The sequence below is a fragment of the Coenobita brevimanus genome, chromosome 5, assembly GCF_032717465.1.
Source record: "Coenobita brevimanus isolate Jiangsu-jjx chromosome 5, ASM3271746v2, whole genome shotgun sequence".
Classification (NCBI taxonomy): domain Eukaryota; kingdom Metazoa; phylum Arthropoda; class Malacostraca; order Decapoda; family Coenobitidae; genus Coenobita; species Coenobita brevimanus.
In genome coordinates, this window is record NC_136958.1 from 204,537 (window position 1) to 348,715 (window position 144,179).

Consider the following 144,179-nt stretch of genomic DNA (forward strand, 5'->3'; position numbering starts at 1 on the left):
CTCTTCCTTTCGACTGCGCATGCGTCTCGTAGGTTTGTATCACCCACTCATATGCCTACTTTAAGTCACGTGATGGAATTTGGCCAATTATTTTAAATCGCGCTTTTTGATTCAATGTGGATGGAAAATTCAAATCCTTCTCGCCATGGCCTCTGAAGAAGAAAGACATGTTGTGTCCCTGGTGTGATATTGATTATTTACGAGTGATAAAACGTTTCCACTCGAAATCTCGAGGAGGACACAGTGTATTACCTTTGGAAGTTTATTGCCCAGACTGTCAGGAACCTCGTAAATTTTGAAAAGACAGACATCTGTCGTTCTGTGGCTGGTACATAAAGTACACAAAAACCAAGAAATGGGTACAGTGTAGTTTTTGTGTTTCTAACTGCAAAGGAACTTTTCTGGACAACACACACCTTCTGGCTAGAAAAATTATATTGTTCATAAACCACTGGATTCAAAGGTTCTGGAACCACAACGTTATTGCCAGACAACCCTCGTCCTGGACAATTGTATCTCAAGGGTAAGCATTCCCCTATGATAGGTTAGGTATATTGGAGTAGGTTTGGTTAGGTTTACTGTGTTTGGTGAGGTTACGTAACGGTTTCCCCTAGGATAGGTTAGGTATGTTGGGGTAGGTTTGGTTAGGTTTACTGTGTTGGGTGAGGTTACATTACGTATTCCCCTAGGATAGGTTAGGTATGTTGGGGTAGGTTTGGTTAGGTTTACTGTGTTGGGTGAGGTTACGCTACGTATTCTCCTAGGATAGGTTAGGTAGGTTTGGTTAGGTTTAGTGTGTTGGGTGAGGTTATGTAACGTATTCCCCTAGGATAGGTTAGGTATGTTGGGGTGGGTTTGGTTAGGTTTAGTGTGTTGGGTGAGGTTACGTTACATATTTCCCTAGGATAGGTTAGGTATGCTGGGTTACCTTTTGTTAGGTTTAGTGTGTTGGATGAGGTTGGGATAGGTTTCGTCTGTTCCGTTATGTTACCCGGCGGTGCAGTATATTTTTCTGGTGGATTTTGATGCAATTTGAGTTGTTTTTTACTTCATTTTTTTTGGAAAATGCTTGATTTCACCTACTTGTCCAATCAAAGTTCATGATTGGAAAAGAGGGGTAATGAGGCATTTCCAACAAAAATGGTCAAAAACATTCGAATCGCATCAAAAACTACCAGAAAAATATATTACACTACCTGCGGTGTGTATTGTCCACTTGTAAAAATTTACCCTAATTTTTTCTGTTTCATTTATATAGTCAGTCCTCATAAATTGCGGCAATTTGGGTCTGGACCACTGCCGTGATTTACGAATTCCGTGATTTATGACTAATAACTCTTGTGTGAAAAATGAATTTGGGTCTGGACTATGGCCAACCCACCCCCACAGCACCCTACCTACACCTATCTAGGCACCATCAAACACACACATACAAACTTAGGAATACTCAGTGCATGTAGTAAATAGAAATAAGCAATGTTAAGGGATCTCACCTTAATCCTATGATGAAATTGCTTAAGTGAATGGAGTGGGGTGGTGTTGGGAAGAACATAGAACCTCTCAGCATGAGGTGGGAGTGCTCCCTGATGCTGTTCTCCTGTCTCCAGCTCCTCTGCCTCCCTCAGGAAGCCCTCAAAGTCTGCCTCAGAGATGACAGATGCTACGTCATCCACGTCCTAAGTGTGTGAAGAGCCAGGCTGTGGTTCAGGCTTAGCTTCTGCCCTTACCTGGGCAGAATAGTGGGTGATGAGTTCCTGAAGTCTCTCATTAACTCTGCGATTATGCAAGTCTTTGTAAAAATGCACAACTTTTTCTAAGTAACCAATACTCTCATTACACCTTTCCTCATCACATTCAATGGATTTCACAATCTCCTTGGCCAGGTCTACGTAAACAAGCAATTCACTGAGCTCCTTCATAGAAGGCCCAACACGTTCCTGACATTCACTTCACTCACTTCATGGTTGGTCTGCCTTTCCTAGTGCTCATTGTCTTCTATAACAGCCTCAGCATTATCAGCCTTCTCAGCAATCATGTCCATTATGTCTTTGGCTGGCTGTTGGGTCACGATTTTCAGTTTGAATGCCACGGTTTACGGTTCTCTTCGGAAAAGGCCCACTTGGGTGCCTAGGTCCATGATTTTCGTGACTTAATGATTTAAGGTTGCCGGCAGTCTGATGGCCACTTACCCGCGATTTACGAATCCGTACTTTATGAACACATGATTTAGGAGGGTTGACTGTATTTTCTTTTCCCATGAAATCCCCTGTGATATCTTGATATGCTTCACAGATAAATACTGTATATGAATCTGATTTTCATTTTCTTTTTGGCATAACTTGAATATCATTATTTTTGTGCATTTTATTAACATTTTCATTTACATCTGTCATTCTGGTCCATAACATAAATATTACTCCAGCATTTTCAAAATTTATCTATCTATCTATCTGTCAATTGCCAGATTGATCTTGCTGGTGAGTGTCTTGAGTGTGGAAGAGCTTTGTTATTTGGGAGTCATGTTATGTACTGGAGGTGGGGCTGGAGCTAGCTCTGTAGCTAGAGTAAGGAGTAGTCGGAAAAAGTTCAGGGAGCTGTTGCCTCTCCTGACATTGAAAGGGCTCTCTCTCTGTATGCAGCATGTGTTAGGAGTGTAATGCTGTAGGGTAGTGAGACCTAGGCAGTAAAGAAAGAGAATAGTCGCTGGCTGAATCTTGCTGATTAGGTGAATGTGCAGTGAGCCCTTGAGTGCAAGGCCTGGGATGGCAAGGTTTACGATGGGAGAGTTGAGAGGAAGGATGGGACTGGAGTGTATCGGTGTTGTGATGAGGAGAGGTAGATTGAGATGGTTTGGGCATGTGGAGAGGATGGGGAATGATAACTGAGTGCAGAAAGTGGGAAGTGTTAATGTTAAGGGTATGGTTACAAGAAGTAGACCGAAAAAGACCTGGGATGAGGTAATTGAGTGTGACCTCAGGGATAAGGGACTGAATAGGAAAGCTGCCAGAGGTCAAGCAGCATGGAGAGCCACCACTGGGAGACCAAGGCCGTTGGAGCCTTCAGAAACAAAGCAAAATGAAACATAAACACTGGCACGTGGGCCACCGCACATACAAGCACTAATATAACGTTTGTTTAGTACAGCAAAACAGTGATGCTTTGCGAGATGTTTACACATTATTTCAATTCACAGACGCATGGGCAGATAGGCCACCATTCATTATAGGCTATCATGATTATGTTAACATTATATACAGGTACCTCTATAGCATTTGCATAGCACAGTATAATAGTGATGCTGCACTGGATATCTCCGCTTTTACTGAAATGAATGTCAAACTAATATTGACATTCTGTTTATTTCAGATGAGGCATTGGACCCTTACGGAGTCAAGATGAACCTGGGAGCATCAGTGCGTGTGAACAAATGTGGTGTGGGTGTGGTGTTGAGTGCAATGGTGTTACTCATGATGCTTTACCGGTATGGTGGTGGAGATGAAGTAAAAAGGGATGCCTTCTCAGATATGGTCAGTCTCAAGAGCCTGCTATCTGCTGCTATTGATGCTGCTGAGCGTGGAGGCAGGATTGTGAGTACTGTATTGCAAGTAACTTGGGATCTACCCTTTTAGTGTGAGAGAGTCACAATTCATACTTTTAGGGCCATGTCCTTCAACCTAAAATAGCTGAGTCCCTGATTACTGGTGGTCATTTATGGCATGCCTGTGGTTATTGTATTTGATCAGCCCGCATCCCTCAGAACAGTACCGTCAGCATTGATAAGCAAAAGCCAAGTCCTGTGTGTTTCAGATACTTGCCATAATGGTATGTATGTATTTAGTGGGTCCAAATTGTTGTATTTCATTCATTCATTCATCCAGTCCTACGTTGCCCCATGAGGAGCATAGGAGCCCAAGGCTAGGCAAGTTGGTCCTGACATTTAAGATGAGAGTGACCAGCCTCACTCATCCCTGAGAGGCATTGCATGAGCAGTAAACCCCAACCATCCCTTGGATATAAACCTTCACAGACTCAATCCGATTGGAGTGCCGTAATTACCCACTAAACCACCAGGCACCAAAATTTGGCTATATGGTTACCACCCAGGAAGGGATAATTGGAGTTTACGAGTGGAGTGCCTGGTACCAATTAGGATAAATCCTGTAGGTTTTGTGCTTTCGTTATCGTACAGTTTTGTTATCACGTTCTAAGCCCGGTACCAGTTGTGCACAATAACCAAGGGATCACTGTATACCAAGGATAAGCTGTACTGATTTTACCTCAGGGGTGGGGTGGGGTGGGGTTGGCATCAGTTTGAGAGAGATTGATCGATATATATATATCAATACATACACAGTTTCAGTATATGAAATATTGTGTTCCTATGTTTATAAATCTTTATGCTGCTCCAACAGGTTTATGATGTGCGTGAGAAGGCCAACCTAAATGAGCAGAGTAAAGGGAAGACACGAGAAAATGCCAATGATCCAGTAACTGATGGGGATTTGATGTCTCACATCACAATGTTCTTCTCGCTACAAAGAGCTTTCCCTGCAGTAAAGGTGAGCTTACATATTTAACACCTTAACCTCACTGACTTATTTTTACATTTTATTCTTGCTGCCACCAGTTTAGAAAAGAATTCACATATCAGAGAAGTTAAAGGAATGTTCTGGAAAGCTTAAAAAAAAAAAAAAATTGTGTGAAGGTAACATGAATGGAAAAAGAATACATCATTGGCATGAAGGGGTTAACTGTACATTAATCATAGATGATGTAGCTCCAGGGGCTGGTTCAGCTGAAAGGTGAACCAAATGGACTACAGGCTGAAGTCCTTCTCAGTCAGTTCACCATCCCCCTTTTAAGGGATGGGGAAGAAATTGAGGGATAGTATTATAAACAGACAGGGATAAGTAGAGAAGTGAGGGATGCCTGCATTGGTGCAGTCATACTAAGGTAGGCAGCTCCAGCACCAGTCATACTGTACTGTAAATCCTTATGAGAGTTTTTTTTTTTTTTTTTCCAGTTTGGTTGTATGAATTCTATTTTATTATTCTTACTGCCAAGCAAGTTTATTCAGCTTGTAGCTGACTTTCCAAACTGCTGTGGTTGTATATATAACAACCTTCCATAATCCCTTCACTGCAAGGGTAGCCTCTACTAACGGAATAGAATTATGTGGTAGCAACAAAAATTATGTATAAATGATATACTGAGTCTAAAGGAGTGAAGTTCACATTAGCCACTTGCAGGAAAGTGGTGCTGCAGTGATATATGTTGTGTATATTTATATATATATATATATATACATTCAGTCCTCGTAAATCGCGGCAATTTGGGTCTGGACCACTGCTGCAATTTACAAATTCCGTGGTTTATAAATAATAACTCTTATGTGAAAAATGAATTTGGGTCTGGAGTTTGGCCCACCACCCCCCACAGCACCCTACCTACACCTATCTAGGCACCATCAAACACACACATACAAACTTAGGAATATTCAGTGCATGTATTTAATAGAAATAAGCAATGTTAAGGGATCTCACCTTAATCCTGTGACGAAATTGCTTAAGTGAATGGAGTGGGGTGGTGTTGGGAAGAACATAGAACCTCTCAGCACTTGTTCTTCCCAAACTCTTTCGCCAGCTTTGAAAACTTCTCTCCCTTCTCAGCACAACAAATGAGCTCCAAACGTTGACTGTATGACAACGGCGACTGCTTCTTGATGCCATACTGCTTAGAGCGCTTCATCGGGGGTTCGGGAGGGGCCATGGAAGGTAGGAGGCGGGGGGGAAGGTGCATGAAAAAAGGCAGGTAGCTCTCGTACTCCACGGTGATGGTCTGTAGTGTGCAGACTGGCAGGAAGAACAACAACAACATGGCGGCATTATTATGCACACTTGCCACCAGGGACGGGTGGTGACTGGTTGTTGGGTCACGATTTTCAAATTGAATGCTGCGGTTTGTGATTCTCCTCGGAAAAGGCCCACTTCGGTGCCTAGATCCGTGATTTTCGTGACTTAACAGCGATTTAAGGGTGCTGGCAGTCTGACAGCCACTTAGCCGTGATTTATGAATCCGTGATTTATAAACACACGATTTATGAGGATTGAGTGTATGTACATATACAGTGTATATATATATATATATATATATATATATATATATATATATATATACAGTAATCCCTCTAATATCCAAACGCCCAATATCTGAACATCCCCACTAACCAGACGTAATCGTCCTGGGATCCAATATTCCCAAAATGGGCCAAAAACCGCAAAAAATTAAAAAAAAATCTGACTTTTTTCTCACCCTTAATTTGAAATTGCCGCCTGATGCCGAACAGCTGTTACACCTTGGTCCCTTCACCCCTTCCTTCCTCCCCCTTCCCCCCTCCCCTATCAGGGTTGCCATTTGGTATTTTTCATTACCAAGTGTGGGCCAATTTGGTAATGAAAAATTCGTTTGGTAATGAATCAGAATAATGCATTACCAAATGGATTTTTCACATGTATGAGGATACACCGCTCGCTGGTGCAGTGGTAACGTTCTCGCTTGCCAACTGGTGGACGGGAGTTCGCGCCTTGCTCAGGTTGCGAAAAGTTTCACTGACGAAGTGGGTGGTTACTGTCCCCCTTGAGCAAGGGGACGGGTGTGTGGGTGTGTGAAGGTCACAGCCTTGCCCTTAGATCGGACTATATGAGCTCTCAGCTCCCTTCCGGGAGGGTAAAAGCTGACGATCACGACCATCATGTGATCCTGACCAACCCGGTGAATTACACAGGATGGAGATGGCGGATTGTTTGCTCTCTCTGATTAATCTGCTAGCCTACATAGCGTGAAAATAATCAACATGCTGTTAATTATAAGGAGAGTGATTACGAATTTGGTAATGAAAAGTTAAATTTGGTAATGAAAGTTGAGGAGATTGGTAATGTGGCCGTTGCGATCTGGCAACTCTGTTACCCCGCCATCATCAACATTCACAGTCTAACTCCGATCGAGAGCAGATGCTCATAGCAGTGCAAGCCACAGGTGCTGCAGTTGCTTGATGGCGACTGGGAGGACCCTGTGCCACCAGCCCTACCCTGCTGGTGGTGGCAATCCGAGGTACCACCTCATTTAATAGTAGTAATGCAGCAGCCATTGCTAAAAGGAGTGGGAATAGATGGTGTGATATCTTTTGTGCATGTAGTGTGGTGTAGACAGTTGAAGTCAGAGGTATTAAGAGAGCATGCTGGCATACTCTCTGTGTAAATGAGAGCACTGAAAATGTTCAGCAGAGGGAGATGGTCAGAATTAAGTCCTGAGGGGTGGTGAAACGGGAGCTCCAGCTTTCCCTATCACCAGGTTGCCATCCACCTCGGGAGTATTGTCCTGTTCGACTGGTGCTACAGTCTACTCCTCAAAGATTCTCTCACAAGTATGATGAAAGACATTCCCAAAGATTCTTCAGTTGTTTAATAAATAAGGTTGTTTTTTAAATTGAGGATTCAATTTATAAGTGCTATTTTAGGCCAATTTTTGGCCTTTCTTGGCCAAGAGACCCAAGGGCCCAGCAGCAGACAGCTTGGCTCCTCTAGTTCACTAACTATGCTTGCTTTGTATCTGTGGTATTATTACTAAGATTCTTTGTTAACTGAAACATATAACCTTTAAATCATTGTTATTGTTACAGTAAAAGCTCAGTTATCCGGCATCGGCACATCCGTATGACCGGAATGCAAATTCAATCTGGCATGGGGTCGAAAATATTCCAGATACCGGTCGTCCCCCTATAATTCTTGATTAGTTCTGTACAGTACAGGATAAAGTAGTGTATGCAGGTAAGTTTTCAAAATTATTTTGGCCTGTAACATTTGCTAAATTTTTCATTAAATAATTTTTGGTAATGTTTGCTGGTTTGTGTTCAGTCCCCTCCCCCATACCCATACCCCTTCCAGCCCCCCACTCGTCATTCTTAACTGGCAGTTACACCTGAAGCTAACCTCATACTTTACACTCATAGTCATATTACTAATACACGAATATAAAACACTAGGATATGTAAAAAGTTTATAATATGACTATGAACATGCTGCAGCAACAAATTAATGCATTATAACGTTGACAATAAAACAAAAACGTTAACAACGACCATCCCAGGCCTCATGCGTTGGGTGTTTGCATGAATCCATGTCTGTGCCTGTGTGTTTGGGTGTGATTATTTCTGTGTTTTTCAGTGTGTGTGTGTGTGTGTGTGTGTGTGTGTGTGTGTGTGTGTGTGTTTGCAAAGCAGTGCACCCAACACAGGAGATCTGAGGTGGCCGTTGTTAATGTTTTTGTTTTACTGTCAGCGTCATACGAGTAATGCATTAATTTCTTGCAGCAACATGTTGATAGTTATATTCTTTTAACATATCCTAATGTTCTTTGTTTGTATTAGTAGTGGGACCAAGAGTGTTAAGCATGAAATCAGCTTGAGATGTAACTGCTAGTTAAGAATGACAGGTGGGGTGGGGGGTTGGGTAGGGGTATGGGGGATGGTCAGGAGCTGGGGTAGTGGAGGGTGGAGCTTGTTTCGTCCTCCCCTTCCCTCTTCCCTGGGTATTCTGAGGTAGGAAGGGGGCACCCCTGGGCAGATATTAGTGAGCGTGAGTGTACCTGTACTGTATCTTACCCGTACTGTATCTATCTATCTATTGCCAGACACCATAATCCCATAAGGGGTGGCCATTTGATTTTGAGTTATTTATTTTGCAGGGACAGGCACTAACTCTACACCAGCCCACTCGTTGACACGTAGGGAGCACGTATGGTTTGGTTATATGGTTACCACCCAGCATTGTAAATGGTTTCTTGGCTTACAGGAAAGCATTTGGCTTGTCACTCAATGTAAAGCCACCTGTAAAGGAAAGAAAAGCAATGAGAAGTGACAGGAAAGATGGGAGAAATGGGAAGAGAGGAGGGCAGGCACAGAAAAAGAATGATAAAAGCTAAGGAAGAAGTAGGCAGCAGTACATCAAGTGAGTGGATGATGGTTGCCACCACCTACCACTCACTAATACTGAATAATATACTTTATGAAAGAAAGTCCCAAGTTTGGTACTGTTTCATTTGTTTGACCTCCCAGAAAATTTGTAAATGTAACATTCGATTATCCAGAAAATTCCACATCTGGAATGGAAGAATCCCGATGCATTCCAGTTAATTGAGCTTTTACTGTACTATGATTCATTGGTGACTGATATCCATAACCATTATCAGGTAATCTCAGAAGAACACTCATTGAAACCCAGTGACCCCTCCACCATCGAGCCAGCTGACATTCTGAATCCAGAGGTGGGAGCAGCAGTGTCCGAAAATGCTTTTGTACCAGCAAAGGATATCAGAGTGTGGATAGACCCCCTCGACGCCACTCAGGAGTACACTGGTGAGGCACAGGATAAGGGATGGGACTCTCAGGGATTATTATGACTGATTCCCTGTCCTAATTCAGATTAATTTTTTGCGGAGAGTACAAGAGATAAGGAAATTTTCTGTAGCCTCCCTTTCTTGTTCTTTCTGCAGAAAATAGGTATCCATCCATCCATCAGCCAATTCAGTTTTGCCCCGTACAAACAGGAGGATATGGACCTGGGACTAGGCCAGTCACTTTCAACACTTAAGGCAAGGGTATCGCTTTCAACACTTAAGGCAAGGGTAACCAGCCTCATTTGCCTGAGTGGTATTATGCGAGCAATAAATGCCACCAGTCCTACAGATGGAAACTCTTACAGGCGCAATCCAGTTGGAGTGCCTTAACCCACTAGACCATGTGGAATTATTTGGTTATATGGTTACCACCCAGCATTACAGGAAACCATATGGCTTATCACACATTGTCGAGTCACCTGGAATAAATATCCATAACCTACATTAATTTTCCTCATAACATAGATTTATTTTTACAGGAGACACTGAAAGACCCTGTGTTCCTCTTTCGTTGCCGAGGGTTAGATTTATTTTTCCAGGAGACACTGAAGGACTCTCTACTTTTCTTTCCATATCCAGGGTTAGATTTATTTTTACAGAAGACACTGAAAGACTCTGTACTCTTCCCTTGTCCATCGTGCAAAAACAAGTCACAGTTACAACATGGAATTGATCTTAAGAATGTTAATGGATCTGGCCTCAGGCATCCTAATCCCCTCAATCTGATGCTGTATGTTTTAATTTTGTCCTTGCTACATCGATAATTTTATTTAGATTTGCAATAATTATATGGAGTTTTTACACCCATTACCCACTGAATCTCGTATGGTTGCTGTTGATGTGGGCCCAGGCCCATGTAGATAAAGGGTGAGGTGAAGGTGAATCATATTACTGTATTACTGTGGGCCCTTGTTTTACGTGGGTAATGTGGGGGGTAAGTTCTCTGTGTAAACAAATTATTGCATTAATGGTCCCATAAGATACATTGTTATGTGACTAAAGATGCATCTTTCAAATCTGCATCCCATAATATGCCTCATTGCATCAGGGTAGGTGGTGGCGACCATCATCCACTCACATGATGTAGTACTGCCTACTTCTTCCTTAGCCTTTATCATTCTTTTTCTGTGCCTGCCCTCCTCTCTTCCTATTTCTCCCATCTTTCCTGTCACTACTTAATGCTTTTCTTTCCGTTACAGGTGGCTTTACATTGAGTGACAAGCCAAATGGTTTCCTGTAAGCCAAGAAACTATTTACAACACTGGGTGGTAACCATATAACCAAACCATATGTGCTCCCTACGTGTCAAGTGGGTTGGTGGAGGGTTAATGCCCCTCCCTGTAAAACAAATAACTCAGAGTCAAATGGCCACCCCATACGGGATTATGGCGTCTGGCAATAGATAGATAGATAGATAGCATCAGGGGGGTCACCTACCAGTTAGCGGTAGGGGGGTCATTGTCATGTGGGTCGGGCATAAAATTTCAAATAGGCATAAGTCACCCGTAGGCAGAAGAAAGAGGAAAGAAGGAAAGAAAGACATCTCTCCTCTTCTGTCCTTCTTTCCTTCTTTTCTCCTCCTTCTGCCTATGGGTGACTTTACACTCCCTCTTCTGTCTTTCTTTCCTTCCTTCTCTCTGTGGGAGCCTCTACACTGACTGACAAGCCAGATGGTTTCCTGTACACCAGGAAACCATTTACTATGCCAAATGGTTTCCTGTACACCAGGAAACCATTTACTATGCCAAATGGTTTCCTGTACACCAGGAAGCCATTTACTATGCTGGGTGGTAACCATATAACCAAATTATGGCACCTGGTGGTTTAGTGGGTAATTAAGGTGCTCCAATCAGATTGGGCCTGTGTTGGTTTATATCCAAGGGGTGGTTGGGGTTATTGCTCACATAATGCCACTCAGGAATAAGTGAGATTGGTCACTCTCATCTTAAATGTCAGGACCAACTTGCCTAGCCCCGGGTTCCAATGCTTCTTATGGAGTGACATAGGATTGGATGATGGATGAAATCATCAATTTTCACCCAATTTACTCCAACCTTGATATATGCAATCATTGACTAGATATCCTGTTGTGTTTATATGTCAGCACTAAAATGACTGCCGGGGATGGGTTTGCTGTGCCTTGGCACCACTTCTTGTTTTTAAATTAAATCCACATTAAATTACAGGAAAGCATCCCATTAATGCTTATTTGCTATCTGTAAAACTATTTTGATTATTCTCAAGATTACAGTGGCAAACAGAAGGAAAATTTTTTGATATTTTGGAACAACCCAAATGTACGTCCGTATGCATGTTTTCCCAAAGTGTATCCCTATCTTTTTCAATGTAAATATTATTTTTCATTACCTGAGACTGTACATACCATATTTTCCAATAATAATAAATCTGTCATGCACTTACCCATTCATTTCTTTGACCAGAGGACCTACGAGAGTATGTGACAACAATGGTTTGTGTTGCTGTTAAAGGGTATGCCACCATCGGAGTCATTCACAAGCCTTTCATGCACCTCACAGCCTGGGGATGGGCAGGGAAAACTGTTTCACCCAATTTAAAGGTTTCCTCCAAAAAGGTAACTATATTTTTATCTATCTATCTAAATATCCATATCTATCTATCTATCTATCTATCTTGCCAGACGCCTTAATCCCGTAAGGAGTGGCCACAAACAAATTGCCTTCATGTCGCCCTATCCCCTGCCATTTCACTATCGTGCTCCCAGCTCACACCCCTCTCCCTCATATACTTCTTCACTCCATCCCTCCATCTCATCCTTGGCCTCCCCCTCCCTCTGCCCCCTTCCATCTCATCCTTGGCCTCCCCCTCCCTCTGCCCCCCTCCACCTCACTCGCATACACTCTCCTTGTCAGTCCCTCACACTCCATCCTCTCCACGTGGCCAAACCATCTCAGTGTATTTCTGCTAATGCTTCCTATCACATCCACATCCACACCACAACACTCCTTCTCTTCCTCATTTGTCAGTCTGTCTCTCCATGTGACTTCACATGCTCCTCTCAAATAACCCATTTCCATGGCTCTCACTCTTGACTTGTGTCCCTCCAACAAGATCCAAGCTTCACTTCTATACGTTAGAGTAACATTTTCACATTCATGCACACTTCCCTGTTTCTTACTACCACTTTCAAAGAACCAGCAACCTTCTTCCATGTTGTACCCTTTCGAGCACTTCACCCTCTAAACTTCCATCCTTACTCACCACACTACACAGGTACTTAAATGCACTCACATTTTGCATTTCCTCCTCATCCAACCTCACTGTACATTCACTGACTTCACTTCTCTCGAAGACCATCACTTTACTCTTCCCTACATTCACCTATAGATTTCATTTCTTACACACTCTCCCAGACTCATCCACCAAGCCTTGCAGCTCCGCTTCGTCTTCACTCAACAACACAGTATCATCTGCAAACAACAGTACTGGGAGTTTCCAAACACTGCCCTCTCTCACCAGGGCCACTCCAACATCCACTGCCCTACCTTGTATCTCTTTTATAACCCCATCCATATACAGATTGAACAACCATGGGGACATGGCACATCCATGTTTCGACCCAACCTTCAGATAGAAAAATTAACTCAGTTCACTATCAACACGCACTGCAGCCTTAGCATCCTCATACACACTCTTCACGGCATTCAACAACTTCCCATCTACTCCATATTATTCTTAATACTTTCCACAATCCTTGTCTATCCACCCTGTCATATGCTTTCCTGAAATCCATGAAGGCCACATACAACTTCTTTCCCTTCTCTAGAAACTTTTCCACTAAAGATCTAAGAATGAATATCTGATCTGCATAACCTCTTCCCTTCCTAAAACCTCCCTGTTCTTCTCCAACTAATTCCTCTGTTATTTCTGTAACTCAATCAATAAGCATCCTACCATATACTTCTCCTATTACACTATGAAGACAAATACCCCTATGATTACCAAACACTTTCCTCCAGGTCTGTGTTAAGATGTCAAATATCAACGATACTAAGACAAAGTTTGAATCTCTAATGTCTTATATTAAGATTTGGATGGCTAAGAGGAAACTTAAGCTGAATGATGGTAAAACTGAGATCATCATGATCAGAGGAAACAGAAGGGTTGATGACACTGACAATGCCCTGGCTTTGAACATTGGCGTGTCACAGTTTCACCCAGCCAGTTCTGTTCGCAATCTGGGTGTTTATTTTAATTCTAAGTTAAATTACAAAGAACATATTAATCAGGTTGTAAGAGGGTGTAACTTGCATATCAGAAATCTGTACTCTGTGAGAAAATTCCTGAATAGACGGTGCCTCTTAACATTGGTCCATGCAGTGGTCTTGTCTCGTGTTGATTATTGTAATTCACTGTGGGTTGGTCTTCCAAATAATATACTAACAAAAGTTCAGTCTGTGTTGAACAGGGCAGCACGACTTATCTTTGGTCTCCCCCCGAGAACCTCAACTACCCCGTTTCTGATTTAGTTGCATTGGTTACCAGTAAAGGCTAGAATTGAATTTAAACTGTCTTATTACATTCAAGGTTCTTAAGTTTGGTGAACCGAAGTATCTTGCTGAATTGTTAAAACTCCCATCGACACGCCCGGGTGTGATGTTAAGCAGTGAAGATGATTCCTTGCGTCTTGATGAGCCAGGAGCCATTCACCTGTCATCTTTCTCTGATCGTTCTTTTGCATATACAGCCCCTAGATTATATAACAGATTGCCATTGTCCATAAGACAACTCTCTACTGTTGAATCCTTTAAGAGACAGCTGAAAGCCTTTCTTTTTTCAAAATGCTATGACCTGGAGAGAGGTACTATGACGGATGATTATAGGGTTTAATTATTGCCACTTTCATGTATATATGATGTAGCTTGTATTATATACAAGAAATGTCACAATTCTTGTAATTGTAAAAATAATGTATGGGTGTCGAGCGCTAGTGAATTCCCAAAGGAAGAACTGACGCTTTTGAGAAACAAAAGGCCAGGTTATTATTATTATTATTATTTAAATTTGGGAGAAACTGTCAGGTCAGTTTAATAAGTAACATTTAGTTTTGAATATGCAGTTTCCCTTTGATTACTATGCACTTTAGAAAAACAGAGCATATAGTCAAAATTAAAACTTGCTTTACTTTGCAGTACAGTACAGTATACAGATGGAGGGTGAAAGACTGACGAAGAGAGTGTATGTGAGTGAGGTGGAGGGGGAAAGAGGGAGGGGGAGGCCGAGGATGAGATGGAGGGATGGGGTGGAGAGGTATATGAGAGAGGGGGGTGTGAGTTGGGAGCAGGGGAGTGAAATGGCGGGGGACAGGGCAACTTGGAGGCGATTTGTTTGTGGCCACCCCAAACGGGACTGAGGCGTCTGGCAATAGATAGATAGATAGAACAGCCAGTCCTTTATTGCCCCTTTCGGCATTGGAACTTCGAGGCAAAGTAATTATAATCCAATTTATTATTCCCTCTTGTTGCAGTTGATGCATGTCATCACTATCAATCAATAGAGGTATTTCATTCAGGCTAGAGAATTTGTTCATCTGAGAGATATTGTATCAGTTCAAGGTGTTCAAATGCCATCACAAGTAACCCTGTCTTTGCTATTGGTGCATCTAAGAATTTTACCTACACCAACACCAAATTACAGTACTTCATAAAGTTGTGACAGCCAAGCAGTTGAAAGGTTAAGGGTTTATCTCATTCTTATATTTTTCTTAGGCTGGTGATGACGATGTGACCAGAGTGATCATCTCCCGCTCCCACACGGGTCAGGTTGCAGCACTGGCTACAGCTGCTTTTGGTGATAAGACCAATATTACACTGGCGGGAGGTGCAGGTGGGTTGTGATTGTGATTTTCAAGTTAGGGCCTAAAGTTGTATCGTAAATGGCTTTTGAGATTTCATAGCAATTGTTCCTTAGTGGTTTATTCAGCACATTGCAAATCAAAATCCTCATGTTTGTAACTAATGCACTCTGTGGTGATATTAAAACAGACACATGAGAATACAGTAAACTCTCCTGGCAACATCCAGTGCTGCTGTCTCGGCTCTGTTAAAGCAACATCCAGCAAAATTATCCAATATCCGGAGCCAAAACGGGATGTAACCGGTGGTTCAATGCAATGTCCGGGGTTGAGGTGCATCAGCCAGCTCGTAAATGGTAGCCAATAGGCGCTGTATTACTGTACTGTATCACTTCTTTATTGTATTTCATGCTTAATTTTCATCTTTTACACATGGGAAAGTTTGTAGGATAGAGGTTCGAGATGGATATTAACGCAATATCCAGCTCATTGCCGAATATTAAGCCAGTGAGGGTTACTATGCAATATCTGGCATTTTACTTTAACCGGCGTAGGGATTGGCTGAATTGCACCGAATGATTGAGAGTTTACTGTATTATGGTACTGTGCTGTTATAATGTGTAAAGTAATTGTGAAGAAAAAAGTACCCCATTGCCTTGTATGCCACCTGGAATATTACTGTTAGCTCTTTCAGCTTAATTTTGACCCTTAATTACCGTATTTCCTGTCATATAATGCACACTGGTGTATACCATAATGCACACTGGTGTATAATATGCATTCATAATTTGGGTAGGGATCGTTTTGTTTCAGTTTGTTTATAAAGGCTCGAACATGCTTACATGCGTTGGCCTTAGTCACCCAGTGGCAGCTGTCCATGCTGCTCAATATCAGGCAGCTTCCCTACTAATTCCCATATCCCAGAGGTCACACTCTACAACTTCGTCCCAGGTCTTTTTCAGTCTGCCTATCGCAACCCTACCCCCAACGTTAACGCTTCTTACTTTCTGCGCCCAATTGATATCCCCCCAGGCAGACTTTCCTGATGTACCAGAAGACTCGCCATGTCGTAAAAGTACCCCCGATAATACCAATACACCATTCCTGTATGAGACAGCCCTAGCATGTATTCAATAGGGATGGTGGGTGTTAGTGCTGAGATGGTGACATGTGGAGGTGTAGGAGGACAATGGGCCTTGGAATAGGCCACTGCCCATGAGAAACAGGCCCTGAAGCATTTGCCCAGAGTCGGACACACACACACACACACACACACACACACACACACACACACACACACACACACACACACAGAGTCTACCACTCCTCATCAAAACACCAATACACTCCAGTCCCATCCTTCCTCTTAATCTATTGGAGTTTCTGGTCTGTGCAACTTGACCATAGTAGCTTTGTAATCCGTACCCTCCAGAGAGACAGGCCAGAGGGCTGATGATTTTGTACCCGAGACATAGGAGTGCAGACCTTATGAGGGAGAATTACAGTCAACATCTCATCCAGGACATAACAGAACTTTGGGGTTGATGCTTCTTCACAGATAGAACCTCTGCCAGTCTTGAGTAGAATCTCCCTGCCTCTGGACCTATCCCACATGCTGTTGTGAACACAAGGGGAGTGAATCGACCATGGTCCACATGTTGGATCCTTTCTTGATAGTTTCTGTTTTCTTCTTGTTCATTCCTTTTGTGTACAGCCTGGAGAGACAGTTCGCAGTGACATGCTGCCATAAGATCAAATATCCGGGTGTCAAAGAAAGCCCGCTGTCCATGTGTCTGGAAACCTCAAGCACTGACATCCACTTTTGTATCGTTCGATGTGTTTGCTGTTCTGTAGATGAAGTGCTTATCATCTAGAGGGAGCAGAGAAGGCTCTTTGGTGACATGATGGCATATTTTCTGTAGCATTTTTGCAGTGAGGTCACGTACCTCATATTGAATGCAAACAATGCCTTCCTTCTTGCAAACTGTTGCTTGCATCAAAGACAGTGCCACAGGCACAATGTTGAGGTAGGCTGTCTACTTCTACTATCTACCATTTACTATGACCGTACTAATATTTAGTACTACTACTACTGCTGCTATTAGTACTACTACAGCTACTACTGCTACTACTACTACAACTACTACTACTACTACTACTACTACAACTACTACTACTACAGTAAGGAACTGTTGATCCTAATGGCCATACCCATGCACAGAGTTCATATTTCAAGCACCATACACATCATTGCAGCTTTTTTGCACCCATCTGTACAACCACCACACAGAATTTTAAGGCAATACAGGTATGTATAAGTTCAAAGGATGGTGTTACCTGAAATTGAGTTTCTTGGATTTATAGTTCAGTATCAAGATTCCTCTCAAGTTAAGCTTGGCTCTCATGGATTTTTCCTGTGTTCCTCAGAACAAATTGCTCCTGTACTGTACTGATGTTTTGTACTTTTTGCCAACTTTTATTGTGTTTTTTCTCCTTCATTATCATTGCCCTCCCTTCTGACTTTCTTGTTTCTTCTGTACTGTTAACCATCTACTCTGTCCTTTTCCCCTCTCCAGGTTTCAAGACTTTGGAGGTGATCAGTGGGCGAGCAGATCTTTACTTGCACACAACTCTTATCAAGAAGTGGGACCTTTGTGCTGGGAATGCTATTCTCAATGCACTTGATGGCAAGATGACCACACTTGAAGGGAAAATCATTGACTATGGGAATGAGCTTGAACTTAAGAATGAGGGTGGACTTCTAGCCTCCTTATATGACCACTCCAAATATTTTGGATTACTGCAAGAAGCTAGGAAGAAAGAGGGGTAATGAAAATGTCCAAATGGTGAGTAGTGTTGTGTTCTCGCTGTTTTTTGTAATGAGATAGAATCCCAGCATAGAATGTTAGCATATTTTGACATGTGATTATGACTGTTAATCAGTGTAGTGCAGCTGTCACAGACCCTAAGAACTTGTAACCCTTATAACCCAGTGTTATTCTTGTTATTTCCAGATTATTTTAACCTAAGGATAGATTTTTTGAAAAATGGAGAGGTTTAATGAAGATTTCAATAACTCTTTCAGTATTTGAGATCTCTCCTAAGTTATATAAAACTGTCTGGAGGTAGCAAGACTGAACCACAAAAAGATGTCACCATACTGAAGGGATCAAGGGCTATAGGGAGGAGAGAGAGAGAGAGGAGAACAGGGATAAAACTTCAAACAGTTAGTCATCTGTATGTGTTGGTATGGTAGAATTTAGATAACTATACTTGTGCTGTAGATTTAATGTAATCATGTAGACTGTTCATTGCAAGCAGTGCAGGTACCTGATGCTAGTGCAGGACACCAGGAATGAATAGGATCTGAATCAGTGAGATCCCTTTAACCCGTACCGCGCTGGGCAAAAAGAAAGAAAGAAAAAAAACTGATACCCCTCTGTGCTTGGTGCCACACTACTGAAATCTTCAAGGTTACTGAGAAAGCAGAGCGTCTGTGAGGTTGTGAACCAATTTTGGATTTTTTTTGTGGGTAAATGGGCTTAATATATAAATATAAGGTCCATGGCACTAATAAAAGTAGTCGCCAAAGTTAGAAAGTTGGTTGAATCGAGTCAGGTTGGTGCCACTCGACCTCAGAAACCTTCAAGGTTACTGAGAGAGCAGAGCATCTGCGAGCCTGTGAAGACTCACTCACCTCCCGCGCTCCTAAATCAGTGTTGTAAGCATAGTGGAGAAATGTCTGAAGTTAGTGAGATACGACATTACCTTCCATTTTACTTCGGTTTCTTGCACTGACTTGTTAGTGCTACAGGATGTAGATGTACGTCACCAGCGTTTTTGAAGGGGACATAGATCTACTTCGCTAGCATGGTACGGGTTAATGGCCCCTAGCATCGAACAACGCCCTTCAGTTCAGTATGAGTGCCATGGATGTTGAATTAGCATGATCTGTTAGAAACTGCAAACAGTTAAGGGAAGAAAACAAAGATCAGTGGTGTTTACATAAATCTACTCTACTGTCCCAAGCACTCAGGCATTCATTTCATCTTGCTTGTTATCGCCCATTGGTTTACATGTTATTGGCAAGTGCATAGCCATTTTATGAATTTTTCTGTGAATCATAACAAATCACAGGCTGAGTTTAGGAAGCTAAAAACACATTGCAAGGTGCGCCAGACGATTCTCTTCACATAAATATATGAAAAAAAAAATAATAATTTTCAAAAAAAAAAAAAATGTTCCCAAGGCTGGCCTGTTGTGCACACGAATGTATTACCTCACGACCATTGAGGGGTTAAACCTTCTTTATATTGAATTGATCAGGGGGAAAAGAGTCACATTAAGTTTGACATTTGACAGTCAACAAAAATTATGAACCTAGGTTTACGAGTATAAGCATACCTACCCATGTCGATTAAGCACTTTGCAGTGCATCACAAGTCAGTATTGTATACTGAACATTCATGTGCAGTATACTGTGTCACAAGAAATTTTAAATTGGTAAGATGATAAAATTAACCTTCTCAGTACCGTGCAATGCAACCTCCATCGACCCACCCCCTCCTCCTCCGGAAGTGAGGTACAGTGGAATCTCCTAAATCACACGTTTCTAAATAGCGGATTCATAATACGCAGCAGCAGCATGCAATTTTGCAACATCAGTAAATCGCAGAAAATACACAACATTCACGGATGCAGCCATCAGAAGTGACGCTTTTCTGATGTCTCATGTTGTATGTGCCACCGTTACCTCAAGTCCACGCATCTACCTGGGCATAAAGCAATCATAGTTAAGCATGGCAGTTACTAAACCAGTCATATTCAGGCATAGCACTTCCTATAAGCCAATCACAGCACTACCTTCCCATGCCAGGCGTGAAGGTTGTTAGTGTTTGCTTGTAACCAGTTTGATGTACGTTTGGAGATAAGAGGGGCGACTTTTCTGAGATGACAGACCCATACAGCAAGCTCGCCCCTAACGCGAGGGTTTCGTTCCAACAGTGCCGCATTCAGCGCGAAACCACGTAAGTTTTAACTACTCCTTATTTTGCTCCCTAGACCTCCTAAATGTGGTGTTTTGCTGTTATCTGCCATTGGTAATCGACATGAAGCACTGTAAGTGGTTAGAAAGTTTATTTAAAGTTATAACTTACAAATACAGTACTGCACAGCAAAACTTCAACGCACAAATATGTAAACACAAGGCAACATTCTGATGCTGATTGGTTTTGGGACAATTTGTCATCAAGTCAATTCGCCATCACAACAATAACAAGACAATTCACCGTCATTAATGTGTTACTTTAAATGTTTAAACATAAGGATATTTCATGTATGTGAGTGCTAAGGTGTGTGTATGTGAGAGTTTAGGCACGTCTGGGAACGTATCCCCATTAACTCCATGTTATAATGGGATTGCTATACGATGGATTGCTTTACGATGGGGTTTTCAGGAACGGAACCCCATCGTATAATGAGCTTTTACTGTACAATACCCTGACATAGTGATGGGGGTAGAAATACCACCCTACCCCACCTAACGATGCCCACACCCCAGTATAACGATGTTTTCTTTTTTTGATTAAACCAATGTTAATTATATTTTAGACAAGTTTTCTGTTTTGGGCTATTTATAAACTGTTTTTAGACTTAGATTAATGTGTTTTAGTCATAGGTGGGGTGAGCCTTATCATTCTGAGGTAGAGTTTACTAAGTCTGATTTTTTCCAGTCTTATTTTTGGTGATGTTCAGATTTTACATTTGGGTTTAGGTCAGTTATAAACTGCTTTTAGGCTTAGTTTAGCTTGTTTTAAAGGTATTTGGGGGTTTAGGTTAGCTAGAAACTTGTTTTTGGACTTATTTGGGTGGGTTTAGGACTTGGTTGGGGGGGAAACCCATGGCTGTAAAATGCATCCTTTTTATATGTTCAAATCCACCATGGGAAATGACATCCTGCCCAGCGATGGGTCTTTACTTAGCTAACAAATTGCATCATTAAGCTGGGGTATGCCTGTATTATGTATTGTATTACTGTACAGGTACTAGTACTGTATCAGTACTGTAGTGTATTTTATGTTTGATTTTAATCTTTCACTCATGGGTAATAGTGTAGGAAAGTTTTTAGGGTACAGTAGGGGGTCAAGATGGATAGCTTCGGGTAGTGACACATTATCCTGCTCAACACCGAATGGATAGCCAGTGGGGGGTACCAACACGGTATCCAGTGTTTTGCAATGTCTGGTGTGGGGTTGGCTGAATTACACTGGATAATTGAGAGATTACTGTATTTGATAACTACCGAACCACCAATATATTGATGATTCTTGGTTGTAGTGTTGATTCATGCCCACATCTCGCTTAATGTACATTAGTCCATATTGCTACCCTTTAATTTTACTGCTGTGATGTGATATGCATTAAACACTGAACATTTAACATTTACCAGTGTTCTCCATACTTATTTGTGATTTTATTGGACTTTTTACTCCTTTACCTTTCAAGCAGCCTCGTATATTTCGACTTATATCAAGCGATGCATTTTCATAGCCTTTGATACTCTGTGAAACTGTAGGGTGGTTATCTGTCTCCTGGGAGAATGTTAAATGAGTCTTTATTTAAGGAGTGGATTGAGAGCTTGCGTCAGAGCTGGAAATAGGGTTGATGTCACCGTCAGTGATATCACTGGCCTTGGCCTGTGATATGGCCCCCTCTCTAGCCAAGACATGTCCCTGTGTGTTCTGGTGCTGGCAGTAATCCTCCAGGATCCAAGAATCCAAGCGATGAAAAGGTGTTGCCTGACGGCATCGACGATTAATTTGGAAGTGGAAGCACAGGAGCAGGGTGGCCAGAGCTGAAACGAGTATGATGATGAGAAGAACCTTCAACTGTCCTGTATGCGAGCCAGTGTTACTCTGTAGAGGTTGGAGAGCTCATAGACAATGAATCAGGTTGTGGAGGGGGTACAGGCTCGTCTGTCTGATTAAAGAAGTGTGGAGTACTCATGGAAGAGAGATTAGCAAGGGCAGATCATTCATTGGGAGCAAGTCTGGTTTGTAGAGATAGGGACAGATGTCACAGACAGTTGGGTATTCTTCACCATTGTGGCATAAGCTGGTAATATCAAATAATGACTATGGGAATATAACTTTCACCGAGGGTGAGTAGGCATTTGTCCTGAACAATTACAGTACAGTGGAGTTTCTTTTATTTGAAAATCATGGGACCTTCAAAGTTTCATTTAATCGATTTTTTTGGATAAAAGATACAGTAGTAATATGTAGGATACAAAGGAACAGTATTGTACTCCCCCATCACCCATTTCTGACAGTGTCTAGCCCACCACCACCACCAGCACCCCAAAAGCCATTCAGCCATCACCAAAACACTTAATACGCTTTAGTAACTACATATGTAACTGCACTTTTGTAACTGTAATAGAAACTGTCAACTTAAATAAATCTTCACTCAAGTAAACCAACCAACGCACACTGTAATGACTAATGGAGCAACTGTAAACTGACGCTAGTGGTGCGAAACCAGCCATCCATGTTTGAATTTTCGGATAGGTTTAAGATTTTTTCGATTAATCGAAATGAGAACGTTGTAGTAAAACTTATGGTTAATAGCATATTACGGTTAAAAGAATTTCGGATAAAAGAGACTCCACTGTATATATATGTATATTATATACACAGTTAGAGCAATTTTCCAGCACCTTTGGTTCCAGAGTCTTGCAGGGTGAACCATTTTCTCGGACTAACCGAGGCCATACTGTATACATCACACATAATGCAGTAATTCAACAGGGACCAATGGAGTTAATGTATACTAATTCAGCAATACTCCTCTGACCCACTATCCTTCAGTGTTATCATACTCATGTACCAATTTAAGCTCTTTATGGAACAATTGAGCCTGGTTCATTATCAAGGTACCTGACAAATCCATTTCATCTAATGCTGTTGAAAACATTCCATCATCACTTGCTCATATTGAGTATTCTTACCATCTTTTGTCCCCCCCCCCCCTGCCGTAGGGTGGGAAAGGAAGTCTGGATGATGATGATGATGATGATGATGATGATGATGATGTTCATTTTGCTTCTTCAAGTCACTGTCTGCATAGAATTTCAATAATTTTTCCCTGTTTGCTTATTTACATCATAAGCAGTTGATGAACCAACACCATATGTGTCACACAACTTGCAGATGGGAACATCATGGTCCAGTTTTTTTCAACAGTTCTACCTTATCCTGTTTTATTTTTATTTACTCTTTTAACATAATAAAAATGTCTAACGTCATTGAATCCCCCTAAATAGCTGATATTACACTATTGTTACTAGACATTGTGAGTAAAAATATATGTGAAGATATGGGCAACTAGTGCGGTAGATAACTGGTTAGCTACGTATTGGTTACTATGGTAACGGCTTGCCTCTTGGCAATTGGTTTACACACACAAACAAACCCGAATTTTCTCACTCATCTGTAAATTGTCTCAGCAGATACCAGTGATGGAAATAACCTTTTGATCTGACTATGGTAGTAATAAACTGGAGTGGTGATGTACTGTAGTGTTTAAGGATAAACCTACTGTAACTAAAAGAATGAGAAATATGATGAGAGATGTCGTATTCACTTAAATGGAAATTTATGGGTAGGCTGGGTAGTTGTGAGAATTTTGAATTCACAGACAAAATACACTGATAACACTGCTGGCTCACAAAGTTAGGGGAAATGTGTGAGAAAAGGGTCATCTGGTTCATGATTAGGAGTAACAGAATTGGTGTAAACATTCCTGATGCAGTCCCTCCAGTCTTTTCAGGAGTTATTATTCAGATACCGAGTAAACAAGCAAGTGTAAACTTGTGGGCCTTGAACCAATTAACATTTCTTCTTCTATATTGCTTTATGTGGTCATTGAGGGGTTTCACCATTGTGATAGTTTGGCAGACCAAGTAACCACGATCAAAGAGGTTTAACCGTATTAGAATAGGCGGGTGTTTATGCTTGACACCATCATTGACACTTGCATCTTTCTTCATAAAAGCCATAGCTAGTATTAAATGTAAGAAAAATGAGGTAAGAATCAGACAAAATACAGGGATCACCACTAAGACATGCAATATAAGCATTCCAAGTGCTAATGAACTAACTTAGCACTGTCTGTGGCTGCCCTGTAAACTAGTCTGGCGAGTGCGGGAATTTCAAGTTCCCTGTCATAATTTTATCCGGGTTAAAAGAGGTGCCAAACCAACTGACGCCAGAAAATTGGTGTTGTACCTGTATGGTAACAATGTAACCAAATGAATGCCATGTGGTCTAGTGAGTTAAGGGACTGCAACTGGATGTAGCCCATAATATTCTCCAGTCATTATTTGTGGCTTCCCTTTTAATTTATTGCCATCTTACCCCAGTCTCTCACTTTTCAGTCTGACATCACTAAGAAAGTTTGATATCAAAAATGCATTCTGAAGTTTAGTTGTATCTTCCCCTGGCTTTTCTGGGAATTGATACATAATGGTTTGCCTGAGGAGTGTTGTGGAAGCAGCAGAACCACACGTCATAGTCACTATACAGTACTAATCATGTAAGCACTAGCAATAGATACTGTACAGTTCTGTACTGCACTACTGTTAACATAATTGATTGTTTGTAGTTTATATATATAAGTAGTGTTAGTGTAAGATAGAGTAGTTTCTATTCAGGGGTATATTACTGTAACAAACTTTGTTGTTTGACAGTTTAATACTTTTTTTTAATATCATAACTTTTCAATAAGTTACTTTCCCTCTTTTATTGATGATAGTATCAGTACAGTGTGAGAATAGGTTTGTCAGTAATATTTAATTGTTGGATAGACATAATAGTGATATATATCTGTACAGGAGAAAAATGGAATATTTTGATTTAATTTCTGTCTTTAAATTGTCCTCTACAGTTCTTGCCACTGGTTTGTGAGAAAGTGATAATGTCCCATAACACATACTGTATAGCAATTTTTTTTTTTTTTTTTTTTACATAGTAATATCAAACTTTTTATACATTTGTTCGCTCATGAAATATTGGTTTCATGATGACCTTGAACATGTGTAATGTATTTATTCTTATTCACAGAGATTGACCAATAAGAGCATATAGTATAATGCCAGAATTAATGGAAGTATTTTTAATGCAGTGCTGTGGATTAGATGAATAATTAGAGATAATAATTTACAAGAGTCATGTGCACTCTCAGCTTGAATATTGCTCACTCTTGTGGAATGGATGTGGAGAGGTTGCATTAAAACAACTAGACAAAATTCAGAACAAAGTTGTTGGAATTATTAATAACCCTGCTATTATAAATAAACTACCTCCCCTACACGTAAGAAGGAATGTTGCCTCCCTTGCATTATTTTACAGATGTTTTTATGGCAAATGCTCAGACGAAGTTGTGTCCATGGTGCCACCTCTCCATGCCTTCCCCTGTGCTACATGGGTATCTGATAGTGCTTGTGACTGGAATGTCACACAGCCATATTGCAGAACTTCTACCTATCAGAATTCTTTTATTCCCCGAACTGCATCTCTCTGGAACTCACTTCCCTGGAGTTGTTTCCCCCTAAACTTCAGCCTACAGCTGTTCAAGTCCAGCTGTTACAGATATTTTATGAACTGTGGATCCCAGTAATCTGGTGTATGGATTATTTTTTTATTCATTTGTTTCTCCTTCTTCTGTTCTGTTATTAAAAAAGAAAAAAAAAAAAAAAGGTAAAAGAGTGATAAATTAATATTTCATGGATGAGAATCCAGCTGATTTCTGATGAATGTTAAGAGCAAAATCATTGTGTTAAATAATTAAGTTGTATGAGTATGCATTGCAGTAGTGTGATATACAATTGTTTAGTCTTCTTATGCTTTCTGTAAAGCAACATTACCAAGCAAGTGTTCAGCCACAGTATTGAGGATTCTTTTCTCCTGGTGCTTCCATACTAACGTAGACCATGATACTTATTAATAAACATATTTGATGTTCTTGTGTTTGGAGGCAAATCAGGAAATTGTCATTCATTCATTCGTTTATTCATTCATTCATTCATCATCTACTCTTGCGTTTGCCCATGAGAGCACAGGAGCCTGGGGCTAGGCAAGTTGGTCCTGACTTTCAAGTTAAGAGTGACCACCCTCACTCATCCCTGAGTGGCATTATGTGAGCCATAAAACCCAACTACTCCTTGTATTAAGAATTCATTTAAGATACTGTATAACATTGAGTGCATACTGTGTTCATATTGAATTTAATGGCAAATTGTTTTAAAGCTGGATTTGATGCTTTAGTGATATGTGCATGAATGATTGTGCTAGATTACACTATGGATATGATAGCAAAATATTTTTATTCACAGAACAGAGAGAGGTGAAGGAACTTATGTGCTGGTTTTGTTTCTTTGTCTTCTCAAGTGGTAGGTGGGGATGCCCACCATCTGCTCATTTGATGTACTGCTAGGTTCAGGTGGCTGTACACTGACTGATACTGACAGGCCAGACACATGGATGGTGAACCTATACAATAACCAAATGATTCCTGGTAGTGTAGCCCCAACTACTATAGATGGGGTTTGTACAAGTTTTGATTCAAGGGATGGTTAAGGTTTATTGTTAACAGAATATCACTGAGAGGCAAGCACAGCTGGTCATGCGTATCTCAAATGTCGGAACTTAGTAGCTCACCCCCAGACCCCTTTGCTTCTGGACAGAGAGAGAGAGAGACAGACAGAATAGTGTCTCTTATCACTGGAATCTAGGAGAAAATACTGTATAGTGCTGTACAGTATACTGTACTATCCTCATATTTATTGCATGTTGTTAAATACATCTCTGAGAGTCAGGAGCAGGGTCCTGGAAACCCTTCCCTCTTGTAATAGTACAGTATATAGCTGTGCCAGCCTTACTGTCCACCACCTACAGTAGGATACACACAGCCTTATCGCTGTTGTGACATGGAAATAAAGAAATCATTGAGATTTGAATCCATAGGACATCACTCTTTGGTTTATGTAGCAAAAGGGATCAGAATCGTAAGTCTACCCACTGTGTATAACCAGTAAGAGAAACAGAGTTAGGAAAATGATGGTGATATTTGTTATATATGAAGAGGTTTCCCATATTTATTACATTTTGTTAAATTTGTACTTTTCATAGGTTAAGTACTTGTACTGTACTTTAGGGTATTGTTTGTTTAAAAAAAGAAATATTATGCAGAATTTCCAGTGATACTATGATGTAAACCTTAGCTCTGTACTGTATGTGTACTGTATTGGAGGCAGGGCATTTTAAGTATTGCTATTTTAAGGTTTTACTGTGCTTTGTGTGGAATGTTCAGAAGTGATCTGATTTCCATTTTGTAACATGGAATCATAACAATGAGTATGATTTCTCATCATCTAGTGTGGTATTGTTTTGATGATTCTGTCATTATTTATTAGTGTACTGTTATTCATTCCATATTTCCATAATTGTTATGTTCTTAACATTTTTATATTATGAATAAGGTATTTTTGAGTGAGGAGTGTGCACACCAGTTTTTTTGTACAATAATTCCTGTTACTTGAACCCCAATACACTTTTATACAATACATATGCTTTCATTTGTTTGCTTAAATCCAATTTTAATGTATCTGTGGGTGTGTGAGCTTCCAGGTTCTGTTAATGCTGATTGTATTTATTCTGATTTTAACTTCCTGTATTGTAAATCATATTACATTCAAACACTGGATTTTTAAAAACAGTATGCCATGTGTGCAAAGGCCATCCATGTTTACCTGATAGCCACTTTCCAACTTGCACAGTCTCCCACATCATCCCTGGCAAGTTTCTTAATCATGAGTTCCCTAATTAGTCACATCCCATAACCCTTGTTTTTCTCGCAGGAATCAGGAGTTGTACCATCTGTGGTTGTAACTTTACAGTTTTTCATCTAGTTACTCTCAAACATCCTCTCCACCTGTCCAAATCATCTTAGCCTGCCCATACACATCACTTCATTAACACCCTCAGTGTCCAAGTACAGTATCATTATTGTGCACATAGTGTTCTCTCCCTCATTCTAACATTTTCATTTGTCTGTCTATCTATCTATCTATTGCCAGTCGCCTCAATCCCGTTTGGGGTGGCCACAAACAAATCGCCTCCAAGTTGCCCTGTCCCCCACCATTTCACTGCCCTGCTCCCAACTCACACCCCCCTCTCTCATATACCTCTCCACCCCATCCCTCCATCTCATCCTCGGCCTCCCCCTCCCTCTTAACCCCTCCACCTCACTCACATATACCCTAGCATGTATTCAATATGGACGGTGGGTGTTAGCGCCGAAGTGGTGATATGTAGAGGTGTATGGTATGTAGGAGGACTGCTGGGCCTTGATAGCAGGCTGTGAAGCCTATGCCCAGAGTCGGGGGGGGGGGGGAATGCAGTCAGATATTAATATGCTTTCTAATTCGACAGCCAAATGGCATATTACATTCAACCTCAAAAATTAACAGTTACGTACACACATTAAAAAAACTATTGTTACATCTGCGTTTTAAAAACTGACACCACGAATGAAACATTTACTAAGAGCCTTCCTCCAACCCTACCGAGACAGCTGGATTGTTCAGTATGAAACTCATCGGACCCCCCTGTAATGATAATTTTTTGAATGTGTGTACATAGGAAATCAAAATCAGATTGAACATTACACCTTAGGTGGATGCATCTTAAACAACACTTTTAATAAGAAAGATTTTTGGGTAATAATAGCTTTCCTAACAGTCAGTCACTGGGAGAATTTAAAACTAGGTTAGATAACGCACTGGGGTTGCGTTACGTTAGATGACCTGAATGTCATTCTCAGTAGCTATAGCTGACTCATAGCCACCAATAGTAAAACTCAATGGTAGTGTGCAACCACTGCATGTACTTCAATACCGATGAATACTTTACAGTTGAGTTTTCTCTTATAGTGTAACAGTCTGCACTTTGGGAGCATATTATGTACTGCATCAAATTTTAAGGACAACCCTGTTGTAAGGTCATCGCATAAAAGATGCCACCACCCTGAATCTACTAGCCTAAGGGGAAAGAAGCTGTATTGTTAAAGTGAAATCTACTTAGCAGTTCCTTACCACAGACATGTATATACTGTATATTGTTAGAGTGAAATCCACTAAGCAGTTGTCCTGGCCTTGCCATAGGCATGATTGTTGTACTCTTTCATCTCCCGTCCCTTGAATCTCGTTCTTAGACATATTGGATGGAAACGCTGGTCAGTTGGGGGTAATAATTACTTAACCCATGTCTACATGCTCCACTCTCCTCCCAGATTCTTGATAAACTTGTACTAGAACTCAAAACTCATACATAATCATGGACTGGACCCTTGAAGCAAGCGCAGTCCTTTATACTGTAATCAGATATAAAAATAAAAATAAATAGCAGCCATAGCTCAGTGGGTCAAAGCGCTCTGACCAAAGAGTCAGAGGTTTGAATCCACCCATTGGTAGACATCAGGAAGGGTCTCCAGTCATAAAATGCTACACGCTCCAAAATCAAAGTCCTCCACCTAGGGTCAATGCCTTGGCCCTTATCAAAAAAGAAGGTATGTTGTAAAAAATAATAATAATAATAATAAAAAATGGTAATCATGAATAAGCCTGTAAGTGTGACCTAATATTAATTTGTACTAGGAATAAGTGACTTTTATGGCCTTTCCTTCTGTGTGTTCAGACCTCCTTAGAGATGATAAATACTATCTCCTTCAAGATCAAAATAGAGTTCAGAAATATGGAATAATTCCAAACTTTGCTCACAGTAGGTTTAACTCCATAGGGACTGCTCCACAGTTGTTACTCAAAATTACTCTCTCTTCACCATTATACTCCCAGCAATGTATTGGAGTACTGTATAATAAGCAGACAAATAAGTACAAAATGATCACTACTCTGTGGCCCTAGAATAATTTCAGTACATTATTTACATTATTAATGAACCAATTTAAGTGGAGTTAGATATTTTCTTCACCTCATTTCAGTCTAACCCTAGTTGAGCCAAGTTCTGAAAGCAGTTTCCTTCAGCATTGAAGCATAACTGTACCAGGTGTTCCAAACCACCAAATTTTTTATGCAACCTGTTCACTGAAGGGCTGCATTCTCCTTAATAACTGGTAATATTTTCTTTCAGCTAATGAAGTATGCAATACGATTTTAATTTTTTTTTTTCTTGAGACCCCACAGCCAGGAAAAATAATCTTGGGTTATATCCATCGGGCAGAGTTGAGAGATGCAGGCCAAAATAGGCCTGGAATGAGGTTATAGAGAGTAATCTTAGGGATAGGGGACTGAATAAGGAGGCTGCCAGAGATCGAGCAGCATGGAGAACCTCCATCAGGTGACCAGGACTAGTGGATGCAAGAATGTTGGAGCCTTTATAAACAATACGAAATCAGAATTTGAAATACAGTCAGTTTTTTTATGCGAGGAAGAAGGAACCAAAGGCCATGAGCCCACAACAGTTCCCTCCAAGAGAAAAACAAAATACAATAGAGAGCCAAATTCAAGATCCGATCATTTTGAGATGCCTGGAAACACTGCATTCGAAAGACTGGAGATCATAGGCAGCAGGAAATACAGAGAGAGAGAGAGAGAGAGAGTTCCAGAGCTGACCTGTTGCATAAATGAAAGACTGGGAGTAACGGTTAACTCTTGCATTAGAGAGTTGGACAGAAAAGTGATGAGAGTTTGCTGCCAGACAGGTGCTACGCGCCCGTCGTAGAGGTGGAGGAATGCAAGCAGACAGTACAGTATAATCATTATAATGTGATGGTTTGAGTGCATTCAGTTACAAAGGGCACACTGCAGATAGTTTCCTGGTACCTGATAGTTTGTGTGTGTGTGTGTGTGTGTATGTGTGTGGACTTTTGGAGACTACTCTATAATTTTTATTCTTTTCAATACCAAGAAATTTTATGATAGCTTGAGAATGAAAGTGGGCTGTATTGAGAGGGAGGAATTTATGGTAAAGGTGGGCATGTAATAGAGGTCAGTCCTTAGCCCTTTTCTACTTTACATGGTACTCAAACACTGTTGTGGGTAGGGGTGGGCGTAATCGATTATTTGTAATCGATTACTTCGATTACTCGCCAGAAAAATATTGTAATCGATTATTTTTCCAGTAATAGATTATTTTATTGAGTACTTTTGGTGGATTTTTGTCATACTTCTAGCCATTAACATGCCAGGTTATGGTTTGTTAAACATCTTACGTTTGGCAATGCACTTGTAGACCTTCGCGACTCGAAATATTGGAGGCATTTTTGTACAGCAAGTTGTAAATGAATCCCTCGTCTCAGTGGCATAGATAGACGATTTAGCTGCCAACTCCTAGGTATGTATTTTATTTGTGAGAACATTGATATTGATCACTGGTATTTCATTTTGTAAGCATGATATTTGGCGGAAATACCAATAAAGTGACGACTTCCAAATAACCTATCTTCGTTTTGGGGATTGGACTTCAGAAACTTTGAGATGACCCATATGATTTTCCTTAACATTAAGCTTATTATTCATGTTACATTACAGTTTTGTAAGTAAGATTTCATTTTGAAGCGGATTTTATAGACATGCATAAGAACAGTACACAAGACGAGATTGACTCCCGCGGAACGCACAGCTGACTCGTAAACAAAACAATGACAGCCAACTGACCCCCGGGAATGAAGACTTCTTGGTATGTCGCTTGCTTTTTATATTTATAGTTTTGGTATTATTGTATAATTACTCCCGTACGGCACCGGGCACATTTTCTTCCATTATCTTACTTTGAATATGATACTTAGCAACGCAGAGTGTGTCCTACCCGTCGCAAATTTCATTTTACTAGTTTAATTAACCACTAACTAATGTACCTGACAGAGGCGGGCGGACATGTTGACGGAGTGGAGGCTAGGATATTATGTGTGTTCGTGCGTGCGTTAGTAAGGGTAGGGTGTGTGTTAGTACGTGCGTTACCGCTGCGTGGGTGGAACTGGGCAAGTAAGTCGGCTTCAACCAATCACATTCAATAGACAATAGCCAATCAAGTGCATCCTTTTCATTTCCCCTCGAATTTCAAATTTTGAAACTTCGTCAGTCCCCAGAACTAAGTCATTGCGCTATGGTGGTCTGTAACTGGTGCGAGTTAAATTACATGAAAGCTTTCGCTACGTTTTATGAAAACGAAGATAGTGCCATATCGTTCTTGAAAGACCATGAAGTAATTAGATCTACAGCTCCAAAGTGACCAGAACATAATACAGACTTAGTTTTTAGAGAAAAAGACAAGATCTGGCGGTGTAGGCATACTTTTTATTTGAATAAGACCAAGAAAAGACGCAAGGAACGGACGACTTTCGTCCTGGACCATCGTATCTCTAGGTAAGCATTCCCCTAGGATAGGTTAGGTTAGGTTAGGTTAATGTAAGGGGGTCTGGGGGCGGAGCCCCCAGTTAGGAAACACGGCCAGGCTGGGGGGTCTGGGGGCGGAGCCCCCAGTTAAAACGAGGTCGATAAGAAGCTTAAAATTATATTTTTCTGGTGGATTTTGATGCGATTGAGTTTTTTACTTCACTTTTTTGGGAAAATGCTTGATTTCACCTACTTGTCCAATCAAAGTTCATGATTGGAAAAGAGGGGAAATGAGGCATTTCCGACGAAAATGAAGGTCAGAAACATTCGATATCGCATCAAAAACTGCCAGAAAAATATATTGCACTACCAAGGGGGTGTACTGTCCACTTCTAAAAATTTACCGGTTTAAGTATGGTTAGGTTAGGTTTATTTCAACAAGGTTAGGCTTTTGCATGGAATTTTCATATTCCCAGTATTTTCAGTGTAATTCATTTGAATTTGACCTTCATTTCTGTCGGAAATCACTCGTTTTTGCGTAATCCAACCTGCCAGAACCTCCTGTTCAACAATGAAACATTGGGGGTGGGGGGGGTGTAACTCAAAAACGAGTGATTTCCGACAGAAATGAAGGTCAAATTAAAATGAATTACACTGAAAATACTAGGAAAATGAAAATTCCATGCAAAAATGGCGTGCGGGAGTAAAAGTAAAAATTTACCAATTTCTTTAATTACTACAGACCAGCCACTTCTCATTTACCTTTGTGAAGAGATAGTTGGTTTCACGTATACAGTATACTGTGGTTGTATGTCTGTCCATGCCACAAAGGTAGTTTTTTCTTTTTCTTTTTTTGCTAAACGCTGTCACTGAGATTTTAATAGCTTCATCTGCTAAAGGGGATGTTTGTCTAAAAAACAGGTCAAGTTTAGAAAGGAGAAGCCTTCACCCTACAGTGAATCCTGAATGCAGGTCAGGAAGAGTAAGGATATAAATACAATTATTCAGTGCAAATTTAGTGCATTTATTGGCAATATTTGGTAAGCCCCTTATATTTCAACTTACAAAACTCCAGTAAGCACGATACACCAAACTAAACTGAGGCAAAATTGTTTTAGGAGTGACTTGTAGTTAGAGGGATGGTAAGTTTATTTGCTGCCAGCAAGCTTAGAATAATGACTTAAGTTTTCCAGCTTACATGTCTTTTGATTTTTCTCGCAATTTTTCTGGTGTTTTGCCATTTCCTCTGCTTTTAACAAGGCACAAAGTACTGTACAGCAAATATGAAGTTACAGAGCATCACAGCAATATAAATAATTCCTTCAAGTTTCATCTAGTCAAACTTATTCATTAATGTTTAATATTCCATTGAACCAACATTATAGTCTGTGAACTTATCGATAATTTTGTGCTGGTAAACCATGAGTAGGAATGCGGGTATTGTGTGAGAATGATTTTAAACCATCTTTCCTTCTGAGTAATATTTGCCCAAAAGTGCAAGTTCAGACGTACTGTGTGCTGCATGTTGCGTGCAACAACTAGCAACCTCGCATCTCACTGCCTCAAGCAAACAAGAAATGTGTTAAGAGCTCGAGCCAGGCAACCAACAGAAGGGCGAGATGGCACGTTTCAAATAGCGGACACAGTAGGCTCAAAGTGTCTATGTGGAAGGCAAGGGAGGTGCCTAGCATAGCAACCTCACCCCATCTCCTCTTTACACCTCATCTTCACCCTCATCTTCACCATCAAGGATGCTGTCAATGGCTACTTCTTCGTAGTCTTTTTCCAGAGCAGCCAGATCTTCACGTGCTTCTGAAAACTCACCTTCCTCCATACCTTCACCAACATACCAATGGACAAAGGCTCTCTTGGCATACATGAGGTCAAATTTGTGGTCAAGCCGTGCCCACGCCTCAGCAATAGCAGTAGTGTTGGAAAGCATGCAGACAGCACGCTGCACTTTTGCAAGGTCAGCACCAGGCACTACTGTAGGAGGCTGGTAGTTGATGCCTACCTGTTAGGGGAAATTAAATATTATCAGGTTATGTTGCAAAACATCTGTGAATAAATCAATGTTGTACATAAGGGCCACAAGATTCGCTTGTGCAGATACCCAAGTTGCTGAGATTCGCTTGTGTAGGTACCCAGGTTGCTGAACATTTTACTTTTAAAATAACAGAACAAGGGAAGAAAAAAGAAATGAATAAAACAAAACAAAAAAATCCATACAAAAGATTACTGGTGTCCTCCATTCATTCAGTAAACATACAAAATGAATGATTTCCAGTCCCTATTCTCTCAATCTTTATCCACTGAAAAAATTCACTGACAAGTATACTCCTCCTAAGAAGTTAGATTTAAACTGCCTGTTATTTTAGCCCATTGTGAGTGCATGGGTCTACTGGAAGAACTGTTTGGAGAGAGGTCAGCACTTGACTCAGCAGACAAACTGGGATGGTGGTGAGTGATGAGTATACCTGGGCACACTGCGTTTGAAAGACTGCAGATTGTAGGCAGTAGGAAAACCAGACAGAGGGAGATAGTTCCACAGTTGACCTGTTGCATACATGAAGGACTGGGAGTAGTGGTTAACTCTTGCATTAGAGAGTTGGACAGAAAAGGGATGAGAGTTTGTTGCTAGAAGGGTTCATGTGTCCGCCATTGAGGTGGAGGGATGAAAGCAGATGGTTCACAGGAGCGGCGACCACTGAAGTTGCGACAGAAAAGAAAGAAAGATGCAACAGTGCAGCAAAGAGACAAAGGTTGAAGGAGGCCAGTAAAAGAAGGAGAGTTAATGAGACGAAAAGCCTGTGACTCCACTCTGTTGAGAAGAGCCGTGTGTGGGGAGCCTTCCCACACTTGAAAGTTGTACTCTACACAGGGGCGAATAAAACCTGTGTATCAAGTCAGCAACTGTGCAGGGGTAAAGAACGTAAGGAGTTGGCTTAGCACACCCAATCTCTTGCAAGCAGATTTTACAAAATAGGTAATATGTTCTTTCAAATATAAATCCCGAGAGAATGAAACCCCAAGTATGTTTAAGGATGATCCAGGATTGAGCTAGATATTGTTAAAAAATTAGAGGGTACTCCTGTGGAAGAGTTTGTCGGGTTGATTGATGTAAGAACTGAGTTTTGGAGGTTATTTTTACCCCAATCAGAGATATGAGTCAAGTCAGACATTAGGTATGCCATAGCCTCATCCCTTGTTTGCTGAAGTAACAACTGAGATGGACGCTGCAGAAAGCAAATGGAAAGGGAAAGGGTGGAGCCATCAGCGTATGAGTGGATAGGGTTAAATGTACAACTTGGAAGGTCATTGATGAATAAAAGGAAGTGAGTTGGAGATAGGGCAGAGCCCTGAGTAACACCACTATTGATAGTTCTAGGAGAAAAATGGTGGCCGTCTACAAGTGCGGCTATAAAACGACCAGAAAGGAAACTAGAGATGAAGGCACAGATAGAAGGATAGACACCATAAGAGGGTAGGTTGGAAATTAAAGATTTATGGCAGACTCGGTCGAAAGGCTTTGAGATGTCAAGGGCAATGGCAAAGCTTTCGCTATAGTCCCAAAAAGAGGATGACCAGGAGTCTGAAAGGTAGGTGAGAAGACCACCAGTGGAGAGTTCCTGGCGGAACCCATACTGACGATCAGAAAGAAGGTTGACAGGAAAAATGCTTTAACTTTTTTTTGTTTTTTTTTTTTTTGTTAAGAACAGACTCAAAAACTTTTGAAATACAAGATGTTAGAGCGATTGGGTGATAGTTAGAGGGTTGGGAATGGTCACCCTTCTTTGGGACAGGCTGAATGAAAGCAAACTTCCTGCAAGAAGGAAAAGTGCAAGTTGATAGACAATGGCGAAAGAGTGTACCTAGGCAAAGTGTAAGCACAGAAGCACAGATCTTGAGGACAACAGCAGGGACCCCATCAGGTCCATATGGCTTGTTAGTATTGAGGGCAGTGATGGCAGAAAATACATCAGCAGAAGAAATTTTAATGTCAGCCATAAGGAAGTTAGACGGGTGAAGTGATAGAGGAACAGCACCGGAATCGTCTACGGTGGAATTGGAGGAGAAAGTCTGAACAAAGAGTTCCGCTTTATCAGTAGAAGTAATAGCTACAGAGCCATCAGAGTGGAAAAAAGAAAGGATGATGAAGTAAAGTAATTGTTAAAAAGGTTTTTGGCAAGGTGCCAGAAACAGCGGATAGAATTCGAGTTGAGAGCATTTAGTATAGATGAAATTATTTTTAGCAGCGCGAAGAACAGACTTAGCATGATTCCGGGCAGAAAGATAGGAAAGATGAGATGCAGAGGTGGGTTGGCTCCAGTACCTACTGCAGGCCTTCTCCTTGTTGTGGACAGCATTGTCTAACAAGCGTGATTAAATCAAGTTTTTTTTTTTGCATTAGTCAAAGGATATGAGAAAGGAATGTATGCTTCCATGCCTGACAGAATAACCACTGTAATGCGCAGGGCACATTCAGATGGCTCTTGGCCATGGAAGCAATAATCATTCCAGGGAAAATCAAAGAAGTTTTGCCTGACGGCCTCCCAATCAGCAGCTCCAAAGAGCCACAACCGACATTTCTTTGGAGGGTCCACAGGCTGCACTGGAGTGATAGGACGGGTTAAGGCAATAAGGTTGTGATCGGAGGAGCCCAACGGAGAGAAAAGATTTACAGTGTAAGCAGAAGGCTTAGTTGGAAGGAAGAGGTCAACTATGTTGAATCTCTCTTCAAGGCGGTCGTGGATACGGGTAGGGTGCTGTACAAGCTGCTCTAGGTCACTGAGGATAGAAAAGATGTAGGCTTGTTCACCAGGTGGATCAGTGAAAGGAGAGGAGAGCCAAAGGTGGTGGTGAACACCGAAATCTCTTAGCATGGAGATTTCAGAGAAAGGAAAACTGGATAAGATGTGTAAGATAGTCAAAGAATTTTTCATAGTCAGTAGAATTAGGGGATAAGTAAACAGCACAGATATATTTAGTCAAAGAACAACAGGAAAGCCGAAGCCAGAGAGTAGACAATTCTGAAGAATCAACTTCAGGAACACGAGAGCAAGATAAGTCATTGCGTACATATACGCAACAGCCACCTTTGGCATTGAAGTGAGTATAGAGAAAGTAGGAGGATACAGAGATGGATTTGCTAGCAGTTGCCTCTGACAGCTGGGTCTCAGTTAGGAGGAGAAGGTTAGGATTAGAGGAGGAGAGATGGTGCTCAACAACGAGAAAGCTAGAGGAAAGGATGAAAATGTTGCAGAAATGAAGAAGTGAATCAGATAGCTGCTCCAGGCATCTCGCTGGGTCGTCACTTGGAGAGGGGTGAATGGTGAGGGCACTTATGGTCCCCCCCTCCCACGGGGGCTCCGAGGCTTGGTTAAATGACGTCATTTTGGTTGAAGTTTGAATACAAAGTGTAGTGTGTAATGTGCATGTAGTTTGGTCTTGACAGTTAAACTTGCATTGGAGATATGTTGGCCTATTCTTTATGTTACTGAAACACTGACTTCAGCAAAAGGGGATGGTTAGGAACTAGTCCTGAGGGCTGATGAAACGGGAGCTTCAGCTCTCCCTGTCACCAGCTTTCCATCCACCTTGGGAGTAATGTCCTGCTCGACTGGTGCTACAGAGTCTGGTACTTGGGGTCTCCCTCATCCACTTCCATCCAATTGTGGATCATGTTCTCAGTCACCTGTTCTGCTGCTTCCATACACCACACAAAGTCGTGAGCTTCGAAGCTGGTAAAGCCAGGAATGGTCTCTTCAAACTTAAGGAGCTTGTTCCAACCATGCTCAAGTGTGAGTGCAGAGAGTACCCTCCAAACCTGTGTCCAGTTGTAGATTGCAGACTTGAGGAAATACTCCTTGAGGTTGGCCAAGGCCCTCTCCCCCTTACTGTCCATTTCCTCCTTGTCCACGAGCACAACCATCGTATCTTACATAAACCTCTCAGTACAGATGCTTCATTGCTGTGATAATACCCTTGTCTATGGGTTGCAAGACCAAGGTCAAATTAGAGGGCAAGAACATAACCCTAATACAAACTCCATCTCCAACCAACTCTATCTCAGAAGGATGTGTGTGTGTGTGTGTGTTTTCCACCATCCAACGCAGTCATTCATTTCAATACAGATTCCCTGTAATGAACGTTGTAAAATAGTGCATACAGGTCCCGTTTCCTAACTCACCTTGAATCCGGTGGGGCACCAGTCGACAAACTGAATGGTGCGCTTGGTCTTGATGGTGGCGATGGCTGCATTCACGTCCTTGGGCACCACGTCACCCCGGTACAAGAGGCAGCAGGCCATGTACTTGCCGTGCCGGGGATCACACTTTACCATCTGATCACAAAAAATTAAGTACGTGATTAGTTTTCCTGTGATAGGGGCAACTCTATACCGTTTTTACTCTAATCTAGCTCAGTTTTATTCCTTTTGCTGCATAATTCATGTAGGGTACCCCAGTGGCAAAAGAAAAAAAAAAATGCAATGGCTCTAAATCCTTTTCACACCACTTCATGATTAACACTGATCTGTTGTTACTGCTCTGTATTCAAATTGGATAGATGGTAATTTTAGGCCATGTTAGGGCAAAAGCGTTATAGTATTTTTAGACAGTCATCTGACCGCAATATATATATATAAAATTAAGTTACGTGGTCAGCCTTCTCATGAACAGGACAGTTCTATTATTTTGTACCATGTGAATGCCAGATGATTTTATTCAGCTAAGAGTAAGCATAAGAGCCAATAAAGGTAAACAGAGTAATACCACGACTGAGGGTCTCATAGTTTGGGGTTATTTCACCATCTGCCTTTTAACCAATCAGACGACGTATCATCCTATTTCCAGACGATTTTATTCAACGTTAGAGAGACTTTTCGAACTGAAGGAGATACTGCCATTAGTGACCTTCCCAAGATCGGGAAAACTTTTGAATTCTATCCTAGCTAATTCCAGATTATCTTAATCAGCTGAGTCACAAGAGCCTTAGTGTTAAAATAGCATTATGTTTATAGGACCAGGGACTCACTGGATGACTCGGATGGATTTCTATTTGTTTTACCTGTAACTGTTGACTGTACTTGGTGATGACACTACAAATACTTTTATGTTTAACTCAGTATCTATGATGGCATTTTTGAATGGTACTTTTCCTACCTCCAAATAATTTCATGCAGCTAATGGAGATCTATCACAGTAAAGGAATTAATGGCCAGTATTTCTTACCCCCCTCAGTTCATTACTGTTGTTGGGGATGAACTCTGGGATTAGGCGTCCGACAGTAGACAGATGGGTAGATACATAAACAGATAAACATAAGAGCTTCAATCAATCGAGGAGTCGGGCATTGAGCCATTGGTTGATGTCAGGAAGGGCATCCGACTACAAATTGCTACTGGACACTATCGTTCTCTCACCTTAACTTGGCCCAGTTTTTCTTCCTTTTGCGCCTTATTTCCTGTAGCTTAGAATAAGACAGTGCTCTCAAAAGCATTTCTTCGTCACTAGTATCATAATCTAGTGCTAATATACCATATTGTTACAACTCAGCATTATGGAGAGATGACAGTTTTAGGCCAAGTTAAAATAAAAAGAGTATATACGCTCCGCCAGAAGTCCTCTAAAGATGCAGTATATCAACCCATTAATCACATGTGCTCGACGTACAACTGTGTCACAGGTAGATGAATAGGTGATGATAAAGGATACGAGTGTGTGTAGTGAAACTGGAAAATGAAGGGAACTGGGGTGGGGAAGGGGGATGGAAAGGGAGGTTCGGAGGGAAGGGAAATGGATAAGATAAGAAGATTAAGGATGGAGGGGGGGCAGGAGATGCGGGTGGGGGTGGGAATGCAGATACAAGGACGAGGAGAAGGGGGAGAGCGATGATGTGGGGAGGAAGGAGGGACAATGGAGGAGGGGTAGAGAAGAGAGAATGCTAAGAGAGAATGCTCAAGTCGGGGACGGGAAGACGATTAGGATGGGGAAGGGAAGGTGATAGAAGGGGGAAGGGGAACAAGCTTCCCCATCCCATTGCTCGATTTACCGTCGATAAATGTGTTAGGTGGAAGTTCGACATACTTGCCCCTCTCTCCATTCCACACCTCTCCTCCACTCTCTCCTCTATTCCTCTCTTCCACTCCTCGTTCCACTCTCTCTTCCCATTCCACTAACCCCACTACGCACCTATTCTCTTTATAACTTCTCTCTTCTCCACCACTCCCCTACCCTTCCTTCCTATCTCCGCTCACTCCTCTTCCCACCTCGTTTACTCTCTTCCCCTTCCCACTATTTCCACTCTCCTTTCCCATAGCTCCCACTCCATACCTTTCTCCCTCCCCCTCCATTCCCCCTTTCTCCCTCCCTCTTCACTGCCTTTCTGCCTGAAAAGGGAATGGCAAAGGAAAACTGAGGTCAACTGACAAGAAATTGTGGGTTGATTAGAGAGTGAAGGGAAGGGAAGAGCAGGGTGATGATGACTGATTTGACAGGAACTAGGGAGGGGGCAAATGAGAGGAAAGACAGCCTCCCCCCTCCCACTTCTCTCTCTCTCTCTCTCCCTCCCAGTATCTTTGTCTGTACTCTGATGGGAATGGAGGAACGCGTGGGACGGTAGTGATTAAAGGTGTGGGGGGAGGGGGTAGACAGGTACTACTTCAGGTATTTTTGTCCACAGTAAACTCATACGTATGTACATAAATACATACATAATGATATACATAAACTAATGATGACCAAGATTATGACTGGCTGCGGTGATGATGAATCTTGATGACAAAATTGTAAAGACCAAAGCAGCCCCTGCGGTAATATGGTATCTGGTAGTCGATCAGCAGATGGGTAGGCTACTTAGACAAAGAGACAGACAGATGATAAATAAGCAAATGGGTGATGCTAAAGAATGAAAATGTTTACTATGATATGTTCGGAGGCACCTGGCCTTTTATGAGCTCTGGAATAAGGTGTGTTATAGCAGACAGATAGATAAACTGACTGACAGATGAACCAAGTAGGAGGCTATGATTGTGTATGGTAGCTTGAAGGTGATTTTGTTGCAGCCACCCTGGATGAGGCGTCTGACAAATGACAGACAGCCCTGTATTCTACAATGGAGGCTTCCCAACACCTCGTCTTTAGCGATTAATTTTGCATGTTCAGCTCTGCACGCTATGGTGGAGAATTACTGTATTTCCTCAGTTTCTTTCTCCCTTCTTTTTCCTCCAAATACTTTTCAGTTGGGAAAATACCCCCAAACACCCTTTTCATTCTTTTCATTTAGTCCATTAAAGGGGCGACATGGGGTCAGAAACTAAACCGTAGCAACGAGGAGATATTGGCGATCCTGTGTTCTTTCATGTTCATTGATCATCATGGCAATTTGCACAGGAGTATGCCAGTGTACTGAAACTGTGTTGAGACCATCCTGCATTTCCTTGGGAACGTTTTGCAGTCTTCAATACACCGTGTCATTCTTTTATGCCATATCGTTATAATATCGACAGTTTGCATCAGTCATAGTACCAAGGTATTATGTGGCTAATAAATACCAAAGGAAAAGTTGCTACGAAATCTTCAATGTAACATAGAATACCGCAGAGGCCCGTATTCTCTACGGTTAACCCTTCAACACGATAACGTACAAGTTTTCAATTATAACCAGGGCCTCATCAAAACATTTCACATAGCTTGAGAAAGACCTCTTGCACTGAAGAGATTAATACCACATCTAACGCCTCCAGTTCGAAAAATGTCACCGAAACTACAGAAAATGGCCTGAGAAAAAAAAAGAAAAAAAGTCTTCTATTTGAACGGTTATGATGGCTCCCTAGCACCCATTCTCTATCAGTTTATTTCTGTATTTGGCATGTATTATAATGTATGTTAATGCCAACAATATTTGTATCAGAAAGTCGCAAATAACATGAAAGAGGAAATTAATGTGTAGCACGGTCCATATACTCCAAAAAGAATACAACCTTGGGAGGAGGTGGATAGCGGAGGGTTTAATGTGACCGTGGAAAATGCGAAGACTAGAACATACACTGAGATTATGATAAAGAGGGAAGTTGGCTGGGGACTATGAATGATTAAATTTATTTTTGCGAAGCAGTTTACATACATACATACAGTACATACACACATACATACCTGTACATTCATACAGCCGGACATGCGCACATGCATATGATACACATTCATGGAAAGTTAAAAATAGAATGAGCCATTAATTATTTTCCGTGAAGTAACTTTTGTTCACACACACACACACACACACACACACACACACACACACACACACACACACACACACACACACACACAAACACTCCTTCCTTCCCCTCTCTCTCTCACCTGGTTAGCGGGCTCGAAGCAGGCGTTGGTGATCTCCGCGACTGAAATCTGCTCGTGGTACGCCTTTTCGGCCGAGATGACAGGCGCGTAGGTGACGAGGGGGAAGTGGATGCGCGGGTACGGCACGAGGTTGGTCTGGAACTCCGTCAGGTCTACGTTGAGCGCCCCGTCGAACCTGCGGGAGGGAGGTGCGGGATGAGAGAGAGAGAGAGAGAGAGAGAGAGAGAGAGAGAGTGTGTGTGTGTGTGTGTGTATGTGTGTGTGTGTGTGGAGGTAGGTCTATGTTCAGGGCACCATAATACCTGGATTTTAAAACTGTGTGGATTTTTTTATGCATGGAGAAGAAACCAAATGCTACAAGTTTATTCATTCAATCAACTCATTCATTCATCTAAAAACCTGCTCACTGACTCATTTAAGCACATATTCATTCATTCATTTAATCACCCATTCAATCATTCTAACAGCTGCATCTTCATTTGCTTATTCACTAATTCATGCAAACACCAATTCATGTATTTAAAGACCTGGTCATTCATTCATTCGTCCATTTAAACACCTGCTCATTCACTCATTCACATAAATATTCATTCATTTGAAGATCTACTCATTCATTCATTTACAGACTTGATCATTCATCAATTCATTCTTTTAAAATCCTGTCCAATCATTCATGCAAACAGCTGCTCCTTCATTTATTCACTTATTTACCAGCTCATTAATTTATCCAGTTAAACACCTGCTCATTCATTCGCCAATAATTCATTCATTTATTCCCTTAAACACCAGGTCACAGATTCATTCAAAGTGTCTTTCTCTGTCTCTGTCTGTCTGTCTCTGTCTCTGTCTGTCTGTCTTTCTCTCTCTCTGTTTGTTCTTCCTTCCTCCCTTCATTCCTCCTTTTTTCCTTCCTTCCTTCCTTCCTCCCTCCCTCTCTTTTCTTTCTTCCTTCCTTTCTTGCCTTCCCTTCCTTTATCTCTCCTTATCTACCTGCGAGAGAGGCAGTGATGGAGGAGACAGTCTGTTTATGTCCCTCTTTCCCCACTTTCCTCCCTCCCTTCTTCCCTCCCTTTATTTCATTGTTTCACTTGTTAACCCTCTCAAGGTCGGAGCAACTCTAGTATTCTCTTCCAGCTAACACTGACGGTTTTATTCAGCTGAGTGTATGAGCCTCAGAGAGTTAGTTTACCCCCCATCTCTCCTTCCCTCCCTCCACCTCGTCCTTTCCTTCCTTCTTTCCTTCCCTCCCTCCACCTCGTCCTTTCCTTCCTTCTTTCCTTCCCTCCCTCCACCTCGTCCTTTCCTTCCTTCTTTCCTTCCCTCCCTCCACCTCGTCCTTTCCTTCCTTCTTTCCTTCCCTCCCTCCACCTCGTCCTTTCCTTCCTTCTTTCTTTCTTTCGTTCTTCCGATTCGTCCCTTTACTGCCATGTCTTCATATATCAATTTACATCCCTCTTTCCACCCATCGTGTTTTAACCCCTATCCCTGCCTTTCTCTCCCTTACTCTTTACTTCAGTTACTCTCTCTCTCTTTCTCTCTTTCTCTCCCTCTCTGTCTCTCTCTGTCTCTGTCTGTCTGTCTCTCTCTCTCTCTCTCTCTCTCTCTCTCTCTCTCTCTCTCTCTTCGTTCCTTCATCCTTCCCTCCTTCCCCCTCTCCCTTCATTTATACTTTATATCTTTCTCTGCCTCACTACATGTCTCCCTCCCTCCCTCCCTTCATACATATCTGAGAGAACCAGTCGTGAAGGATATCTGTTCTATAATCCTTCTTCACAAAAAGGTTTCTCGATACTTTTTTTTCTTAATCTTTCCATCCATCCCAACTTCCTTGCCTCCATCCCTCCGACTTCTCTCTCTCCTCTCTATCTATCTATTTTCTCTCTCTCTCCTCCTCCGTCTCTGCCTTAGAAAAACGCTGATAATAGGGAGAAAAAATTCTGCCTAACAAGTCTGTTCACAACCGTATATGCGTCTCTCGATATTTTGTAAGGTAGATCTGTTTCCCTCCATCCCTTTCTCATTTCTCTCTCTCCCTCCCTCCTTGTCTTTTCATCTATACATCATTTTTCTCCACCTCTTTCCCTTTCTCTCCTTTCATCTATATTTTTTTCCTCCCCGTCCCTCCCTTCTTCTCCCCTTTCATCTATATAGTATATTCTTTTTCTCCATCCCTACCTCCTTCTTTTCCTTCACCTGTTTACCTGCATTTTTTTTCTCTCCATCCATGTCTCCCGTCTTTCATTTTAACTATATATTCTTTCCCTCCATCCATCCCTCCACTCACTTCTGTATCAGTGGTTCCCAACCTGGGGGCCATGGCCCCCTGGTGGGGGCACAGCGTCTTTCATGGGGGCCGATGAGGTAATCTTGGGTGTATTCTGGGGTCACAGAACTTCCTATTTAAGTTTCTAACGAAATCATTTTTTTTCCGTTATTCTTTCAATATACAAAATCAATGGATGCAAAAGAAAATACATTCGTTGAGTTTAGATGCGATTCATATGCGAAAGACATCCCGAGAGGATATTGATGAAATGTTAGTTGAAATTAGTTGCTACTCTTCCATCAACAAATTGACGATGTTAATCCCTTTGCAGTCCTTGCGTGGTTATCTCTGCAAACAAAAAGTTCCAACATGCTAAACATCAAATTGAAGCAGCGCAAGTGGTTTTATGTAAAAAATGACCGCTGCTGTGCCATTACTATGAATCAGTCACCAATACTTCAGCTGGTAGCAAAATTTAATAGAAACCTTACTAATGAGTTTTCAAATCACTTTTTGAGTTTTCGGCTGTGTTTGTGCGCCCTGTCCGCAGTTCTGATTATCATAGATCGTAAAGCTTATCTACATTTTGTTCATTCCAGTGATGATCCGCCCTTCTCATTTTCAAGGATATACCTTTAACCCTTCGTGGGCAAATGGGGTCCCTGCGGACCCAAGCATGTTTTTAAAATGTTGCCATTAAGCCATTTTTTACTTTCACAGCCTGGCCTCTCATGACTTTCATTGTAGATGGTTGTTTTATATCCTCATTAAATCTGAGCAAGAAATCTCGCACGATTAATAAGCTAAAGGTCAAAGGAAGGCCACGAAGGTTACTGAATTCTGTGCAGCAAGGCACAATACGAAAAAGGTTGGGAGCCAAGGATCTACAAGTGTAATTATGTTCTCTATCCCCATCCTCACTTGAGGGAAGCCGTGATGGAGAGAAGGCTGATCTTTCGATATTCATATTTCTCTTCCATCTATCTCTTCTCTCCCTCTGTCCTTCCATCAATAGACTCATTTCCTCCCTCCCACTGTCCCTTCTTCATCCCTCCATCCATTCTTACCTGAGAGAGGCCGTGATGGAGGATACAATCTGGCCAATCAACCTGTTGAGATTGGTGTACGTGGGTCTCTCTATGTTCATGTTCCTCCTGCAGATGTCGTAGATGGCCTCGTTGTCCACCATAAAGGCGCATTCAGAGTGCTCCAGGGTCGTGTGGGTCGTCAGAATGGCGTTGTAAGGCTCAACCACAGCCGTCGCAACCTGGGTGAAAATTTTGATGTTAGGTGTAGGTCGCACAGTGTACAATTGCACACATAAATACTAATTCACTTCCTTACAGCAAATATCAAGACAATGAGCAACTTCGATATCCACTGATGCAAAATCCAGCTTTTATCCGACTTACACCAAACACTGTGGAAGGGTTAAGGATAAGGCATGAACAAAGTGAGCCGATTTTAAAAACCATTCATCAACGATCAAGGATACAGGGTAAGGTCAGTGGTCGACCCGTGTGTCTATGAGTGTGAACAAAATAGCTAAAAAAAAGTTTTGGTTCAATCAAACTTAGTGTAAGGGTTGAGAGTCGGCCAAGGGGTTAACCTATTTCTTTCTTTCTTGTTTTGTTTTTTTGAACAATAGATCAAAGGTCATGTCATAATGGCATGCTCAGTTTAAACAGTTTTGATCCAATTTAGATCAAACTTCGCTGAAGGGTAGAAGGTGAAGCAAGAACAAAAGTAATCGATTCTAATAACACTCAGTCAACAGGACCAGACGCAGCACACACACACACACACACACACACACACACACACACACACACACAAAAGGCGGGGGGGGGCGGGGGTGATGCCTAGTGTTTTTTTTTTTTTTTTTTTTTTTTTTTTTAAGCGCCATACGATATACTTAGATTACGGGAGATAATAACCACAGACAAAACCTTTACTAATTGAAGTTCAATACAATCGTCCGGAGATGCAGCAATTGACAGATAAATAGACCGAGAGAGAGAGAGAGAGAGAGAGAGAGAGAGAGAGAGAGAGCGAGAGTCACGGGATTGAAGGCTTAAGGATAACGCCGTAGGGTTCCATCACATCAGTCACAACCTGAGGCAGGGAGATACCGAGGAGTGGTGGGGGGGGGTCCTTAGAGTGGACGTCTTATCGTATTGCCATGGGGGAAGAATGAACCAATATTCAAATGCCTGTAACAAATATCCTTTCTAGAAAAAATAATTAAAGAAAGCCCAACCCAAGCTCCGTCCAATAAGGGCTGCATGCGAACACTATGGGCGACATTAACGACTGGAACAGACTGAGATTTCCACAGATGAGCAGTTGTTAACATGAAGGACATAATTATAATGACTGAAATTATACATATCTATCTACCTATCTATCTGTGTGTGTGTGTGTGTGTGTGTGTGTGTGTGTGTGTGTGTGTGTGTGTGTGTGTGTGTGTGTGTGTGTGTGTCACTGAAATGAAGGAATCAATATCGATGTATATCGAATAGACACCAGTGCAAAATATATTTCAAGGCTTTTATATATATTCAGATAAAAACAATGGCTTGCTGGCAGATTCGAAGAATAATAAAAACAAGTGCTCTCTCAAATATTGCTTAAAGGGTAAGAGCGAAGCGGTAAGAAAAGTCGCCTGTGTGTGTGTGTGTGTGTGTGTGTGTGTGTGTGTGTGTGTGTGTGTGGAGAGAGAGAGAGAAAGAGAGAATATTGTTTTCCTTGACTGAAGCTTAGTAATAATAATAATAATAATAATAATAATAATAATAATACAAGGTCAGGTCGTCTGCCCTGACTGTTGCAACGTTGGACTGGGCACTGCTTACAAAGTACTTCGCTTGAACCCAGCCTTTTCCCTTTGTCATCTCAATCGAGAAATAAATAAAATATTTAAAAATAGTTTGAACATGGTCTGAAATGGTCGAACTTGCTCAAATAGGCTGAACTTGGGTCATCTTAGCCATTAAAGACTATTTCTTCTTCAGCTCCTGTGTAAAAATATTAATATAATACTTGATATGTTGTGACTCCCTCGAACCGCGCGATTCGACTCAGATCTTGTCGTTTTGGCCTCTGCTACCTACATGTAAAATTTAAGAATGGAAAGCAATCTCCACTTTTTTCTTCTTTTTTTTTACCCAACCCGTCAGTAATAGACATGAGAATTTGCTCTGCTGCCGTCTGCGATGTTCTCTGCTATGCTAATGAATGGATGCAGGACATGTTTATATAACACGCATGAGGTAATGTTTCGAGCACGTCTTTCAGTGCACAGTGCGATTGCCGGCAAGTCGGAAGGTTCAAAGACAGAATCCGATTGAGGAAAAAAAAAAAAGAGAGAGAAAGAAAATCAAGAGCCAGGATCACCCGGGCACAATAATGTAAAGTAAATTCCCCTCCCTGTAAAACAATTAACTCTGAGCCCTTGACCACCCCGTTTGGGATACATGGCGTCTGGCAATGGAAATGGATGGAAATTGAGGGGACTCTTTACAATTAATAGTTGCAAACAAGTTACGTTATTACAATGACAAACCTGGGGTGCGGGATAAATGGCGAACTCCAGCTTGCTCTTCTTGCCGTAGTCGACTGAGAGTCGTTCCATCAGCAGGGAGGTGAAGCCCGAACCGGTACCCCCGCCGAAGGAGTGGAACACCAGGAAACCCTAAGATGTAAACACGGGGAAGGAAGGTTAGGCAGGGATATCATGAGCGTAAGAATCTGCGGTTGGATTCTCTAGTGGATAAAATTTCAAGTAAAACTATGACAATACTGAGAATTATGTAGAAAAATGTTAGTGACTCCATCCTTTGAATTATGCATTATCATCACCATTAGCAAGAATTCTGCACTAAAAAAAAAAAAAAAAAAAAAAAAAAATGGGTTGGTGTTATGCATTGGTAACCTTGAGAATAATGCTACGCGAAGTTATTACTGAGCTTTTTTTTTTTTTCTTATTTTAAAACATTTCTTTGCACATTATGACATTATGGGTTAGTGAATTTAGTATTACGTTAAATTTACTCATTACCTAAGAGCTACATTCCCCTTGCTGCATATCCGTGATCAGGTATGTCGCTATACGAAGAAAATCTGATTAAAAACAATAAATTGTATTATAATGCCCGTTGTTTTTCGTTACTAGTTTACCGACGTCTGTTTATTCATGATATTAGTGTGCAGCTTGTTGTCTTCTTAGCTTTCTTTTTTCTTTTCCTTTGTTTTCTGCAGCTGAAACAAGCTTGTCTAGGCGGGAGTGAGTGCTAGCAGCTCACACCCTTGTATCAGGATAAAGATGTGGTGACTCCGCCGCTTATTATTTGTGATGTAACTTGGGAGAAGTCTCGTAGCTCCTGCAGCTTAATCTAAGGGTTAAATCGTCCTGTAATTCTTTTTTTTTTTTAATTTGTCAGAACTAGAAGACTCACAGAACATGAATACTAAGTTGTAGCTACATAAATGGAAAAAAAAAAAAACTGGAATGAGTTTCGTATGCTACTAGTCAGATCAACCCTTCATTCTGACATGTGACCATCAACAAAGCCGAAAGGGGTTAGGGATGTTGGTCAGATTAGAACAAACGCCGTATAGTAACTCGCCTGTAGCCCGGTGCATTGGTCAGCCAGCCTGCGTGTCTTGTCCAGCACGATGTCCACAATCTCCTTGCCGATGGTGTAGTGGCCTCTAGCGTAGTTGTTGGCTGCGTCCTCCTTCCCGGTGATCAGCTGCTCGGGGTGGAACAGCTGGCGGTAGGCTCCTGTGCGTACCTCGTCTGGGGAAAATGGGGAAAATGAGAGAGACAGAGAGAGAGAGACAGGTTCTCTGGGGTGGAATAACTGTCTGGAGGATCTGTTGGCACCTTGTTTGTGGGGAGAAAGAGGGAGAAAATGGAGAAGAGGCGGAGGGCGAGACTAGAGGAGGATGGGGAGGTAAGGGAGATAAAAACTGAGAGAGAGAGAGAGAGAGAGAGAGGGGAACTTGTGGTGGAAGAGTTGTTGCTACACCCACGTCCACTCCTCGTTTAGGGATGACGGGGTGAGAGAGAAGGCGAATAAATATAAAGGCAGCGAACGGCAACAGAAAGGGGAGAAAGATGATGCCAGAGAGAGAGAGAGAGAGGGGGGGGGAGGTAATGGAGAGAATAAAGGGTGAAATACGAAGCGAGGGAGAGAGAAAATGAGAAAGGAGAGGTGATGGAGGGGATGACCAGGACCAAGAGAAAGAGAAGGAGGAGGGAAGACTAGAGAAGGATTTAGACTGGAGGGAGGAAGACTGGAGGAAGATATTAAAGAGATGGGAAGAAGAGTCACAGGAAAGGAAGGAAGAGTGAAGGAAGATTTAGAGAAGAGAGAAAGACTTTAAGAGGCTGCAGGAATATGAAAAAAGACAGAAAGCATAGGTTGGAATAGTGAAGGAAGATTTTGATAGGAGGAAAGAAGACTCGGGGCAGTGTTAGGAGGGAGGAAAACTGGAGGAAGATTTAGGAGGGAGAAAGACTGGAGGAAGATACAGAGAGGAGGGAGGAAGACTCAAAGAGGCAGAGGAGGGATATGGAGGAAGGAAAAGAGAACAGAGAGGAAACGGCTGGTGTAAAGATTAAAAGGAAGAAAGAATATTGAGAAGAAATATTAACAGATGAGAGAGGAAGCGTGCACGAAACTTTAGAAAGATTTAAAGAGGAGGGAGGAAGACTGGAGAAAGATTGAGAGAGGACGGAGAAAGACTGGAGGAAGATTTAGTGCAGAAGGAAGAAGATTGGAGGAAGATTTAGAGAGAAAGGAAGAAGAGTGGAGGTAGATTTAGTAAGGAAAGTGGATGACTGGAGAAATACTTAGAAAGGAGGAAGGAAGATTTAGAGAGAAAGGAGGAAGATTGGAGAAGGACTTAGAGAGGATGTAGAAAGATTTAGAAAGGAGGGAAGAAGATAAGTGGAAGATTTAAAACGGAAAGAAAAATATTAGAGAAACATTTTGAGAGGAGGGAGAAAAATTAGATGATGATTTAGAGAGGAGGAAGACAGGCTGGGAAGGAATTATCGGAGGTCAAGGAAAAGAACGGTCGAGAAAATTACAGGACGTGAATGGCAGAGGCGAAAGAGACGGTCGATAAAAGAGGGAAGAAAGAACGACAGTAAAAAGAAACAAGAAAGAAAGAACCAGACTAAGGACATCTAAACCCCGCGTTTCTTATATTTTATGCAAAACGAAAGCGCCAACGGCTGAAAGCCTGAAAAAAAAAAAAAAAAAAAGTCCTTTACAAGAAAAACTGAACATAAAAGCCACAATCAGGATCGTTCATTTCGAGAAGCCTAGACAGAATACGTAGGGGAAATAAATGGAGGAAGTCGGTTGACTAATCACATACATGAAAGTTTGAGAGCATCAGTTATCTCATGCATGAGAAAGCTAGACGGGAAAAGGGATGACAGTGTGTAGCTACATGGGTAATGCGTATCCGCGGCAATGAGGTAGGGATGCAGGCAGAGTCTAGAAGAGTAGTGACTGGTGAATGAGCTATGGCTTGGGGAAGGAGATAACTATAATGGTGAAGAGAGTGAGGTTGGAGGGAGCTAGTAAGACAAGTAGAGTTGATAAGACGGGAAATCTTTAGCTCTACCCTGTTTAGAAGACTTGTATGTGGTGAGCCCCTACACATAAGAGTTGTACTCCACACAGGGGCTAATAAGACCCCTATCCAAGTGAAGAACTGTGCAAAGTTAAAGAAAGTACCAAGTCGATTAAGCACAGCCAAGCTCTGGAAAGCGGATTTGGTAAGGGAAGTAATGTGGTCTTTCCATGACATGCCCCGGAGAGAAGAAACGTCAAGGATACTGAAAGATGATGAAGGACTAAGTTGTGTGTTGCTGGACATTCTTGGAAGATTTTTGTGAGCTAAAAGATGGATCCATTGAGTTTTTTATGCATTTATAAAACAAAATTTCTTTTGAGAGAAGTGAAAAACCAGATGTGACAGCTCCATGCCGTGATTGTTGAAATAACCGTTATGATAGACGGTATGAGAAGCGGGTGGAAAAGCGAAGGGTGGAATCATCAGCATTTAAGTGAATACGGCTAAGTGAAAAGCAACACAAACATAATTAATAAGAGGAGGAAGAGAGTTAGTGAAAGGACACATCGCTGAGGACAACCACTACTGATAGCTTTAGAATAAGGTGGCCGTCTACAAAAGCAGCTACAGAATGACTAGAAAGGAAACTTGAGATAAGGCGCAAACAGAAGGATAGAAACCTAAGAGGGGACGTTGGAAATCAAAGATCTGTGCCAGACTTTGAGATGTGAGTGCAGTGGCAAAGATTTCACTAACATCCTGAAAAGAGGATGACCAAAATGTAAGAGGAATGTGAGATGATCGGTGAAGCGACCCTGACAGAATTCATACTGACGGTGTAAAAAGATGCCTATGAGAAAAAAAAAAAAAAGGAGGGGAGGGGTATTTCTTCGGAACAGGCTGAGTGACAGCAAACCCCAGCCAGAAGGACAGGTACAATCTGACAAAGGCAAACGGGTCTACCTAAGCAGGATGCCCGCAAGGAAGCACATTTCCTGAGAACAACAGAACAGACTGTTTCTGGACTGTACGCCTTATTAATACCGAGGCCACAGAAAGCAGAATATACATCAGAAGAAATTATTATTTCAGATATAAGGAAGTCTGTCTATCCATTTATCTATCTCTACGTCTATCTCTATTTACCAACACAGACTTAAAAAAAACACACACACAAAGATCCCCACTTACCAATAACTGAAGGCTCAAGATCAACAAAGATGGCCCTTGGCACGTGTTTCCCAGACCCAGTCTCGCTGAAGAAGGTGTTGAAGGAGTCGTCCCCGTCGCCTATGGTCTTGTCAGAGGGCATGGTGCCATCTGGAGCGATGCCATGTTCCAGGCAGTACAGCTCCCAGCACGCATTGCCCATCTGTACACCAGCCTGACCCACATGGATGCTGATACACTCACGCTGTGGGGAAAAGAAAAGAAAAAATTAGGTTTATGGATGGAAACACTGAAAAGTTGTTTAGCAGGGATGTGTGTGTGTGTGTGTGTGTGTGTGTGTGTGTGTGTGTGTGTGTGTGTGTGTGTGTGTGTGTGTGTGTGTGTGTGTGTGTGTGTGTGTGTGTGTGTGTGTGTGTGTGTGTGTGTGTGTGTGTACATAAAGGAGGTCAATAGTAGGTAGGGGAGTAGTAATGGCAGCTGTGAGGCGGGCCGAGTGGTGATTATACCTCCCTTGTTAATGCCACACCTTGCATGTCGGGTTTCCATGCTAGGGCTAGAGGCCTGAGTTTACTGTCACACCCTCATACACTCATATCCTTATACTCCTCGCCACAACATTATACCACAGCCTTATACCCTTCCCCACAACACACCCTCATATGCTCCTTAATATGTGTGGTTCCAGTGGTAGGGGTAAAGGGATAAGTTTATTGCCACACCCTAATAGTTCATACCCTTATATCCTTATACCGTGACCTTTTTACCTTCACACCCTTATGCAGTGCCAATACACTCCTCATACCACATCCCTGAAGCGTAGCATATATCCTCATACTCTCACAGCACATCCATATACTTTCATACCCTTTATTCTTATGCCTACATGCTATATCCTCATACCATTGCAATACACCATCATACCGTTGCAACACACTTTCCTTCTAATATACTATAGCAGTAGCCGTGTGTGTGTGTGTGTGTGTGTGAGTGTGTGTGTGTTTTGGACAGCCGAAACTACACATTCAAATCGCACCAAAATTAGCAAAAAATAGCAAAAAATATCTATCTATCTATCTATCTATAGCCCGACGCCCTAATCCCGCAAAGGGTGGCCGCAGACAAAACGCCTCCAAGTCACTCTGTCACCCACCATTTGACTCCCCTCCCCCCAACTCACCCCCCCCTCCCTCATATACCTCTCAACTCCATCCCTCCACCTCATCCTCGGTCTCCCCCTCCCTCCACTTCACCTACATACACCCTCTTAGTCAGTCTTTCATTCTCCATTCTTTCTACATGTCCAAACCACCTCAGTGTATTTCTCCTAATTTTCTCAACCACATCCACATCCACCCAACAACGTTCCTTCACTTCTTCATTCGTCATCCTGTCCTTCCAGGTCACTCCACATGCTCCTTTCGGGTAACTCATTTCCACTGCTCTCACTCTTGACTTGTTCCCCTGTAGCAAGGTCCACGCCTCGCTTCCATACGTCAGGGTAGGGATCACAATACTAACATGCAGTGACTTCTTAAATTCACTGAAACACCATCATACCCTTGCAGTATATCGACCATTATAATACACCATCATACCCATGCAATATATCCTCAACCACTGCAATACACCATCATACCCTTGCAATACATCCTCAGCCATTGCAATACATCCTCATACACCCACCTTTGTTATCTCCCCATATTATACGACATCTTTGTATATGTATTGTCACTTCCAGACGATTCTATTCAGCTCAAACAGGAAGATCGCATTCTAGTAATTTTTTCAGTACAATACCGCCATTTATTTATTTATTTATTATCGTTGTTATTAAGAACTGTACATTCTGTGGAATTCCTGGATATTGTAGATATTATTATTTTTTTTTTTGGGGGGGGAGGGGGAAAGATCTTGAAGGCTGGCATTTCAAGACTGTTCGAGATACAGACTTGAAATATTCAGGAATGATGTATCTTGCTTGGAGGCTTCTTTTGGCACCATCTTTTTTTTTTTTTTTTTTTTTTTCTTAGCACTAGCGTCCTCTATGTTATTTTTTCAATTTTTGCTCTCCTGTGCAGCAAAAACTACAGAATCGATTGCTTTGCAAATGTTCCGGTATGTAGTCGTCAACATATATTAGTGCACCTGGGTATTGATACTGAGATCCAACGAACAACTTTTGAGATCTTGAGGAAAATCACAATTGCCGCCTCATTCCGCCGCCTCATGCCTGAATGTGCGAAATCGAAGAGTATTTGGCCGATTTTGACCAAACTTGGTGGAAACGTAGTGGGTCATGAGCGAACATGCTCTGCGTAGGATGAATGACCTTGACCATGATCTCAAAGTCACAGGTGAAAATCAGTAAATAATTTTGAGTCACACCAAAAGGCCCTGAACATTAGGTCTACGCTGATAATAAACGTATTTTCAGAATCCTAAGTGTCTACTTTTTAACATTTCATAACAGTAGTTACCTATGTATGACAGATCAATATTTTTTTTTTTATGCTTTTGACGATTTTTTAGACTTATCATCAAAACACAGTACTGTGTATATTTCAAAAGACTGTTCACCTTATCTGATATACAGGTGTGATTTTTTTTTTGTCATTATCCTGGAATGTGGCATTATCATCTGGAATGTGGTCTTTGAATATTTCGTCGGCAATTTCGAATCATTATTATTATTATTATCATTATTATTATCCTCATTATTATTATTATTGTTACTGCTAATACTGTTGTTGTTGTTGTTGTTGTTGTTGCTGCTGTTGTTGTTATGCTTGTTCTTGCTGCCTCCAGACGGCTTTATTCAACTCAGAAAAGCTTCCCGTATTGAACAGGTTAATGCCCTCCCCCCCCCCTGTCTTGCATGTTTGGCTCTCATGGACTGCCTGGGGTTTATAGTTACACCCAAACACACTCACTACACACCCCAAACACACTCACTACACACCCCAAACACTCACTACACATCCCAAACACACTCACTACACACCCCAAACACTACACACCCCAAACACACTCACTACACACCCCAAACACACTCACTACACACCCCAAACACGTACTACACACCCAAACACACTCACTACACACCCCAAACACTCACTACACACCCAGACACACTCACTACACACCCCAAACGCACTCACTACACACCCAGACACACTCACTACACACCCCAAACATACTCACTGCACACCCAAACACGCTTACTAACCACCCCAAACACACTCACTACACACCCCAAACACACTCACTACACACCCAAACTCACTCACTACACCCCTAAACACACTCACTACACACTCCAAACACGCTCACTACACACCCCAAACACGCTCATTACACACCCCAAACACACTCACTACACACCCCAAACACACTCACTACACACCCAAACTCACTCACTACACCCCTAAACACACTCACTACACACTCCAAACACGCTCATTACACACCCCAAACACGCAAATTATACACTCCCATACCCTCCTTCACAACACACATATAATTCACACTCATAATTCTTTCTTACACACTTACTCCATCTTCATACTCTTACACTCTCACGACACCCTCATACTCTTACACTCTCACTACACCCTCATACTCTTACACTCTCACTACACCCTCATACTCTTACACACTCACTACACCCTCATATTCATCTCACTACACCCTCATACTCTTGCACACTCACTTCACCCTCATACTCTTACTCTCACTACACCTTCATTGCACACTTTACACCCATCACGCCCTCATTCATTCACCACTACATGCAGTACTATTCCCTAATATTCACACCACCCACACAATCACACCGGATCCTATACCATCACTACTACGATATCCACACCACCTTCAGCCATACCAGCTTATATATCCCTCATCCCTAATACCCACACCTCCCCATACCATCTCCTAATACACTTACACCTACTCCGCCTCATACCCACACCACTCACCCCCACCCTCCCTCACACCCATCCTCCCTCATACCCACACCACTCACACGCACCCTCCCTCACGCCCTAATACCGCGTGATGGTAAAGTGGAGTATTGAGCGAGGGGAGGCGTGTGGACTGCTATGTGACCAGTCAGTGGAGAGGCGCCTGACTGACTGGGAGTGACTGGGGATATTGATGTGACTGTCTCCCCATGCAATATTAACCTCCTGACTGACTGACTCACTGGTGGTATTGACTGGGTGTGTGGATTTGACTGTCTCCCCAATCATAAGACCGCTACCTGACTGACTGACTGATTGGACTGTGGTAGTGACTGGGGGTATTAATGTGACTGGTACTCCCCCCCACAAACCGTCCTACAATCTCCGTATCGACAGTCACCAGCATACCTCCGCCCTATTTTTCCCCTCCCCCCTCTCCCCCTTCCCCTTCCCCTGGTTCTTTTCTTTCCCCTTCCCCTCTCCCTGTCCTTCCTCTTCGCCCCCCCCCACACACACACACTGTCTCACACTCCCTCCGCACGGACAGTCGCCTCCCCCTCCCTCCCCCTTCTTCCTCATCCCCTTATCTCCTCCTCCTCCTTTTCCTCCCCTCCCCCACAGTCTTACAATCCCTCTGCACTGAGTCATCCCCCACCCCTGCCCTTTCATCCCCATCCTTCTCCTCTTCATCATCATCATCATCATCATTATCAGTATCATAAGCTGTCTGATGAACAGTTATAACAGCTTAACGAATTACCAAGTACATAAGTTTAGCTAGGGGAATCAATTAGTGCCAAGTTATACAATGTTCTATCAGCGCCCCATTACTTTGACCAGTTAGATATTCCGTTTGTCTCTCGGCCTTCAGTCAGTCAATTAGTCAGTCAGTCAGTCAGTCAGTCAAGCTATGTGGTCTGATGCTGACATACGTGACCAATTAATGAATAAGTTAGAATAATTGCCGTATAGAATAATTTGGATTTGGTATTTGTCTACTTAGTACTTTGCCCCTACAGTGATTGATGATGTCTTTTTAACAGTTCTTGCTGCCACCAGACGATTGAATTCAGCTTAGAGAGACTTCTGGTAGTACAAAGGCTAAAACAATCAAGAAACGATGTCAGTTAACGCTAAGGTAAATGATATCGTCTGACAGCAGCAACAGCATACAAAAAAGACACTACGTCACCGTTTGAAGGGGATAATGAACAGATGGTCTAGGACTGTCAATTTATCGGTCTAAAAGCTAGATCAACAATCAGACCTGGAGACGACGTTGAACTAATACGATAGTCAATTAACAAGGTAGAAATTCAGATAACTACTCGGAAAATCAGACTTGGAGACGATAATGAACTAATACCATAGCTAGTCAACCAGTTACAGTAGAAAGTCATGTAAGGGCTCAGACAATCAGACCTGGAGACGATCATTTTTGGAAAGATGGCAAGCTAAAATCTCTTACGAAATCAGCTTTTGATACGCTACAGTGCCGTCTTCGATCCCTTCGCTCCCATTACTTTTTTTTTTTTAATTCCTGCAACATTCAGATGTTATTCAGCTTAGGAGGGACTTTCACAAGGGAGATTTGAGATAAAGCCTTACTTAACCCCTTCACTATAAGAGGTCCTTCGTCAGTTGAATAAAATCGTCCGTCTAGCGACTCTAGCCTCATGAAGTTCAGGAAATGTGCCATTGCAGTGAAGGGGATAGCAGCGCTACACAGGTGCTGGCTTTCTACAGAGCCCTTTCGCTAGTGTGTGGAGTACAGCATTTATGTGTGTGTGTGTGTGTGTGTGTGTGTGTGTGTGTGTGTGTGTGTGTGTGTGTGTGTATCGATGGATGGACGGATAGATGGATATATATGTGTGTGCATGTGTGTTTGTCTCGAGGGGAGGAGCATACATAAACAGCTCATCTAAACAGCGTGGCGTCTACGATTTATAGTTAGTCTCATCAAATCTCCATTTGTCTGAGTCCAGTGTCTCTCCTTATCTTCGTTGCGGCATTTTATTATTCTTTTTACTATCGATATTACACTTGGCATTGCTCTTTGTGCTACCACGATCACTTATTTCTTTTACCCCCTGGCTCGAGGTGGGTCGAAGCTAGGGCAGAAGACATGCCAGGCGAGCGGACGGACACTGGCCACATAATTTATGAAAGGCTCACTCACCTGAACCGCAACTCAGAGTCACGGACGAAACACATGAGCACAGCTATGAAGCAATATTGATTCCTTTACTATAGTATATTATGTTGTTATGATTTTAGTATTATGTTCATGAAACTAAGTCAAGGAGAGCAAAAAGTGCATCCGTTGTCGTATTACATTTATTATTACTGGAAGTGGTATCTGTAGTATGTATATATATATATATATGGAGCCTCTGTGGTACATTGGTAGAGTGTGCGTTTCGCACGCAAGTCAGCGTGGGTTCGCCTCCCGCCAGAGTTGTAAAAACTTTGGGAAGCGTTCACCAAGCCACTTGCTACTTTGGCGAACACCAGGGGTGCTGTGATTGAACCAGTGTCGCATACTAGTATGCTTGCACCCAATCGGCTTAAGGCGGGCCGATTACACTTGGTTCACAGACTATACACACATCCAAAGCCACTACAACACTACAGTTACACTCACAAGCACTTCTCACCCTACATACAGTCTCTACCAGACAGCCTAAGCCATTACAAGTCCACTGCTGAACAAAGGCCTTCCCCACCCAACCTTCTCCACGAATTCCTTAACTGAGCCAATCTTTGCCACGTTTTCCCTGCAAACTTCGCTACCTCATCTCTCCATCTCCAGTCTGGCCTTTTTCTGCTATGCTTACAGTCTCTTGGCGTCCAGTCAGTTCCCCTCTTGCTCCATCGGTTATCCCTTATTCTTGCTACATGGCCTGCCCACCTCCATTTCTGTTCTTTTATAACCTCTATAATGTCTGTGACTGTAGTGTGCTCTCTCATCCAAGTTGATCTTTTCCTGTCTCCTAAAAATATTCCCAACACTGACCTTTCCATTGCCGTCTGAGAACGGAATAATTTATTTTCCATCGATTTTGCCAGTTTCTAGGCCTCACAACCATAGGTCATAGATGGAATTATACATTCGTTATATGCTTTTCGTTTTAGACAAACTGGTAATCTACTGTACTTTTCATAATGTCCCTATGTTTGCCGAAAGCTTTCCATCCAATTGTAATGCGTCTTTTTATTTCGCTATCATGATCTTTCGTTAATTATATATATATATATATATATATATATATATATATATATATATATATGTGTGTGTGTGTGTGTGTGTGTGTGTGTGTGTAAAATCCTCTAGACACGTGTACTGCTATTAAACCCTATATCTTCGGCAGTATACCCTATTTACTCTAACTTGGCCTAAAATTGACGTCTCTCCATCTTGAACCCCGAGATATGATACGTGATTAACACTGGAATATCATGTCAGTTACGAAGAAGTGCCATGGAAAGGATGTAGAGCAATGGTAATGTCCTAATCCGCCATTAACTTACATGAAATAAGTTGCAAATGGACAAAATCTGGCCCTTGTTATGGAAAAACAACTATATCGGCTGAGTATCATAACCACTCGGCAGGATCTCAACTATTCTTAGTCTTTCATGAGCACAACTGGAATAATTTTTCTCAAGCAGTCTTTCTTCCTGCTGACGATCTCCAGTCTTTTAATATGTGTCCAGGCATCTCCAAAGGAAAGATCTTTACTTGGTTCCCTTCTGTTTGACCATCAACTGAAGGAAGCTTTTTTTTTTTTTTCCCCCGTCTTTCTCGGGATTGCAAGAAGTCAATTCCAATCAGACAGTCAGCTAACCAGTCACACAATCAAAGTACCAGTAAGATAGGCAGGCAATCAGTTAACCTGTTACTATAGGCAGATAATCAGTTAATCTGTTACTTTTCTGATTATACACGGTAATCGGCAAGTCAAACAGTTATATAGGCAGTAGGACAATCAGGTTGGAGCTCAGATAAATAACATTAAGATAATCAGTGTATTGTTTTCCCAATCAGATGGTCTATGAGGTAAATGTTAGAAAATGAGGTAATATTCAGTAGGCAGTGAGGCAGCAGTGACCCTATGAAGTAACAGCAGCCTGGCCGTCTAGAGAGCCAGACACTGCGACGCCTTGGCTATTGACTGCCTGCACCTCCTGTCTACGACCCCCACCTCTGCTCCCCTAACCCCCTTTCTGTCTCCCTAAACCTCATGTATCCCCCACTTCCTGTCTCCCCCACCCTCATCTATTCCAACCCTTCTATTTCTCCCCCTTACACTCTATCGTCTCCTACCTATTCACCCCACCCCACCGTCTCCCCACCCCTTTTAAATCCCTCCTTTATCTCCATACCGTTTCTCCAATTTGTACTTTCTCTTGCTCTTTCTTTACTCCTCTTCCCTATTGTCTCCTGTCTACTCCTCCATGGTCTCTCCACTTCCTGTCTCTCTTCATCCTGTCTCAGCTCGGTATCTCCAACCTGTTTACTCGTCCTGTCTCATCCTCCTCCGCTTTCTCCATTCTCGTCTCTCTTCCTCTGTTGTCTTCCTCCTTCCTCCCTCCTCCAATTTCACTTCCGTCTTTTTCCTCTTTTCCTCCTGTCTCTCTTCTTTCCCTCCTATCTCCTCCCTTTCCCTCCTTTCCCCTCCGTTTTCCTCCAATCTCCTCCCTTTTCCTCCAGTCTTCTCCCATTTTTTCTAGTCTCCTCCCTTTCCCGCCAATCACCTCCCTTTTCCTCCAGTCTCCTCAAATTCTTTTCCATCATACGTATTTTCCTCCTGTCTCCTCCATTTTTTTTCCTCCGGTCTCCCCCTTTTCCCTTCTGTCTTCTCTCTTTCCCTCCTGTCACTTCCCCATTTCCTCCTATCTCGTGTCTTCTTCTATTGCTTCTATATGCTCTTGTTTTTCTTCTTCTCAATCCTCCTCCTCCTCCACCTCCTCCTCCTCATCCTCATCATCATCATCATCGTCGTCTTTATCGTCATCATCTTCTTCTTCCTCTACTTCTTCTTCTTCTTCTTCCCCTTCTTCTCCATCACCTTGTTCCCCATCCTCCTGCATTCCAATAACTTTTCGCCTCGTCGTGTCTGTCCCCACCACCTCCCCCCGCCCCATTTATATCTTACCCCCTACCCCCTCCCCATTTCCCTCCCCCACCCTCTCTCCCATCACATGCATTCTTCCACCACCCTGTCTTTTCCCACTCCCTTCACCCTTCCCTCCCCAGTGCTTCCCCTTACTTCCATTCTACATTCATCTCTTTTCTCCCTTTCTCTTCAATTCTTTCTGTTTTCCTCTTCTCTTCCTATTTCCCTCCTCTCCTCTTTCCCATTCATTCCTCTGATTTCTTTTTTTCGTTTCTCCCCCCTCCTTTTTTTTTCTTTCTCTCCTCTGGCCTTTCTCTTCTTTTGCCTCTTTCTCCTGTCAATTCGTTTTCCAGTTCCTCTACTTTTCCTTTCCCCCTTGACTCTCCTCTTTCTTTTTTTCTCTCATTTCCTCCCTTTCCTCCTTGCCTCTCGTCTTTCTCCTCTCCCCCTTTCTCTCCTCTCCTCTCCTCCAGTCTCTCCTCTCATCTACCCCTTCTCTCCCCCTTTCCTTTCCCCTCCCATCGCTCTTTCACACTCTCTCCCCACCACATACATATTTCCTTCCTCCTACTCACTACACCCTTCCCTGTTCCTCTGAATCATTCCTTCCTCACCTCTCCCCTTCCTTCCATCCTCCATCTCACTCCAGTACCTCGTTCTTCCTTCCTTGTATACCCTTCCTCTTTCCTTTATCCCCTTCCCATCCACTCCCCCTGCTCCACCATCGTATTCGTATATCTTGCCACTCTCACCAATACCTGCATCCTTCCCCTCCCCACTGCCTTTCCCTTCCGGCCCTCTCTCTCTTCACCTCCCCCTCTCTTCCCCTCCTTCCCTTCCCATCTACACCCACCATCTCCTTATACGTTCTTCCCCTTCCTATCTTCCTTTTCCTCCCTCCATTCAATTTCCTATCGCTTTCCTCCTCCTCCTCTCCTTGCATTTTCCCCACCACCTCCCCTCCATTTATTTTCCCTTTCCCCTCCCCTACTTCCAGCATCTTCCCCATCTCTCCCCCTCCCCTTCCTCTCCTCCATCATCCTATCCTTGTCTTCCTCCTCCTCTGCTTGCACTCGCTCCACCACCTTCCTTCCCTCCCCCTTTCCCCACTCTTGCCGCTAACAACCTGCGTCCCTACTTCACCACCTTCCCTTCCTCCTCTCTGAACATCCTCTCCCTCTCCTCCTCCTCCTCCTCTCTGTTACCTTCCCTCCCCCTCCGCCTTCCCTCTCCTCCACCTCTACTACCTTCCCTCCCCGTCCGCCTTCCCTATCCCCCTCCCCTCATTGCTCCCCCCTCCCCACCGCCTGATCCGCACCCCCTCTGCAGTGCTATGAGTCAACCCAATGCAGTAGGTGATGGACAGATACCACTACACACTCCCTATTGCTTCATGACACACCCTACACACTCCCTATTGCTTCATGACACACACTACACACTCCCTATTGCTTCATGACACACACTACACACTCCCTATTGCTTCATGACACACCCTACACACTCCCTATTGCTTCAAGACACACACTACACACTCCCTATTGCTTCATGACACACCCTACACACTCCCTATTGCTTCATGACACACACTACACACTCCCTATTGCTTCATGACACACACTACACACTCCCTATTGCTTCATGACACACACTACACACTCCCTATTGCATCAAGACACACACTACACACTCCCTATTGCTTCATGACCCACACTGCACCACACGGCAACGCTTAGGCTGTCAGTGGAAGCGAAAGTGATTATAGGTAGTCTGCAGAAAGCATCATATAGACATGGCAATAGAATTATAATATGATGTGCAAAGATATTATAGGCATTGTGCAAAAATCATGGCCAGTGTAGCAGGACTATAGTAACTGTTGTGGAATTATACCAAATGTTGCGGTACTGCCAATGCAACGATGATTATTACCAGTGCAGAGACTTGTGGCAGTGTCTGTGTTGTGGAATTATAAAACGTGCAGTGGAATTATGGTGAGTGCACAGGAATTATGAGTGTACAATTAGGGCCAGTGTGGTGAAATTATTCCAAGTATAGAGAAATTGTAGCGACTGTAGAGAAAGTGTAAAATATAGTGTAATTATGGCGAGTGTAGCAGAAACAAAGTCAGGGAAGCAGATATATAGCAGATGTGTAGCATATGCAGAAGAATCATACAACTGTAACTATGGTGATGGAGCAGGTGTGGCAGTTTATAGGCACCGAGGGAGTTATAGACACTGCAGCGGCCGGGATTACAACCTAGCCATTATAGCGGGAAAATATAGCACTATCCTATTCGTGTGAGTGCTGATACACATGCTATAAGGAAATTATGAGAAAGATTTAATGCACTGCTGACACCAATACCATTTTTGCCCAGTCCACGTCTATAGATTTCTCTCTCTCTCTCTCTCTCTCTCTCTCTCTCCCTAACAGAAGGATCGTGATGAAAATCTGAGTGGAAGTTCTTGTTCGGCCTGAGATGGAATGAGTAAATTTTGGTGAAAGTATGTATAGTCCAAGAACAAGAATAGAGTCCTGGTTTAGCTCTCTATGGCTCCTATGACTCACTCTCAGCTGAATACGAGAGAAGGTAAATCAAGTAACACAGTACTCATTCTTTAAGTGTACCTCATAGAGACTGGCTTCCCCAGAGTTCATTCTAGAGTCGATCTCAGGCTGTATAAATCGTTCAGCGTGGCGAAGGTATGTGCTCTGCTGAATGTCTTTATAGTTACTTCCCTTACTTTCCTGTCTCCTTCCCTCCTCTCCTGTCTCTCCCCTCCCTCTCCTGTCTCCTCCCTTCCTCTCCTGTCTCCTCCCTTACTCTCCTGTCTCCCCCCCCTCCCTATTCTGTCTGTTACTCTCCTGTCTCCCTCCCTCTCCTGTCTCCCTCCCTCTCCTGTCTCCTACCCTCCTCCTCCTCCTCCTGTCCCCTCCCTTACTGCTCCTGTCTCCCTGTGTGGAATGAAACGAAAAAAGTATATTTCGACCATAAACGTCATCCCCGAAGCTCTTCATATTGTCGATACGGTACCCAGGGCAGTGACTATATCTGTTATGAGGCAAGACAGACTCAGGTCATGCTATTTAGTGTGTCCCAGAATTGCCCACTTGAGAGTTTTTGGCTACAAGGAAGGTGAAAACATCAGCATTCATTATTTTTGTAGCATCGGCACAAATCACGGAAACAAATAGCCTATCGTGTTAAAAACTGTTTCGACAAATTTCAAATATCTGCTGAACAATACAATGTACATAATATCAAGAACTTGCTGAATAATATTGTGCTTCGATTTAGTCAGCAATAAGGAAAATAATAATCAGCTTCTCAAACACTGTGAATAGATGGACGGTCTTAGATACTGTACATTCCTTATCTAAGGCGAAATCGAAGCATAGCATTGTTCAGCAAGTACTTGATCTAATGACAAAGCTATTTTCGTACGATATTTTTCTATTTTAATCGCGATTTATGCGACTACTACGAAAATTATCAATGTCGAAAGTTTCAACTTCCTTGTAGCCCAAAATTCTTGAGTGGCCATTTGGAGAGGTTGTTGATTGAAAAAATACTCTATCCAAGGTAATGAAGAGGGTCCAAGTCGGGCTGTATTTTCCCAGTAAGCAATATTTCAACATGTGGCTGTAACTTTTAGACGCGATAACATCTTCCGAGCGGCTCTGTTTGTCTCTCATTATCGATTTTCGGACGCAAGGCGCTTCATTTCCGTAGACTTCAGAGAGGCCAAACAATACCACACCACACCACACCACACCATACCACACCACACCACACCATAGCACACCACACCACACCACACCACACCACACCACACCTCGCCACACCAAGGGCATTAACCAAAAAGCCTTGATACACCCGCGTCCAATACATTTGACTTATTCCAGCTGTACAATTGACGGCACTGTGAAATCAAAACACGGTGTTTGTAAAGGGGCAGATAGCTACTGTGCTTGGGTGTTGGCTGGGTGGTGTGATGTGGTGGGATACTGGAGTGTTCTGTTCGGTCCTCCTCCTCGTCCTCCTCCTCCTCCTCCTCCTCATCATCATCATCATCATCATCATCATCACGGTACTCTGGAACTGTCTTCCTCTGTCCGTATGACCTCCAGTCTTTCAAACGCAGTGTGTCCAGGCATCTCGAAATGAACAGATCTTGAATTTGACTCTCTGTTATATTGTTTTTGTTATTTCTTGGAGGGAACAATTGTACGAGCTACTGGCTTTTGGTTCCTTCTTCATTGCATTAAAAAATAATACAGTGGCTGAAGTGGGTAAAATCCAGAAAAACGAAAAAAGATGAATAGAATAAAAGCATAACATCGGAATGGCCAGGTAGAATGAACCACACCCCCCTCTCATTCATCATTCAGGCTTTTCATATTCTGCCACGCCCTGTTTTTACCCGTAATGCATTCCTCACATTCTCGTCATTCACTCACCATTCACTCATCATTCACGCATCATTTACTCATCATTAACTCAACATTAACTCATCATTCTCTCACCATTCACTAATCATTCCCTCACCATTCACTCATCGTTCACTCACCATTAACCCATTATTCACTATCATTCACCCATCATTCACTCACCATTCACTCATCACTCAGTCATCATTCACTCATCATTCAATCACCATTCATCATTCACTCACCATTCACTCATCATTCACTCACTATTCACCCATCATTCACTATCATTCATTATCATTCACTCATCATTCACTATTATTCATTCACCATTCATTCACCATTCACCCATCATTCACTCACCATTCAGGGCTTCTGTGTTGTGTCCCGTCCTATAATTCCCGCTACTGCATTCTTCACACACACACACACACACACACACACACACACACACACACACACACACACACACACACACACACACACACACACACACACGACACAATACAACACATCGCAACGTAACGGAACACAACACAACACAACACAGCACAACGTGTCACAACATAACACACACACACACACACACACACACACACACGTAGAGGTGGAGGAATGCATGCAGACAGTTCAGAGGAGCAGTGACCATTGAAGTAGCGATAGAAAAGAGATAAGGATGCAACAGTGTGGCAAAGAGACAGAGGTTGAAGGGAGTCAGTAAGAGGAGGAGAGTTAATGAGACGAAAAGCCTTTGACTCCACCCTACTGAGAAGAGCTGTATGTGTGGAGCCTCCCCACACATGAGAGTTGTATTCCACACAGGGGCGGATAAAACCCCTGTATAGAGTCAACAATTGTGCAGGGGTAAAGAAGGAATGGAGTCGGCTTAGCACACCCAATCTCTTGGATGCAGATTTTACAAGAGATGTTATACGATCTTTCCAAGATAAATCCCGAGTGAATGAAACCCCAAGCATGTTCAAGGATGATGCAGGATTAAGCTGAATATTATTAAACATTAGTGGGTACTCCTGTGGAAGATTTTGTCGGGTTGATAGGTGTAAAAACTGAGTTTTTGATGCATTAAAAACAACAAGATTATTTTTACCCCAGTCAGAGATACGAGCCAAGTCAGACATTTAGGTGTGCCATAGCCTCATCCCTTGTTTGTTGAAGTAACTGCTACGATGGACGCTGCGGGAACCGAATGGAAAGGTAAAGGGTGGAGTCATCAGCGTATGAGTGGAAAGGGTTAGATGTACAGCTTAGGTCTTTGATGAATAAAAGAAAGAGAGTAGGTGATAGGACAGAGCCCTGAGGAACACCACTGTTAATAGATCTAGGAGAAGAACGATGGCCGTCTACAACAGCGGCTATAGAACGACCAGAAAGGAAGCTACAGATGAAGGCACAGATAGAAGGATAGAAACCGTAAGAGGGCAGTTTGGAAATTACAGATTTATGCCAGACTCGATCGGAAGCCTTTGAGATGTCAAGTGCAATGGCAAAGGTTTCGGCAAAGTCCCGAAAGGAGGATGACCAGGAGTCTGAAAAGTAGGTGAGAAGATCGCAAGTGGAGCGTCCCTGACAGAACCCGTACTGACGATCGGAAAGAAGGTTGTGATAGGAAAGATGCTTTAAAATTTTTCTATTAAGAACTGACTCGAAAACTTTTGAGATACAGGATGTTGAAGTAATTGGACGATAGTTAGAGGGTTGGGAATGGTCACCCTTCTTTGGGACTGGCTGAATGAGAGCAAACTTCCAGCAAGAAGGAAAAGTACAAGTTGACAGACAAAGGCGAAAGAGTTTGCCTAGGCAGGGTGTAAGCACAGAAGCACAGTTCTTGAGAACAACAGGAGAGACTGCATCAAACCCATATGGCTTTGTCGGTATTGAGGCCAGTGATGGCAGAAAATACATCAGCTGAAGACATTTTAATGTAAGCCATGAGGAAGTCAGAGAGCGGAAGTGATGGAGGAACAGCACCAGAATCGTCTAAGGTGGAATTGGAGGAGAAAGTCTGAGCAAAGAGATCTGCTTTATCAGTAGAAGCAATAGCTACAGAGCCATCAGAGTAGAAAAGAGGAGGGAAGGATGATGAGGTAAAGTTGTTAAAAAGGTTTTTGGCAAGGTGCCAGAAGGAGAGGGAAGAATTCGAGTTAGAGAGTTGAGAGCATTTAGTACGGATGAAATTATTTTTAGCAGAGCGAAGAATAGACTTAGCACGATTCCGGGCAGAAACGTATAAAAGATGTGATTCAGGGGTGTGTGTGTGTGCCACATTACATCAGGGGGTCACCCCCTAGTTAGCGGCTGGGGGGTCAGTGTCACGTGGGTCAGGCCTAAATATTCAAATGGGCACAAAATCGTAAATTTTCACCCAATTTACTCCAAATATGATACGTGACATCTTTGATTAGATATCTTGTTGTGTTTATGCGTCAACACTAAAATGACTGCCGGGGACGTGTTTGCTGTGCCTTGGCACAGTGTCGTTGTTTTCTTGTACTGCATTACAGTTGTTGTTACTGTTGTTATAGTTGTTGCTGGTGGTGGTGTTTTTGGTGTTATTGTAGTAGTAGTAGTAGTAGTAGTAGTTGTTGTTGTTGTTGTTGTTGGTGGTGGTGGTGGTGGAGTTGTTGTTGCTGTTGTTGGTGGTGGTGTTAGTGGTGGCAGTGGAGGTGTTGTTGTTGTTGTTGGTGGTGGTGGTGGTGGCGGTGGAGGTGTTGTTGTTGTTGCTGTTGTTGTTGGTGGCGGTGTTGTTGTTGTTGGTGGTGGTGTCATCTACCCAAGCGTCGCGGGCATAAAACCTCCTACCCTCACATCTCCTGTAGGTCGCAGAACACCGATAAAAACTGGCCTTGAAACACATATCCCTTGGCGCTCCCTCCTGCGGTTACAAGTGGAGAGTATCACCGCAACACACTTTTTTCTCTGATTCATGTCCCGAATGAAATTTAAAACATATATATATATATATATATATATATATATATATATATATATATATATATATATATATATATATATATATATATATATTTTCTCAGGATCTCTTCATTCCGCGTGGACAATAGCAACAATATTCCTTTCTCTGTGCTTAAGCTAGACAATCTGTTCCCTGAGACCCATGGCGTACACACCTTCTCATGTCACAGCTTGAGCACTAATACCCACCGTCCATATTGAATACACGATCTGCTGTCTCATTCAGGACTGGTGTGGTGGTATTAAGGGAGATGAAGGGGGAGGGCTAACACATGCCGGTGGGTTTTGTAAAATATCAGTTAAAAAGGTTTTAAAGAAATTCTTATCCTTAAACTGTTTCCTGCACCTGACTAATATAATAATAATAATAATAATACGATACTACTACTACTACTAATAATAATAATAATAACAACAACAACAACAACAAATAAGAATCCTCCTCCTCCTCCTCATCCTCATCCTCATCATCACTGCTGCCTAGATTCCTTTTTCTTCATTCAGCCTTTCTAACCCCTTCCCCTCTTGCATGAAACTGTACTCCAGCACCCCTTTGTTCCCCTCGTTAAGTGGGCGACGAGGGGAGGCGTGTGGGTGTTGGGGGGGGAGGGGCATAACAACAGCGGCAGGAGGGGCAGAAAATGGTGTGCAGGAGGAGGGAAGGGAGGGAGGAAGAGAAAGAGGGGAGGGAAAGAGAGGGAAGGGGAGAAAGAAAGGAGGGAAAAATAAGGAAGAGGGAGTGACACAGAAGAGGGGAGGGGATAGAAATAGAGGAGGGTGGGGAGAAAGACAGAAGGGAAGAGAGGGGAGAGAGAGATATAGGGGAGAGAAGGGTGGGGAGGGAGAGAAGACAGAGGAGAGGGAAGGGATGGAGAAAGAAATAGAGAAAGGTGGGGGGGTAGAAGGGAGGGAATGGAGGGAAAGTGGGACGGAGGGAAAGGGAGGGGAAGGGAGAGGATGGAAGAGTCAGAGAGGAAGGAGGGGAGGATTAGGGAGTGTGCGAAGTCATTTTCTCTCCCTCCTTCACTGTTGCTACACACACACACACACACACACACACACACACACACACACACACACACACACACACACATACATAAGAGAACGCACATATATCGATTCCTCATCATACTGTGCTATTCCAACGGCAAGTACACACACACACACACACACACACACACACACACACACACACACACACACACACACACACACACACACATACACACACACACACACATACATAAATACATACACATACATACATACGAGGACGAACATATATCGATTCCTCATCATACTGTGCTATTCCAACAACAAGCACACACACACACACACACACACACACACACACACACACACACACACACACACACACACACACACACACACGAGAATGTACATATATCGATTCCCCATCATACCGTGCTATTCCAACAGCTATCGCCGAGGCGTTTCTAAATGTTAGATTGTAGAGGTTGTAAAAAGAGAGAATTTTCAAGCTGGTCTTGTGGATGGCAGGGGAAAGATAAAGATGATTCTGGGGTTTGATTGCAATTTTATTCTCAAGAGGAAGTTATCCTGACAAGTGCACTACTAAGGCGAGAGCGGTTTATCCTAGCTAACGCCGTGCCCTCTACTCCTGCCTATTCCACCGTGCCTCTTCTCTCTCCTATCGCGTCCAAACCCCTTCTGCCTTGTCTCTCCAATTTTCGCTGTATATGACTGGTTGGGTCATGTGTGAGGGCACGTGTGATTTCCACACCCGTGGAGTTTTCCATCAGGCGTCATACTGTGCTGTGTGTGAAATTCCCTAGCTAGAATCTGCACTGCTGTTTGCTCCAGCTGTCTCGAGCTTGGGCACGATTTTCTTCAAATCTCTATATTTCATATTAACAGCGTATATATCACTAGCTATTATGTAGTGTGTAATGATATTTTAGTGTCCTGACACAGCAAGCAAATACACCCACACACCCATAACCACCCACACCCACACCCACACCCACACACACTGCAGTACATTACAGTAGACAGTAAATTTACGGCCATATTTCTAGTGCTTTCTTAGAACGATTTTTTTTTCTGTCGTCAATCCTTTTTATTTAAAATTCGAAGGGCCTATAATAATAAGCTTAATTAGTCTCAATTAACCCTTTCAGTACCACGGCCTTATTGATTTTATTTTCGCTGCTGCCGGACCGTCTTTATTCAGCTAAGGGAAGCATCTTGTAATAAGGGAGTATCCATTAATAATCTCCATTGACTCGATCACCATGGCGTCATTTATATTTTACTGATGCTGTTGCCAGACGTTTTCATTTTCAGCTGATCCCATTGAGGCCGTGGATGTCTTTTTCACTCTGTTCTTGCCGCCAGACGATTTTATGAAGTTTAAGGAAAGCCTCTTGTAGTAAATTAAAAAATTATACCCATTAATCTTTTCACTAGGACGACGTTTCTTGAACACTTCAGTCCAGTGATATCTTTATTCTTGCTACCACCACACGATTTTATTAAACCTGGGAGATTGTCAAAGTGGACGGTGTTAATAATGCCTTCATTGACCCCCTCACTACAAGAGCTCCTTCCATACAAGAGCTCCTTCCAGACTTAAAATCGTCTGGAGCTAGGAAGAAGAAATTAAAGCGGACGTAATCTTTTTTTTTCTATTCTTGGTATGATCAGACTATCTTTTTCAGTGAAGGCTTTAGACAGATATCCACCCCATTCCATTAGCTTATTTATTTCGACAACTTTCTTCTTTATTTAAGTCTTTATACGGCCACAGAATTTAGCATAGCCTGAGAAAGACCTCCCTGTAGTGGAGATTAACATTCAAGCTATAACGATTCACCGGAATATGACACACGAGTTAAACCGACCAAGAGGGGGTTAATGACATCAGTATCAACACTCACACTCCTGTGCCCACTCTCATCTTAATAGCAGCTTCCGGCATAGAATACTAGAGTTGTCCCGACTATGACAGGGTTACAAAGACATCTACCTGGGTCGTCCACCTCCATACTGCAGCCCATTAAACCTGATGATCCTAATATCTTTCAAATAATCTATATATCTGACATGTAGTACGTTGTCCGCGGCCCATATTCTCTTCGGCTAAGGAAGCTCCCTCGACCCTCTTCCTTACTACTGCAGTTTGTTTCTGCATAGGGCACGTTAATATTCTCTCGCACGTTATTTTACAAGTTTACAGTATTTTTGCATAGGGCATGTTAGTATCCCTCCCCCCTTTTTTTTAAATCATTTATTTCTGCATAAGGCACATAGGCTAAATATTCTCTCGTATGTTATTTTACTAAACGTTTACAGTGTTTTTGCACAGGGAACGTTAATATCCCCCAATTTTTTAAGCAGTTTTTTCTGCAGAGGGCATGTTAATATCCTCCCCCCCTTTTGTTCTACTTTATTTTTACACACGGCTCGTTAATAGCCTATTTCTCGTATGCTATTCAGGTAACCTGTTTCGGTATCAGGAATGCCTCGGTTAACACACATGAGAATGGTTGTGTATAGTATGCCCTGTCGTTAAGGAAGAGGTGCCGCAAAGACTCCTGCGTGGACCAGACCACTAACATAAAGGCGTAACCTAAATGGCTTAGTTGGCTTTCTAGCACTGTTTCCCTATTGATTTATCTTCCATATTTTGTCTATCTATCTGTCTGTCTAGCTATCTAGAGCTGGACGCCTTAATCGTGGAGAGAGTGGCCACAAACAAATCGCCTCCATGCCACCCTCTTCTCCTTCATCATGCTGCCTTCCCTCAAGTTCACACCATGGCCACTCATATACCTCTCAGCTTCGTCACCCCACCTCATCCTCGGTCTTCCCCTTTCCCTCTTTCATTCCACTTCACCCATGCACTCCTCTACTCAATCTCTCATTCTCCATTCTTTCCACATACGCATAACTCCACATGCTGCTCTCATATAACGCACTTCCACTCCTCTCGCTCTTGACCTGTGTCCTTCCAATTCCAACCGAGTTCAGGCTTCCTTTCCACATACGATACGGTGGGATCACAATCCTGTCATGAAACGGCTTCTTACTTCCCTATTCCTTATCACTCCCCTCAGTGGCGTCACCAGGGGTCAGATTTTGGGGGGGCTGTAGCCCTGGTGTAGGTAGAAGGGGGGGGGAGCGAAGCGAGCCTATGCAGCTGGGGGGTACGGGGGGGAGCTGTAAGCCCCCCCGGAAAATTTTTCGGAAATTGAGCAGTTTTAGGGGCATTTTTGAGGCCTATGGATGAAGAAAATGTAAAATAAGGTCTCACAGGCTATTAATAAGAAACTTATAGGACACATGAATATTGATGGGCCTACAGTAATACCAGGTATCAGTAAGCCTTATGATATAATGTGTACAAGGTAATTGTATAAAGCTTTTTTGCAGATAATAGTTTTTCTTCAATTGCTAGTATTATGTGGTATCATAACGGTTTCTAAGTCCTACCATATTAAATTTGATAATTCAAAAAAGCTCTTTATTCAATGTATATAGATATAATTGCCAAGATTTCTCTTCCATTACCGGTACTGTGATAGGAAAACAAAGCCATTCACAAAAAAACAAAAATCATAAAATAGATCTCGTGCCGGTTCTTCAGCAGGTATATCAAGGTTATCACTTGTGCTGGGCGGTGGCTAAAAAAAATAATGAGAAAATATAATATATATTAGAGAGAGAGAGAGAGAGAGTGAGAGTTTTAGCCTACTTTCCCACTCTGTACGTTTAGGACAATATATTTGCAAAAATGAGAAATAGCCTAGGCCTAGTCAATTTTAAATAAAAAAAAAAATCTTGGCCTAAGCTTCATAAAATGACTACTGAAATAGTTACTTACACATGTCTGAATGGGTTCAGCTTTGTGGTTATCTGGGGTTGCTTCTGGCACCTCATTCCCAATAACAGCCACTTTTTCTTGGCATTCATCCGAGTCATCTTTGGAGGTGCAGGTGAGAATTTCCTTATGTCACCCTGTCCCTGAGGATTTTTAAATGACCTTTTCATCACTTGAGTGGCTGCTGGCTGAGATCCGCAAATGTATTATTGTAGAATAGCCTATAAAAGGGAAATGACATTCAGTTCTGATAGTCGAGTGTCGACTGAACCAACTAAGTACTGCTGACTCTTTGTATAGAGTATAGGCTAGATCTCATATCTGTGGCTAGCAATATACCGGAACGTAGTAACGTCTATACAGCCACTGAAACCAATACATTCAAATTAAACCGAAAACAACACAGGATTTAGCCACAGTTCACAGACGCTTCTCAATGTAAACAAACATACTCTGAACATTCGAATTTGTGAAAAATTGCATAGATCAGATATTTTAGACTGCATAATCCAATTTTAAAGCTTCGTGATTAATATATACCATATTATATATTGCAAATATATAATAAATCTGATAAATGTAATACAATCCTGCTTTCTTTGTGCAATAAATATATTTCAAAGAAAACCAAGCTTGGAAAAAGTATTGGAAACTATATTATGATTTGAGTCATAGGTTTACGTAAATTGTGAATAACTAATCACATTATATAGCTATAAATAATATTATTGAACTAATATGGATGCACGAATAAAAGTGGATTGGCGGTAGGGGGTTGGGGGAAAGCTAGGTTGGTCAATGCCGAGCTGCAAGCATACTATGTAAGCTGGTGATTTTTTATTATTATTATTTTGGGGGTCTGCAATTTTGGGGGGACTGAGTCCTTGATTTGGGGGGCTAAGTCCCCCCTAGCACCCCCCTGGTGACGCCACTGACTACCCTTAGCGTACCTGCAACCTACCTTCCGTGTTGTACTCGTTGTTGCACTTCATTCTCTAACTCCCGGCCATGCTCTTTACACTGCCAAAATATTTTATAGCACCCACATTCTCCATTTCCTGACTATTCATTCTCACGCCTTCATATTCTCCTTGGTGTGATTTCAAAGTTTCCGATTACTATCATACCTTACGCAAATAGCACAAAGGAAACCATTATGCACCACAAGCAGAAACAAAACGGTAAGGAGGAAGTACTAGGGGCCTTTTTGTATGTATACAACAAACATGTGACCCAATACTGACATACTTTGCATAAACATCTTACAAGCGAAAATTAACGCACCATCTGCAGAAATAAAAGGCAGCAGTAGTAACAGTAGTTATTGTTGTTGTTGTTGTAGTCCAAGTTCGTCTGTAACGTGAACCCAGTGGACCGTAGGTTGAAGTTACCTTTCTCTGACAGTTCACCATTCTCCTTCTGGGGGATGAGAAGGGAGATGAGGGACGTTTATATAACCAAGCTGTGAATCTCCCCGTTTATAGTGATGCCACCACGGGAAGGTGTCCCTCTCCAGCACCAAAATATTGCAAATAGTAAGGAAGGGGCGCTACACAGCCTCTTAACCGAACGAAAATACCACCCCTGGAACTGAGGGATATTTAGGACCACATTTTATAACGTGGTGCGGGTGATGTCTGCTAAGGTTCTCCCTTCATGTTGGTCTCCTTTCCCGCCCTCTTTCTTCGGAGAAGCTGGTGGTGCATTGGTTAGCAGGTTCAGCCTGCAAATTGAAAAACCTGACATCGATTCTCGTGCTGATCAGATTATTGTCTCTCAGTCCCTCACTCCCTCCCTCCCTCCCTCTCTCTTTCTCTCTCTCGTCCCTGTTCTTCCAGTAATACGAATAGGGATCTGGATATAACGTCGATGGTTACAAGTTGTATTACAGGGAAAGACTGACTTGGCAAAATATACTGTAAGCCGTAATGACCCTCATGTCGTCCATAAGCACTGACCTTAAACCTCCTTCTTCCTTCCTTTCGTCTCGTGTCAACTAACGTGCAGACAAGACACGCAGGGAATACGTGGGGAATACAGGTCTCCTTTCCCCTTCCATTCCCGTTCCCTTCTTCCCATCCATAATCATGCTATAATTTCCTCTTACGTATAATTATCCAACAATTATAACACAAGGAACAAACTGGTAGTAGTCGTTCCTCTGTCTCTGTCTGTCTGTCTGTCTGTCTGTCTCTCTCTCTCTCTCTCTCTCTCTCTCTCTCTCTCTCTCCTTCCGTGTTTTCTTTTCCTACCACCTCCCCGATTTTTCCTCATTCATTGTCTCTTCCCTGTTCAGTCTCTCCCTCTCCTGTTTTTCTCTCCTTCCCTTCTCTTGTTTTTCTTCCCCCCACCCCTTCTGCTGTCTGTCTTTTCCTTTTCTCTCCTCTCCGCATTCCTTTCTCTTATCTGTCTCTGCTTCTCTTGCCTCTCTCTTCCCTTTCATCTATCACTCCCTTCCCTTCTCCCGTCTTTCTTCCCTTCCCGTGTCTCTCCCTCATCCTTTCTCCTCTCCTCTCTCTTTTGTCCCCCCCTCTCTCTCCCTCCCTTCCCCCATCTCTCTCTAATTTTTCCTCCTCTAAGCTAATGTAACCTAACTCAGACTGAATGATGTAAATCTTCTGTCCTCGTTAGTGTCAACAGAAAAAATGTAAACAAACTGGAGATACGTAAATATAACACGTAAATAGATAAAATATACAGTTAATAAATATATAAAATTTACGTGGCTATGGGAGGGGGGATTATATTTAAATGCTCATGGGAAAATGTTAGCTGGTGTTACACCCTTCAGTACAATGACGCATTTTTTTTTACATTCCTCTAGCTGTTACTACAGTAGACTCTTTTCACTTAACTTGGCCCAGATTTTTGTCCTTCTGTGGTTTATTCCACGTAGCTCAGTGACAGAAAAAGACAATATTACAATCCTACATACTTTTCATGGCACTCCTTCGTGACAAGCATCATATTCTAGTGTTAATCTAGTATAACATCTGAGAATTCAAGATGGATAGATGGCAGTTTTAGGCCAGGTTAGAGTAAACAGAGTATTAATTTTATTCTGGTTTGGTGAGATTTTTAGTTCTGGTGGGGTTAGATATAGCCCTCATAAAACCCTTCACAATATACCCCTTCGGCTGAATAAAATCTTATGGTACTGACATGATGAACATTGGAGGAGTCTTCACATACATCTCCACAAGAGATATTGCTCAAACTGAGGAAATTTGTAGGATAGTGCCCTGATGAAAACCGAACGGGTTAGAACCGCCTTTATGAATCCCTTTACCTTCCGTAAGCTGAACACAAACCTACGATAGTGGCCTGTTGGTAATAATAATAGTAGTAGTAGTAGTAGTAAACAATAATAATAATAATAACACGGTCATATATATATATATATATATATATATATATATATATATATATATATATATATATATATATATATATATATATATATATATATAGATATATATATATATACTCGTAGCCAGTTTTCATGATGAAAAATTCTCCATAGAGGGTGACTTTTTTTTTTAATTTCATATTCACTTTGTTTTTATTGTCAAGTATTTAGTAGATGTGTAAGTGAAGGGAAATGTGTAGATCTATACAGCTCAGCTCGGGAAAGTTATAAATGTAGTCCAAGGGATCCATGCTTTCGAGATGCCTCGATGCAAGCTGAGAAAACTCCATTAACCCCTTAAATATGGTGACGTATTTGTACAGTATTTTGCACTGGGTTAGGCCAGACAGTGTTATTTAGCTTGGGAGAGAGTATATTTCATCTGGTTAGAGCAACACGACTAAAGTAAGGTCTGCTGTGTATGCTATTCTCATATAATCTAGAGTAAATTTGTGAGTCAGAGTGAACAGTATGTCGGGATGGTATGTAGGTTGCATTGATACATGTTAAATTTGTGAGTCAGAGTGAATAATGTACGTCATGCAGGTAGGTACTGCGTGTTCAGTAAAATAGGCTGCACTGATGTAAGTTTGCTTACGTTCATGGATCAGAATGAATGGTATTTTCAGATCGAGATGGTATTCAAGGCTAGACTGAATCAGGTTTGGTTTGATCTCTAAGTCGGAGTGAACGGCATAATTCGTGTGGGTATGAATCAGGGTGTAATGATCTGGAAGATACTCGGAGTGTGCGACGCGATAGTCTTGTGTACAGTGCCGTCCTTAACCCGAATTCTTTCAAATGTCACGATGAAAGACTGAGAAGAAGGCGCTGGTACGACGCCATTTTCCTTTATAATACAATATTCATGACTAGTAAGTCGTCAGTTTGCCCTGTCGGAAGTAAAGCAGCCTGTTCATTCTAACCTGCAAACTTCGCCCATGCACATGATATGACGTTTCATTGAAAGTTGCAGGTGCGCGCAACTTTCTGCCTGAAGTTTTAGGCTTACTATGCTTCACTACATGCACTGATCATTACTCACCATGTTTGATACTATAAAATGTCTTGGATATGAGAAGGTTAAGGGAAGGGTACGTTAGCTCGGTAGGCTTGCAAGAACGATAAGCTGCAGCCCTCGCAACGCACTTTGCTTACTGAGGACACGTCGGTAGGTGGGGCTCCATTGTCACGCGTCTCCCCTCCCTCCTCCCATCTCCGCCCTTTATGCGCGCGCAATCCAATACTCCACCCGTCAACAACCATACCGCAGCCACACACGAACTTCCCCTTGCCAGTAGAATTTATTCACGTCTGTTCCGATGTCAGAGTTGTATTATACTTGTGTTTAGGCCTATTTGAGTTTCCCACTTGTTGCTATCCTGACGCTATAGTTGGTTATGGTCTATCGCGTTCTGTCGCTCCCCTTGGATTAGCCTCTTTCTTGTTTTATGGTGTAGCGTGATCAATTAATAATATCCAGGTCTTATGGGATGGCCGTCATCTGTTCCAATGAGTGTACAGCTACACGAAACACTAATTAGGGGAAATGGGAGTTAAGAGGGTGTTTCTTCGTTGCCGCAGACTTGTGGGTGTTTACCGAAATTGTACACTCAGTACGATGTAAGCCTCTGGTCATATTTACTCTTGGGAGGAAGGGGTGTGGCAAAAACGATTGATTATCACATCTCTACCTTCTCCTTGTTTGTCCCCCCCCCCCGCACGTGTGTGTGTGTGTGTGTGTGTGTGTGTGTGAATTTAGTTTTGGGTGTCAAAAGGACTGAAAGTGGTGACGGGAAAAATCGATAATTGGTGTTTTTATGGAGCTCCGGAAATGTACGGATATTGTGACATGCAGTATTCAAGCGTTTACCTCTCACACTGATAGATTATTCACGACATCGATTTTCTTTTCCAGGGCAGAGAGACGGCTTCGCATTGTACAGTCAAGCATGAATAGCTCGTTGTTCTAAGTTGAAGTATTTCCTGTTTTATATTTTTGAATTAGCCGACAGCCAAGGTCCAAGTTGAATGAGAGGATTAGGATGCAGGGTGGGCGAGGGCGGGAAGTGTAGCTGACGAGGGGAATGAGTGGAGCGGGTGTAATATGGTGATGTGTAGTGCACCCGCTTCACAACCACGCCCACACGCCCACTTCCACACATGCCGGTACCATTAAATTCCTCACCCGAGTCGCGAGTGTCGAATGGAGTAGTGGTGTTTATTTGATGTCCTTTTTATTCTTCAATATAACAGGGTGACAGTATTTTACGATGTACACAAAAAAACATTATACTGTACAGTACATCTTCCCCTTTTCATGCGTGACGAGTATTCCTTTCTTGACATGTGACAGCGACACGGATATATATAGACGAACAGGAACATACTAACAGGCAATAAGCAAAATTATGGTCTACATCACAAAAACACGATAGATGTTAGTTTTTTTTTTCAGTCTCATTCGGTTTATTGTTCGATATCTATTTTGTAATCTTCCTCAGCCTTTAGTTTGTCGCCCTTTCTGTTGATCCATTGGCTACTCTTCCTTAGTCATCGCTTCTTCTACATAACTGCATACTTCCTTGTCTGCTTCCTCCTTGTTCACTTCAGCTTATTGTAACTGTCCTTCATTATTCTTTCTCTGCTTTCGCCGAATGCCTTTCACTGGGCACTCCTCTGCCCACCTCTTATTTTCTACCCCTCTATCATATTGCTATCTAGTTTCTTTTGTGTCTATACCTCCGTATCGTTTATCTTTACTCTCTCTCCCCTTTTATTTCTCTTGCCCGTTTATACCTTTCTTTTGCTTTGTACTCCTATTTCTCTTGCTGCCTACTCGTATCTGTCTACTTCTATATCTCTCTCGCTCTATCTTACTTGCTGTTGACTTACACTTCTGCTGTTTTCATCTCTGGCTGTATACCTCGATCTGTTTCTCTTGTTATCTATCGCTGCTTCTCTTGCCATACATCTCTCTTGTAATACCGCTGATTCTCTTGTTGTTTACCTATGTCTTTCTTGCTGTTACTTCTGTTTCTCTTGCTTTTACCATTATGTCTCTTACTGCTTTCCTTGCTGTCTACCTCTGCATTTTTTATTTTCTACCTTTGCTTCTCTTGATTACTTCTGTCTCTTGTTATCTGTTTCTCTTGTTATTCGTTTCTATCTCCCGCTGTCTACCTTTCATCTCTCCACCTGTCTTCCTATCTGTATACCTCTTGTTATTTGTTAATCAACCTCTGTCTTTTTCCTGTCCGTTATTGTATTCACTTCTGTTTACCACTCTCTCTCTCTCTCTCTCTCTCTCTCTCTTTCTCTCCTTTCATGTCTACGCCTCTCTCACCCTAGTAACCCATGACTCATCCACTAAAATCAATACCCGTACTTGAGGTGGCTAACCGGAGGGACCACACACCACTATACCATCATACCACAACACCATCGCACCACTATACCATCACACTACTATGCCGTCACATTACTAGACCGTCATAGCACCACACCATCACACCACTATACCATCACACCATTATACCATCATATCACTACATCATGACAGTGTACCATAACACCACTATATCATCACACCACTACACCATCACACCATACACCATTGTACTATCATTAGGCCATTGTACAACCACATTGTACATCAATATACCATCACACCACGCACCACTGCACCACACACCACCACACCATCTCACCACACACTGCTATAGCCCACTGATATCCTACACACCACTATTCCTGTACACAATTACACTATTGAACCACATTATTATATCTCCACATCACACACCGCAGCACCACACTGCACACTTGTACTATCACACTACACCACACTTCACCACACACCACGCGACACTATACGACTAAACCATCACGAGTGGTAGCTGGTGGCGACCATCATCCCCTCACTTGATGAAGCGCTGCCTACTTCTTTCTACTGAAGCTCTACACTGAATGACAAGCCTAATTTCTTCCTGTAACCCAGGAAACAATATACAACACTGGGTGGTAGCCATATAAACAAATATCGGGGTGATGTGGAGATTACTGTGGTGCCCCTAATATCTGGGTGGAGACACGTAAATGTGGCATCCACCCAGGAATCAAACCTCCACATCCTTCTCCGCGACACGCTGTGGCGAGGTTCACAACAGAGATGGCCCTGCAGGGGTGATTGCTTGCCTGCGGTTGATAGGTTTGCTCGATCAGTCAGTCGGAGTTGCTTTACTACTGCTACTACAACTACTACTACTAATCCATCACGTCACACACCTCTACCTCATCGCACCACTCGTCAATATGCAAGTGTTGTACATCATTACATTATACTACAGAATTACATCCTCACATGCACACCGTAACACCACAGTACTGCACATCTTAGCACCACAGTATCATCACACTACTATGCCATCACACCACACCACTTTACCATTACACCAATGCACCGTTACATCACGTACCACTATGCCATCACATCACTATATCATCACATCACTACATCATTACACCATCACACCTCTATTTCACACCACACAACACTATGCCATCTCCCCATTGTACCATAACACCACTACACCATCACATTACACCACTGCAACTATACCATCACAACACCACCACTGTACTATCACACCGTTAAAACAGTACATACACCGCTATACCATCACCCCACTACACCAATACACCACACCGCTACACCATCACTAACGTATCATCACACCACCACTACCACTATACCATCACACCAGTAAACAATTATGCCACAAACCACTATGCCATCACACCACTACACCATCACACCACACATCACCATACCATCACACCACTACCACCATACCCTCACAGTTAAACCATTACATGTCACACCACTGCCTTCACACCACTACAAATTTGCGACACATACCGCTATTCCATCACACCACCACCATCATACCATCACGCCCTTAAATGACTGCATCATACACCACAATATCATCACACTAGTACACTATAACACCACAAACCATTGTGCCCTCTCACCATTATACCATCACACCACACACTACTATGCCATCATATCATTATGCCATTATGCCATCACACCACACATTACTATACCATTATATTATGTCATTACGTCATCACACCTCTATGTCACCACACCCACAATAATTTATTATCACGCCACACGCCATTATGCCACCACACCACACACCACTATATCATTATGCCACACAACGCTATACAGTATCATCACACCACACACCACTATGCCACCACACCACACACCACTATATCATTATGCCACACAACACTATACAGTATCATCACACCACACACCACTATGCCACCACACCACATACCACTATACCATTATGCCACACACAACTGCACCATCACACCACACACCAATATATCATGACACTACAATACTATCACACCACATACCAATATACCATCACACCACTATACCATTGCACCACACACCATTATGCCATCACACCACTATACCACTGCACCACACACCACAGTACCATCACTCCATTATATCATATGTCGGGACCAACTGCCTAGCCCCGGGCTCCTACGCTCCCCATGGGGCAATATAGGATTGAATGATGGATGGATGGAAATGTCATTGTTAAGCTGGGTGTTCTTAGGTCGGCTTCCCGTCCTAACAACACTTAAGGTATAGGCTAGCTGGGTTCCCTTTGTAGACCGGAGCTTAGACAGTGTGAGAGGAACAGGGCATAAAAACACAGGGCAACAACCTTACATGTATATTACCAAATTTTGGATACAGGAAGCTAGACAATTCATAAGACTCTGTACAAAGGCAAGAACTGGAATTGGCAGGTATATATAAGCTTCAGGTATCACGCAGGATACCGACAGTCACGGGAACAGACGGACAGACACTATACTGAAGTGGGATGGGATTACACTTCGTTCTAGGGCTGCTTGTACATTATGATAATTGTATACCTGTCCCGCGTTACGCTAAATGGAATAAGGAGGTGGAACATTGCTCATGTCTCTTATCACATTTAGTAGAGTTCGGATAGTTAGGCACTGTCGCTGTATTCTACACTCTGATGGTCACTTTCACTCTCACCTTGCGGGCAGGGAAGTCACAGTCACTATGGGGATGTGGGGCAAGGGAGCGGGCCAACCAAAAGGGGGGAGGGCCGTCCCTTCAGGTGTCCTCTCGTCAAGGGGCCAGGGGATTACTCGGGGGGGTCATCCTCCGTAACGGGCTGTGGTCGGGTGTGGTGAAGGGCCCCGCACTGGAGGGGCTCGGTACTGGGGTTTGGCCCTCGGGACTGGAGCCAAAAATCCTCTGAAGGCGCTCCTGCAGGCACCCAGTGCGGGAAGGGCGTCGCTCCTCTTCTGGACTGGAGAGTTCATGCCCCAGGGTACTAGGGGCACCGTGGAGAATCTGCCTACTGCGGTCCTACTCCTGCTACTTCACCATCAGGGTAGGGCTGCAGTGTTGCTGGCAGCAGGAGTCCGACAGGTGCTGGTCTCCCTCTGGTGCTGGCTGGATGGAGTGCAGCCCCGGGATCAAGACGGGTCCTCTCCCCCAGTCCTCAATGGGAAGGTTCTCCTCCTGGAGGCTGCCTCGGTCTGGGGAGTTAAGGGTGGGACTTGTTCTGCCACTGGTGGGGTGGCTCGAGCAGGGGTCTCTTTCAGGTTGTGAGGTCATAGGAGGCGAGGGGCTTTTAAGGCGCCCCTGCCTGGCGTAGCTATCGGCTGTCCCCGAGGTCCCTTGGGCAATGGGATGAGGGTGGCTACAGGCCGTCCCTTTCCCGTTGGTATGGCAATCGGCTGTCACTGGGGCCCAACTTCCTGACAGGATCACAGACAAAGTGTGGCTACTGGCTGTCACCTGTCCACGGGCACGGATACTGGTCATCGCTGAAGTCCCTTGTGAGAGGTGACATGCAGGCGAAGGGCAGCTACAGGCCGTCCCTTGTCTACTGGTGTGGCTGCTGGCTGTCACCGGTGTTGTGCCCCTCGAGGGAACTACAGAAGGAGAATTCGTACCGTTTTGTCCCTGCGTGTGGCAACCAGCCGTCACGGGTTCTGCTGGGAGGGTTGGCAACATTATGAGCAGCTGCTGGCCGTCTCTCAAAGACGCGGCTACCGGCCGTCACGGTTACACTGGTGAAGGCCGTTGCTTGTAGTGTGTGGCTACTGGCCGTCACGGTTGCACGGCTACAGGCAGTTACTGGGGCACGGCTACAGGCCGATGTTTTTAGTGTGCGGCTACCGGCCGTCATGGGTGCTGCCTGGAGCTGTTTTATTAGCTCCACCCCGATCCTGACGAAGGCTAGGTCGGTGGAAGGGTAATGCACCCGGACTGAGATGTTCGCGCCGGGTACATTCCGTGAATGGGGGCACGCGGCTGTATGGGACATGCGTCCATATCGCACAGACTTCGCGCGCGCCCTGCTTACCCCTACGTTGTCGCCTCCTGGGGATATTGCGATGCCCTCAGTTGTTACTATTTCAGTCATCTAATATGCATGGTAGACATCGATTTCATTGAATGAGCCGTCCCCGCAACACATGAGAAATTCCCCGGAGTGGAAGGGAAATGTCACTGGGGTCAGTAAAATATCTCACTAGACCCTGATTGGAGCCATCAGTCCAGAAAAGAGGCTAATCTTTCCGTACTGTAACCCCATTAGGAACTGCGACAACGAAGACATAGCACGCCATCGCTGATAACAGGGTGCCTCGATAGCGGCCATAGTAGCACCCACTGAACAGACGGAGTCCCAGGACGATTCCCCCCTCCCCCCCGTATTACCCTGACAACGATGGCGCTAAGATGACGCACTACAAAAATAACAGTTCAGTAAACCTCCCTTATCAACAATGATAATACATTTTACGCACCACCTTCTTTTGTTGTATTAGCACTCTGTACCTTTTACAACAATAAATATTTAATTCAATATCAACATACCTCTTTGGGTTATAATGATTTAGATTCATACCACAAAAAGTAGCATAGAAAAAAAAAATGTCAAGTAACACAGAACCTATTGACTTTAAGAAGTGTACATATTACCGTCCCAAAGTCGAGACAAATCTCTTTCTACCAGCTGTTCGTGACGTCACATCCCCGTCAGGTAGAGATGGCTGCCACTGTCCGAACTCTCTCTCGTCTCACCGGTAAGCAAATCCTAAACTAAGCCATCCATACAGTAGTGTGCATTGTTAAACTGATGTTGAGGATTCAGCCAAGGAAAAATGGTCTTCAGGAGGGAGAAACTAGACCAGTGGCTTAGTAACGTATGTGTGACATTATTTTCATCAGCTGACAGAGTACATTTTTTATTTTGGTGGTGGTGAAGGCAAATGAGGATCATTATAATTAATTCCAGTTGTTTCAGTTTTCTGGTATAATCCGTAATGGAATTATCCATGCTAACGGTAGGGCTATATGAGCTACAAGAAATAGATCACGTTGCGATTTTTTGACTAGCCTCTGTAGGATACGTAGAACATTTATGAAAACTAGGGTCAACCCCATATTATATTAAGGACGCCATACCTGCCATTTACGGTTGCCAGTAGATGCAACAAATATTGAAAGTACCAGTGATGTATCAACTGCTTGTTTTGTTTACCAAATTCATTAGCTATTATTAAACCAGAACATGTAAACAGTCTTTTCTCTCACCTGGTAATCTAACCTGGTAGGGCCACTACCTGGGGGCTCAGGAGGCACTGGGTAAGCAAGCAGCCCAGTACAAAAAGCACTGGGCATAACGACAAAGTGCACAGCATAGTAATAACAGTGACTGGTTGGGTTTGTCTGAGAAGGTTATAGCTAGTAGTGAGAACTGACAAAGGATTCTGGAATAATATTAGTAGACATGAAGATTGTGAAAAGCAGCAGGGATAGTGTGAGGTGCATTATGGAGAAAAAAAAGACTGATGGAGGGCATGGGGGAGTTGAGCCTTGAACTGAGCAAAGAATGGTGCCTCAACTACATCTGCAGGAAGAGAGCTACAGGTAGAAATAACAGTCAGTTTAAAGTATTGGTCCCACAATTATTTTTTCATCCAACCTGGGTGTTACTGATGGTTTTTGGTGTGAATCTTTCGAATTTGACCTTCATTTCTATCGGAAATCAATAGTTTCTGAGATGTGACCCATTTTTTGTAATCACAGTAGCTACCTGTTTCTGACAGAAATTTAAGTCAAACTCATCAATAATCACACCACAAACCATTGGAAACACCTGTGTTAGATGTCATTTCAATACTGAAGCCCTGGGAAGAGGGCAGGGTTTGAAGTAAGTAAAACAATCCTAACCTAATCTAGTCTAACCAACCTAACTTAACCTAACCTAACCAACCTAACCTAAACCCCCCCTAACAAGGTCTAACTTACCTTACTCTGGGGATGGTGGGTCAGACTCCACTGGTGGCACACTCAGAGATGTTTTTCTTGTCGCAACTGAAGTCGTACTTGACAGTGAAGACACTCCACCTGACTTGGAAGGATGCCGTCCCTACGTAGAAAATTGATGAAAGCCTTATGTTCTTGGTAAAAAGCCTTGAAAATTTTCCAAGGCTTCAGAGCACACCCACTACATGGGAGAGACATGGCGGGACTGACTTTTGAATCTGGCGGAGTGCGGGAAAATTGGCTCATTGGCGGAATGAAATTAAATGTGATTGGTTGATGAAGAGGGAGGGATAGCTGTGATTGGCCTTCATAAGTCACGTGATTCCAACGCTGTCAAGTTGGTGTAAAACATCATAAAATGCATATATAATAGTTTAAAATGTATATAAGAAACTGACAACAATGTAAGATGGACTTCTGCTGCTACTGTTTGGTAAACATGGTGGCATGGTTCAGGCTGTTTCTGTACTGAAGGAAAAAATCAGTAATCTCGTAAACCATTCATTTCCGAGAGCAACAACATGAAATTTATCTCTGACTGGGCATAAAATATATCTGAGCATCCACTGCGAGCCAAACTTCCTCATACAGTTTTCCCTCCACCTTTCCATGGTCAGTACCATACAAGCACACAACAATTGCATTCACTGTCAAACCATTAGCCACCTGGATCAGGATACACTTTGTCGGGATTGTATAGCATTGCAGACCATTCTCAAAAGTGACGCAGATTTATGGGTAAGTAATTGTATGACCTTGGTGTGTATTAATGCCTGAAGTCTATAATACATCATTTTCATACTCATTCAGCGTATAACCATGTATTGTCATGTTAGCTCCTCTGTAATTAGCCATCACTGATTTCCTGTAACCTTACATGGCTTTTTTGCACTCAATCAGGTGTGTGCCCGAGGGCAGCCCGGTCGTGCTACACAGCCACACGCCCAAACTTGGCCATAAACAAAGGGACCAAGGTGATTTGTCAGGGATTTACTGGAAGGCAGGGTACCTTCCATTCCCGCCAGGCCATAGAGTATGGCTCCCTTATGGTTGGAGGTGTCTCTCCTGGCAAAGGTGGCAAGAAGCACCTCAACCTCCCTGTCTTCAATTCAGTTGCTGAGGCCAAGGCTGCCACTGGTGAGTACCAAATTGTTGTTTCATTGTGTTGCTGTCAGAGGTCACAGCTGGTATGGTTGTTAGGGTCATAATTTATGTGGCATTAGAGGCCTTGTAATACCTTCCTAAGCGATTTGTTTTGCATATTGTGCCTTAATTTTCTCATCTGTATTATTATTGTTATAATTTTTTTTATTTTTTTTATTTTGGCATAGTTTGCATCAGTAACATGCAAGGATTTACTGAAGTGTAATGAACAGAAACTGAAGAAAAGTTTTTAGAAAATTTCCAAAGTTGCTTGGAGTATGATCTTTGCTGTTGTGGCCCCTAGGCTTCTCTGAACATGAACCTGATGGAATGCACAATGAAGATGTCCTCTTGCAGTCCTGTGTCCTCCTTTTGGGAGATAGAGAGTTTAAGTGACATTTTTACAATAGTATGGCCGTGGAGCTCCTCAGTTGTTATAACAATATTGTGATGTGAAGACGTCCCTCATCAGCACCGGTACATCACTTAATGGGGTGGGTCTATATGTCTGTCTGCTGTCAGACACCACAATCGTGTAAAGGATGATTGTTTGACTTGGAGTTAGTTGTTTTGTGGGGAGGGACACTAACCCTCTGACAGCCCACTTGTTCACAGATTGAGAACACACAGTTAATATATACTGTATACTGTAATGTATTGTAGAGTGAACATAAAGCTGTTAATAACCATGCACAACTACGTTGCATTTGTAACCCCATCAGTTCAACCATTTTTTTTTTTTTTTTTTTTTTTTTTTTTTTTTTATGCTACTTCCAAACAATTGTCATTTTGGATAGATCTCATGTAGTGAAGGAATAATGAAAGGATCTGTCTGAAAAGTCTCTCAAGAGCTGAGTAATTCTCTCTGGAAAGTGTAAGAGTATACCCAGTGCAGTGATCCTTTGGTAATAAGGGTTCTCGTTATGACTGCGAGATGAAAATCTGCACCCCAGCAGTTTTTTACTCAGAACATCGTTATTGTGCAGCTGAGCTGGTTTCTGCCAACAATGGTAGCATAGTGCTTGTGGTTTCTGATGGCCATGAGTGCTTTCACATTTGTCCCCAATGCTGTCCACACCAGCCTACACAGTTCCTGTTACACATTTTCCTTTTCACAGTTGCCCCCAACCAGCCTTCCGAGACCTTCTTTCGGTATGTCCCCAAGTAATATTGGAACATTCTCTGAAACAGGGACCTGAATGAAATATGCAGTAATTAAAAAGCTTTTGTCTAAGGCATATGTTTATCTATCTATCTATCTATTGCCAGACACCTCAATCCCGTTTGGGGTGGCCACAAACAAATCGCCTCCAAGTCGCCTTGTTCCCCGCCATTTCACTGCCCTGCTCCCAACTCACACCCCCCTCTCTCATATACCTCTCCTCCCCATCCCTCCATCTCATCCTCGGCCTCCCCCTCCCTCTTCCTCCCTCCACCTCACTCACATACACTCTCTTCGTCAGTCTTTCACCCTCCATCCTCTCCACATGGCCAAACCACCTCAGTGTGTTCCTCATAACGCTTCCTATCACATCCACATCAACACCACAACGCTCCTTTATATCCTCATTCGTCAGCCTGTCTCTCCATGTGACTCCACATGCTCCTCTTAAATTACTCATTTCCACTGCTCTCACTCTTGACTTGTGTCCTTCCAACAACGTCCAAGCTTCACTTCCGTACGTTAGAGTTGGTATCACAATACTGTCATGTAGTAACTTTTTCACTTCCATGCTCAGTTCCCTGTTTCTTATCACTGCTTTCAAAGAACCAGCAACCTTTCTTCCCTGCTGTACCCTTTCAAGCATTTCACCCTCCAAACCTCCATCCTTACTCATCACACTACCCAAGTACTTAAATGTACTCACATTTTCCACTTCCTCACCATCCAACCTCGCTGTACATTCACTGACTTCACCTCTCTCAAAGACCATCACTTTACTCTTCCCTACATTCACCTTTAGATTCCGTTTCTTACACACTCTCTCAAACTCATCCACCAAGCCTTGCAGCTCCCCTTCATCTTCACTCAACAACACAGTATCATCTGCAAACAACAGTACAGGGAGTTTCCAAACACTATCCTCTCTCACCAGGGCCACTCCAACATCCACTACCCTACCTTGTACCTCTTTTATTACCCCATCCATGTACAGATTGAACAACCATGGAGACATGACACATCCATGTTTCAAACCAGCTTTCAAAGAGAAAAATTCACTTAGTTCACCATCCACACGCACTGCAGCCTTTGCACCATCGTACATACTCTTCACAGCATTCAACAACTTCCCATCTACTCCATATATTCTTAACACTTTCCACAATCCTTGTCTATCCACCCTGTCATATGCTTTCTCCAAATCCATGAAAGCCGCATACAACTTCTTTCCCTTTTCTAGAAACTTTTCCACTAAAGATCTAAGAATGAATATCTGATCTACACAACCTCTTCCCTTCCTAAAGCCTCCCTGTTCTTCTCCAACTAATTTCTCTGTTCTTTCTCTAACTCTGTCAATAAGTATCCTACCATACACTTTGCCTATTATACTAAGAAGACAAATGCCCCTATGATTACCACACACTTCTTTTTCCCCTTTTCCTTTGTACAAGGGAATAATTATACCTGACTTCCAGTCCTCTGGGACTCTACCTTTTTTATCCTAATATGTTAAGTTGAAAAGTTTCTAGACAAGGGAAAGAAATTATATGTGGGTTTCATGGTTTTGGAGGGAGCATATGACAGTGGATAGACAAGGATATGTGGAAAATATTAAAAATATGTAGATTAAATGGGAAGCTGTTGAATGCTGTGAAGAGTATGAATGAGGGCATTAGGGCTGCAGCGCCTATGGATGGTGAACTGAGTGAATTTTTCTCTCTGAATGTAGAATTGATATAGGGATGTGCCCTGTCTCCATGGTTGAATGAATCTAGAAAAGAAATACAGGGTAGGCCAGTGGATGTTAGAATGGCCCTAATAAGAGTGGGCAGCATTTGGAAACTTTATTGTTTGCAGATGATACTGTATTGTTAAATGAAGATGAAGGGGAACTGCATGGCTTGGTGAATGAGTGTGGGAGAGTATGTAAGAAGCAGAATTTAAAGATGAATATAGGGAAGAGTAAAGTTGTGGTCTTTGAGAGAAATGAATTCACTGAATACGCAGTGAGGATGGATGGTGAGGAAATGGAAACTGTGATTGCGTGTATGTACTTGGGTAATGTGATGAGTAAGGATGGAAATTTGAAAGTAAGAATTCTGTTCCAAACCACTCCATAAGTATGAAACTTTTTTTTTTTTATCAGGTTTTTGGATGACAAAAATGTAAAATCTGTATATTGTACGCTCTTCATAGGGAAAAGATAACCGGTATGAATATTAAAAGGTTAAAAGATCTTTTCCTGTGAATACAGATGCTGATGCTACAGTGATTTATGTACCACCTCCTGGAGCTGCTAAGGCTATCATGGAGGCAGTAGAGGCAGAAGTGGGTCTGATTGTTTGCATCACAGAGGGCATCCCACAGCAGGACATGGTGAGGGTCAAACATGCACTTTTACGCCAGGACAAGAGTCGCCTCATTGGGCCTAACTGCCCGGGTATCATTGCCCCTGAGAAGGTGAGTTGAAAAACCAGTTGGAACTTGTTGTCAAGCATAAAGGGTGAAATGGGTGGAGAAGGTGGAGATTTTAAGGTAGAATGTTAGGTGGTAGCTGTGTGGGAGAGATTTAATTGATCTGAAATATGTAGGCAGGAAATGCATTCTCATACTGAATGGTTTATTGAATGGTGTTTAAAATGCCTTCTTTTTGAAAAGCTTCTTTTAAATTTAATGAGATTATCTGGAGGTAGCCACAGTAAAATGAAATAATACAACTTGGAGTGAAATAGTTGTGGGTTTCATGTATTTTTGGAATGGTTAAATTAGTGATCAGTTACTTTTACTGCTATGTCCCAGAATATTCCTCCAGTCTTCCTGTATCTGTTATTCAACAAACATGTCTGACAGCTTGAATTTATGCTTCTCGTGAAAATAATTTGTGCATGATATACATCTAATGTCCTTATCCACCACTCATAGTACCTGCAAGTTTGGCATCACACAATAATAAGTGGTAGAAACTCATTAATATTAGATATGGTTGCCCTTCTCATTGAACATTTTTTCTTTACAAATTCTTCTCTGACTAATCTTCATTGTTGCATAAAAACTTTGCAGTGCAAGATTGGAATCATGCCAGGCCACATTCACAAGAAGGGTTGTATAGGGATTGTATCTCGATCTGGGACGTTGACGTATGAGGCGGTGCATCAGACAACACAGGTGGGACTTGGGCAGACCCTCTGTGTTGGCATCGGTGGTGATCCCTTCAATGGAACAAATTTCATTGATTGCCTTGAAACCTTCCTCAGGGTTAGTTGAACTACAGGCAAATGAATTTGATTTTGCTGGTAATGTAATTGATGTTGGATGTCTTTAGTTTAATGTAGCTTTATCGTATGTTTGTAAAATGTCAAGTTATACAGTAGTCTATAAGATTTACAGTATAATTGATCACTTAAGGACTGTCCTAATGTAAGGTTTGTAGTTGATCCATTAAGTATTTTAATTTTGTACTAATTTGGTTTGATTGTTTGCATCTGAGTACTTAGTTAATATTTCATATGTTGTGTAAATACTGTACTGGTATAAGCATAATGTAAAAGGTATAGGACTTATATTTAGTACCACTATTGTATTACTTGAATAAAAACATGTGGTTGGGATTATTAATTATGGTATGCATTTATGTTTCAGGACCCAGAAACAAAAGGAATTATTCTCATTGGTGAAATTGGTGGCGGTGCAGAGGAGAGAGCTGCAGAATATCTCAAGGAACATAACATGGTATGACCCTTTCCCCTCCAGCACACATATGCCTCTGTTTATTCTTTTTTCTTTACTCCACACCCAGTGGTAGGTGGTGGCAGCTATCATTCACTCACTTGATCCATTAATTTGATGTAGTAACTGTTACCTACTTCTTCCTTCACCTGTACCATTCTGTGTCTGTCCTCCTCTCTTCTTTCTTCTCCCTTCCTTCCTGTAACGTTTTATTACCCATTTTTCCAGTTCAGTTAGCTTTACACTAAGTGACATGCCCGATAGTTTCCTGTAACCCAGGAAACCATTTACAGTGCTGAGTGGTAATGATATACCAAGATCACAGGGTGAAGTGGAGCCTGTTATGGAGCCCCTGTTAACTGGATGGAAACACAGATGCAAAATCCATCCAGTAACCAAACCTTTACCCTCATTCCTGTGCCTTGCTGTGGCAGGGCGCTGTCATCCGCAAGAGAACATTGATTCACTGCGTAAGATGACCTTGCAGGGGTGGTGGTTGCATGTGATTGATGGGTCTGCTTAACCCCTTCTTTACCGACCCCTCCCCCCAATGTAAACACTACGTTTACCCCCCATACTGACCTGATAGCTCCCCCTCCCGTAGTGTGAGGGGTAGTGTATACTTTCTGCCACGTCGAAACTATTCAATCTTTGTGATTTGTTTGAATACTGATGATCACATAAACCCAGCATGATGTTGGTAATAAAAAAATATTATAAAATAAATCTTTACGGTATATAAGTTTACATGTTATATGCTAAAGTACTGTTACCCAGGTAACTACTGTACAAACTGGCTTGAAAAAAATGTCCTGCACAGATGGATGGCTTATTTATTTACCTTGTAAGCTGAGCATGAAGTGTGTGGACACACGTGATGGTGATGGCGACCTTGACCCACTTGTTGCCGAGAGTGCGGCGTCACTAAGTTCACTACTAATTTCCTCCCCCTCCTCACTCACATCAACTTCACTATCATTTTCAGGATCACAGTCATCTACCGACACATCAGACACTGCTGCATCATCATCTAATACATCTAAATAAGTATCCTCATGAGGAATAAACTCGTCACTGTCGGAATCTGCCAGAGACGCCATGAGAGAAAAATATCCTGTACACCCTCTCTCGTGGTTAAGTGCGTGGTAACTGACCCTCTCAGGCAGGCCAAGGGGTGTAAATTTTGCCGTGTCAGCAGAAAATATAGTACGATATCTTTAGTAGAAATTATAAATAAAATAATGATTGGTCTAAAATAGGTTACATCACAGATGAGTGAGCAAGTCATTGGTGCCACCGCAACTCAGTCATGACGTATCTCATGATGTCAGAATTCGTCGGAACTTCGTCACAATCTTTGTTGTCAAAACACAGAGCTGTTGCTAACACGAGGTCCTCAGAAACGGCCTTACCGGGCTACCCTGAGGCCCATAAGCTGCCATTCATTAGAGGGAGTACCAGCATACCACAGTAGCGGTTCCGGTGTCTCACGGGTGTTTACTGGCGATGTACGGGAGTACATCAAAACACATTTTCGGTAAAGAAGGGGTTAACCAGACAAGCTGGAGCTGATCAGAAACAACAACAACCCCACACCCACTGTACTCCTCTTTAGCTACTTCAGTCCCACCCACCTTACTCCTCCTCTTCTGCTACCTCCATTGCACCTACCTTCCTCTCCTCCTCCTTTTCCTCCATCACATCCACCCTCCTCCTCATTCTCCACTGTTACCTCCATCACAGTCTCCCACTTCCTCTTCCTCCACCATTCTCTCCATCATACCCACCCTCCTCTTCTTCCTCCTCCATTACACCCACTTTCCTCAGTGTAGTGTAGCCTATCTGTTCCATCATATTTACTTTTTTTTTTTTTTTTTTTTAAATGTCTGCCCACCTCTCTTCCAATTTCTTCCATTCTTTTTGTCACTTTTTACCACTATTCTTTCAACTTTAAGTGGCGCTACACTTAATGACAAACTTGGTTTCCTGTAACCCATGAAACTGCTTACAATGCTGAGTGGTAACCACATAGCCAAAGTAATGGAGTGATGTGTAACCTACTATGCTTCCTGTGTTAACTGGGGGAGATATGCAAATGCAGTGTCCATCCAGAAACCAAACCCCTACACTCTTCCTGCACCTTGTTGTAGTGAGGCACTGTCCACCACAAGGGAACATGGATTCATGCCATGGGATGACCCTGCAGGGGCAATTGCTTGCATGCTGCTGATGGGTCTGCTTGGCCAGACATGCTGAGGTTACTCAGCATAACAACAACACTTACTTTTCTCCCAAGTTATCTCCATCAATGCTACCATCCTTTTTCTCTATTTTTTTCATGCTTGTCTTCTCCTTCTTTATCTGCAATGAGGTAACATGATGATGGTGTGTACATGTATGAAGAATATGTAGAGATAAGGTGCCAGAGAAAGTTTGTCAAGAATACTCCCCCAGTATCCCTGCTTGTCGTAAAAGGCGACTAAAAGGGTTGGCGGAGGGTTAGTGCCCCTCCCCGGAAAACAACTAACTAAAAAGACAAACAAGAAGCCTCGGACAAGGACTGACCAAACGATGACAACCCAGGACCGGACAAAGGCCTTGGTAATGGGTACATGGAATGTAAGAGGAGTGAATGATGAGGTGAAAGAGAGAGAGATTGTCCAGGTGCTTGAGGGTGCGAAAGTGGATGTATGTGGAATAACTGAAACAAAATGGAGAGGAGAAAGTGTGAGAGAATGGGAGTATGGATGGGGTATATGTGCAGGAGTAGGTGAGAATGAGCGGGCAAAGGAAGGAGTATGTATAGTTGTGAGTAAAAGATGGAAGAAGAGCATAAGACAGTATGAATCACTTAGGTCAAGGATTGTGTGGGTAAAGTTGAAAGTTGGAATACAAATGTGGGCGATTGTGTGTGTGTATGCACCAACGCAACTTCGTGCTAGCAGAGTGAGAGAAGAGTTTTGGACAAATGTGGATGTGTGCATGGAAAAGTTTGGAAGGAATGAGAGAGTGTTTTTGATCGGTGATATGAATGGTAAAGTAGGGAATGTGAAGGTGGATGGAATAGTTGGTGAGTGGGGTGTGCCTGCTGAGATAGATGAGAATGGGAGTGCGTTAGTGGACATTTGTGCTGGGAGGGGGTTGGTGATAGCCAATACCCTTTTCAGGCATAAAATGATCCACAGGTATACATGGCGAGTGATGAGAAGGGTGGATGGTGAACCGAATGAAAGGAAGGCAATGATTGATTATATGTGTGTGTAGATGAAAGGATGCGAGGGTGTGTAATGGATGCAAGAGCTTATAGAGTTTGAGGGAGTGGACTTTCTGACCACTACTTGGTGGTGGCCAGAATCAGGATCCAAGTAAGATGGAGAAATAGAAGAAGGGAAGGACGAGAGGAAGGAGAGTGGGAAGGTTACAAGAGGATGAGAAAAAGGCAGAGTATAAGAGAGAAGTGGAGGAACGATTGGGCAAATATGAATTGGAGCAGATGGGGGACGTGGAAGGTGTGTGCAGGATATTTACAGAAGAAATATGTGCAGCATGTGATGTGTGTGGGAGGAAGAGAAGACGGAGGGGGGTGCAAGGAACAGCATGGTGGACTGAAGAGGTGAGACAGGCTGTGGCACAAAAGAAGAAAGCATACAACGAATGGATGAGAAATAGGGGCGTGGAAGACGTTGAGAGGCGGAAGAGAGAGTTATATGTGGAAAGAAAGAGAGAGGTGAAAAGATTAGTAAGAGAGAGTAGGAAGTGAGTGGATGAGGAATTTGGAAGGAATTTGAGTATAAAGTGGAGGGACTGTAAGAAAATGTTCTGGAAAGAGGTGAAGAGAGTAAGACAGGGTGGAACTGAGGTTAGCATGGGAATGCTATATATATATATATATATATATATGTAAAACTTACACACACACACACACACACACACACACACAGTATAATAGTTGTTTTAAGGTTTTGTCATACATTACTCACATTTCTATATTCTGCTTTATTTTGTTTACATCACCACAGGTAATTGATCATTCTTTTGTATTTGTGGTACCAGGGACCGGGAGCCAAACCTGTTGTGTCATTCATTGCTGGACTGACTGCTCCACCTGGTCGTAGAATGGGTCATGCTGGTGCCATCATCTCGGGAGGAAAGGGTGGCGCTATGGACAAGATCCACGCCCTCGAGAGTGTATGTATATACTGTACAGTGTTTTTCTTTTCATTTTCTTCATGCCATTTCCTGATCATATCCTTCAGTCTAGGACAGACTTTTCCAACAGGTTGGGTTAAATTTAGCTAGTACTGATGAGCCTTGTGCCTTGTACCGTATGCACATTCACCATGTACTCCTTCATATCCGTGAGCTGCTTCACCTACGTGACCATTCAAGTCCTCTCCGAAAACTGCAATATCATCATCCCTCATATCATCTATACATATTAAGTCATCACAGACTGTGTCCTTCTGTACATCATCCAATCCTGCTTGTGGAGCATATGCTGATTTAAATGAAGACTTTATCCCTCTGAACAAAATTTTCACTTCTATTAACCTTTTACCTACTCTTATTACATTCATGACATATTCCACCCATTTCTTTGTAACTAACACATCCACACCGCCATATCCATCTGCCCTACCCTGCCAAAATAACTTGTAATGACAATTCCTCCTGGCAATCTTCTTGGCTGATCCTCCCCTATATCTGACTTCTTGCACCCATCATCCATCCACTTCCTACTCAGCGCTTCAACTACTTCCCCTGTTCAACCCCTCAAACTTCCCACATTCCATAGCGTCACTCTGGTCCCCCCCCTTTGGTGATTTCGTTTCTTCAGACTTGCTTTGATTCCCCTTCTTTTTTGTCATAATCGGTAAAAATAACGGGGAGAGACAGACCACAGGCCCTACCCACCCGCACAGTCCGAAGTCCAGACGTAGGACCTGGGACCCATAGCCCATTAGCCGTGACCAGTGGCTGTGGCAGTGGCTGCCAGGACAGCTGCAAGAACACCCTCCAAGCGCGCCTTGGCACTGTAACTGCCACTCCATTATACACCCACCGACAGGGCAGCCTCCTGGGATGCTACTTTCAGGTTTGGGCCCCTCTTTATTGGGTGGAATTGGCAGCCTGGGAACCGAACTGCCCCTTACCCTCTAGCACTGATCCAAGTCCCATTCCATCCTGTTCCCCAGATCAGTGCTAGTGGAGCCCTCATCACACCTTCCCCCAATAGGTCTGTCACTGTATACAGTACAGTATGTATATACATTCATTCATTCATTCATCATCTAATCCTGTGTTGCCCCATGAGAAGTGTAGGAGCCCGGGGCTGGGCAAGTTGGTCCTGACATTTAAGATGAGAGTGACCAGCCTTACTCATCTATGAGTGGCATTACATGAGCAGTAAACCCCAGCCATCCCTTCAATATAAACCTACACATGTTCAATCCAGCTGGAGCGCCTTATTTACCCACTAAGCCACTAGGCTCCTTAGTTTGGTTATATGGTTACCACCCAGCATAGTAAATGGTTTTCTGGTTTACAGAAAACCATTTGGCATGCCACTTAATGTAGAATCACCTGTAGACAGAAGGAAGAGAACAGAGAAAAGGAAAGAAAGACAGAAAAGGAAGGAAGGAAGAGAGGAAAGGACTGTCTCCCGAGTGCAGCACTACATCGAGTGAGTGGATGGTGAGCACCCCCACCTATCAGTGGTGAGATAACTAATTACTGGGTTAATAAAATGGCCTCCATTGATTAAAAGATGGCATGGACATTTCCAAAGAATATATAATCATTGGCCAAAGGTCACGGGCAGTCCACTGCCAGCTTTGTGTCCTGTCTGCCATATTTCTCATTTCTCCTTGATTGTCAGAATACAGTGTCTGTCCTTCTGACACTTTTTTCTTGTGTACTTCTTATTGGTTAAAAAAGAAAAATTATTTAACATTTTCCATTGCCACAGCCATCAGGGAAGTGTTGGCAAGCTTTGATCATGATAGTACATAGACAGGATGTGGAAGAAAATCTTTGAAAGGGAAAGTAAGAGGAAGAAGCAGACTTTATGTTACGGAAGACTAGAGTGGAGCAGTATACTGGTGTGAGAAAAAGGAATGTTTAAAAAAAGTGAGAGAGGTATGAGAGGGTAAAATATCACGGAGACAGTTCTATCATGGCCATCCCCAATTGGAGGTTGCCAGTAGTTAACAACAGTGGAGATGGTGATGACGATGATATAATTGCATTTTAGGCTAGGGTGATTGTGGAAGAGAGTGGAGTATACTGGCATGAGAGAAAAGAATGTTTAAAAAAAATGAGAGGTATGAGAGGGTAAAATAACCCAGAGGCAATTCTGTCATGGCCATCCCCTGTTGGAGGTTGCCAGTAGGGTTTCAACAGTGGAGAGGATGATGATGGTGATGATGATGATGATGATGATGGTGATGATGATAATGATAATGATAATATAAATGCATTTCAGGCTGGGGTGATTGTGTCAAGAAGTCCAGCCCAGATGGGGAACATGCTACATGAAGAGATGAAGAGACTGCACCTAGGTGTCTAGTGGATGATCAGGATGCTGCGGCAGCTAGTTACCTATCTTGGTCTACCCAATGTGCAGGAAAATTCATCTCAAGAGGATTTATTTAGAAAAGTCATTGATAAAATTAGTTACATTTACTGGCTACAGATGAATATTTTACTGAAATGAAAATGTCATACTCTTGGATGTTTTTGAAACTGTAAAGCACACTTTAAAAAGTAAGTTAGATATGCTGAGTACTGTTGAGGGATGCACTAAAGGGGGATGACCTGTGAAATGTCGTTGGAGATGGTCGTGTGCTGTAATCTTGCCATACAGCCAAATGTATATGCTATAAAAATGAGTCATCAAATCTTGTTGCTTCCTAATTTGACTAACATTGTTGAGCTTTTACTGTGGGCTTCTTATTAAATTCCATTGACTACAAAACTGATAACTTATGTAAGCGTATGCTTATTTCAAGTGTTTAGTAGTCTCTGAAGTAATGGTATAAGACTCAAGTTTGCAAGTTTTTCAGTACAAGTACTTATTCACTTTAGTGTCCCAGTGAAGTTGATGTATAGTTACTAAATAGGATTAACCAGAGCATGTTAATTGGTTGAAGCATTGCATTACCACTCATTTTAAGTCTTGCAATTGTTAATTATGCTCAGACATATATTTTCATTTTATATTGTGCAACTTTATAAGGTTCATTACAAAGGATAGGATGTATTTTTCATTCAGCTTTGTTACTGGAAGACTTAAAGAAACTCATATTAGTATTTAATTCCAGTTATGGCTACAGTGATGAACACTTGTAAATAGCAATAACATTTTTATGTAACCTGTACTTTGTTCTTGTAGGTAGTATATAAAGATATAAAGTACAGATTCAAACTTGCATTGTTGTTTATTAAATTTCCACACATTAGCAGATATCAGTAACTACTGTATAGGGAGAGCAGGTTTTAATCCCTTCATTATGGTAAAGTATCAGAGATGTAAACAATTTGGATTCACATCCAAGAAGTCTACAATGGACCATATCGTAGCTCTTCGAGTTCTTGTGGAATGCCACCTTGAGTATCAACAGAGTCTCCTTGCAGCCTAAGTGGATCTCAGGAAGGCGATTGATTTGGTAAAATGGAAGGTACTATGGGAACTCTGTGATTTTGTGGGATCCTCACAGAGGTAATCCAACTGATTGCTGGCCTATATTCAAACACTTAAAGAGTGCTGTCAAGTGTTGATGGGAAACATCCAACTTCTTCCCAGGAAGTACTGGTGTAACTTTTTTTTTTTTTTTTTTTTTTTTTTTTTAAATGAAAGTAAGAAGGAACCAAGGCCAGAAGTCTGGAAGATTGTTCCCTCCACAGAAAAACTAAAACAAGATAACAGAGAGCCAGATTCAAGATCCATTCATTTTAAGATGCCTGGACACACTGTGTATGAAGGACTGGAGGTTGTAGGCAGGAAATACAGACGGAGGGAGACGATTCCTGAGTTGACCTGTTGCATACACTAAGGACTGGGACTAACGGTTAACTTTTGCATTGGGTAGTTGGACAGAAAAGGGATGAAAGTTTGTTGTTAGATGGGTGCAATGTGCCCGCCGTAGTGGTGGAGGAGCAGTGACCACTGAAGTAGTGATAGAAAAGAGATAAAGGTGCAACAGTGTGGTGAAGAGACAGAGGTTGAAGGGAGCTAATAAGAGGATGAGAGTTAATGAGACAGAAAGCTTTTGACTCCACCTTGTTGAGAAGAGCTGTATGTGGGGAGCCTTCCCACACATGAGAGTTGTACTCTACACGGGTGAATAAAACCTGTGTATAAATTTAACTGAACAGGGGTAACAGGCAAGAAGTCAGTGTACCACACCTAATCTCATGGAAGCAGATTTAAGAAGAAAGGTAATATGGTGTTTCCAAGATAAATCCCCCCCCCAAATGAAACCCCAATTATGTTTAAAGATGATGCGGGATTGAGTTTGATAGTTAAAAATTAGAGGAATGATTGGGCAAATATGAACTGGAGCAGATGGGGGACGTGGAAGGTGTGTGCAGGATATTCACAGAAGAAATATGTGCAGCATGTGATGTGTGTGGGATGAAGAGAAGACAGAGGGGGGTGCAAGGAACAGCGTGGTGGAATGATGAGGTGAGACAGGTTGTGGCACAAAAGAAGAAAGCATACAATGAATGGATGAGAAATAGGGTCGTGGAAGAAATAGGGTCGTGGAAGAAATAGAGGTGGAAGAGAGAGTTATATGTAGAAAGAGAGAGAGAGAGAGAAAGATTAGTAAGAGAGTGGATGAGGAATTTGGAAGGAATTTGAGTGTAAAGTGGAGTGACTGAAAAAATGTTCTGGAAAGAGGTGAAGAGAGTAAGACAGGGTGGAAGTGAAGTTAGCAGGGGAGTGAAAGATAAATATGGTAGATTACTAGTGGAGAAGGGAGAAAAGTGAGCACATGGAGAGAACGCTTTAAGGAATTGTTGAGCATAGAGGGTGGAAGTGATGCGAGTATAAGTGTCTGGAAGAAGGAGGGAGGTGAGAAGACAGGAAGAAATCAGTAGGACAGAAGTTGTGGAAGCAATGAAGAAAGTTAAATTGGGGAAAGCCCCAGGAATTGATGAAGTGTGTTGTGAAATGAAGCATGGGGGAGAGATAGTAGTAGAATGGATGTGGAAGATGTGCAGATTGGCCTGGGAGGAAGGTAGAGTCCCGGAGGATTGGAAGTCGGGTATAATTATTCCCTTGTACAAAGGAAAAGGGGAAAAAGAAGTGTGTGGTAATCATGGGGGCATTTGTCTTCTTAGTATAATAGGAAAAGTGTATGGTAGGATACTTACTGACAGATTTAGGGAAATAACAGAGGAATTAGTTGGAGAAGTACAGGGAGGCTTTAGGAAGGGAAGAGGTTGTGTAGATCAGATATTCATTCTTAGATCTTTAGTGGAAAAGTTTCTAGAGAAGGGAAAGAAGTTGTATGCGGCTTTCATGGATTTGGAGAAAGCATATGACAGGGTGGATAGACAAGGATTGTGGAAAGTGTTACGAATATATGGAGTAGATGGGAAGTTGTTGAATGCTGTGAAGAGTATGTACGATGGTGTGAAGGCTGCAGAGTAAGCAGAAAGATTAGTTGTGAGGAAGAGGTCAAGTATGTTGGAGCTCTCTCCAAGGCCGTCTGGGATACGGGTAGGGTGCTATACAAGCTGCTCTAGGTCATTAAGGATAGAAAAGATGTAGGCTTGTTCACCAGGTAGATCAGTGAAAGGAGAGGAGAGCCAAAGGTGGTGGTGAACATTGAAATCTCCTAGAATGGAGATTTCAGAGAAAGGCGAAATGGATAGAATGTGTTCCATCGTAGAAGTAAGATAGTCAAAGAATTTTTGATAGTAGAATTAGGAGATAAGTAAACAGCGTAGATATATATAGTCAGACAATGACAGGAAAGCCGAAGCCAGAGTGTAGAGAATTCAGAAGAATCGAGTTCAGGAACACGAGAACAAGATAGGTTGTTGGGAACATATACGCAACAGCCACCTTTGGCTTTGATATGAGTATAAAGTAGGAGGATACAGAAAAGGGTTTGCTGTCAGTTGCCTCAGACAGCTGAGTCTCAGTTAGAAAAAGAAGGTGAGGTTTAGAGAAGGAGAGGTGGTGCTCAACAGAGCGAAAGTTAGAGGAAAGGCCACGAATGTTGCAGAAATGAAGAAGAAGAGAGTCAGGCTGTGGTTCCAGGCAGTTCGAGTCGTCACCGGGAGAGGGGCAGAAGGTGGGGGCATTTATGGTCCCTCCCCCTGGGGACTCCGAGGCCACGTATTTTGCTGCCATGATTTTTTAAATTTTGGAAAAGGAAGTGCAGTGTGTACTGTGTATGTAGTTTGGTGTTGATAGTTAGAATGACTAGACCGAGCAGTCCAGTTTTAGGCAAGGAGACTCATATTACCTTCAGTTCGAACACAAGCTATGTGAGGTTGACCCCCGAGGTCATTTGAGGTCACCAGTAACAGTAAAGAAGTGCACACAAATACGGTGCGTTAGTCTGCGAAAGCTGAAATAGAAAGTTCCTGGACCTCTTAACATCCCTCTTCAAAAGCATAAGAGGTACAGTCGTGGCCATAAACAATCACCTATCCTCCTGTACCCCGTGCCTCAGACTGGCTCCTTTATGCGCGGCAAGTCATACAGGAGTAAGAGAGGCTGAGAGGGAGGGGCCAGAGAGAGAAGAGAAGGTGGGTGGGGGGACGAGCGATGGAGCGGGTGTGGAGTGAGGGAGGGGAGGGAGGGTAGGTAGGAGAGGGAGAATGTAATGCAAAGTTGTGGCCACATAATTTGTCTATTTTCTTTCATTCAGGGCATCATATAAAGAAATTACTATTCGGTAGATAAAGCTGCATTACACCTTGTATAGCGGCGTCAGATAACAAGCTTTAGATAGGTGGTGATATCAAGGACTGGCTCGTGAAAGAATTATAGGCTACTGACGTGACAGATCAAACTTGTTTGTTTGTTTGTTGAATATTCTCCCCACAACATGGTGAGGAACGGGCAAACATGAGAGCCCGTCAGGGAAAATGCATATAAAGGCTCCAAGGAATGGAGCAAAGCACGGACGACAGACTAGCAGACGGGGCAAGGGCGGCAGGGGAAGGGAACGAGGCGCTGAAGAAACTGCCCGATGGTCGACGAGGCGAGGGGGAGAGCGGTAGACTGCACGGCGCCGATAGGGGCGCCGGCAAGCTCAGGTGGATCCCCAAACGACTCGACGGTGGTAGGCGGCCGGCTGCTCAGATGTTCGTAGAGGGCAGAGAGGGACGAGAGCTTGGTGGACTAAACGGCGCCGATGGTGAGGGCGCCGAAGCTCAGATCGAAGCGTCCCGAACTCTGCCTTCAACCCCCATTCACTCGCTCCAGCTCTCCACAGCAGCAGGTGGAAGCGTAGAGGGTAGGCCCGGTCCTGGTGGTCAAAAGGGCACAACCCCGGTCCTGGTGGTGACGGAGAGAGGGTCGTCGGCCGGGTATAAAGGGCGGAGGAGCCTAGATCTCCTGATGGACCGACCAGGGCACTCCCCATGATGGAAGGACAGGCCCGTCCCTCGGCTGGTACGGCTGCTGAGGAGAGCTGGTCCCGCCGGGAACAGCGGTGGAGGTGTTGCCTCGGCGAAAGGTGGGCTGCGAGTCCAGATCAAACTTGAGTGCGGAGGCAGATATCTGTGTTTATCTGTGTACTGTATTTTGACTTCAGACGCAGAATGGAAACTGGTTGGCTTTGACTTTCGTAATGTTTGTGTAAGAAACGTCCTCTACCCATACATGTAATTAATTTTTGGAACTAAACATTATAATTATGCAACCTTTAACATGGCTGTGTCCACAGTAAATATGATCACCCTTGCGGCATTCCGTCTATACAGTCACCGTCATGTCAATTCAATAATTATGACATCTCTATATGAAAAGGCTATTTAAAATAACTATGCATAGAAGGTAAATAAATTTGGCGTCTGTGCCTATGGGTGGATATGGTAACGGTATCTCTCATAATCTGTTAGAGGGAAAATGAAGCACAATCCTACCCAAACTCCCAAAATATATCTATGTTAATAACCTCCAGTCAAAGGTCAGGGTCACAAGACAAGGTTTGAGGTTGAATCCTATAATTCAAACTGTTCTGATTCGATTTGGATTAAACTTGTAGAGGGACTGAGGGTCACCCAAGATTTGATTTCGTGAACAACAGGTCAATGGTCAAAGTCACAGAGAAAGGTTAACTCAAACAGCTTTTATCCTGCGTGGACGAAAGTTGGAGGAAAGCGCAAGGATGTGGTCATTCATTTCTGAGAAAAATCAGTTGCAAGTCACACTCACAGGGTAAAATGAAAGGTTTGGTAGAGGGTGGGTGTCGCACTCTTTGAGCACTCCTTGTTTATTGTAGGTCAGGACAGGCTTTCCAAAATGAAGCTGCTAGATAGTGTTTGTTAACCTGTTCACTCTGAGATATCTTTCCTAAGTTGAGTACAGTTATACTATGTACCCATTCTCTTCCTTCCGTTTTGTTTCGCTCGGACAACCGTCCATATAATATAGCTCATCCATCCATCATCCAGTTCTTTACCATCCCGCCATGGGTATAGGGGTCAGAGGCTATCGGCTACTCATTACAGAGATTTCAGGCAAGGGCTTGGTCCTGAGTAATAGAATTTTGAAAATTCCATCGTCTCCATTAATAGCCAGGAAGTCTTGTGTAATTTAATCTTACTTCCACCTTTCTGTCATTCGGCATAAAACAGACATTTGGTGAAAAGAGTTAGAAACACTCCATAAACCTCTTCAGTCCGGTTATTAATGTTCATAGCTTATTCTTACTACCTCCAGACGACTGTACTAACCTTAGGAAAGATATCTCAGAGTGAACGGGTTAACAAACACTATCTAGCAGCTTCATTTTGGAAAGCTTGTCCTGACCTACAGTAAACAAGGAGTGCTCAAAGAGTGCGACACTCACCCTCCACCAAACCTTTCATTTTACCCTGTGAGTTTGACTTGCAACTGATTTTTCTCAGAAATGAATGACCACATCCTTGCGCTTTCCTCCAACTTTCGTCCACGCAGGATAAAAGCTGTTTGAGTTAACCTTTCTCTGTGACTTTGACCATTGACCTGTTGTTCACGAAATCAAATCTTGGGGTGACCCTCAGTCCCTCTACAAGTTTAATCCAAATCGAATCAGAACAGTTTGAATTATAGGATTCAACCTCAAACCTTGTCTTGTGACCTTGACCTTTGATTGGAGGTTATTAAAATAGAATTAATTAATTTTTGCTTTTCCCTCAGTCGTTCCACCAATATTGGTCTGAATAGGATCAAAATATTAAAATGGCCTTGCCGCATGACCTTGATATGTGCCTCATTTTCAAAAACTGTATGTTACACTCATGGCTTACCCCCATCTCGTCTGTTAAGTCTGGTTAGTAGGATCATAACTGAGTTATCCTTTTCACTCACTCACTCACACACACACACACACACACACACACACACACACACACACACACACACACACACACACACAAGCCACCCAGTCACACTCACGGGTATAATAAAATCGTCTGAATGTAAGAATGTAATAAGATCCAAAGGGAAAATTCGGCACCGAGGGGAAGGATTCAACGCCTTCAACAGTAACTTGTTTTTTCCTTGCTACCCCCAGAAGATTTCAGTCGGTTTGTGAGAGACCTTGGTATAGCATGACTGATTTCATCTAACAAAAGAATGTCACCTTTCCATACTGAATGTTGAGTAGTTTTAGGACATGGCTGGTAAAAGTTGTTGTTAGCTACGAAGAAATGGTAAGGTAATGATGCACTGAAGTAGACTGATCTTATTAAGCCATTGACTAACTGATAATCGGGTGAAACACGACACAAATCTGTCAGGTATGATCAGATTAACTACACTGAAGCAGTCGCCATATAATATTCAGTTACCATGAGTTATGTTTTAATGTCAAACGCCAGATGATTTCATTCAGTTAAGGAGAGACCCCCGGTAACGAAGGGGTTAATGGACACTAGAGATGGGATGTTCTACAAGAGCATAGAGTTGATTTTCATTTTTTATTTATTTATTTATTTTTTAATGCGCCCGACACCGGGCATAGGCGCAACAGCCTTTTCCCTGAGAGCTAGTACTCCTCCTATGTAGCCTACCGCATGACACATCATATTAACCACATTATATCATTGCCCTAGTCTTCAGAAGTCATCTTTGTCGATGTTTTTATTTTTTTATTTTTTTAAGCAAGGCAGAAAGAACCACAAGCTAGAAGCCGGCAAGATTGTTCCCTCCAAGGGGGGGGGGGGAGGGGAGCCATATCCAAGATCCATTCATTTCGAGATGCCTGGACGCATTGCGTTTAAAAGACTGTGGGTCAAAAGCAGAAAAAAATACAGACACAGGAAGACAGTTCCAGAGCTGGCCTGTTTCATACATGAAGGACTGAGAGAATAAGTTAACTCTTGCATTAGAGATTTGGACAGAAAAGGAACAAGAGTTTGCTGCCAGACGGGTGTTACTCGCCTGCCGTAATGGAGGGGGGATACATGCAGACAGTTCAGAGAAGCAGTGACCACTGAAACAGCTATAGAAAAGGGGGGAAAAAAAAGTGCAACAATGCAGCGAAAAGACAGAGTTTGAAAGGACTCAGCAATAGGAGAGCTAATGAGACGAAAAACTTTTGTCTACACCCCGTTGAGAAGAACTGTATGTGGGAAGCCCCCCCCCCCCACCTCCCCGCACGTGTGAGAAAAGTGTACTATGTGACACAGGGGCGAGTATAACCCCTGTATAAAATCGACAGCTGTATGAGGATAAAGCAAGCATGAGTTAACACAGAGGCAAGAGTAATTAGCCTCATCAGTCCAATGACTTTTTTTTTTTGTTAATTCTTGCTAACTCCAGATGATTTTATTCAGAATTTGGGAGACTTTCTGTAGTGAAGGGATGAATGAAGGCTGTATCTAATCCCTCCAGTTCGAAAAATCTCTTCAAAGTGGAAAAGATTTATTTATTTATTTAGCTGGAGCCATCAAGTATAAAAAAAAGTCTTCGGAGTGAAGGGGTTAAGCTTTCCTTAATTATCCCTTGCCTGAATCGAACTTAACCAGCATGAAGAAGGGTTAATTCTGGCTATCACTCTAAGGGGAAAGTCTTATCTCGCGGTGGACTTCACAAAAACTTATACGAGTACAGATATAGATAGACAGTCAACCTACGTTAGGTGAGTACAAGCCGGCTGCGACAGTAAATATGCCGGTAGTCCATAATATATTGTGCCACACGTTACCAGTCAGATGCCGGTCAGATGCAGGAACGGCTCAGTGAATGTTAGCAATGTATACCTTGTCTCATTAAATTAGTAATCATCTAGATATTCACTAGATTTAAAAAAAATAAAAAAGCAGTCACTGTAAAGTTTGAAAAATATTACAAGAAGTAGAAAATGATGCAGGATAGACAACTGTAATGTTGTTTGAGCCGTCCCTCGAACACACAATGATTCATCAGCTAAGTGGCAAGAGGAAAGCAACGTACGGACCAACATTATATATATATATATATATATATATATATATATATATATATATATATATATATATATATACTCTTATATACACTGCATATGCATACTACGTATACGTACACAAAATTACATATATATACTCAACCAACATCATAAGTAGCCTGTCGTTGCCCATATATTTGATGAAGCTGAAGTTTAGTCATGTTCCTGCTTATAATTTCCAGTAACAACCAGTTCAGTCCTAGGATGACTTTTATAAGTTATTGTTGCTGCCTCCAGGCAATTTTATTCAGTTTAGGAGAGCTCCTTTGTTGCGGGAGGGTCAGCGGGGGCCATATGCCACCTCTCCAGCTTGAAGAGTCTTTATTAAATGGAGTAAAATCTGAGCTAACAAGAATAAGATAAACAGTGCTTCAGAGGTTTAGCAGTTCTGAGTGACTAAAATTTCATGTCATGTCATATTATTCTGCCTTAATGAGTGACGTGACAGTAATGTGCAGTAATTGGAACAGGATGTGAAGTACAATATTATGGAACACATGGTCCTGTTTCAGAATGTAGACCATAGTGAAAGCATTAATAATTCTTGTCACCGAATCTATCCGTCTATCTATCTATCTATCTATCTCTGTCTGTCTAGAAAGGACATGGCCATACAGTACGTGAGAACGAGAGATTCTGTGACTAGCTGTACCTCTGCATTTTTTTTCCTTTACTGTTGCAGCTGAGGACTCTGTGACTTATAACTGCACGCGAGAGAAGGAAAAACGACGTTATGAGCTGAGGGTAATGACTAGATAAGATTACAGACTAGAGCAGTAATTCTCAGAATTATTAAGGTCGTGTCTCATGGCCACACCCCCTCCCGCGACACACACACACACACACACACACACACACACACACACACACACACACACACACACACAAAACTATCAATCTATCTATCTATCTATAACCTCATGGTTATAAACACCACCACGCCACATGGTCATAAACACCACCACACCACATGGTCACAAACACCACCACACCACATGGTCACAAACACCACCACGCCACATGATCATCATCAACATCCCACCATATGTTCATGAACACATTACTACATGGTCATAAGCACCACCACTACCACACTGTTGTAAGTACAAGCACATGCTCAAGAATTTTTTTCCACAATCGACAACATCATTCATTGGACGTTGTTGGAAGGACACAAGTCAAGAGTGAGAGCAGTGGAAATGAGTTATTTAAGAGGAGCCTGTGGAGTCACAGGGAGAGACAGGCTGACAAATGAGGATATAAAGGAGCGTTGTGGTGTGGATGTGGATGTGATAGGAAGCATTAGGAGGAACACACTGAGGTGGTTTGGCCATGTGGAGAGGATGGAGGGTGAAAGACTGACGAAGAGAGTGTATGTGAGTGAGGTGGAGGGGGGAAGAGGGAGGGGGAGGCCGAGGATGAGATGGAGGGATGGGGTGGAGAGGTATATGAGAGAGGGGGGTGTGGGTTGGGAGCAGGGCAGTGAAATGGCGGGGGACAGGGCGACTTGGAGGCGATTTGTTTGTGGCCACCCCAAACGGGATTGAGGCGTCTGGCAATAGATAGATAGATAGACAACATCATTCATAATTAGGACATGCTTTATCATTAGCCTTATTCATTGGCACACTTCTTCCAAATAACAAACATTTCCAAAATACAGAAGCATCATAACTGCCTGTTTCATATAATTAAACATACTGTAGCTGAATAAAGAAAAGCGTAAGCGCGAGAGAAGGGGAGCTGTCATGTATTGACGTAGCTGGCGATTGATGCTTGATGTTGCTGTGGTTTGAATATTTATTGTAAAAAAAAAAAAAAAAATAGACTTGGGTAATGACCAGGAAACGAAAACCAGTCCTGATGACAGCATTTTTTTTTTCTATTCCTAAGCTCTGAAAAAAAAAAAATAATAATAATAATGTTATCTGGTCTACTCTTTGCTATCGAGCCTCTTGAAATCTTTGTTTTGCTCTCGAAGTGGCCAGAACAAAGAAGAAAGGGAGCAGAGAGGCGACCAGGAGAAAGAATGAGGAAGAAAGAAATCTACATATCAGTGACACAAAAACAAACCTGCTTCAGAGGTTGAAGCAGAGACAAACTAAGGAATGGATATAAATCAAAGGCTCCTCATGACAGAAAAAGGCCAATTCAAGCGTTGCTTTTCCTTTGAGTCCTCGCCCCCCTCCCTTCCCCGGAAACTGCTCACGACCCCCTTGGGGGCGCAACCCCCAGGTTGAGAACCACTGTTCTAGAGCCTAGCGTTACTTAGGAGTCACGGACGTGCCACATTTTCAAAAACTGGCGAAGACGGAAAAGGTAAGTTAGAATCTAGGATGTTGGCTTCTATGGCTTGGTAGGAAAAGGGCGGTACGCTGGACCTCGAAATAAAAATACCGGTAATTTTACATGACTATCGGTTTCGCTAAGATTTCTTTACAACAGTCTACAAGGGAAAGAGAGTTTTTTGAGAACACCACCGGAACCCTGCTATATCCGACGTGCAGCTGTCTGGCTCTGGAGTGTTAGAATTAAGGTTATTCTGTGTGTGCACCGTGCCGTGATTTGTTCCAGTGGGAGAAATATACTCACATAATGATTTTGTACATACTGTGAGGATACGCCGGTTTTGACCCCACTTGGACCTGCTTCAGGTGACTAAATCGTGCTAAAACTGGTGTGTCCGCACGAAATAAGAGTTTCAGGATGTGGTTGGTAGGAGTGCTGGCTATCCACTCACTTATGTAGTACCATCTTCACGCGACTTTGTAGTGAGTAACAAGCCAAATAATTTCCAGTAACCCAGGAAACAGTGTACTACTTGGTTGTTAATCACATGACCAAATGACGTCTGGTGGTTTAGTGGGTTAAGGTGCTCAAACAGGATGAAACCCGCAAAGATTTACACTCAAGGCTTTGCTGGGGCTATTGCTCACATAATGCCACTCAGGGATGAGTGAGGCTGGTCATTCTCGCCTTAAATATCAGGGCCGGGTAGCCTAGCCCCGATTCCCTTACGCCCCTGATGGGGCATAAAAAGGATAGATAAACAGACATATAGGTAGAAAGATAGACAGAAACACAGACAGACAAGTAGATAAATATTCTATTTCATGTGTGATTTTTAAGTGCTTACAAGCAGCTCAACACCTTGCAGTACTATCGCTGACTGCGTGTATAAGGGACAAAGTTGTATACGAGAGGGACCATACCTTGGTCCAGGATTCAGACCTTTTGCAGCTTATTTTACCTAAGTCAGTGGTAGAAAAAGACATTACAACGGATCTACATCCTTTCCATAGCACTTCTTCGTGACTAGCATTATATTTTAGTGATGATTTATTACTAAAACTGAACGTTCAAGCTGGAAATATGACAGTCTGAGGCCAGATTAGAGTTAGCGAAAGTAGAGTGGGTTGTGTTTATCCCATGCACTACGAGAGTTATCATTAGCTCGAGAATGTCTTATGAATAAATCGTCTGACATTCATCAAACTAAGCTAAAAAGACGTCTTAAGCTAAATGGATTGAACTTAATAAAATTATCTGACGGTATAAAGAATTAAAGGTACAGGATGTCACTGCACTGAATTTACTTGTAACACACAAACGATGAAATACCTACGGGATATAAGAGGTAATGAGAGAACCTGCATGAACTATGGATGGATATTCGATAGAGAGAGAGAAAGAGAGAGAGAGAATGTGGTCATGTGTGTCATACCTTAATTGTTTCCGCTATAAGCGTTTGTATGAATATTTTGAATCAGTTGAATGCGTGTGATTGTTATTACCATATGTGTGTATTGGCTATGTGGGTGTGTTAGGTACTCTGACTATGTTCGTGTGTGTATACAGTATGTATGTTATGACTGAAATGACAGCTTCCCTACCCCCCCCCCTTTCCAAAACACGACCCTCACCATTGGACCTGTATGTAAGTACAGTGAGGTCTAATATTGATTATGAAGGCCCTGTACTCTCTTGCTTCGGTGATGAGAGGCACGACAAATTAGAAATACTGCAGAGTAAAGCGATGAGGAATTATATTAAATTTTTCCAGGCATTTAATGACCCTTGCTATTAGACTTCAGCCGAGTCTCCCTAGCATTAAGAATAAAAAAGACGAAGTTCACACTGTCTGCTGTGAGGGATCTTAAAACTAAGAGAGGAGAACACCTGATACACCGTATTAAAAACTTACTCTGAGTAGAGGCCTCCCGAAATCAGAGGAACAGTGAAAATCTGTCGCGATTGGTTGACTGATTACATACTGTATTTACGGCATTGGTTACTCCGATATGTGCGCTGTAAGGACGGTCAAACGGACGCTGTAGGAGAGAGGAAAGATAAATTTCAGACCCCTGCCGTATAACAAGGAATCGTATGCATTTAGAGAAGTAAAAGCCCATTATGAAACAGAAATAGGTCAGCTGGAAGAAGTAAATATCACCTACGTATACTGAGATGGTTCCGTGGCTAATGACGGCAGTGCGGGATTTGAACAGGTGAGAAAGTTTACAGAAAATGGGAGGCATGATGATGAGGGGCACTGCTATAGACTGTCCTCCTACGTCTCTTCCACGCAGGCAAAGTTTGTGTGCCATTAAGCTTGCCCTACCTGCTGCAGGGTGGAGGGGAAGATGTATATACTTTCATTGACTGTTGAGGGGCACTGGAGTCACTGACGAGGAAACTGCCAGCATTAGAAAATATTGTGAACGAGTGTAAACTGATTATAAAGGAAATGGAGCTTGACAGAGAGATTAATTGTATAAGAGAATGGATGCCATCACATGTGGGTATCTTTGGCCACGAGAAAGGTGATCAACTTGCCAGGAAAGGAACAGAAAAAAATAACAGGTAGACATTCAGCGCAATAAGACCTTTGGACAGATAAAGAGTGGTATAAGAAATATGAAAATAGAATATGAGAGAGAAAAATAGTAGCTAGATGTGACTATAGTAACACCTTGAGACAGTACGTTCAAGTAGCCAAAAGTACCATTATTACTTACGGAAAAACTTATGCCAAATGGAAACAGACCGTGTGTACCAGCCTTAGGCTGGGATACAAATACTACTGGCAGCTGGATGTGACAACCAGCGACGCTGTGAGAGTGCAAACTGTGTGCTCAGCCCAATAATCACATATTATACAACTCTAGGTGCTCCATTGCCCCTAAGCGTCATAGTTTAGAAACAGTCGAATTTACATTGTCACTGAATAAATCATTTGAATGTTTAATATCATAAAAATAACTGAAATGCAAGCAAAATCCAAAGATGTAAAACAAATCATGTGGCAGTTCGTTCCAATGTACATCTAATATATTCCCTAAAACACACACACACACACACACACACACACACACACACACACACACACACACATATATATATATATATATATATATATATATATATATATATATCTGTCTATCTATGTATATATGCGTGTGTGTTTGTGTGTGTTAACGTATGTATTTATTTATGAGTGCCTCTATGCACAGTACAGTATATGTACTGCACATATAATGTATGAAGAGGTCTGTGTTCCTCTGTAAGCATATAAGTACTTGTCTGTGTGAGTGTGCATTTGGCTCAGTGTGGTGTTGCCGCGACCCAGATGTGGTGATGGACGTGGGGGGGGGGGGGCGGTGCCGGGCCCATGGTGCAATGGTGCTCACTATGGGGTGGGGGTGGGGCTGGGGGGTGCTGATAGCGCTGATGCTGTCCTAGTTTTGTTCTTGTTTATTTCAATGGATTCCAACTTAGCAGGGGCTGGGGCAGGGGCAGTGGTTGTGGGGTTGGCGTCTCCTGCCCATGCCTTCCCTCAGCACCTGGACTGTGAGTGGTGCTGTGTTGCCAGCTTGCTCTCCCAGTCCAGCGCGCCTCTCACAAGCGTGCTGTTCTCACGCGGGGCCGAGTGTACTAGTGCATGAATGTACTGGAATGCTTTTGTATATATACAGTCTGCAAATAAGTATCTTAACCCTGTCATGAATCTTATGTAACTTTGGGTAATAACAATTTATTAATACGTTCAAGGATATTCACAGAACTTGAGTGTACAGTACATAACCCCTAATATTGTATATTATAACCTCATAATGTCTGACCAGTGACCAAGAGTACAACTCAATGTACAATCTATAGCAGTCATTGTATGTACATGTTTGTCTTTGTCTTGATTCAAAAAATATCAAACGAGAACACAGTATCTACTGTGCCTCATAAGAAATGCTCGGGAAATTGGCTTCCTAAGTACCGACATCCTTTTGAGATAATATATCCATATACTGCTCTGTACAGTGTTATTTATCTCAATAAACGTATCTTAATCTAAGTCTAAATTGGTCACTTATTGGCGATTCTCCATACTGCTTGATCTCTGGCAGCCTCACTATTCAGTTCCTTGTCCTTGAGGTCACACTCTATGACCACGTCCCAGGCTGTATTTTAGTCTGCCTCTCGCGACCCTACCCCCGGCATTCACACTTCACACCTGCCCCACCCAACTTTTATCCTCCATCCTCTCCTCATGCCCAGACCTTCTCAATTTACCCCTTATCACAGCATCAATACTCAGAAGTCCTGTCCTTCCTCTCTGTAATCTTAGCCCCCTCTCCACCCCCCCTCCCAAGGCCTCGCATTTAACGACGCGCTACACAGCCGTCTAATCATCGTTATTTCTGTACATTTAAGTTTACGAATATCCCCCTCCTTTACTGCCTGGTCCTTAGCACGGTATATATATTTTTAGTCTGCGTTTGAAGGCCTAGTTAATATTTTTTTGCGTTGTATCAGACACTAGTATTTTCTCATTATACTAGTCGTGCATTAAGTGAAGTAAAACTGTAAGTGTGTATTCACTGTCTGAGAGATGTTGATTTTGAACGCCTTATCTAGTCGAGTTTTCCTCCACTGAGTTAAATGTGGGGCGGTAACTACAATAAAATATGAAGTGTTTCCTTTGTTTCAGGATGGTAGGTTATTGCACTGGTTCATTTCCGACTCTATGATCGCTAACTTCTTTTGTCATAGTTCATCTTAATAAAGTACAATAAAATTCCGCTGTGCCACCCTTTATTAATGGCTGCGATTGATCTGTTTACTGGTTATTCTTACTTTTCGGCGTTAGAGTTTTCTGCCTGTGACTCAACAGAGTGGGTTTGTCTTGATACGTGCATGCTTGAATGGTGGAACTTTGGTGATGATGATAATGGTGATGATGGGAACTCCGCCTTCTAACTCCACTCCATATTTTATCTTCCTTTCATCATCCCCCCTCCCTTTACTCCCCCCCCCTCCACTTAAGGCTCCCCTCCACCCCAGCACACGCTATCACTTGCATTGTGGTCTCTGGCTTGATTTCTTAGAAGTTGATAAGCGATGGCGGCGGTTGAGATCGACCTAATGGCTGCACTGTAGGGAGAGAGGAAGGCGGCGCTCTGTGAATTCGCCCTTTGGACCAGAGTACACGTATATATGTGTGCAGTTTAAGTCGGCGGCTGTGGGTTAGATTCACATTTCAGATAACGGACTGACGATGGCGCGAGGAGTGCTGTGGTTGTGTGTGAGCGTGGTGGCGGTGGTGGTGGCGTGGGTGAGTGTGGTGGTGCAAGCGTCGGCGACGCAAGGAGCCATCACTGTGGACACTGGCGGGTACCAGGGTGTGGTGGTGGCCATCAGTGACTCCCTCAGCCAAGACAACTGCTCTCACTACGTCGACAACATCAAGGTATAATAAACTCTCGGCGTTCGATTGTATTTAACATTTCGTAAATTTCCTGTCAAGTTCAACCATTGTATTTATGGTGTTTCTATCAGTACACACGTAAATCTATCTATCTGTCTAACTATCAGTCTATCTATCAATCTGTCTATCTATATCTTTATCTATCTATCGTGTGTGTGTGTGTGTGTGTGTGTGTGTGTGTGTGTGTGTGTGTGTGTGTGTATTATACACGAGACGAACCATTGGAATCAATTCCATGTTTTTTGAGGAATCGTAATCGTAATCGATATATTGATTGAAATATTTGTTATTCCACTGCAAAAGCATTAGTTGTCTTGATTATTTGCCAGCTGTAAAATTCAAGATTATATATAAAAGATACCCAAGAACAGTATATAATCTTAACAATAAGAATTATATGAAAATACCCAAGAAAAGTGTATAATCCAAGTGTTACCAGCGTCAGCAGACGATGGGAGAGCTGGGGACGAAAACTGATCACGTTCAGGTCCGCTGCTCGGCCCAACAACTTGCCACGGATATAAGATAGGTTTGGTAACAGAGTTTTCTACAGCGAAACAGTTAATCTAGCTATAGTTTTGTGGTTTTGGCATTATTTTGTAGATATTCAAGAAAATTTAACGCTGTTCTCGGCTACGGAGAATCTTGCTCTTTATGAGTGTAAATCTAGCGACCTCAGTACATTTTGGAATGGGAAAAGGTGTCTGAAGACTGCATAAAAGGACTCCCTAGGGTTGGGGGCGGATAGTGAATGACGCAATGACCTTCCGCGTCATTTGCTGCATTGATGGATTGATGACTTGCCTTATATTATGTTCAGTACTTATAGTCACATTTAAGTAAATGAAAGTTCTGCTTGGTAAAATAATTTTTTTCCCTCTGATACTGTAGTTTATAATTATAATCGAGTATAAACATTTTGGAAATGATTACTCTGACCAAGCAAATCTCGTGGTTAATCAATGAGTGTTAATTTCTGTTCTCCGTGAATATCATGAATTTGTGCCAAAGTTCTAGAAAGCATTACATTTATTACATGTATAGTTACACATACATGTAGATGCTATTCTTCAATCTGTCATTCATTTATCGGCTACTGTTACATTCATTACGGTATATACTTAGTACTATACATATTTCACTTGCATATTTAGGTCAGCCTAGCCATAGCCGCTAACAAATATACTACTCAAGCCAATGTAAGAGCAAGCACTAGAGTGTACCAATGAAGGACATGTAAAAAACTTACAAGTAGTGAAGCTGAGAGAGAGAGAGAGAGAGAGAAAGAGAGAGGATGGGGGTAGTGGTGCGTAGTTGAGTGTTTGCCCACTTACCGACCCCATACGACCCAGTGATAAGGCGGTGTGATGTCATCCCAAGCTGTGGCAAGTGCTGCCATGTTTGTATCTCTATACTGCTCTAGTGATATTTTTCTTTTCTCTTTGTTATATATCTTAAGAAGTCCTTTGCATTATATAGTATATACTGTACCTACTAAGTGTGTATTACTCCATATCTGTTTGCTGAAGGTGTGTTTGGCAAAACCCACCATTTTTTTTTATTCCAGGTGCAAATTTGCAACCACTGATTGTGTATTACTATTTGCCTACGAAGATGTGCGGCAAGACTACTACCGTACCTCCTTTTGTCGTAAGTGTATCCTGTATACCTTTACAATATTGTATTACAGTCAGTCAACCTTCGGAATTGTAATCGATTCCAGCGCCTCGTGGATGGAATCGTAATCGTAAAAACAGATTTCTAAGTATATAAACATAAACATGATGGAATCATGTCATATATATATATATATATATATATATATATATATATATATATATATATATATATATATATATATGTATATATATGTGTGTGTGTGTGTGTGTAAATCGAAAAACAAAGACAGTACGTCACCGGACTGAAAGAGCAAGTTAGATTTCGTTAGTTCACCGTGCCAGTGTCGGGGGCATTTAGTCTGCAGATGGAATGGCTCATACACTGATGTTTCAGGATCACAGTCAGAGTGTACAGCCAAAAGGACGTCCGATTTGCTGTATGTGTCAGCTTTAGTAGCACGTGGTAGTTAGTTTTGGTGTGGTTCACACACACACACACACACACACACACACACACACACACACACACACACACACACACACACACACACACACACACACACATTTTGCCTTCTTATTATTAACTGCGCACATGTTCACTGTACTACACCGTTCTTTATTTCCCAGGCAATATTTGGAGACGCATCCTCCTTCCTGTTTAAAGCCACGGGTGAGCGAGTGTTTTTTAGTGACGTGACCATTGCCGTGCCTCACTCGTGGCCGTGTCCAGGCGAATCCATCACCACCGACACCATAGACCACAACTGGCAGACTGCGCATGTGCGGGTGGGACCGTCACATGCCCTCTTCACCGACATACCCTGGACGCAGCAGCCGGGAGGATGTGGCGACCCGGGGGACTTCATATACCTGACCCACAACTTCGTCCTTACTAATACCATCACAACTGGCCGTAAAGGTACGCTGTGTATGAATGAAATGTGGGACGTAAGCGTGTATAGAAAGTCTTCGTTTTACATTCGTCTGTTTTGCAATTTGGTTAATAATAATTTGCTGAAAAATTGCCTTTTTTTCATTGTTACACACACACAAAAAAAAAAAGATTCTCCAGTTTCCTCCATTGTACAGTAAAACATCACAGCACATGGGTATGTGACAGGTGCAACACATTCACAAACATTCCTCAGCCCACAACAAACACAATTCCCCCACCCCCTACATCAACCCTCCCCCTCCCCACTCACGCACTCACAGGCACTACAGCTCAGCCCCTCACCCAAACGCTACATCCTCAACACAGACACACACCTCCTTAACCATGCCTAATCATACTGCAGTTAAATGTCGATGATTTCCACTCCAAAACATCCGAACTTGAACAACTTCTTCACTACCACAACATACATTCCTACAAAAAACAAAACACACATGCACACAGGAGACTCTAAACATCAGACACAGCTCACATACATCTGCACAGTCTATGGGAGGTGTTCCTTAACCCTGTCAAGATGCCGCATTTTTCATTTTATTCGTGATATTGCAGACGATTTTATTCAGCTGTGGAAAGAACTTAGAGAAATGACCACTGAACAGTGTTATCAACTCTCCCCATTGAGTGACCATGCCAAAACTGAATATAATAGTCAAACGGTAGCCATTATGATAAAAAAAAATTGTCATTATAGCGACAGGGTTAACTTCTGGCTGTGGTAGTCAGTCCTAAACTGAAGGAACTGGTCTGGCGGTAGCAAGAATTAAGTACCTAGATGGTCATCATCAAAAGCAGTCTGGGATTGTCCACTGCTGGACGAAGGCTTCTCCCATCGTTTTCCGCTCTGTTCGTCGTTAGCCTGGTCTAACCAGTCCTTGCAGACAGGGGAATTTCATGCTTCCATTCTTTATTTTATTTGATTTTTCTTTTTTATTTTTTTCTCTCACCCCATCTCTGAGATGCCATTCCGTTACCCTGGATGTCAGTCTCTTATCTGTTTAGTGGAAGACATAGCCCGACCATATCTATTCTTGCTGTATAATTGTCATGATTGTATCTTCTACTTTCGTCTGTTCCATTATTCAGAAAGTTCTCTTTATATCCCTTCACACAGTGCCTCACATAACTCTTTCTGTTCTGCCTGAGCACTCCTAAATCTGTGTATTTACTATAGATGTTTTGTTAAAAGTTCATGTTTCCGATCAGCAAGTTAGAACAGGGCGGACACACTAATTATTTTTAAGGCAATTTCTTATTTGTCACGGTGTTGATGTATCTACAAGAACGATTAATTCCATTCCTATTCTTCATTTGATTTTGTTAAACATGAACTGGTTGAGTCTGAACTGCCTGCCTGTCCTTCTGTTTTTACCTGACGGGGATGAACATGTTTGCCAAATCTAACTTTCATTATTTTTATATCGATCTTCAGGCCTGCCTTCAGATCCTCCTTGATTATACTGGCATTTCTTGTAGTTTCTTGATTCACTGAGCACAAGACCACCACCCAGAGGCATCAGCCGCGCCCGCCACTTGGTCCAAAGGCTGAGTACTTGGTTTTACTCTGCGACTTTGACTTGTGACCGACTGCTGTCAAAAGCGAATATTTGTATTTCATTCTTACTAACCCTCAACATTGCCACTAAGTATGGTCCAAATCAGATCAAAACTGTTTAAGTTGACCTCGTCTTGTGGCTTTACATTTAACATTTCCCTGTGACCTTGACCTTTGACTGTTCCCGAAGTAGAATCCCTTTATTCTGGCCATACTCAAAGCACTTCCACAAGCTTGATGTAAACTGGATAGAAAATTTAACCTGCCCTTGCCATGTGCCTGACCTTTGACCTGTTGTTCGCAAAAACAATATGTCAGATCCTTGGATGATCCTCAACCCTTGTATAAAATTTTGTCCAAATGGGTTAAAAGTGCTTTAGTTAATTATATTCACACAGAGATACGGCTCAGACTTTAACCTTATCCTGTGATCTTGAATTTTGACTGGAAAAAAAAAAAAACAGTTTGTTCTTCCATTACCCTCAGCCCTTCCGCCATGTTTGGCGTAAATCTGATAGAAACTGGTTAAAGTGATGTTGCTAGGTTAGATATTGACCTCACCCCGTGAGCCTGACCTTTGACCAGTTGTTCTCTAATACAATTGGTCAACCCCTTCTCTTTTTCTCTACCCTTTCACTAATGTATTTAAATCAAATGAGAACTGATTATTTTTTTACTCACACACACACACACACACACACACACACACACACACACACACACACACACACACACGAAACATAACTTGCTAGTGAGAGTGCAATAACTGTGTCGCCAGCAAGTGGAAGATTGTTCAGTTGTTCATTATCAGAGTAAATTCCCGTAACATTCCACTCTAAATTTCTGAAAACTTCCTTTTGGCATGCAGTGAATAATTTGGACAAAGCCGAGAGTTCTTGTCTAACACTCTTCCTTGTTAGCATTTTTGGGCCATCCTTTGGGAGTTTTATGGCAGCAGTACTCTCTCAGTATTTGCTAACGCACTTAATATATTTTTCTTCCAAACTGTTGTCGCTACTTAACTTTTTCAGCTGAATCATTTTTTTTCCCCCGATAATGTCTACGCTATGAAAAAATACAACACCCCACTAAAGGGGTTAACTACTCATCACTACATTTTCACCCAGCATCGCTATGGAGATGCGCTCAGTGTTATTTAGCATTATATTTACACTACTCACAAGGAACACGACTGCATACTTACGCTACTTACAGGGAAGACGTTGGTACACGAGTGGGCGAAATTCCGGTGGGGTGCATTTGAGGAGTACGGGCATGTTGGCGACCCCACGTACCCCACTGTGTACCGCAGTGACGCCGTCTTTAGACCCAACTACTGCACCGATGTTGACATACCGGGATCTTGCAGGTAAGTAAAGAATTTTATCACACGAAATCCCATACACCTAGTCCTTATATTCTGTTAAATCCACACCCATATATTCCACATATAGTCCTTCGCACACACGCTCCGTCACACTTACGGTTCATCACACTAACACCGACGCTTCCTAGCACTGACAATCCCTCACACTCACACGCTTTCATACTGACACCTTCACTCACTCGTACTCCCTGACACCCTTAATTCCTTCCCTTCACGCTGACACCCCATCGCACCTTAGTCTCTCTCACACACACTCCATTTCTTTTGCGTTTGAGGGGTGGCCTTATAAAATTTGAATCGGGATGGAGAAAGCAAGCCACCAATTTTTTGACCGTCATTTATGTGATGCTTACATGATAACTAAAGTATATTAGGCTGCATTCCACATTAAAGTCAGGTATAATAAAGAAAAACTAGGAACTTTGTCAGGTGTTTCAGTTGTTGTAGTGAACGAATGAGGGCTTGCCTTCCCATTCGTCACTTATGCCCTGACCACTTCACCACGATGACGACTTATTTTACTCGTATTACTAACAGAAGGTTTTGTTAACCTTAGGAAAGACATTTTGTACTGAGGGTGTGTTTCAACGCTATATCTAACGTCTCTAGTTTCAAAAATCTAACCCAAGCAAAATCGTCTGCGGATAGCAAAGATAAAAGGGCTTAATAGATAAGTTGTTTTCTCACAGTAATTCCCACCCACCCAGTGCCTCGCACTTAAATATATTGCTCATTACTGAACCCTTTGGCTGCTAGGATTTCATGACTGAACAAAATCCTGTTAGGAAAACAAGACGAAATCTTAGATGTAGTGTGTATCAGTGGCAGAGAAGGGTTGCTGGAGACAGTTTTAAAATCATATGAGTGCGCGGATTTCTTAGCTGAACAAAAAATTCTGGGGTTCGCCCGATTAAATAGGCCAAGTCCACCCACCACAGATAAGACTGCAATATCTGAAGTCAAAATACAGGACGCCTTCGCTGAAACCCATGCTCCCCCCCTCCCCCCGACTCTCCCAGCACATTCTTTGGGCCTTCGGCGTTTGAAGCCTTTATATATATATATATATATATATATATATATATATATATATATATATATATATATATATATATATATATATATATATATATATATATATATATATATATATATAAACACCATTACTGCTGTATTATACCACAACCTTTAATCTTTTTATAATAATGGACAACAGGCAAAGTACAGAATTGGCTAGTTTATAACTGAAAAATGCTAAAGCGCCTTAAATGCAAGATAAGGCCATAAGAATAACAAATTCTACAATTAAAAATAAACCAGTATTATGTGCAATTACCATTTACTTTATGGCTATAACAGCATTAAATACGAGAGAGAGAAAAAAAAAAAAGCGTGGCTGAACAAGAGAAGGCAGAATATTTTAGCTAGCTGCAAGCGCTAAATCAGCCAAGATGGCAAAATTTACCAGCTGACGAAAACAGCTAAGGTCTCTCTCTCTCTCTCTCTCTCTCTCTCTCTCTCTCGTCATTAGAGAATATAATGGTATATTAAATTTTTCGGGAAAAAAGTGATGGAATCTGAAATTCTTGACTTCTGGAAAATTTTTACAAGTCCTCCCAGACGAAGATTTTGACACCTAAATGCAGGACATGTACGGGAAAATCCGGACGTATGGCAACCCTACTCACAAAGTTTTAAGTGTGTTTTCCTGACCTAACCCCTTCCCCCCGAGGATGTACTTAGCATTTTATTCCTTATATCATCAGACAATTTCATTTTGCTTAGGAATATCGGAGGAGCTAAGTAGGACATTCGTTTACCCTTTCAGTACGAAAGGGCCATCCTTAGTTCAGTAAAATCACCTGAAAGTAGAATGAACATAAGAACATGAGAAAAGAGGATAACTGCAGTAGGCCTGTTGGCCCATGCTAGGCAGCTCCTAGAGGAGTAACTGAACCACTAGAACGGAATGGGTTCAGGATAAAATCTAGATAGTTTCTTGTCCCTCAGACCTTAGGATCGATGTTTCCTCGTGAGGAGTAAAGTCTTGTTTCGTTAATATGTTTAATATCAATACGTCATCTCTCGAGGTATAAAGGACTGACTGTGTTCATCCTTAATGAAATATGTTGTTCATTACTTACACGTATTGTGCACACATCTTCCAGTTGCAGTGAGGATTGCAGCGCCGAGGGTGAAGAGGAGGACTGTATCTTTACCCCAGGCCTCTCAGCAGACGACAACACTACCATCACCTCCTCCCTCCTGGCGGCACCCTTCATAGACTCGGTGAGAGAGTTACAGTTTCATAAATATATATATTGCAGTTCGTAACAGGTATTTTGACCAAACTAATCTCCAGTGATCAGCTGGGCTGGGATCTACCTTCTTTAGTCCAGAATCTCAGAATTGTCAAGTAATCACTGACCACGACTGTTAATCATTTGTCACCTTCAGGGTGTAATCTTGTCAGCTTAGGAGGCTTTTCAACATCTCTTCATTAGCAGTTTATAATTACTATTGTTTAGTAAGTTAAATATGTTTTTTAACCTCTTAAGTGCTGGTGGTATCCATGGATACCGATCTATGCCAGTGCAGGCGTCATCCAGTTAGTGCGGGCTGTTGAAAACTGAGGATACTTGCAGCCACATATGGACTATAGAAAACCTCCATTAGTCACACAACAGCCCCCATATAGGTGCATGCACCTCCATGGCAGCCCCACACACCCGAAGCCTCACTCCGCTTCCATCCTACAGGGGTAATTAACCCTCCTTATCTCCACAGGGTTCATTAACTTCCTTATCCCTGCAGTAATTAACCCCTTTACACTCTACGGTAATTAACCCCTTTATCCTCTTAATCCCAAGGCTAATCATTCCTTAATGGGTAACTGACCTCTTATCTCGAGGCATAAGTAATCCCTTACCCCTAGGGGGTAATAACTCCATATCATAAAGGTAACGAAGTTCCCACCCCCAGGGACTCTTAACCCCCTCACCCTAGGGGTAATTAACCACTCACCTCAGGGGTACTTAACCCCTTACCCTAGGCGTAATTAACCCCCTCACCGCGGGGGCAATTAACCCCTTGCACCAGGAGGAATTGACACTTTTACCCCTAGGGGACATTTGTCCCTTACCCTGAGGTCCCTACCCTGAAGGCAACACCCTTTTCCCTTCATGGTTTGCAGCCAGGCACCATGTAGTTCAGGGAGACTCATAGGATGTGATGAGACTATAAAACCGGCGGGAAGATGCATATCTTCCCGTCGGTTTTATAAGTAAGGTTTGGGAGTTTTAAGACTAAAAAGGCACCTGCTTCGGTATATGAGGTAGGGTCTGTGTAGAGAGCTAGGCACACGGGGGGGGGGGGTTAGATGGTGACAAAGATCATAGAAAGAACCTACTAGAAAATATTTCAGTGCCGTATGCCGAAATAAGCAGGGAGCGAAGAGGTGATATGGTATGAATAGTGCACATTTTGTAAGCACATACTGTACATGAAGAGCAAATATTTAATGAACTTTATGGAGCTTCTCTTCTGATGTCTTTGGCTTTTCTCCATAGTTTAGCCATCAGGTCTACTGAAGTTATCAGTTTCTTACGTCTCAGTGTGTGGGAAGGTTAGCTTTATTCATTTTATAAAACTGTGCCGCATGCAGTACCTATATACATGGAATAATTTTACATCTCGACCAGAAGGGCAGATTCTTTTAGGTATCAGGTTGTTTTAGGTATTATTTTTTATTATTATTATTATTATTTTTAATGTGACCGACTCTGGGCATAAGCTTCACAGCCTGCTTTCAGGGCACAGTAGTCTTCCTACGTACCACACACCTCTACATGTCACCACTTCGGCGCTAACACCCACCGTCCATACTGAATACATGCTAGGGCTGTCTCATACAGGACTGGTGTATTGGTATTAGCGAATGTATTTTTACAACATGTCGGCGGGTCTTCTGGCAGATCAGTAAAGTCTGATATTTATGAAATTCAAATCCTTAAACTGTTCCCTGCCCCAGCGGGATTTGAACCCGGGTCCGTTAGGACTGCAGGCCAACATTTTGTATCATTATCACTATCATACTGCAGGTGGTGACATTCTGCGACCAGTCTACACACAACAACGCGACCACCACCAAACACAATATACTATGTGACCAGAGGAGCACATGGGAGGTCATCAGTCAACACTCAGATCTCCAAGGGTAAACTACACTCCGTTCCCTTCACCCTAACTTGACAGAAATATTGTTTATTTTGCTGTTTATATCCTGAAATGTAATGGTAATGGCTGACATACTTCTTCCTTGGTCTTCTTTATAATCTTAGCATTAATCGCGTCTTGCGCAAGAACTACTTGTGCTTAACCCATTAACTCCTAGAGTTCCTGTGCGAGGGATTTTGCTGGAAGGGTGCTAGGCGTACCACCCTCCGCCTATCGGCTCATAGTCGAGAAGCTCATAGGGCCCTACCCCGGGGTTTCCTTCTTTATTAAATTTTGAAAGTGCCCAGTTTCATCCTATATTGAGGACACTGGGTACAAATGGGTAAAGCTCATAGCTGTCTTTCGTTATTTCCTCGTTACTGATAGCTATTTTCTACATTAGAAAGTTTCATCTGTCATTGTAAATAAATGTTACTTTTGGATTTATCGCTAGATGCTCTTTGGTATTCTTTTAAATAAAACACTTTCCATCATCTTCACTCGTGATATTACCGGACTCTTTCCTAAAATGTCTCATCCTTTATTTACATCTTATATGCTGGAAAGCATTTGTAAAAAAAACTTTGAGATGGAATGGCCAAGTGGAAGGAATGGAGAATGAGACTGACTTTGGAAGTGTATGAGCGAGGTGGGGGGGCGGGAGGGGAAAGGGGAAACTGTGGATGATATGGTGGGATGAGGTAGAGAAGCATATGAAAGAGGGTGTGTGTGAGCTGGAGAGAGAGCAGCTTGATGGCGGAGGACAGGATGGCACGGAGATGATTCTTTTGTGGCCACCCTTTCCAGATTTAAGGCTTCTGGCTGTACAGTAGACAGAAAGACAGCTAGACATCTGGTATAAAGCACTGGGGTTTTCTTTAGACAGACAGCTACCGTAATTTCAGCACCTCGTTTTTATTTCCTAAGTTTCTTCTTTAGTTTCCTATAAAAGCAGAAAAATGTTATATGTAAATGTCCCTCTCCTCTTTACATTCGCCTGTACGGCATATTCCTTTCATTTTTGCTGTTGGTGAATAAATATATGATATTTAGCCACCTCGCTTTTGTCCTATTCTGATTACTTCTAAAGAGATGTGGTTTATTCCTGTGTATCCTATTAAGAAAATCATTGTATTTCCCATCAAGTAAATCATCCTACGAAATATGACCTAGTCTCTTTTTTAAATTGGATCCTAAGCAAGTCTCATGATGAAGAAACTTCCATTTACAATTAATTGTTGTCTGTAATCCCTTGTTTGGTTGTAAGCTTGGGATCGTTTATAAATGCGGCTCCTGATCTCAGTCCATTGATGACTATATGCTTACCTTGGCCGCCCCCAAATTCCCCCTTCTCATCCTTCCTCTCCATCCCCCTTCTCTTTCTCCTTTCCTCCTCCTCCCCCTCCTTTTTCCTTTCTTTCCCTCCCCTTCTATTCCTTCCCCACCCTTCCCCATAGCCTTCCTTCTCCTTCCTTTCCTTAACCTTCTCCCTTCTATCCCCTATTCAGATTTCGTTCCAATCCCTCCTCCTCGCTCACATCCTTGTCTCTCTTATATTTTCTATTCATTTTTCTCCTCTTTCCCCTTCCCCTTCCTTCCTTCATCCATTTCCCATTTTTCTTCTCTCCCCTCTTTCTTTCATTTCCTTCTTCCTCTTGTTTTTCCTCCCTTCCCCTTATTCTTCATCCCCTTCCCCAATTTTCTGCCTCTTCTCCCACTTCCCCCTCTCTTCCTTTTCCTCTTATATCCTCCTGTCTCTGTCTCCCACTATTTCTCCTCCTTTTCTTTCCCCTCCTTTCCCCTTTCCTCTCCCCTCCTCATCCCTCCGTCAATCCTCAGGTCCAGCGGTGTTGACATGGTCGAGGTGACGTTGAAGACAGTGAGAGCCACCGCCCCGAGGACCACCACTGTCTTCCTTGTGGAGTATACGGACGTCATGGGAAACGTGAGTCAGAGAATTAGTTACATAGATGCACAGACCACACAGACCTTGTGGTCCTTACGAGGCGGTCCGGCATTAACATTAATACAGCGCTCAAGTTAGTTTAATTAGGAGAAAAAGATAGCACAGCAACAGAAGACTTTCTCCCCCACCCTCCAAACCCTCCGGCTTTGGCCGCTCAAGAAAAAAGTGAGTAGTAGTACCTTGCAGGCTTCAAAAAGCCTGAAGGAAATTTCATAGGATGGACAGAAAGTGGAGTGTAATGGAAATGGTATGGCTGAGCAAACAACCACATTAATTCTAATTTCAACTATTACATGCAAATTTTATTTTTTATTTTTTCATTTATAAGGATAGGAGGAAATTTGAACTGTGTACTTAAAGGCTATGTGTGTATGCAAAAATCTATACATCCATGCATGTGCACATAACGCATATGCTCCAACATGTCTGTGTCAATACTTGGACACACACACACACACACACACACACACACACATATATATATATATATATATATATATATATAATATGGAAACACATCTACAGTATACTTTTGTACTGTACTTGCTTCGCGTCCAGAGAGAGAGAGAGAGAGAGAGAGAGAGAGAGAGAGAGAGTGAATAAGTGAGCTAGCGAGTGAATGAGTGAGTGAGTGAGTGAATGAGTGAGTGAGTGAATGAATGAGTGATTGAGTGACAATGAATGAGAGCGTATGAGTGAGTGAATGAGTGAATGAATGAATGAATGAGTGAGTGAGTGAGTGAATGAGTGAGTAAGTGAATAAATGAGTGAATGAATGAGTGAATGAATAAATGAGAGTGAGTGAATGAGTGAGTGAATGAGCGAGTGAGAAACTGAATGAGTGAGTGATTGAATGAATGAGGAAACAGAGAGAGAGAGAGAGAGAGAGAGAGAGTATTTAAGTATTTAGCTCGGTATTACACAACGCAGTGTTATTAAATTGCGTTGGGGTATAATTAAATACATATGGCATTCCGGATAAGATTTTAGGTAAATCCAAAATGTGTTATTGTTGGAATTACTATGTATGTTTTTATAATTTAGTGGTTTGGCTGTTGCTGTACTTGTCTGCCATCAGCTAAAAGCTAGACATTCGAGGCCCTCCAAGTGTACCCTTGCACGAGAGGATTCATATACTGATTGATCTTTCTTTTCCTCGACTTCATTAAACCAGGAGGTAAGAAGCCTTGCTCACACATATATGTAACATGGCTGGTGCCCGCTGAACTAACCCCTTGTACACTGAAATATCGGGCAACCCAGAAATCCAAGGTACGGTCAAATATCTTGAAAGTCGTGTTTCTGTGATATCATCCGTTCGAAGCTCCATTATGGCATCAGAATGATAATCCCCTCATCTGAAAAAGAATTATGAACACCCATATTAGAGGCTAAATGGTCATTCTCACTCCCTGCGAAAGGTCGTATGCATTCTTAACTTTCATATCAATTTGTCTCACTGACCTCTCCCCACACTTACTTGAGTTCAATTCCCTGGATGTATAACTGAGATATTTTAAAACAGACTTCTGTCTCAGCCCATCCTTAGGTGGAAAAGACGTCAAAATGATAATGATGATGATGATAACTGGCTGCTACTTGACCTGTTTATCTCCCTCTGCTTCAGGTGTCATCACGCTGGGAGTACCTTCGAGACTTTCTCCTTCAGTATATTCTGTCTGAGGCACCGGCAGGGTCCAGGGTAGGAGTTATCATCTTCAACCATGAATGTAGAAACGCCTCTAAACTTTATGAGCTTGATGGTGGCACAGCTGAAAGAAATGAATTGGCACAGTACATACCGTATGAGAGACCCACAAGCCCTGAAACCAAAGACATTCAAACGGCCATAGAGACTGGTGTCGAGGTGGGTGTTGCTAGAGCAGAACTGTGTTATTACTTATGTGGAGTGTATAAGTAGTCTGTAGCCAAATTTATAAATATTCTGGAAATTAAATGAAGATCAGAATTATGAATTATGAATTATGCCTTGACTAAATACCGATTATTCCCTAGTACTAGGTAGCTCCAGCATCATCCCACTACTCTTGTGTATAGATACTGGGTGAGACTGGGGGGTCGCTGGTGCTGCTGACGGCGAACCTGGAGGAGTATAACACAACAGGGCAGGACCTGGTGGGGGCAGCATCTGGTAGTCCTGTGTGGCCCATCCTGTACCCAAGTGACCCTGACGTGACCACACAAGTGTTTCAGGACCTCGCTGACATCTCGACCACAACCTCTCTCCTCACAGTGCCTGATAAGACTGGCACGTATCCTAATGGTGAACAGTATCAGAGTACTGGGAACTACGTCTTGCTTGCTGACAGTCTGCGTCAGGCCACTCACAGCGATGTTTCGATGGTAAGCGCAGGTCTGACCACTCTGGGTGTATAGGATATGAGGTACTGTGTTTGTCAGTAGTGTTTGTAGACAATATGTTGTCAGCAAAACAAATATCTACAGAAAGATTGCCCGTACTGCATTATATGTTGGTACTGTTTGTGTTTGTTACGAGGTTATCTGTAGAGAATGGAAAGCTGAATAACTGTTGCCGGCTTTTATATGTTGGAGTCTTTTGGCTGATGACATATATGTAGAGAAAAAGATGTCTGGCAGTGTTTTTGACACGAGGGAGTGAGAGAGCAGTGTGGAGGTTTTTCTGATCACAAGATTATGGGATGCAGGTAAAGCTTGAATGATCGTGGGGGATAAAGGGCAAGAGGAGCAGTCAGAGTGAAAGGCTGAAAGAGGAGAAAGAAATAAAGCAGTGGTATATGAATATGAATTAAAAATAGTGACGTTAAGGTCAGTCAGATGGACGGGGAGTGTTTACCTATATTTGTAAAAGTTGTGTGAGGTGTTGGGAAGGTAGCAACTCGTAAGAAAGGTACGGCTTAATGAAATATGAAGTTGAAGGAGCAGTGGAGGAAAAGAGAAAGTGGCTTGGGTGGATGCAAGAAAGGGGTTCAGATGAAAGAAAGAGGGAATATAATGAGAGTAAGAAGCACGTGAAGAGACAAGTAAAGGAAAAAAAGGCAGGTGAATAATGATCTTGGAAGAAAAACTATCGTCTGTTTTGAAAATAGGAAACTACTTTTAAAATGTTTCCCTTATATAGAAACGATAATGGACAAACTGAATGGAAGAATATTTACAGATGGAAGTGAAGTAAGAAAGGAGCAGATGGAATGAATATTTTGAAAGACTGACAAATAGGAATGATAAGAGCAGAGTGGTAGGTTTGGTGGTCCGAAGAGAAGTTTGGTGCCTGATAACGTGACCACGACAGAAATGAAGGCTGCCCTAAAGAGGATGAAAAATGGGAAGATATCAGGTGTTGGTGAGGTGTACACAGAGATGATGAAGTATAGTGGAGTGAGTGGAATGAACTCAGTTGGAAGTATGCCAGAAGGCTTGAATGAGTGGATCTGTACCAGTGAAGTGGAAGGAGACTGTGACTGTGCCTTTCTACTGTACACAAGTAAAAGTGATCGAAGTTACAGCAAAAATTATCGTGGTATGTCTGCTACGTTTTGTAGGAGAAATATATGTTAGAATGATTATAGACATAGTCAGGCTCATATCTGCCTGATGAATGATGAACAGCTTGGTTTTAGGATTCGTAGAGAATTTGTGGATCAAGTATTTCCTGTGAGACCCAGAGTGAAAATAGCGTGTTGAAAAGACTATGTAGTAAGACAGATGGTAAAGAATGCTTGTGAGAATGATTGCAAGATATTTTTGACATTTATATATCTAGAAGTAGTTTATGACAAGGTGAACAAAGGAAAGTTCCGCGCATGCATGATGTGGATGGAAAATTGATGAATGCTGTATAGAGTTGGTTTGCCTAACTGGGTGGTTCAGTATCAGTGTTGGAGTGAGTCAAGGTGTGTGTGTGTGTGTGTGTGTGTGTGTTTGTGTGTTCGTTCATTCTCCATGGCTGCTCAGTACTGGATGGCGTTATGAGAGAAGTTAAAATTCGAGTTGTGAAGAGATGGGTAAAGATGGTTACAGTGGTGAAAAGTGAAGCAGCTCACACATTATGTATGTAGACGCTGCTGTGTTGCTTCCCAATAGTGAAATCGAACTTTGCCGAGTTTTGTGGATATCTGTAAGCGTTGCGTTTTTAAAGTAAATATAGTTAAGAGTGAAGTGATGGTTGTTGAATGAGATTATAAATGTCCAAAGGAACTGCAAAATAGAGTGATACAAAAAAGGAAGATGGTTAGTGCTATGAAGGTCTTGATTCTAAACAGAGGATCTTGAGTAGGGAGTGAGGATTGCATGAAGGCTTTCTAGTGCCGGCATTAACGTATGGGAGTGAGAGTTTGTTATGGCTTGAGGGTAAAAATTTAAGAGTATGAACAGTGGAGTAGAATTATTGAGGAATGTGTTTGAAGTGCGTAGAGTAAATAGGAGAAAAAATACAGTAACTGAGGAAAGATGGGGGGCAATGACGTTTGTTGTTAATAGAGTTGGACAGTGTGCTCCGATGATCATTAGGAAAGATTGGATGTAGATAGGGTGACGACAGGATGAGATGTGGTAATGACAGGACCATTGGTTGAATGAAATATGTACGGGGGAGGACATCACAAATAACTGACACCTCTTTTTTAACATGATAATCGACGATCTGGCAGGTAGTGTGAAGTGCATCGGTTAAGGATTATGTTTGAGGTAGAGAAAGGGATTCGGGGGCCTGAATGGTGAGTGAATGAGTGCCTGGTTCATTTCACTGAACATACTGTCGATAGTTCTCCCTTTGTCGTGCTGTTTTTACATGCTTTCTGAACTCTACCTCGGCTATCCTTAGCTTCAAAAAAGAAGTCAGGATTATCGTGATGATGATGATTTTACGGCAGCCTCCACAACAGGTTCCCCTTAGACCACTTGATACTGTTTTAGGCAATATCTTGCATGATAATATCCACATTTATAAACTAATGGGCTGTATTAAATCATCATGTAGATCGCATCAGCCACGGGTACAAGCGATGCAAGCGACTCAGTTGAATTGACTCTCAGCGTCCAAAACAGTACTGACTATGATGGAGGCTTCATGATCGAGATTCTGCACAGCATCTTGGGTCACTCTGTTACTACAGACGTGACTGGGCCCACCAAACCTACCGGTGCTGTTGATGAAGAGACCAACGTTGTCTATTCATTCAGTCATATACAGGTAGCTATGAAGGCTTATATATATCTACATCTATATCTATATCTGTATCTATTATATATATATATATATATATATATATATATATATATATATATATATATATATATATATATGGACTAACGTCTTTTGTTCGTTGATTTCTTCATATCTTAGTGACAGGGAAATATGAGTAAAAGTAGATGATGTATATTCCAATTTCCACTCAGTTAACGCCGGCGTGCAGCAGGGATCAGTTCTGGCGCCAACTCTATTTCTGGTTCATATTAATGATCTCTTATCTGTCACCCACAATCCCATTCACTCATATGCAGATGGCTCAACACTACATAGTTCATTCACACACAGACACCCAATTACAAAGTCTAATATCTCTACCTATCAACTCAGTACAGCCATCTCCATAAATCAAGATCTGTCTACGATCAGTGAATGGGGACAAAACAACCTTGTCTCTTTTAATGCTAGTAAAACTAAATATATACAGTTTACTAATAGACAGATATTGCCAGATTCGTACATTACCTTCAGTGCTACTAATATTCCCGTCTCCAAAAGTATTGAAATTCTTGGCGTCTCACTTAACAATGCCCTCAGCTGGACCTCTTATGTCAGATCACTTGCTAAAACCGCCTCAAAGAAACTTGGATTATTGTACAGAGTCCGTAACTTCTTCGCCGATGAGCAGTTAGCTATAATTTATAAGAGTCATGTGCTCTGTCAGCTTGAATATTGCTCACCCTTGTGGAATGGTTGTGGAGAGGTTGCATTAAGACAACTTGACAAAATTCAGAACAAAGCTGTTAGAATCATTAACAACCCTGTCATTACATATAAACTACCTCCCCTGCAAGTAAGAAGGAATGTTGCCTCCCTTGCATTATTTTACAGATATTTTTTTGGCAAATGCTCAGACAAAGTTGCGTCCATGGTGCCACCTCTCCATGCCTTCCCTCGTGCTATACGGGCATCTGGTAGCGCTCATGACTGGAATGTCACTCTGCCATATTGCAGAACTTCTGCCTATCAGAATTCTTTCATTCCCCGAACTGCATCTCTTTGGAACTCGCTTCCCCAGAGTTGTTTCCCTCTAAGTTTTAACCCACAGCTGTTCGAGTCTAACTGTTACAGATATTTTATGAACAGAGGACACCAGTAATCTGGTGTATGGATTATTTTTTTTATTCATTTGTTTTTCCTTCCTCTGTTGTTATTTAAAAAAAAAAAAATGTGACAATGACCTTTGACCCAGTATTCTATAAAAAAAAAACAAGTCAATCTTTTGGGTGATCCCCAACTCATCTTCTTAAGTTTAACCCAAATCAGATGAAAACTGATTGCTGTCAAAACTGACTCCCTGTACTCTTGCCTGACCCTTAACTCGTCCACCATGTTTGGCTGAAATCAGATCAAAACTGAGTAGACTGCCCCGTAACCTTGAATTTGACATTTCTCTATGTTTTCCACTTTTGACTGATCATAACAAAATCGAATACTTTTATTCCTGCCTCGTCCTCAGCATTCTTACAAACTTTGGCCTAAATCGGATAAAACTGCATAACTTCATCTTGCACTGTGACCGTGGAGCCTGACCCATTGTTCTCAAAGGCAGTAGGGTTAATCCTCATGTGACCATCAGGCCCTTCTACCAGGTTTGTTTAAAATCGGATCAAAACTGCCTGCCATTTTAAAGGTCGAATTTTGATCTTGCTCTGTGACCTCGACCTTTGACTGATTCTTCTCAATAATGAATCACTTCATTCTTTCCTTACCGTCAACCCTTCCCCCAAGTATGGTCTAAGTTCAATGAAGAACTTAATAAGTTCATATTGGTAGGTAAAACTCTGACATAGCTCAGTGACCTTCATCTTTGACCTGTTGTCCTATAACTGCAGGTTTTCTCATTGGATCACCATCAACCTATCCAGCAAGTTAAGAAAATCGGATAAAACGTGTTAAAAGATGTTTTCCTAAATCACACACACACACACACACACACACACACACACACACACACACACACACACACACACACACACACACACACACACACACACACATTTAAATATCAGAAACATAATGTAAACTCAGTTCCCTTCTATTTGTGGGCATTCTTCCAACTTCATCCCTTCCATCATTTGTGACCTTTTTTCCCCCGCACCTTCTGGCAGGATGGTGACTATGTGGTGACAGTCGAGGCTAACTTCAGTGGGTTTCCTGTGGTGGCGCGGGCTGGAGGTGTGATGAGGACAGCGGACCTGGTGGTGGACGTGTGGGCGCCCCGGGGCATGGAAGACCTTAGTTTTGAACCCGGAGTTGCACCTCACTTCTTTGCCACTGTGAGTCTGTCTGTCTGCTTGTCTCACCCGCACACACACACACACACACACACACACACACACACACACACACACACACACACACACACATACATATACGCTGGAGGACGAGATGCCACCCCTAAGCTGAAAATAATCACCAGGCAACAGCAAGCGTAACGAGTTAAAATTTCTCACGTCCTTAAAGGAATTACTGTATCATTGTGTTTTAAGGACTGGCATCCCATTAGTATTATATTTCACAAACCATAAATCTGGTGCTGTTAACTGGGTGGGATTTGGAACATCTGTTGTATGGGAAATAAGGGAATTGTGATTGGTACTTGTTCTGAAACCCACTGCATACATAACAGTTAAAAGGAAGCAGTATCAAGGTAGATGACATCTAATAAGGATACAGGTATACTTTACTTCGGCAGGTTGAGACGAGTGACGGGCGACGTGTGGTCAATGCGAACGTAAAAGCGGAACTTCGACGAACTGATGAGGACGGAAACCCTGAACCCGTGACCGTGGTGATGCGTGATGGTGGCGTGGCAGGGGACGTGACGGGTAGTGACGGGGTGTACACGGGTGTGGTGGCAGCGTACGAACCGGGTGTGACGGTGGAAGTGAGTGTGACGGCAAATGACAACAACGGGTTGGCAAGGGCGGTGGGGCAGCCACATCGTGCACCTGTGTCGCCTGGTTAGTCAAACCATTTTTACGTACAGAGGCTAAAGGGACTGTTAAAAGAAGCCCAGTTGATTTTGCATTAGCAGAGAAGGATGCTTGGAAATATAGGCTGTATTTTAGGTAGCTCAGGAGGCTTCACAGTACCTATTTCATAGTTGTTTTTCATATTACATCTTAATGCTCATGTATGTTGCTTAAATCATTATAATATTGACATAACTTGCATCAGTAACATAGAAGAGGATAATTAAGGTGTAATGTGAGGAAAAAAATCGCTAAGTTAAAGATATTATGGCATCCACATTCACTTAGAACATGACTGTTAGCGACACATGAGTTGAGATACATTATATGCTGCTGAGATGTGTTTTGTCATATATATATATATATATATATATATATATATATATATATATATATATATATACTACATCACTCTTGACTTCTGCCCCTCCACCATCGTCCACGATTCACTTTTGTACATCAGTGCTGTGACTAACATGTATTCTGTAATGCATTTCTTTTTCTCCCACTCCCGCATTTCCATCTCTATTAATGGCGTATGAATTAAGTGAGTGTTGTATGTGTCACAGATGACGGCCAAGCGTGTTGTGGGAGTCAGCTTGACCTGTCGGGGCTGCAGCAGGATGAACTAAGTCCATTTTCTGTCTCATCTGCTCCGGGTATTCGAGGTCGCCTGACGGGTGACCCTCCGGGTGACTTCCCCCCGGGACGTGTGACTGACCTGCGGTCAAGGATATCAGGCTGGGAAGTCACGCTGACTTTCACCGCACCAGGAGCACGACTGGACCAGGAGAAAGGTCAGGACAGGCATGGTGACCTGAGGCATGGTAGGAGGCAGGGGGAGGCAAGGCAGATAGATCAATAGGAAGGTAGATAGGTAGAAGGAGGCATAATCAACAACGTCAGCACGAAACTGTTACTATCATATCGACATCACCATAACTTCAGTTTCCCAGGGACATACGGTGTAGAGGAATCTTGAGCAAAGCCAGTAGAGAGTATATCAAAACGGGACAGTGCTGGGTGACCTTGGGTTCCTCTATGTTGAAGCAGTCTGCCTGGTACTATTTAGCACCAGTGGTGTCCATTTCCATTGACAGTATTAACCTTAGAAAATAAATAGACCGGGACCTTACCACAGACCTACTGTGTGTAAAGCTGCACAACTAAAGGTAACTTGATGACAAAGGTATATTCACAAGATGGGACGTGTGTGTGGTGGGGAGGTGTTGAGAGGGTGGAGGAACCTAGAACCTTGAAAATCAGTACGCTGGAGCCTTGCCAAGGCTTTACCATTGACCGTTTATTTGTGAAAAGTAGAATAACCAAAGGCGGTGTGGTTACTAAAGACTGGGACCATCAAGCTGTGGTGCAAGGTCCAGTGAGAATGTGTGATAGGGACCTGGATCCTTGACGCTCAGGAGTTCAACTTTACTTTATGCCTGTTTAGTATGTACAGCTGCATGTTCAGTAGTTTCACTAATCGATATACAATATTCCAAGGCACTGATGATTGGTGATGGAGGAAGGGGACTAGAACCTTAAAAGTCAATAAGGTGGGTCTTTACCATGGGCCATTTGTGTGAGTAAAATAGCAGAACCTGAGCTGGCTCGGTTACGGTATTGACATACAGCGACCACAAACTGTGATGTGGGGGAATACTGATCAGTAAGTCACTCATGTAAAGTGTCAAGGAGGTGGGGGGATCGATAAGGAGGCAGGATCATGGGAGATTTATTGGTGTGTGTGTGTGTGTGTGTGTGTGTGTGTGTGTGTGTGTGTGTGTGTGTGTGTGTGTGTGTGTGTGTGTGTGTGTGTGTGTGTGTGTGTGTGTGTGTGTGTTAACAAATTAACAGTTTTATCCGATTTCAACCACACATGGTGGACGAGTTCAGGCTCAGCCAGTGAGTAAATCTATCGTATTTGAGAGGCATCAGTGTGTGTGTGTGTGTGTGTGTGTGTGTGTGTGTGTGTGTGTGTGTGTGTGTGTGTGATGGTGGTTCGAACCCCGACTGGCACCCGCTATTCGCGGGCGCGCACACACCTGCCCAGTCCCACAGTGGCACCTGGACGCAGGATGGTTCGCACGTGACCGTGCACCTGGTGGCACCCCAAGACTCGCCGACATGTGCGCACCTGTCCGAGCCCTAAGTAGCGCCACAAGATTACGGGGAGCTACTTGCGTGGGCGTGCACCCACCAAATTCCGCAGGGGCACCAGGCGTACTGAAAGGGTGGGGGTGGGGGGGTGCCAGCTACAGCGGCGATGACCGTGCGTGCGCGCGCACGCCTCATAATCCTTAAGTGCAACTACTATTTACTACTCTGTGAAAAAAGTAACTATTATTATTATTTTTTTTAAATCTGATTTGGATCAAACTTGGTTTACGATTTAAGGACCACCCAAGATGTTGAACTATTGTTTTTTAGAACAGTAGGTCGGAGGTCGTCTCACGGCAAGGTCAACTTAAATCATTAGTATCAAATGTAAACTAAATTTTGTTCAGGTTAAACCAAAGATACTGATTCGATTTTTAGAGCCGTCAGACGCCAATGTCACTGGGAATGGTCAGAAGTCAAGGATAGTGGGCAAAGTCATCTCAAGCAACTTTGAACCAAAGTTAGTGGAAGGGTAAAGGGTTAGGCAGAAAGGAAGTAATCGATTTTGAGAATAATCTGTCGAAGGTGAAGGTCGCAGAACACAGTCAATATTTGGTTCTGAGACCAGGTGGTTGGACCGGGTATTGCTCAGCCCACGTGACCCTTCATGTTGTCTTTATAGGTTGCCTCATGTAACTGTACAGTATTTGGATCTTTCATCGTCGGTATAGGCTATGTTCAGAAACCAAATCAGTCTTTTGTACCCAGCACAGGTTAGCCTACACCTGGAAACTGTGTGTAATTGAATCTTTTGTTTTCTTCTGCAGCCAGCCATTACGAAGTAGTCTTCAAGACCCCAGGAGAAGTCTCTTCCCAAAGGAACATCACCGCCCAAGATGTAGGTACGGAGGTGTCAGCGTCCATGGACCTCCCAGACTGCGACAAGGTATATACAATCACGGTGGTGGCTGTGGATGACAACTCCCTCCGTGGTAAGGACTCCAATCCAGTGCAGGAGATCGTATCCTGCTCGTACACGCCGCCATCAACACCTCTCTTGAAGGGCGAAATTGCTGGAATTGTCGTTGGTTGTATCTTGGGTGTCCTGCTGATAATACTGATAGTTTATCTTTGCCTGAATAGTGATCATTTGAACGACCTTTGGGTGTGGAAGGTGCTGACGTGCCGATGCTGCTGCAAAACTAAGAAGGATGACAATCGTTTATACAACCCACCTTCACCTGACTCACCAAGACATATAGACGTAGTTCCCTAAAAACATCATAACAGTTTACCAGCCCCTTCAACTCTGTCTACTCAAAGCACAGATGATCTTTATTTTATACCTCACGAGTAACGAAATCATACTAGTCTTAAGAAGGAGTAACAAAGACAACAACAAACTGAAAACATGATGATGAAGGATTTGGCGAACATCAGCGTAGGAATATTTTCTTCCCTGAGACCCGTGGCCGCCCATACAAACCTGAACCAACACTCTCTTGATGGAGACTTGAGTTCCAGATCGTCCTTAAATTCCAGCAGCACTCTGGCCACGCAGCCCATCAATCAGGTGGGGTTGCGTACCTCACAGAAGTACAACCACGGCTACCAACCCAGCATGGCACGTGACAACCGCGGCTGCGACAGTTTTGGAGATGCTTACAACACCAAGGGCTACAACTACCCAGATAGTCGCCTCGGATGCGACAAGCTCCTATGCCACCAAGACATAATACACAGGCAAGGGTTTAATTATGTGCTATATGGATACAGAATTGTTTCTTGCATCATGCGCAAGTGTTTTAGCTTAAGTACTGTATCGTAGTTCGTTTGTTGACAGATGCTTGTTATTTTTTATCGTCATCATCATCATCATCATCCAATCTGATTAGAGCGCCACAATTACCCACTAAACCACCAGGAGCAAAAATTTGGTTACATGGTTATCACCCAGCGTAGTAAATGGTTTCCTGGTGTACAGGAAACCATTTGGCTTGTCACTCATTGTAGAGTCACCCACAGGCAGAAAGAAGAGGAAAGAATGAAGGAAAGAAAGACAGAAGAGGGAATGTAAAGTTGTCCGTGGGCAGAAGGACAAGGACAAAATAAAGGAAAGGAAGACAGAAGAGGATGGAAGGAAAGAAGGATGGAGGAGAGGAAAGGGTAGACACTCGACAGCAGCACTAGATTGAGAGAGTGGATGGTGAGCGCCCTCACGTACCACAACATATATATCCCTCAATCTATCCCTCACCGTCACAACACCAATACACTCCACTCCCATCCTTCGTCTCAACTCTTCCATTGTATGCTTAGCATCCCCAAGCCTCACATTCAACGACGCACTGCACATCCCATTATTTTACAGATACTTTTATGGAAAATGCTCAGACGACATTACATCCATATTTCCCCCTCTTCATGCCTTCCCCCGTGCTACACGGGCATCTGGTAGCGTGCATGACTGGACTGTCCCACTGCCACATTGCAGAACTTCTGCATATCAGAATTCTTTTTTTTCTCCGAACTGCATCTCTTTGGAATTCGCTTCTCCAGAATAGCATTGTCCCAAACTTCAACCTACAGCAGTTCAAATCTAAGTGTTACAGATTTTTATGAATGGAAGACTCCTGTAATCTGGTGTATGGATTATTATTTTTATTTGTTTTCCTTCCTCTGTTCATCTTCTCTCTCTAAAAAAAAAAAAAATGTGCAACCTGTATGCATGTAGCCTATATCATATATACAACTGCTGACTATCAGTGCGCTCCATTACCATTTCCAATCCTCTCCATGACTAGGCTGATCGCAATAAGCCCCATCACTCACCCCTCATCACTAAGCTACGAGGCGTTCAGAAAGCGTGACTAGACTGTACTGTATGTATGGGAACGAGCAGGTAATGGGGATGAATCCCCCCCCCCCAATATTCTGAAAGATGTAAATTAGACATTTCATCCTAATAGGTCGTGATAGTAATTCCTAATTATGATAGTTTCCTTTGAACAGCCGAATATGGACGTGCGGTATTAATCTATCTATTAATTAATGTGCTTTTACGCTCAGTAAGGATATAGATTTGATGATTTTTCAACTGTCGTGGTGCCCACTACCCTCCATCCCCCAGTCTTGTTTATCGATAATTCAATATCCTCCTCCGAACATAAACTGGGGATACAGCCCTTTATTTGACAGTTCAGGCGATTTAAAATTCTACGTTTATGTATCTAACACCTTTCCGATCGTAAACGCATCAATAGATATTCCTTGATGAACGTTAAATATATGCAGGAAAAAAAATCATATTATTATGGAACATTCACAACGTCATGTACTGTATGTGTGTATGTCCCATACTTCTCAGTCTGGTGAATTATGAGACATAAACAACAATAGACGAAAAAGAGGTGTAGACCTCTGTCTTGGACGCCATTGCCGATGAAGCGGTGAGCTCTAGTTTCGACCACTCAACTGCTTCACGAAACTCAGTATCCCTGAGGGTTGAAGCTGTTCCATTGTGATGCCCCCTGTGTGGTGAAGACACTGGCTCATCTCTGATCGGAAACTGACCACGGCGTATTGTATTGTAGGCCTATATACCATGCAAAGCGAATGTTTATAAAAATAATAAAGCTCTCTGTACCATGCTTACTTGAAATCTATTTACCTGTTGCTAGTTGTAGTTAACGGTATACTTGTCATGCCTGTTTTTCTTCAGCATAAGCACCTCACGGCTTAGGGTTTCCATGGACCTGAACTTCGTACGTCCTTCTAACAACGTAACAGGTTCACATCGGAATAATCCTGGTGTAACCTAAGCAGGATCATGTGAACGCAGGATCATGTGCTGCCATCTAGGGTTCACGTACGACCACTAAACAAATTTTAGTTAGTTTACTAATTAGTCTTTACCTGAGCTCTTTTCGATGGATATGAACTGCCTCAGTGTTAAGACTGATGTGAAGATGGAGGGTTGTGTTGCTTGTGCTTTACTTATTAAGGGAATTTTCTGAAACAGATGAAACTGAAGCAAAGTATCGGCAGATCCTCACTATCTTTTTACTTCCAGAGGTGAAGGTAAGTTGACTGATGCAGTAAAATGTTGTTGATAGATGAGACATACATGAAGCACCAGGATTCCTATCATCGAATACACCCTAAACCTCGATTTGTTTATGATAAGACCAATTTAAAATGCTTTATGCAGTTGTAGTAACATTTTGTAACCTAATATTATATGAAGTTAACCATACACAGTTATTTCTGCCTTCTTTGAATAGTAGAGCACAACCATGAAGAGTTTAACAATTAACGCAATGATAACGTCGAAAAGTATTTCTCTGAGTGACAATATGGTTCCCTGTAGCATAACGCTAGAATAGATTGTACTGAACTCTTCGGTATGTTCCTCTGTCACTGCCGCGTACGGAATTCTCGATTTTCCTACTGTTCGTTAATCAGACTTCTTCAGCCTGGAAAGGTTTTCTTTTATTGCAACTTTGCTGCAAATATGCATTTAAAAACTATGATTGCCGCTGAGAACATAATAGGATGTTGTAGCTTGAAGATGGCGGGCCTCCCTTGTCGGATGCTATTTCCGAGGTAAACAAACGCATTTTATGAAAGGATGTTAACCTCACTTTACTTAGCCTATATCTAAGCACTCCAGGCCTAAACCAAACCACACCAGTATTATTACTTACGAGTTTACTGTGAAGGTACAGCAGGAAATCAATACTCGCCTTGTTATTTTCACAGCACTGCTGGTGCGGTCAAACCGGAACTGAACTAATTCCTGCCAGTAATTATAACTTTCTAAATACACATTTCCAGCAAAATTACAACAGAAGAAGCCCCTGCAATTTGACGAGATATGACTAATAAACAGTTAGAGAAAACAAAATTGTATATAAAGCAGAAAGTAAATTATTAGCATACAATACCGTTATGAGTTTCCGTCAGTCACTGAGTGTTTTTGCAATTCCGGACAGTGTGTGTGTGTGTGTGTGTGTGTGTATTTCACCGGGTCGGTCAGGATCACTTGATGGTCGTGATCGTCAGCTTTTACCCTCCCGGAAGGGAGCTAAGAGCTCATATAGTCCGATCTAAGGGCAAGGCTGTGACCTTCACACACGCACACACCCGTCCCCTTGCTCAAGGGGGACAGTAACCACCCACTTCATCAGTGAAACTTTTCGCAACCTAAGCGAGGCGCGACCTCCCGTCCACCAGTTGGCAAGAGAGAAAGTTACCACTGCACCAGCGAGCGGCGTGTGTGTGTGTGTGTGTGTGTGTGTGTGTGTGTGTGTGTGTGTGTGTCTCTCTCTCTCTCTCTCTCTCGCAATAGTCTGACTGAATGCTGACCGACTGGGGGGGAGGGAGAATCTCTGACTTCGTCGCAAAT

The 144,179-nt window shown here is 42.5% G+C and overlaps 4 protein-coding genes across 7 annotated transcripts; 3 read left to right on the forward strand and 1 right to left on the reverse strand.

Moving 5' to 3' along the window:
• Positions 1–3,395: 3,395 nt before the first annotated feature.
• On the forward strand, positions 3,396–18,267 carry LOC145397830 (putative inositol monophosphatase 3). Its single transcript, XM_080270866.1, has 6 exons — positions 3,396–3,587; positions 4,413–4,559; positions 9,247–9,412; positions 11,895–12,046; positions 15,201–15,318; positions 17,863–18,267. The coding sequence occupies exons 1-6, from the start codon at positions 3,396–3,398 to the stop codon at positions 18,114–18,116; spliced, it is 1,029 nt and encodes a 342-aa protein (XP_080126992.1). The 3' UTR covers positions 18,117–18,267.
• A 13,711-nt stretch (positions 18,268–31,978) lies between these two features.
• Scsalpha1 (Succinyl-coenzyme A synthetase alpha subunit 1) lies at positions 31,979–100,758 on the forward strand. 3 transcript variants are annotated; one of them, XM_080270874.1, is made up of 7 exons: positions 31,979–32,040; positions 88,198–88,434; positions 91,857–92,062; positions 92,663–92,857; positions 93,242–93,331; positions 97,382–97,516; positions 99,813–100,758. In XM_080270874.1, the coding sequence occupies exons 2-7, from the start codon at positions 88,344–88,346 to the stop codon at positions 99,894–99,896; spliced, it is 801 nt and encodes a 266-aa protein (XP_080127000.1). In that variant the 5' UTR covers positions 31,979–32,040; positions 88,198–88,343; the 3' UTR covers positions 99,897–100,758. The 3 variants fall into 3 exon arrangements, with proteins under 3 accessions (XP_080127000.1, XP_080126997.1, XP_080127004.1); XM_080270871.1 differs by lacking the exon at positions 31,979–32,040 and adding an exon at positions 86,006–86,051; XM_080270878.1 differs by lacking the exons at positions 31,979–32,040; positions 92,663–92,857 and adding an exon at positions 86,006–86,051.
• LOC145397146 (tubulin alpha-1A chain-like) lies at positions 33,703–79,042 on the reverse strand. 2 transcript variants are annotated; one of them, XM_080270344.1, is made up of 8 exons: positions 78,916–79,042; positions 53,109–53,331; positions 49,949–50,121; positions 48,886–49,014; positions 46,388–46,587; positions 43,055–43,229; positions 38,887–39,039; positions 33,703–34,710 (listed from the first exon to the last, which is right to left on the reverse strand). In XM_080270344.1, the coding sequence occupies exons 1-8, from the start codon at positions 78,916–78,918 to the stop codon at positions 34,411–34,413; spliced, it is 1,356 nt and encodes a 451-aa protein (XP_080126470.1). In that variant the 5' UTR covers positions 78,919–79,042; the 3' UTR covers positions 33,703–34,410. The 2 variants fall into 2 exon arrangements, with proteins under 2 accessions (XP_080126470.1, XP_080126477.1); XM_080270351.1 differs by having other exon boundaries at positions 33,703–34,706; positions 38,883–39,039.
• A 15,781-nt stretch (positions 100,759–116,539) lies between the features above and the next one.
• LOC145397484 (calcium-activated chloride channel regulator 1-like) lies at positions 116,540–140,048 on the forward strand. Its single transcript, XM_080270544.1, has 13 exons — positions 116,540–116,731; positions 118,996–119,287; positions 122,094–122,247; positions 124,434–124,554; positions 126,366–126,481; positions 128,320–128,425; positions 130,074–130,313; positions 130,505–130,810; positions 133,425–133,637; positions 135,806–135,973; positions 136,393–136,660; positions 137,242–137,469; positions 139,600–140,048. The coding sequence occupies exons 1-13, from the start codon at positions 116,540–116,542 to the stop codon at positions 140,046–140,048; spliced, it is 2,853 nt and encodes a 950-aa protein (XP_080126670.1).
• The last annotated feature ends 4,131 nt before the right edge of the window (positions 140,049–144,179 follow it).

Coding starts and splice junctions, on each gene's coding strand:
- LOC145397830 (XM_080270866.1), top strand. CDS start 3,396: ATGAACCTGGGAGCATCAGTGCGTGTGAACAAATGTGGTGTGGGTGTG. Junction 3,588..4,412: donor CTGAGCGTGGAGGCAGGATT/GTGAGTACTGTA, acceptor CTGCTCCAACAG/GTTTATGATGTGCGTGAGAA. Junction 15,319..17,862: donor TACACTGGCGGGAGGTGCAG/GTGGGTTGTGAT, acceptor TCCCCTCTCCAG/GTTTCAAGACTTTGGAGGTG.
- LOC145397146 (XM_080270344.1), bottom strand. Junction 50,122..53,108: donor TCTTGAGCCTTCAGTTATTG/GTAAGTGGGGAT, acceptor CATTTTCCCCAG/ACGAGGTACGCACAGGAGCC. Junction 34,711..38,886: donor GGTGCCCCACCGGATTCAAG/GTGAGTTAGGAA, acceptor TTCCCCTAACAG/GTAGGCATCAACTACCAGCC.
- Scsalpha1 (XM_080270871.1), top strand. CDS start 86,015: ATGGCTGCCACTGTCCGAACTCTCTCTCGTCTCACCG. Junction 88,435..91,856: donor TGAGGCCAAGGCTGCCACTG/GTGAGTACCAAA, acceptor CTGTGAATACAG/ATGCTGATGCTACAGTGATT. Junction 92,858..93,241: donor GCCTTGAAACCTTCCTCAGG/GTTAGTTGAACT, acceptor TTTATGTTTCAG/GACCCAGAAACAAAAGGAAT.
- LOC145397484 (XM_080270544.1), top strand. CDS start 116,540: ATGGCGCGAGGAGTGCTGTGGTTGTGTGTGAGCGTGGTGGCGGTGGTG. Junction 119,288..122,093: donor CATCACAACTGGCCGTAAAG/GTACGCTGTGTA, acceptor CGCTACTTACAG/GGAAGACGTTGGTACACGAG. Junction 130,811..133,424: donor CTCACAGCGATGTTTCGATG/GTAAGCGCAGGT, acceptor ATCATCATGTAG/ATCGCATCAGCCACGGGTAC.